A 134,749-nucleotide genomic window follows, 5' to 3' on the forward strand; every position below is an offset into this window, starting at 1 on the left:
TGCTTTTGCAGCGAAAAATATAATACCTATCAAAGTGTCCACATCCTCACAACTTAACAACTTGGAAATAATTTCCTGACCTATTTAAAATCTAAAATGACCTATTTAAAAATCTCCAAAATCTTAATGCGATATTTTGTTTGTTTTCTTCTAAGTATCCCAAAGTGCTTTAGAGGGTTTTAGAAAGTTATTTGTCTGGGCACCTAGGTGGCTCAGTCCATCGAGGGTCTACGCTTTCAGCTCAGGTCATGGTCCCAGGGTCCTGGGATTGAGCCCAGCATTAGGCTCCTTGCTCGGTGGGAAGCCTGCTACTCCCTCACCCTCTGCCTGCCATTCCCCCCTGCTTGTGCTCTCTTCATGTCGAATAAATAATCTTAAAAAAAAAAAAGAAGTTGTCAAAAATCTAGAACTTCTGATTAGCTGCAAGAACAAGTGTTGCTCATCTTCCATAAAATCATTTTTCTCACCAGGGATGAGAAATTTAGAATGCTTTCTCTCTACTTCTTGCTCAGGCCTCACTTCTGGTTGTGCTGAGATAACTTAGTACTTGAGGTTAATGATGTGAGATTCTCCAGTAGTAGGTCTCTCCCACTTGAAGAGTACTTACTTATCACTTAACATCACAAATTTCCAGCCACTCTACCACAGAACACGTCTTTATTTGAAGTTCTTCAAAGTTCTAATGTGCATTTTCTTCAACTGAGGGTACTTGGGAGATACATTCTTTGGATCCTTGCATAGCCTCAAGATAAATGGTCTCACCTGGGAAACAGATTTAGTTGTGGTCATTCTCTAAAGCTTGGCGATTTTTCTTTTTCCTTTATAAATTCCTCTCTTTACCCTGAAATAATCTGAGTATCTCCTCCTGCATGTCTAATAAGCATCTCAATCTCAGCATTCCCCAAACTCCCAATTCCCTCTGCTGCTACCTACCATCCCCCAATCGGACCCTTATCCAATTTCCTCCTAGCACAGTAAGCAGAAATCCCATGCCTCCAGTTATTAGGCAAAAGCCCCAAACCAAAAGACCCGATTGTTGACTCTACTATCACACACCACACCCCATCTATGTACTTTCAAAATATTTCCAGAATCTACTTATCACTCCTCCACCAGTAACCCTGGCCCCACCCCTAGTGATTTCTTACCTCAATGACTGAAGTAGCTCATGACTGGCCTCCCAGCTCCTGCCATTACACCTCAAATAGTCTCTTTTCCAACAGCATTGTGACTCTTGAAACCAGGGTCACAGGAGGTCACTCCTTTGCCCAAAAACTCTCGAACGGCTTCCCATATGTACCAATGAATAAAAGCCAAGGGCTTTACAACAGTCTACAAAGCCCCACATAAAATTTTGTTTCCTGCTGCCACTCTGCACTCACGTCTTACTGTTCTTGCTCCCTCAGCCCTACCAAAGGGGCTTCCTTGCCAGTCTTGGAGTCACAGCTATGATATTACCTTAGGGTTTTTAAACTTCCTGTTCACCCTCTGGAGTACTTTCTCCCCAGGGATTTATGAGGTCGGTTCCCTCATTTCCACTCAAATGTCACCGTAACGGTCTCTGACCACCAATATAAAATAGTGTATCTTGCCTCTACCTTATCCCAACACTGTTAATCACTCTATTTTTTTTTCTATCACTTACTCACATCTGACATATTTATTCATTTTATTGTCTACCTCTTCCTACTCAATGATGGCATGGCTCATGCTTTGTTCACTCTAAATTCCCGTGACTAAGTGCTTATCACTGCCATGAAGTAGACAATAAATATTTGAATAAAATGTCTGCCTAGTGTCTTTTATTTTCCTTGGTTACATGGAACCTATATAGCAAGAACACTTTAAAACCAGTGAAATGTTCCTCTACTATTTACGAATTATTTTCATAAGTCTGCTTCCTTTTTTTCCTTGTGGTTCTTCACTTATTCACATTAAATATCCTAAGCTTTTAAGTTGTTCTCCTTTTTACTACGATCTTCAGGTCTTTGGGTTTTGATTTTCTAGACAGAATTACTACTGCACAAATTCTAGGCCACTAATTTGGTCCTCAAGAGCGGCCATTTGCTGCTTTTACTACATTTTAATGTGTTGGGCTTTTAATTTATAGAAAGCTTACTTCACGCTGTGAAGTTCTTCATCTGCGTTTTCAAAATTAAAGTTGTCAGCCATCTTCACCAGCAGTTCGTTTTCAACACCACTCACTTCTGAATGTTCTCTAATTCTATTTTTTCTTTAGGCTTCTCTGGACTCTTTTCCAACTGTGGGACAGTCTGAATGGCAATAAACCTATGGGCAATACAAGCAAGCCAAATACCTCTGCTTCTGTGTACCGAGGATGTGTTAACCAGCAAGCTGCCAGGACCCATACACACAGGAACTGAGAGCCCACCATGCAGTAGCCTAACGGGTACTCTGAAGCTGGTTTTCCTAGTACCACACATGTGGACTGCACAGTTTTCCTCTAACTCCATGAGTCTCTGAGAGGTGCTCATATTCAAGCCATCCCCCTAGAACCCTGTTTAAGATGAAAGGTGCAACCCAGTTTAAATGTGGGTGGAAGGGGCAAATACAGGGTGGTGACAGGATGAAGACACAAGCTAGAGAGGGAACGGTAATAGGGCAAAACTCCTGACAGTGGAGAGAGATGTAGGAGAACACATATGAAGAGACAAGTCCTTGATGGGTGACAGGACATATAAAAAATTGTAATAGGAGGAAAGATTATTAAATGCATGTTACTGAGATATAGTACTAAGAATTCCATGGCTTGTTTCCTCCATCAAGAATAGTAAGGTCACTTCTGGGTGAAGACAATGAAGTGAGAGCATAGCTCCACCACACTTTAACAACTAACAAATTGGTAGGAGAGAGAAAAAAAGGAAAAACAGAAAACCATCAGCCACCAAAGAAGAAAAGGATACACACCATCTCATGTTGATAAAGAAAAGAAAGAACAGATTCTGGTAAGGTTTAAATTAGGCTCAAAGTAACATCTAACCTACCTCACTGTAAGAAAAGAAAGCTGACAACATTCCAAGAATTCTCATCCAAAATCTAGAACAAAACAAACTTGAGGAAGTAAGAAGATGCCCATAGAAAAGCTAATGAGGGTGCCTGGGTGGCGCAGTTGGTTGGGCAACTGCTTTCGGCTCAGGTCATGTTCCTGGAGTCCTGGGATCGAGTCCCACATCGGGCTCCCTGCTCACTGGGGAGTCTACTTCTCCCTCTGACCTTCTCCCCTCTCATATTCTCTCTCTCACACTCTCTCTCTCAAATAAATAAATCAAATCTTAAAAAAAAAAAGAAAGAAAGAAAGAAAAGCTAATGAAAAACCCTTTCCAACCTCTAATACTTTCAGGTATTCCTTTTTTCCAGCAGCCCGGAGCCACTTTGGGAACCATTCATGGTGTTCTCCCTCAGAAAGGAGATGTATATTCAACTAGGAGTGACCTCAGTTTGGGCACGTTATGAAACCTCAGAACAGAGTGGTGCTCAGGCCTTCCAACAAAGAATTTTATCCACTTCCAATTATCATTGAACTACAGAAGAGACAATACAAGATCTAGCCTGATGTGGCAGCAAAATGGACTCAGAGAAGGTAAAAAGTCTGTCAGGATTTACACTTAGTTCAGTAAAAGCCCTCATAATCTATGCTAATGGAACAAGCACACAATTAAAAAAAAAAAAGTTAGAGGCAATGAAATGATCTATACCTTTAAAAAAATTCTAAAAATATCTAAATGTACATTCACTGATCTCTTGATACAAAGCCAATGATTTTGAGCATGGATGCTTTAAAGCTCATGCTCTTCAGTTACAATGTTCTTGATGCCATTGATCTAAGTCACCAGCCTGTGGCTATCTTCCCTGTCACCCCTATTCTTGTCGTTCTGTTATTTCAACATTCCCATGAGTAACTGTGGTCTCAGATCTCTGACTCCAAAAAGCTCTTCTCCTCAGTCACTTCCAAGGTCTTGACTTTTCCTTATGAATATGGTATCACCTCTGAACTCTTGATCTCATATTCCCACCCTCCTTTCTCTTTCAGACTTACTTTTAGCTTCATTTCACCGAAGTTTTCAGCCCCACTTTCATACACTCCATGACCTCCTTTATATTGTTTATTCCTTGAAGAGCTGAGATTCCATGTTCTGGTACTATAATCATCACTTGTTACTTAACTTCACCTCCCTGGCTTGCTTCTACTTCCATCAAAAGTTGAAAATCTATTTGTTTTTTCTATACCTGCAATCAAGCCACTACATGCTGCTGGAGAAAAATCATACCACAGGTTTGCCTAGCTTCACTTACGTTTATGTCTAAACCCCCCAAAAATACATCACTGCCTAAATCCTACTACAATTTTTCACAATGAGTTAGAGTGCCCATATAATTTCTTCTTTCTCCTCCAATTCCTACATCAACTACCATGAATGCCCCCCAGTTTATTTCATCATCAATAACCCTTAAACTTCCTTTTCTGTACTCAGTGGTGTATTATGAAATAAACACATAAATAAGAATATAATACTTTAAAACTGTCTTACAGTCAAAATGACCATAAACTTTAGTGATGCCCAACTGGGGTAAAATAATTGAATAAGCCACGAGCAAGCTCATTTGATCTTCCCCAACCATTACACACACCAACTTGATAAAATTTCAAACTATTTCATTTTAAAGAAAAACATATTTATATTATTTAATAATTTTAAAAAGAGAAATTGATACCATTACCATATTTACATTTTTAATATGGTAAACTCCATGAATGTAGTTCTTCTGTGAGTGTAAATTACCACATTTTATCACAGTGAATGTTGTATAACCACCCAATGTGTTTCCATTTGGAAATTTTTGGTAAATGAAGTACAGTCCAAAAAAATATTCAAGTGTGATTAATCAAATCTCTAATTTCTTCTTTCTTATACTGATTCCTATTTACATTAGTTATGTAATATAAATCAACATTCTTTGGATGATGAATTATGAACTATAATTCTGGGATAAAATATCTACAAATAATTATGACAGACTCAACACAGGCTTCTCCAGAGCTACTTTTATGTTTTTTTATGGTCACTGAAGAAAATTAAGAGGAAGTCTTCCAAGCTACCATAAATACCTGATCATTACATGATTAAATAAAAATGGGAAGTGTTTTAGAAAATGAGAAAAAAGCTTATTTGGCAATGTGCTGTTATACATATACTAGCACCTGTGAGCCTTAAAAAAAAAAATCCAACAGCATTTACAACTCATGCTATATCTATTTTAGTTATGTGACTGCTCATTTGACTAAGAGCCAATGATCAAATGAATAGAAGAGCAAGATAAAACACATATTAAGTGGGCACTTATGAACTGAATGGAAATTAAGTTTGAATAGGGCCCATTAAACTCTTCATTTAAGAAATTTTGTTGCAAAAGAGTCACACGTTATCACTGGCACAACCAATATGTTGATGCTGTTAATGATCTGATTATATGCAGAGTACAGTTTGTTTTCAAACTATAAAATGTTAAAATCAGAGTACTCAAACTGTAAAAACAATGTAATTTACCAGATACATTCTTAATTCTATTAAAACAATAAAGGACATAGTAAATTGGACCATAAGCAAACCAAGTTCAACAGAGCATGTGGCTTGTTACTTTTAGGAAGAACTATGATTCCCTAACATTATTTAACGCATTAACAGAAAACTATAAATGTACTTAACTCACTAGTTTTCAAAGTGAAAACTCACACTGCATTTATTTTCAAAACAGAGAAATACTACGCCTGAAAAATCTCATAATCCTTTCATGGAAAGACAGTCATCATCCATATCCTACCCCAAAATACAGTTTCTGTGTTCTTGGTTGGATGTGATTTTTTGGTTGGAGGGACAAAAAGCCGAGTAGAACTGGGAGTGGGAACGTCCCCAAGACTGCTGAAGTAAAGTCTTATAAAATGTTTTATTTACAATTAAACTTGAAATTTAAAAATTGACTGAAATGGCATAAGAATGACTAGAACATTTTATCAGGTCACATGGCCCAAGAAACACTGTGCTTGAGAAATAATACAAATTGGTGGCTAAACAATCATTTATAATGCCTACACCATGTAAATGAACTACATTATATATAAACCACTGTAATCAAACTTGGAGGTTAAGTAAATTTTAGTCAACTTAAACTGGATAGAAAGGGAATTCAGTAGCAAACAAAATTCTCAGTACATCATTCACTTAAATGTGACATAGTATCACCCCACTTTTTGAATTTTGGCAATAAAATTTCATTACCTTTACTCATTTAAATGGCATACATTTATAACTCCCAAGATACTCTAATAAACACTACCTAAAATAATACATATAAGCCCAAACAGATCAATGGCCTGAATGTATTATTGCCTATTATGCATTTACTAAATATAATTCTTTATACACCTATTATACATTTTCAACTTTTCCCTAATTATATTTCCAACATATTAATATAGAAACCATGATGGCACCACTAAACAGCCAAATGTGGCAATGGAGAAGCCAGAATATATAGGACATGGCAGTTCAAATTCCTAATCCAATTCTAATTTAAGTCAAATTCAGTCATTTGTCCTTTTATAAAGTTAATTTACTTTGGTTAGGGTAACCAGTTGCATATCAAATCCAAGTGAATAAAAATTCAGTCAAGTAATACTAAGGCTCATGTAATTAAATTTATTTTTCATGTTTTAATTTTGATTAGCTTTTCCAATATTTATAAAAAGCACTGGTCTCAAAAGTTTCATAAACTAATTAGTTCAACAACTAAGACTCAGATAATCATTATCTGACAAAGTGGCACTTTATTTCTGGCCACATATGTATATCGTATCATCATTTCTATTGTTATTATCAATAAAACGGAATTGTAAGAAATATGGCAACTAAATACCCCCTCCCCACACTCCAAAAAAGAATGTATCACTTTAATTTTGTTAGGAGTCACAAAAATTTTTATTTAGGAAAAAATTTCCTTCAATGTTTGATAATGAATTTTATTTAAATGAATAATTTACTTTTACTTTTCTGTGCAGACCAATTAAAAAGTATGCCTCTTTCCTTTCATAAGCAAACTCTAATTCTGCATGGCAGATAAGAAATTAATACTTTACTGTCTTCTACCTTAAAAATTAATTATGAAATTTTCCTCATTATGAACTAGTTATTTCTGTATGGATTGTTGTTATGCTGATATTTTTAAAAAGTTAGTAAAAGATATGGACATATGGGAAACAAATCATAAACTGTAATACTAGTTTATAATGAAATATATTAAACATTGTTTAAATATAAAACAGCAAAATACTCCTATATTAAATAAATAAGACTTGAATTTGTCATGTGGAACTATAGGCCAGTACCCAATAAGGGGGATGGTCTAGTGTAAAGGTTGGTCATCAAAAGAAAAGAAGCAGGAAAGGAAAAAAAAAAGAGAGGAGAGGTGAGGAGGAAACACATTTTAATACTGGTATTGTTTTTAGTAACAAATTAAATCAGTGATTCTCAATCCTTTCTGAACATGAAATTACCTTGAGAACTTCTTGAAAATACTGATGATCAGGTCTCAGCCCAGATTAAATCAGAATCAAGAATCAGGCAATAGTGTATTTAAATAGTCCCCCAAATGATTCTAATGGTTTGTCAGGGTTGAGAGTTACTGACTGAAACCCAGAAGCTTCTTAATGTTATCTGACTCAGAAGAGGATCCTATGAATAAAGAAATGAAATTTTCTTTTACCGGGGGACAAGACCAGGGTGTCTCCAGTTAACAGGAACTTATGGATATGTCAGGTTTACTAATGCATACCTCATTTCCATGAAAATATCTGTGTGTATCTCTTCATTCCCTGTAATTCCATACTTTCAAATTCCAACATCTAGTCAAAGTACTTTTTGTAATAAATCAGTTACACGGAAAAGGTCATTAATTCATGCATATAAATTATTTACTGAATGCCTACTATGTGCAAGGCACAGTTATAGGTGCTGCTGTAGGACTCGAGAATCAGGAGATAATGATTGGCTGAAAATAAATTGTTTTTGGAATTAATGGCTATTAAATCAATTACATGGACCTAAATAAGGGACTGAACTACTGAAAAAAAAAGAAAAAGAAAATAAGCACATACTAAGAGTCTGATTTTAAAATACATAATAGCATAGCATATTTGTACTTTCCCTAATGTTTCTTTATAGTATTTCCAGAAGCCTTTGAATATACATAAGGCAAATTCAAGATAGAAAAATAAACCCTGTTCAAAGTAGATGTTCCCAATTTTAACCACACTCTGTATCAAGTAAGTTTCATATATGACATAAGTATAAATACTAAAAATCTTTATAGAAAGGTAGTTCTTTTCCACTTGTAGTAGTCTTAAGTAATCTTACATTAAAATATCACAGATTCTAGTCCTCGACGATTTCATCATGGAGAAAGTTTATACAATACATAATTTATTTTGAAAACAGTTTATATGCTGAGAAATTCTAAAGTGAACAAATTTGAGTTCTCTTTTGTTTTGAAGAGAGGATGCAAAGAAAGGAAGGAAGGGGGTAGAATCTGTTCAAACCTTATAAATATGCTATAATCTAATAATTTAAAATGCTGACTGCTTTTCTTAAGAACCATTTATTCCACATGAATAAATACTTTTTCTATTTACTATTGGTATGGACTTTGGTGACTACTTTAAAAATAAATAATAAGTGCTTCTCATTTATATGATAGCATTAAATTTCAAAACGAGGCTAGGTAATGTCAGCATAACATAAGAAGGAGCTAAATGTTTACCAAAAATATATATATATATTTTGTCATATATATATATATATACACACACATACACACAACTAAGAGAGATCACTGGGGGGGGGGGGGACTGGAGGAAAAAAATGACACAAGATGAATGATCAGCAAGGATTCTAATGGCAAAAACTCTTTAAGGGAGTAGAGGTTCCCAGTTGATTTTAGGTAATAAACAGTGAAATCAAGACTCAAGGAAAATGCTCATTCATTTGTATCTTGGATGCAATACTCTAAAGTAGAGAAGTAGTAAAATATTTTACTAAGTTAAAATATAGGTTTTATATTTTATACGATATTGAACACACACATAAAAATACCAGTGTTTTTATCTTGTTTCTGTTCAGACAATTAAGCAAATGTGTTCTTTGGTGTCTGGGGGAGTTTATCAATATTTAGGGATAATGGAAGATAAGAACTCCAAGATCAACATGCCTAGAAATAGAAGACTCAAAATCCTATGTCATACATATAAAGTAAGAATCAAAGGTGAACTTATGAGAAAAGATAAGAAGGTTAAAGTTACATTGCAGTAGAACTAATACATTTCCTTCCCCCAAACATACTCTGTCTTCCAAAATAAAAAGTACTATAGCCTATCAGGTTTTAATCTGTGTTTTGAGATTTTTCAAGTGGAAAGATAGCACAGATAGAAATATATCATTCTAAGTTTTAAAATCACCAAAGTCAGTGAGAAGAATGTACATTCATTAAACGTATTCATTTTAAAAGTGAAGAAGTCTTGAAAAGGCTGAACAGTTCAACCAGCTGAAGAATTGTTCTTGATTTTTCATTATTCTTTTTTAAATAAAGAATAAGTATAGGTATAGTATACATACAGTTGACATTCTGATTCATTCAAAATAGTCACATCCCTTTGCTAGTTTTCGAAGTTTCAGAGACTAAAATTTAATACCATTCATAACACAGTATTTTCAGTAAAAGGAATTATAGAGCAATGAAAAATCAGAAGCAAGATGGCCTAGAGAGCCTTATAACCTCTAAATATACACACATTTTATAACCTGTATTTATTTTCTAAAGAAACAAATTTTAAGTAATGCTAATTTAACCAATGGAGAAAAAACTTCTATCAAAATATACAATTTCCATTACAGACTAGAAGGCTAATATTAAAAAAATAGTTGTAAGCCAAAAAGTTTGCTTATATGGATGACAAGCATCATCCCCTTGAAGCATAAAGCATCAAATAAGGTCTTATAAAAAGATCGATCTGTGACCTTCTTCATTCGTAAATTCTTGATAAATTCATAAAGCTTGAGTCTCAGTCTTTAGGTCAAGGTATATCCATGCTTCTTAATCCAGATCTCCAGAAAAAGAGAAACCAAGTAAAATTCAGAATCTCAAGTGGGATTTATGCTTTACCATGTACCTGAAAAATAATATTATAATAGGTTATAATGATTACAAGAATGGTAGAATTTTTAGAATATTACATGTAAAAATAAGTTAACATTTTTTTAAACTTAAAATTCAAAAGTGAACAGGATGTTTTGTTTTCTAAAAAATGGAAACCGGATACTACACTTTGGAAATACAGAATAAGAACTTCTGAAGCCAGAAAAAACATTCTTCTCATTAAATTCTATAATCTCAGAGCTTCTAGCTAGAATAACAAGTATTCCTCTTTAATATATTATCAATTATAATCACTGGGTTACCTCAGTCATCTCTGACTTTGGAAAACCCTTAATATTCGTCAAGAGACTTATACCAAGAAAGAGGAAGATTTTAAAGAGCACCTCAATGAGAATAAATTCAATGGTATTGTGATCATATGCTATTCTTAAATTTTCCGATTGTAAAACTGGTGTTTCTGTAAAAGGGTTTTAAGAATTCTATGTATAATAGTAATTAAAATAAATTCTAAACTGAATTCCTTTCACAAGCTACCCATAACAAATCCAGTCAGTGACCTTTTGATGCAAAACAAAAACAAAAACAAAACTATAGGGATCACTTAATCTAAGCCCCTTGGACAGACAGAAAACAAGGTTCAGAAAGGTCACAGTTCATTAGAGCCAGATCACAAAATCAGAACTAAAATCTAGGTCTTCTGACTCAGAGTCTACTGTTCTTTCTATCCAGGTATATACCCTTTCTCCATCTGTTTCTAAAATCAATATAACAAAGATATTTGTTTATTATCTACTGGAGATCGGCATCAAATCAGACAATGTTCGAAAAGGGGGAATTGAGGGATATGTTCACATACTTTAATGAACTTAAAATCTAACTGAGGAGAAAGGAAAATTACTAAAATAAAGCAGAAGTAAGTGCATTTTAGGATCAGAATTACCTATCCAATGTTTCCCAGAACCGTAAGAAAACTGGTCTATCCAAATGACGTTTGTGATAGCTGAGTTCTAATACTGTTACATCCCATTTCTGAACGTTTGGATCTAGACGAACTTCATCATATTTGAGATGGAAGGCTTTAACTATATGGGGGGAAATAATATTTTTTATTCAAACTGCAATCAAAATTATAAAAATATTTTACAAAAGAATAAAATAGCCCAATACAGACATTAACCAAAAACTAAACAAAACAAAAAACTTAAAAAAAATCAAACTTTCTTCAACCAAATGAAACTACATTATAACCAAAGTGATCTTTGAAATAGATGCTAATAAGCACTGTGACAACCTCAAAAACAGTCAATTCAACAGCTATCTATTGAAGGTTTATACATGCCAGCCACTGGGACTGAAATGAGGAATATGGCAGGATAAAAATGCATATGGTCTGATGAAAGTTAAGAAGCAGCAGCAGCAGCACCTATTCAAATACAGTATGATAAAGGTATAGAATATCACAGAAACATAAAAGAGTACCTTGCCCAGACCATGGAATTCAGAGAAGGCTTACACAGGTAATGATCTCTAATCTAAGATCTATAGGTTGAGTAAGATTAGGCAAACACATAACAAAAGTGACCCAGGTAGCCAAGAACATGCTCACAGAGAAAATGGTTTCAGTTAGGAACTAAAGAAATTTAACGGAACTGCATCATACAAAGTAATGTATGTAAAAGGTAAGACCACAGATTCAGAACAATTTTGGCTATGTAGGTCATATTAAGGGGCATGGACTTTTATCTAAGAGATAGGGAGAATCACTTCCAAGTGTTTAGCAGCAACTACTGATATAATTTAGTAATCTAGAGAAGACATTTGCTCAACTTGGGAGAAGATATAGGTCAGCAGCAACTACTGATATAATTTAGTAATCTAGAGAAGACATTTGCTCAACTTGGGAGAAGATATAGGTCTGGCAAGAAAAAGATTCAAGAAATAATTAAGGAATAAGAACTAATGGAACTTGATAAGAAATGATGAAAAGGGAAAAAGAAAAATTTGGAAAGCCTTGTGAGAACGTTACCTAGAAGTGGATAATTAAAGGATGTAAAGAGTGAGTCTAGCAAAGGCCCGTAAGAGTATTTCAGGCTTACAGAACAGCTGGTAAAGAGATTCTAAAATGAAAGCAAGCTTGGCCTACTCTATAAACAAGTATAACCTCTTTTGCAGGCAATGTCCTATATGTAGAATTTGGCTATGGTTAAAAAATATGAATTTATTCCATATATAATAGTAAGCCACCAGAAAGTTTACAGTTAGAAGATGAAATTATATGGTTTTCATTTTTAATAGTTAATTCTGGGTGTTGGGCAAACAAAAGACTTTAGGTCAAAACCTCCCAAGTAGTGTATATTGCAGAAGGGTTAACAAATGGACCATAAAGTATTACTTTCAATCTTTCTCTCTCCCTGATCATCCAGTTGAATCATCCTGGCTAGGTTAGGTTACTGTGCAATCAGTTTACCAGCAGTGAAGTTTTTGTTTTACACATACACATGTAAGAAGTTTAGCTTTCCTTTCAATTTACCTTTTTTCTAACATGTAAGATATAATTGTTATTATCATCAACATCTAACATTAGAGGTCTCTAAAGATAAAAATGATAGACTTTGTTACAATTTTTTTGATAGCTACTTTATGGATTATTTGTTCCACACTGCTTGTTGGCCTACTAGCTTTCGATGTTAACAATGAATCAAATTCTTTTTTGCTTGTTTAAGATTTTATTTAAAAAAAAAAAAGAAAAAATTTTATTTATTTGACAGAGAGTGAGAGAGCTCACAAGTAGGCATAACGACAGGCAGAGGGAGAAGGAGAAGCAGACTCCCTGCTGAGCAGACAGCTCAATGCAGGGCTTGATCTCAGGACCCTGGAATCATGACCTGAGCTGAAGGCAGATAGATGCTTAACCAACTGAACCACTCAGGTGCCCCCCAAAAATAATTCTTGATGGAAATCCAAGATGAATCATTTGTGCGCACAGAAAGAAACATATAAACATTACTTCTGAATTATTATGCTTTTATATAATTAAAGGTCCCCTCATCAGATACATTATTCATTTTGAATTTAATTCAATGTAATGTAATGTAATGTAATTCAATGTAATGGATTTAAACTGAATCATTAAAAGGGCTATATATTATAGCTTCAGAAAACCCATTTTCAAAATATTTACAAGTATAAAAAATCTTAATTTTAAAAAATTTTAAATTAAATAGTCAACATTTCAATACTTCCTATTTTCCCCACTACATGTTTCACTTTAATTTTCTCAATAGGATATATTTTAAATCATTCCTTCAAAAAATATTCATCTTTCTATCTATTTATTTAGAGATGGGAGGTAGCATGGCAGAAGAAGAGAGAAAATCTCAAGCAGACTCCCAGGTGAGTGAGGAGCCTGAGGCAGGGCTCAATCTCATGACCCTGAGATGAACTGGGCCGAAGTCAAGAGTTAGAAGGTCAACCAACCAAATGAGCCCCTATATCATTCTTTTTTTGAAGATTTTATTTATTTAGCTGAGAGAGAGAATACAAGTGCACAAGCCAGGGAGGAGGCGGAGGGAGGGACAGTATAGACAGACTTCCAGCTTAGGAAGGAGCTCGATGCGGGACTCAGTTCCAGAACTCCAGGAAAATGACCTGAGCCAAAGGCAGACCGTTAACTGACTGAACCACCCAGATGCCCATCATTCTTAAATATATATTAGTTATATTTTTTAAAAAATGATTTATCTGAAGTTCTAAAAGCCTACCATCCCCCACTCCTTAATTTTAATAGATTTAATTTATATAGTATGTATTTTTCCACTAGAATAGACAACTTTTAAAATTTAAGGTGAAACATGAGAGTCCAAAAAGTTCAAATCACAAATGAGAAAGCATAAGGTTTCTCTAATCATACAAGATATTTTATTAGTATGAAGGAATGGTGGCAAGCAAACTTACACTACGACATCACTATAAAACATCTTTCTTATTCAGAGAAAGACTTTTAGTTTTTAATACTCAGCAAAAAATAGAACAAATGAATTTCTTTTATAAGGAGCCAGTCATCTATCTGGTGGCACAATGAATAATAAAGCAAAATGCTTCACACAATTCAGAATTGTTTATTTTTGGCAAACTGCATGAATCTCGTCGACATGATTTTACAGAAACAAGGAAGTAAAAAAAATAGACAATGCTCCTGAATAATATTTAGTAGTACAATGATGGCATGTCAGATAACAGAGGAACAACATAATTATACATTACTTATAGATTACATCAATAGATTACTCATGAAAAAAAAAACTCAATGGATACTAGCATTTTTATACAAATCAATACTTATTATCTTTTCTAAAATTTTGTATTCTATAGTGCAGTGTGAAGAAAACAGAAGTTTTTGTTTTGTTTTGTTTTGTTTTAATCAGGGACCATACAGATGCTCCCAAATACCTTCCGTTTTCCCCCTCGTTATATAGATGTTACTATTTTCTATGTGTGTTATGGGGGAAAGGCTGAAAACCTAGAAAAGGCAGAGTTTTAAAAAGGAGACCAACTAAGAGCTAAGAGACAATATATTCCTAAATTGCTGGCTAAGGTAAGTTACCAAAGAAAACTAATTGAGAAAAAGAAAATCTGGGAATGAGGAAGAGTACAAGACAATTCCTTTGGAACAGGTTGAGTGTGATGTACCAACAGAACCTCACAGAGGAGTTAGCTCATGAATTAGTGAGATAAACAGACCCAGAATATAAGGCTAGAGACTTAACTTAGAATAAGGGGAGGGTTATAAATGGTAATTGAAAGCTATCAGACTTCCTTGAGAGAGTTACCTATAACAAAGGAGAAGAGAAACAAGACATAAATAGGTAGCTGAAAGCCAGAGGACAAATAGCTGGAGAATCTGAGAAAGAGTAACAAATCCCTAGAAAAGAACATTTTAAAAAAGAAGAAATGAGTGAAGAGAATCAAATTCTGATAAGGAGGTCAAAAGTATCTAATATTTGGGTCCCTGGTAAGTTTGGTGAGAATAGTTTAGTAAAGAGCAAGAAAGCCAAACAGCAAACTATGAACTGAATAAAAAATTAGTATAGACAATTCAAAAGTTTCATAAAAGGAAAGAGAGGAGCTAGAGTTGAGGTCACGAGAAAGGGTTTTCAGATGGGAAGTGGCAAGAGTACTTTCATTTTAAATGCTAATACAAAGTATTCATCAAGGAAGGAAGACTGAAAACAAAGAATAATTTATGGAAGAAAATCGTAATTCGTAACTGTATAAAAAAGTCTCATCTAAATTTCATTAAGACTACCAATCTGGACAAAACAATTACAATATCATTACATTCTGAATGAAATTTAGGCAGCATTTACATCTTGAAAACTGTACTTTTTTTTTCTTGTTACAACACTATTCAAAAAGGCAAGCAAGTAGGTAAGATATTCGTGTTCATGGACATTTTACTTTTATTAAAATTCCCATTTTCTCTATCTTTAACTTTCTATTTATCAACACTGTGCGTAATTCAAGTTTCAGGAATAACATAAAAATCTATCACAATATTAGTTATATTAGAATCACTTTCTAAAATGAATTAAAGTAGAAAAGAATAAATGATTAAAACTTCCAAGCTTGGGGAGTTTCCATCTTGGAAGAATGGTGGTAACCACTAAATACGCTTAAGTTGCTTAAAAAAAAAAAAAAAGGCTGGATTTTACAGTAGTACAATCTATATTCATAATAACTGAAATTGTCATTTCTAAGAAACATACTTGTTTTGGGAGAATGCTTTTTAAAAAACAATTTTACTATGGTACTAACTTAACTGGGTACTCAAATTAAATAATAATTGGAATATCTCTACTGTAAAAACCAGATTAAATTAATCTACGTTTAGTGTACCTAACTATACCAATACACCAATAGATAAAAGCCACATGAAACATTCATTTAACAGATAGCTACTGAATGCTTCCCCTGTGCCAGGCACTCTTCTGTGATAACAGTTCAAGGGTAAACAAGGCAGAAAAGGCTCCTCCCACCAAGGAACTTGGCCTTACAGCCAGGGAAGACTTACAATAAAGATATAAATAAGATAATATCAAACAACAGTAAGTACTATCATGAAAACAGAAGAGCTTGAAGAGTAACTGGAAGAAAGTAATGGCTGTTTCCAGGTTGGTCAGAGAAGGATTCTCAGAAGAAAATACTTGAACTTAGACTTGAATGAAAAGAAAAAGTCAAACATGCTACAATCATTCCAGACAATGGAAAAAGCTGGTAAAAGTCATATGGTATTTTAAGTTCTCACTATACATGTTCAGCAAAAGTCAACCCATTTAAAACTGGTCATCAATTTTAATAAAAATGTGTGGATGTGCAAAAATGTTAATGCTTTTTAAGTAACCTAATATAGGGAATGGGAGATAATTCACTTTTAAATATAAGTACACACAAAAATATTAATGTTCAAAAAAGACTTTAAAAATATTTCACTGGTGCTTAAAAATTAGCATATGTTAATGGAATCATTTGATATACACATCATATATGCATAGCCATAGATGGCTTTCTCTTATATAAAAGCAAGACCATTTCTATTTTGGATAAGCAGTAAAAATAAAGAGAATCTTACTTTTAGCAAATATGTCAACTGGTGATCCATCAGGCAAAAGCCATGGCCAACCTTTGAACTGCCATGCAGGACCCTGCACAAAAACTGCTACAACCCGATCCCTATAAATACAAAAGGGGCAGGATTAGAGCTCCAGGGTTGAGACAATACCTCAAACATGAACTCTGATTACTATAAATCCTTAAGGAAAGGATTCAATTACTCATGTGATATAATCTACTGTCAACAAATCTGTGAGGCAAATTAGATAACTCTTTGTTATAATGCCACCATTAGAGCACACTAATGATTGCTACACTACCCATGCATCTGTTTTTGCACCTAAGTCTTTCAAACATAATTACACACACAATCCTTATAAGTAATCTTTTTAACCTTTTGACCTGCTGTTCTACTAGAATAAAGGTCCACTTTTCCTATGCAATGGGAAACAAGAGTTGATATATTAATTGAAAAAGTTGGTTTTAAAAGGAAATCATCTAGGGGCACCTGGGAGGCTCAGTGGGTTAAGCCTCTGCCTTTGGCTCAGGTCATGATCTCAGGGTCCTGGGATCTAGTCCTGAGCTCCCGCTCAGCAGGGAGCTTCCCCTGCTTGTGCTCTTTCCTTCTCTCATTGTCTGTCAAATAAATAAATTGCCCCCCCCCCCAAAAATCATCTAAAATTCAAATACGTTTTAAATACTTTAATTTAAAAACATTATAAATTACAGTAACTCACCAACCATTTTATAAAGCCCCCAAGTCTTTATTTTTGAGTTCTGATTATTTGGAAAGTAATCTTGAGTATAAAAGCCATCAGACTTTAATTTTTCCAATTGTTTACATTTCACTCACCTAAATTCTATTGTCATTTTCTTTTCTTTTTTTTTTAAGTAGGCCTCATGCCCAGTGTGAAGCCCAACACAGTACTTGAACTCACAACTCTGATATCAAGACCTGAGCAGAGATCACGAGACGGAGCCACTCAGGTACCCCTATTAGCATTTTTTTTTTTTAAAGATTTTATTTATTTATTTGACAGACAGAGATCACCAGCAGGCAGAGAGGCAGGCAGAGAGAGAGGAGGAAGCAGGCTCCCCGCCGAGCAGAGAGCCCAAAGCGGGGCTCGATCCCAGGACCCTGGGATCATGACCTGAGCCAAAGGCAGAGGCTTTAACCCACTGAGCCACCCAGGCGCCCCCCTATTAGCATTTTTTAAAGTGACTTATCTTCTCAACCATTCAACTGTTTTCCTAAAAAGAACAAATCCTTCTCTAGGCCCTCATATTTCATTAGCTCAGAAAATATTTATTTAAATTGAAAAATTATATGTATAAAAACCATAGACAGTTTAAGCCTAGAACTAAAGTGAGAGTAAAACTATAATATAAACAATAACAGTTAACATTAATTAAGATGTACTATGAGCATTCACTATGTGCCAGGGCTGTTCTAAGCACCTTCCACAGTACATATGTTAATAACACTGAATCTTCCAAACAATCCACTGAGGTGAGTACTATTATTACCCCCATTTTACAGATGAGGAAATAGAAGTGTATAGACAGTCCATTAGTCAGAAGAGAAATGTAAGGAAGAAGAGGAGTGAGGAGCAAGACGAAATGATTACTCTTGTGCACTGGTTATGCTAGACTGTTCCTGTGTGAGGACTGAGAAATCATGAGAACAGCCAGCTCAGTACCATAACAGAAATAGTTTTAACCTCACAATTCCCTGAAATTGTCTTAGGAATGCCCAGAGGTTAGCAGATGATACTCTGATAACCAGTGCATTAGAAGATAGAACCAACAAAGCATTAAACCAGGGTTATCTTCTATTCAAGTAAAAGACCTATAGCAACAATTCAAGTTACTATGAAAAACCACAGCTTAAAATTCTTAACCTACACAAAATCTCTAAGGCTAACATTAAATCTTAAAAAATGTCCTCCCTGCTTAGGACATAAGGTCCATAGTGCAAAACTATCTTTGGTAATAGAGCACACTATTAAATGGCCTCTTAATTTCATGACATAGCTTGTGCCATATAATAGCTGAAACCCCAAGGCACCTGCCAAACTAAAGGAAATTTGCTGGAGAGACATCACCTAGATCCTACTGGGTTTCACAGGGTTAAGAGGTAAGCAGGATAATAAAAATACTACTCTCAGTGAGTTCTTGAAAAGACAATTATCAGAGAAAGAAAGAAGGTAAGGAAAATATTATTCCTAAGTTATGAAATTAATGATTAGGGACCTAGCTAATATATAAGAGCAATGTTTTGTAGCACGGTGACAGCACCTGTACACACTGTATTTTTTCTGCAAATAACTGCAAACATATAATACAAATGGTGTAACTTTTCTTCTTCCTACAATTTTTAAAGTTGGTATCTGAAATTCTCATCTTACTTCACATAATAAATTTTTTAAAAGATTTTATTTATTTATTTGAGAGAGAGAAAGCATGAAAGGAGAGAAGGTCAGAGGGAGAAGCAGACTCCCCGTGGAGCTGGGAGCCTGATGAGAGACTTGATCCCAGGACTCCAGGATCATGACCTGAGCCAAAGGCAGTTGCTTAACCAACTGAGCCACCCAGGTAGCTAAATTTTTAACATAAATTTTTAAATTTTTAACATATTTATACTCTGAGTGCCCTGACTTCCTAATGTGTGAAGACTAATGAGTACTTTAAAGGTAAGCCAGATAACTCATCAATGCGTTGTATTCTCTATGTCAGAGAGATGTACTCTCAAACTCTGTATTTTTATTCCAGCTTTGATTAATAAAATAATTTAAGATAATTCACATTATCTGAGTTTATAGGCACTCTGTTATAAATAGTTTAATATTCTTTAAAGGACAATTTAACGCAATCAAAGAGCTAAACCAGAGTAATCATGTTATTCTTTTCATTAAATTATTCCCTACAATAAAAGTAACAATTCTTTCATTTATCATTTCTTACCCAAAAGTGTGAATTCTCCAAATCAAAAATCTGAAACTATAGCTCTTGAAACAACATTAGTCTATTCGGAAATTTTGCTCTAAAGACTGACTCAGAAAAAATAAACAGTAAAAAGAATTTTTACTGAATTTTCCAGAAGTTAGTGTGGGCACACGAGTGGTAGGGAAGAAGCAAAGGGACAAGCAAACTCCTCACTGAGTGGGGAGCCTGACAAGGACCCAATCCCAGGACCCTGAGATCATAACCTAAGCCAAAGTCATATGCTTAACCAACTGAGCCACCCAGGACCCCTGAAGTTAGTGTTTCTTATAAGTAAAAAATAAAGTTTAGCTATCCAAATACATTTTTATTTAGGTATTACTAAAATGTGAACATTATTAATGACCAACTTAGACATTAATGCGGTTTTCAGGGATAGTTTCTATTTAGAACTCATGACAAAATTTGGTACTTTTTAATTATACAAAAAAGATTAAGGACTACAATAAAAGTATAAATCATCTTACCAGTCTTGAGGCATAAGTTTAAGGGGCTGGTCTACTACTCTATAAGGAACTGTGACACTAATTGCAGTGCCCCCTGGTTGCATCTGATCTTTTCTTCTCTGTATTAAAGTTTCATTTTCTCGTTGGCAGCCTTGTTTCTTCTTTTCATCTGATGGAACAAATCTTTGAAAAAACAGAGATGAGAAAAGGTCAAATGTTGCAACGTGATGCAAAAAGGAAAATACATTATATTGAAAATTTTAAACGAAACCTTTTTTTTTTTTTTAAATGAACCTGCTCTGCATGTACAGATCACAATGTATGGAGAGTATAATCTTTCCTTTCCATGAGAGTACTCAGCTCACATAGGCCATAAATCGATGTATATGTCTGTATCTGTGTCTCTCACACACAGTCACACACAATTTATATTCATTCATCTAGCACTTAGCATTTTCCAAAGTTACATAAAAGACCATACATACTAACAATTTTTCAAATGCTAGTAGAAAGAAATTTTATTATAAATCAAAACATCACTTGAGGGACGCCTGGGTGGCTCAGCTGGTTAAGTGGCTGCCCTGGGCTCAGGTCATGATCCCAGCGTCCTGGGATCGAGTCCCACATCAGGCTCCTTGCTCAGCAGGGAGCCTGCTTCTCCCTCTGCCTCTGCCTACCACTCTGTCTGCCTGTGCTCGCGCGCGCTTTCTAACAAATAAATAAATAAATAAATAAAATCTTTTAAAAACAAACAAATAAACAAACAAACAAACAAACAAAAAAAACATGACCTGAAATGATGATATGGCCTCTTCACGGATAGGTGACTCAGCCCAAAAGCTTCACAAGACACCCCTTTTCATGGATTATGACTTAGCAAAATTAGAAAAATGTTATCTAATTTCAGGGTTGCTTTGCAAATTTTCAAGGAGGAATTAAATAAGTGTATGCCAATTGTCTTAGTATAAATACTGCTAGTAATTCTGTAAATTACCAACTCTACCATGGAATTCAATTCTCTACGTTATAAACAATAGATATTCTCAAAAATAATTTAGCAATGTGCAGGGCTGTTCCCAGCTCTAGATTGTTGGTGTTCACAAAGCATTTCCAAATGGTCTTCTTTTAAAAACATGCATACTCCAGATACACACTCTATTAGCCTATTTTATTAGCTATGGTCTGGCACTGCCAATTAAATAGGGGCAATGCAATCGTTACATTGAGACTCATTCCCCTTCTAAAGTTTTAGGCAAATAAATGGGGGTGGAGGGGATGCGCAAGCACTTTCACTTGGTAGAGTCCTTTGAAAACTTTCAATATCACATGCTAAATTCATCATTAGTAATACTGCTCTTATACTCATGAAAGTTTTTAATAGATGTGATTGTGATAAATGGAACTTCATTTTTTAAAAACAATTTTATTTATTTATTTCACAAAGAGAGAAAGATCACCAACTAGGCAGAGAGGCAGGCAGAGCGAGAGGAAAAAGCAGGCTCCCTGCTGAGCAGAGAGCCAGATGTGGGCCTCAGTCCCAGGACCCTGAGACCAACCGTGACCTGAGCTGAAGGCAAAGGCTTAACCCACTGAGCCACCCAGGCGCCCTGGAACTTCATTTCTGAGCTGTTTTCATATCCATATCAGAATCTGATAGAAGAGTTAAGATTTGCTTATCACTTAAAAACCTCCTCCAGATAATCATTTTACTCCCTATGGATTTTGGTTATTTATTAATCAAGCCCACTTAGAAAATGCCAAATATAATACTAACACTGAATAATTAAACACTTTAAAATTGACATGCACTGTTGGAAACAGTTTTCATATATAACTACAACAAAAATGTATCAACTTAACAGTAATATATTGCGCTAGTTACACAATATACACAGTTGTACAAAACACACAGTCACTGTCCTCTTGAAGCTTACATTCCAAAACAAAGTGGTCTCACTGCCAAGAGAAAGATGCTTTATCTCATCCTATTTCTAAATGGGATTGAAATGTTTATATTCTTAAATATAATATTGCATCTCACTCTTGCAGCTTTTGAAATTTTAAATGTAAAAATAAAAAACTACTTATGCAAAATTACTTATAATCTTTAATGAATCATAATATACATACAAATGAGTGATCTATAATATCCAAATTTAAAAAGTCTAAAAACATCTAATCAACTTCTAATGCATAAAAAAATGAGTTACATAGCATTTGCATGTTTACATATTTGCTGACAGAAATTTCAACAAAGTTCTGAGTAATTAACATGGTTCTTTAACTATCATCTTACAATTTTTAGATGTTCTAGTATTTTAATTTCTGAATATATCTAGGTCTTTAGAATGGAAACCTACACTGTAGTAAAATGCAGCTGTTTTCCAAAACGTTTTTCAGCCTTGATTTCATGTGGTAACATAAGGAGAGATCTTCTATCCTATTCTCCTAAACTTAGAGTAACAATACAGACTTCCTCAAGCAGATAACAGTCAATCTCATCAGATGGATCCACTTACTTGTGGAACATAAGGAGTAACTGCGGAGGACACTGGCAGATGGAGAGGAAAAGGGAGTTGGGGGAAATCGGAGGGGGAGACAAACCATGAGAGACTGTGGACTCTGAGAAACAAACTGAGGGTTTTGGAGGGGAGGGGAGTAAGGGGGTTAGGTGAGCCTGGTGGTGGGTATTATGGAGGGCACATATTGCATGGAGCACTGGGTGTGGTACATAAACAATGAATGTTGGAACACTGAAAAGAAATAAAATAAAATAAAATAAAATGGAGGAAAAAAACAACCACCACCACCAACCAAACAAAACAACAACCAAAAGCAAAAAAACAAAAACAAAAACAAAAAACAAAAAAACGACCCCCTCCAAAAAACAACCCCAAAAAACAATGTAGACTTCTCTATTCATGGAAGGCACTAGCAAGTGAACTAAACTCAAGCTTTTTTCTTTTTCTTTGTTATTTTTTTAAACTATATTTCACTAGGATCCTGGAGCTAAGAAATAGAGCCCAAATTCTGCTCAAGGGAGGGAATCTAACAGAAGTTTCCTTCTTTTAAAAAGTCAGGACTCTCAGGGATTAAATTTACCATAAAGCTTGAAATAAACCCAGTACCCAATCTTTTTTCTGTACCCCCACCTCTAGCCGTTATCAACATCCTGGCAACTACAAGGAAAATCAAATCTCAGAACTGTAAATTGGCCCTCACCTGAATTTGAGGCAAGAATTAAGCACCCTGACCACAATGATTGATTGAGAAATAAACACATTATCCAAGCCAGGCCAATGAGACTTTAAATCTGAATTTTTGCTAGAGTTATTGGGAAATAGGCACTATCTTTCTACTGTGATCAGTAACCTGGAGTGTTTGATAGTTCTCTTTGACTCTGAAAGGGGAGAATCAGAGAGATGGAGACCAACTCCTGATTGTATCATTTCAACAGTAAATCTAGCTGTGTCAGAGGTCAGGACTGTTCAGTCACATTGAGTCAATAAAGGTTTTTTTTTTTTTGATAAAGCTACTCTGAGTTGGTATTTATCATTTACAACTAAAAATGTTCTAACAAATATAACTGGAATTGTACAATGGATGTGATGGATGAATGTATGTGATTTGGAGAAATATTATTATGTCCATTTACTTATCCAGTATTTGCAATTATTTATTCTTCTCTACATTCCATGAGTAAAGGAGTGTGGGTGATGATGCAACTAAAGTTACTACTATTTAAATAAGTACAGTTCCACTGAAATAATTCTATTAGTACTATCAAAGAATAAAATTCAAATAAATGATATAGCTAAATAAATTACAGACTTTATATTATTTTAAAAACAGCAAATTTAGGAATTATTTCCCAGGTTAAAAATATAGTTTTCCTTTTTCCTAATAAAAGAAGTTGGAATTTGAAAAGTAGAGAAAAGAAAAAGCAACAATGTCTGGATGTTTAAAAACCTCAAACTGAGAATTTAATTTAAAGTGATGTAATACTGGCAATGCTCCCAGGTACTTAGCATACACAAATATAAAATTTTTTCTGGATTACCCCTCCCCCCACCCCTGCCCACCTTCATTTTGGAACTCAAAGAGTTTCCACAGAAAAAATTCTAAGGAAAGTGAACAGTAAATGAAGACAATGAAAAACATTAAATGTACTAAAAAAAACTAAACACACAAGGCAATGAGAGGTATCATGAAAGAAACAACCGTCAAAAGAAAAAGGTAACTAAGGACTTCTAATAATGCCATTATCAAAGATCAAAGCTTATAAAACACAACTGCAGATATGTACAAGAGGGAAAAAAATACTTTTAAAAAGACCAAAGAGGGGCACCTGGGTGGCTCAGTGGGTTAAAGCCTCTGCCTTCGGCTCAGGTCATGATCCCAGAGTCCTGGGATTGAGCCCTGCATTAGGCTCTCTGCTCAGTGGGGAGTCTGCCTCCTTCTCTCTCTCTCTCTCTCTCTCTGTCTCTCTGCCTCTCTGCCTACTTGTGATCTCTGTCAAATAAATAAATAAAATCTTAAAAAATAAACAAATAAATAAAAAGACCAAAGATTTGAAAAAGTACTAAACAGAACCACTAAAATTTAAAGTCCCCTAAAGAGAAGAGAAGGGGGATGGGAGTAGGTGTGAATGTAAAGGGCCAGGACTTAGAACTGACCTCCCCCCCACCACAAATCCATATACCTTTAAAAAAAAAAAAAAAAGATTTTTTTTTTTAAATTTATTTATTTAGACAGAGAGAGAGAGAGAGCACAAGAAGAGTGGTAGACAGAGGAAGAAACAGGCTCTCCGCTGAGCAGGGAACCCAATGCAAGGCTCAATCCCAGGACCCTGGGATCATGACCTAACCTGACTTGAAGGCAGACATTTAACCGACTGAGCCACCCAAGTGCCCCACCCAAGTGCCCCACGAATCCATACACTTAATTATAATGAATCCTCAAGGCGGGTATACAAGAGATCTACATCTAGATGTACAAATTTAGATGAACAAATTCAGATGAACAAATTTAAAATGGTCCTTAAAATAACCAGGTAATGCAGATAGATTTCCTCATAGGATTGGTTATCACACTAGTAGGTGACTTATGGAACCAACACAGGAAGCTAGAATGTAGCCCAACAGTATACTCAATGTAATGGGGGGGGGGGGGGGATTCCTTTATTTGTTTTCCAAAGTGGTTGAATCGTTTTGCATTACCTGTGGCTGTTGGGAACATAAATTGCTCATGGTCCTGAGTAAACTCCAGTAATTGTTCTGCCTGCTTCTTCCCAAAGCCTCAAGTAGTTTTCTCATATGAATGTGCTCAACAGTATCTGACTAATGTGAGGGGAACCCTCTAGATATTTTTGAAGCACTCTCTATGTGTAATCTCTCTTCTTTGGACCTCTGTCCTGGGATGCTATCATCATGGCTAGAATCATGTCATCCAATCACTTTATTTAAATAAACTTACAGTCCTACTAAACTCCTCTCAAGATGACATTTATAATTTTATGTAAAATGTACTTTTTAATACTTTCATAATATAACCTTAACTTTGTTACTTAGGGATGTTTAAAGTTAAGGTGGGTTGTGTAAAAAATTGAAAAATCCTTAATTTTAAATGAAACCAAATAAAATCTATGCCAAAATGAGCTATGGGGTACAGCCAGTACTATAATTGTGTGGAGGAGGTTTCAATTATGCATTAATTACATAGCAAAGCCTCCAGCTGACTCAAACTGTAGGGGAGATGTCAGTTGCAATGAGGTGTTAAACAATGAAGGGAGTGTTTTATACTTAGAAGAAAAATTAGGCTCAGTCTATCCTAAGAATGTAGTCTATTTAATTGTTTGGTTTTTCTGTTGTGAGTCTAAGGAGAAAACCACTAAAATTTTCTTTGTGATTTCTTTGCACTGTTTACTATCTTCCATTATAAACAATACTTAAGATTTAAATTTGTAATACCCTCAGATGAGCACCGTAAGTTTCTGAAGAATGAAAAACTAAAGGCAAAATTTGCTGTTTAATATTCCAAAAACTTACTGTGAATTTTCTATAACCATTAAGGTATATTTATAAAAAATATATATAAATAGCTGTCAATTACTAAAAATTGTAAGAGTTGGAAATACTGAATTTACAAATCATAAAAATCAAAGAATTACAAAGGGCTTTAAAAATTACCTGATCCAAATATAATTAAGTGCAAAAAATACAATGCCAAGGATAATGACACTTCATAGGAACTAAAATCAAATCCCAGATACAGATAAACTATCAAAGAAGGAATTTGAAATTAGACATACACTAAATGAAATGCACAAACACACACAAAACCTGAATTTCAAGTACGTAAATCTGCCATTTTCCAAATTACCAATGTGTTTCTCCCTCCTTTTCTGTTTCTTAGACATTTATTTAATATCCACCATTGGACAAACACTGTTTTCAAAGATGGAGGTCCAAATAACAACAAAGTAACAAGCCCTTTTCTCTAATGAGTCACAAGTATTAGTTGGAACTGTGAATTCCAAATGGGTGCCAGATTGCCAGACTGTAAAACACACAAAGCATCACAAAACAAAAACAAAAATATAGATGCATATCATACTTCACAGAATATAAACAATGAAAAAACTGCACTTGTATATTCATTAGAAGGTGGAAAGAAGACACAAGAATGCTAAAAAAAAAAAACACCAAAAAAACCTTTTTAAAGCAGTTAATGAAATCCATTTTTGTGTGGGTCTGACACAGTTTCAGCTACATTATCAAATTTCAAGGAGGGCCAAAATGATTGTATTTCTTATTCACCCAATTGTAGGTGACTTGAGGAAGTAATTCATGTAATTCATAACACTGTAAGAACACTAAATGAAAAAAGTCTAAAGTATAAAACAGAAATCCTTCTTTCCCTACTGTTAATGGAAAAAAAAGTTCAGCAAAAATTTCATTCAAATACTAAAGAAAAAATACTGTATAGATATATTTGTGCCTCATTACCTATATTTTTTTATAAAGCTATTTAATTCATAAGGTACTTAAATTCAATTCTGCATTTGTTAAAACCTGAAATCAAGTTTTGTTACTTATTTTGTATCTCATTTTTAATTAGTCATAAGTTATTGTAGAAGCAGTTATGATTTTCTTTTTGGAGGTCAGGTTGCTTTTGTTTTCTTCAAGAATTGTCATTGTTATTTTACTGAGAAAGAAGGCAGAGCATTCACATTCTTTTCCTGGATACTAATTATGTTATTGACTGAAAATATTTTCCTAGTTACCACCAAAAATATTTAACAAGAATTTTCAATGTTAGATCAAACTACAAAATATTGTTATTGTACTTAACAGTGAATATAAGGCCCTGAATATTGCAGAAGAGTATTCTGTTCCAGAATAAAACCCAATTTCTTTTTCTAAAATTTATTTATTTTAGAGAAAGAGAGTGCAAGCACGCATGTAGAGGAGGGTGGTCCTCAAATGGACTCCCACAGAGCACAGAGCCCGATGCTCGGCTCCACCTCCCTCATCTCACAACCTGAGTGGAAATCAACAGTCAGGTGCTTAGGGCGCCTGAGTGACTCAGTTGGTTTAAGCATCTGTCTTGGCTCAGGTCATGATCCCAGAGTCCCGGGATGAAGCCCCACGTCAGGATTCCTCCTCTTGCGGGAGCCTGCTTCTCCCTGCCACTCTCCCTGCTTGTAGTCTCTCTCTCTCTGAGTCAAATGAATACATAAAATCTTAAAAAAACAAAAACACTTGCAAAGAAAAAAAGAGATGTTTAACTGAATGAGCCACCCAGGTGCCCCTAAAACCCGATTACTTAATCTGAATGTTTGTTAAGAACCTCCATTATCAAAGGTTAAAATAACTAAACTGGTCCTTGGGAAACCTGGTTGTATTTCCTGCTCTGCAAACAACAACCAGAGTAGTCTTTACGCTTATCTCTCAGCATTTTCATTTAAGGTAAGACTGTATTCTGACGATCCTTTTTGGGTCTCAAAATCTAGAAAATAGTAAATGTCAAGTATTTCCTTAGATTATTAAAAAAAATCACTATGGTTACGTACGATCTCACTAACACCACATTATTTGTGAGAGGAGCTAGATGAAGTTTTTAATGGGTGGTATATTATTGCTGAGTCTCATTTGATTCTGAACTTTTCTTCAAGATGTGATTTGTTTATAAGTTAATGTCAAAGAAAATTATACTTTTCACTGTACTCTCAATAATAAGGCATTAAAATTGGGTTTTATACTAACTGCTGGAACATATTTTATTTCTCATCAGTTACAACAAATGATTCCTAACACAATCATGTGAGCTCCAAGAAGGCTGAGCTTGCAGTGTATTTACCTACATAACACTTTGATTTTTAGTTATTGCTCTGTAGTGTTGAATGAACTAAGTACAGACAGATTAAATACACCTTATAAAATTCCAGTTCCAATCATTATAAAAACCCTTCCAAGAAATGTCAGATAAAATATAACAAATACCTGAAATGTATATCTGAGCTGGAAAGAAAATAGTCATGGGCCAGAAATGGTGCTGCAGTGGATGAAAACGGAAGACAGGAACACTTTCTTGAGACTTGGTTTTTACCACCCACACAAAGGATGGACACAAAGAACTAGAAATGGAACCTTACAAGAGGTAAACAATCAACAAAAGGATAAACTAGGGGAAAAAAATTCCAAGTAAGTTTTAAGGACGTGTATCCATCGTGATCTGGCTATAGTGTAGGGGAGGAAAATGGAGTCCTCAATAATTTGTCAGCCAAGAGCCTACCCCAATGTCACTCTGGTCTACTATGCATTTGAATTTATGCTATGCTGGTGGACTAGAAATCCTCGAATTGAGAATTTAACAAAAATCAACTTTAAGGGGTGCTTGGCAGTTCAGTAGGTTAAGAGTCTGCCTTCAATTCAGGTCATGATCCTGGGGTCCTGGGATCCAGCCCCACTTTGGGATCCCTGCTTTTGCCCTCTCCCCCCAACCCCTGCTCATGCTCTCTCTCTCAAGTAGATAAAATTGTCAAAAAAATTAATAAAAAATAAAAAAAAAACAAATAAAAATCAACTTTAGACTTGTCATATTCCCTGTGGCACCCAACAAAAGCAAATATATAAAAATCATTCTGTAAGTAAGGGATGTCTTCAATCCAGAATTTCTTCAAATAATTAAAACTTAGTGAGCAAAACTCAACAAATGCCAAGACTTAATCACTAATTACATAAGGTAATTGGACAATCTGACGATTCCTATTTAAGAAGCACCATTAGAGAGTACCAAATACTAGGAAAAGGTTGTAACAGAATACCTTTAAGCCCTTTCTCTCCCACTAATGACCATAACACACACCACTCTTATCCTCTAAAACATTTTATGTAGAATATAGAGTGTTGGGCTTTCCTTTTTCTTTCACCTACCTGATGAAAAGCAGAATGAACAATCTTAAAATGCTAAATATCCAGCAGTGTTTAAGTGAGTCTGTAAACAATTTACCCATTTTAATAATCAGCATGACTGACAAAAATCGAAACAACACTACAGGATAGGGTGACCGCTTTTTCTTCAAATACATTTTACTATATTTGAACTATATGAATTCCGCAATAAATGTTTAGAAATTATTCTCTTGTATTAACTCATGGGTCTGTATGTGGGAAGAGGGAAAACAAATTTTCCCCTTGAAAGTATTTTATTAAAATGACTGTATTTTGGGATGCCTGGGTGGCTCAGCCAGTTAAACATCTGCCTTTGGTTTGGGTCATGATCTAAGGGTCCTGGGATCAAGACCCATACTGGGCTCCTTGCTCAGTGGGACACCTGGCTTCTCCCTCTGCCTGCTGCTTCCACTGCTTGTGTTGTTCTCTCACTCACTCTCTCGGACAAAAAAAATCGCTAAAAAAATAATAATAAAATGATTGTATTTAATTTATTAAGTCTAGTATCACACAGGCAAAGAGAAAATGAACTTGTTAAAAAGGAGACAAGCATAGCTTAGCTGAACAAGGCGGCTGAAACACCTGTGCCGCCGCCACCCCACCATGCAGACATACATGACACAGTGCCTTGCCCACACACATTTTTCAGTATTAAATGAAAGACTGTTAATTCAAGATAATGTATACTATATTAAATTGTAATAACTTAGAACAAGGTCCACCCACAATTCACAGATGCAAACAAAAAAACAACACCAACAGCATAAATAATCATCATGAGAATCTAGCATATGACATTTACAATGAGAAGCAAGCAAGGTGGATATCCTTGTGATGAGCAAAAGCGTACATCCAGAAATTACTAGCGAAACCACGGATTATCTGCCATGCTAGTAATAATGCTCAAAAACTTGACAGCATTCTGAAAATCACTTAACCATGGCTCATTTTGAGCCTTGCAAATGTACATATAATTGAAAGTTATTTAAAACAATTTTAACCCTGCCATTTTTCCTCTGTAAATGACAGCCAATACAAGAAGTATAAAGATTTTTAAAAACTCATCATGATCTCTGAAAGTGGCACACCTATTCATACTAACTAAAAAATAAATACTTCTAGAAAATACTTAAAGTCTGAAGCTGGTTGGGTAGGGGAGAGATTATGTACACACCATGATGTGTGTTTATTAGAGCAGTTTGAGTGTAACTGTGATTATATTCATTTTAAACAGGAAATGAGGAAGGAAGAGAAAGACTAAAAATTTCAGGTACAAAATTCCAGTTACAAATGAAAATGGTACACATTTCTAGTTACCAAATAAATACATCCTAGGGATGTAAAGTACAACACATTGATTACAGTTAATAATACTGCACTGCATATTTGAAAGTAGTCAGGAGAATGGAATTTTAAAGTTGTCATCACAAGAAAAACATTTTGCAACTATGTATGGTGATGGATGTTAACTGGACTTCTGTGGTGATCACTCTGCGATATATACAAATATTAAATTCTTACACTGTATACCCAGAATTAATAATGTCAAATAAACTATATCTCAATAAAAAAAATTTCTGGAAGCTAAGTATCTAAGAATTTTAACATAGGATATAGGTTTCATTTTAACTTCAATTAAATTTTACTAATTTCTAGGGTAAAAAAACTATATTCCCAACCTCCACCATCCCCTACACCCAGGGTAAACAATATATACGGAAGTTTTTATCACTTTTCCCCCTCTTTTTTGTTTTTTAAAGATTTTACTTATTTGACAGAGACACAGCAAGAAAGGAAATAGAAGCAGCAGCAGTGGGTGAGGGAGAAGCAGGCTTCCCTCTCAGCAGGGAGCCAGATGCGGGGCTCAATCCCAGGACCCTGGGATCATGACCTGAACCTAGGGCACCTGCTTAACGACTGAGCCATCTAGGTGCCCCACTTTTCCCATTCTTTACTACTACTTGGAGAAGGGGAGAGGGAGAGAACTGGAATTTGTTTTAGAACTTCCTCAAGCTCTTCAGAAAAAAGTCAAAACAATTCATATTAAAAATTAACTTAATAGTATCCTTTTCATTAGAACTTGTGCCAAAACTTTCCCTATTTTCCCTAAAGGATCCAGAGAGAAAAGACTATACAGTGGACCCCTAAACAACACTGGTTTAAAGTGCATGGGTCCACTTATACACAGGATTTCAGTTACCGCCCCCTCCGCCTGCCACATAAATGCAACTCAGGCGCCTGGTGGCTCAGCTCATTAGCATCTGCCTTAAGCTCAGGTCATGGTCGCAGGGTCCTAGGACTGAGCCCCACATCGGGTGCCCTCATCAAAGTCTGCTTCTCCCTCCCTCTCTGCCCTCCATCCCACATGGCTCATGCTTGCTCTCTCTCAAATAAATAAGCCAAATCTCTTAAAAAAATACAATAATCTATTTTCTCTTCCTTGTGATTTTTTAACATTTCTTTCTAGCTTACTATTGTACAAAACATTATATAATACATATAACATACAAAATATGTGTTAATAGACTGTTATGTTACATATTACTTATGTTATCATTAAGGCATCCATCAACAATAGGCTATTACGAGTTAAGTTTCTGCAGGAGTCAAAAGCTCGATGTAAATTTTTGATTGTGTGGGGGATCGGTACCACAAACCCCTGCACTGTTCAAGTACTCTGTACTCTGCTCTGAAAATTATACTTCAGACTATCTATAAAGCCTATAGCACAGAAGCTGAAATTGTTTTCTCCAAATAAGGAATACCAGATTCTTAACTACTAATTCTCAAAGACATCTCCATATCCAATGAAAACGACACTTTAATAAATTACTTACTTCAGGTCTTGTAGAAGGTCCTTTGCATTAAGCATGGTTATTAAAGAGGTGGTAGCTGCAGGAATTATGATAATGGGTGTTCGAGATCCTATAAAGACAAAATTATAAAGGTAGCAAATATGTTATTATTAAAAGAAATATAGTTACTTTTGTAATTAATAAATTTATAATCTTAACTCCTTTGAGCTAAAGAAATATTTAAGTCAACAATAATATTCAAAATATTTAGTAATCAGTATGACCTGAGTACAGACTAATCAGAATGGATACCGTGTACAAACATCTGATATAACTGCACAAGCATAATATCAGCCTTCGTTTTGTAATCTGGCTTACTCACTTTTACTTTCTATTTTAAAAATTTTTAAGTTTTATCTTTATTTTAGTAATCTCTGTATCCAACATGGGGCTCAAATTCATGATGATCAAGAGTCAAATGCTGGGGCGCCTGGGTGGCTCAGAGGGTTAAGCCTCTGCCTTCGGCTCAGGTCATGGTCTCAGGGTCCTGGGATCGAGCCCCTCACTGGGCTCTCTGCTCAGAGGGGAGCCTGCTTCCCCCTCTCTCTCTGCCTGCTTATGATCTCTCTGTCAAATAAATAAATAAAATCTTAAAAATAAAATAATTTTAAAATCAGGCACACCTGGGTGGCTCAGTATGTTAAGGGTCTGCCTTCAGCTTAGGTCATGATCCCAGGGTCCTGCGATTGAGCCCTGCATTGGGTTCCCTGCTCAGCAGGGAGTCTGCTTCTCCCTTTCCCACTGCCCCAGCTTGTATTCCCTCTCTTGCTCTCTCTCTCTCTGTGTCAAATAAATAAATAAAATCTTTAAAAAGAAAAAAATAAAAAATAAAATAAGTTTAAACTTATATGCATAATCTCACCTTTCTTCTGATTTGGGGGAGGTCTTGCTTGAGAAACTGTTAAGAGAGGGGAAAAAAATGAGTGTTACAAAATAACATTCTTATTTTCAAAGTTACAAAGCAACTAAGGCCTAAAAATTTAAATTACATATGACTAGTTATAAAGTTTTAAAACATATTGCAATCTTTCCAAATAATACCAATCTTCTCAATTTCTGTTTCACAAAAACATTAAAATGCCTTACCATTATATAACAATATATTGTAACAAAGTGGATATACTACGCTGCTAAACTCTTGAGTATCTACATTAACAGATATTATAGTCTAGCAAAAGCAGTAAATAGTTTCTTAATTAAATGATAGCCAATGCAGTAAATGCAAAAACATGTAACACTGGGTGATAGGCTGGAAGGAGGAAATGTGTTTAACTATCTGGGAGGGAAAAGAAAGGCATTATTGGGAACTAAGACCTAAAATACTTCTTACCATTTCTCTCTCTTTTCATATTTGTTTTTTCATTAGAAGATTATAGGCAATGAGTCATGGGCAGGTCTATATTATCTTAAATTGCCCTTTTTTTTTTTTTAAGATTTTATTTATTTATTTGGGGGGAGGAGAAATCGAGCGAGAGCAGGAGGCAGAGGGAGAGAGAAACTGAAGCAGAGTCAGTGCTGAGCATAGAGCCTAATGTGGGGCTCAACCTCATGACCACAAGATCATGACCTGAGCTAAAACCAGGAGTCGAGCACTCAACTGACTAAGCCACCCAGGTGCCTCCAGTTGCCCATATTATTAATAATTGTGAATGTGGGAGATGTGGGTGGGGAGATGGGAGTAACTGGGTGATGGGCATTGAAGGCACATGATGTGGTGAGTGCTGGGTGTAACATGCAAATGATGAATTATTGAACTCTACATCTGAAACTAATGATGTACTTACTATATGCTAGCTAACTGAATTCAAATTAAAAATTGTGAATGTTATGTTAAAAAATACAAATATCCTTTTTTTTATTATTTGTCTATATAATAGACTTTATAATGGAAATAGGTGTTGGCATAATAACAGCAACATCAGCCTGGTTCAAGACTAATATGTTTTAGAATCTAAAAGTGCTGTACATTCAATTTTCAGAATTTACACATACAAAAAAATTTACTGACGGCTTTCTGTCATGTACTATATTAAAATTTCCACTTCCTTAAATCACGAAAATAAAAATTTAGGAGATTTAAAATTCTCACTCAACATCAGTTGTTAAAAACAGATTACCATTTTTAAAGGGGATACACTCATTTTTGGAATATGTTCTTTTTTAAGGCAGTAAAATGCTACATTTTAACTTAATACTTTGTAATCCTTTCTACAGCTATTTACTGTGATAAAATTTTATGGAGTCCAGTAGTAAGATTTTTCCAGTCCCATAAAGGAGAGAAATATATATTAAATACAAGTTCATGCATATACATATTTATTAGTGTTCTCTTTCTTTCTACTTGCTAAGAAAAAAATACTAAAGCTTTTTCAAACATTTTTAAAAATAGGACTCAAGGAAAACACCTGATTAGCTGATTAGCTAGATAGCATCATTTGGAATATAATATATTCTCAGTAAATATTTGGTATTTGTTGGAGGGATAAAGTAATGACAGGATGGCTAGATACATGGATAAACAGGAGACAGGACTTGCTTAAAAAAAAAAAAAATGAGTAAGGGAAACAACAAAAAAGAACTCTTTGCTTGAAATACCACTGGTTTGGTTAAAGAAGCCCACAATGGACTGAGGAATTTAGGAAAAGATTCACTAAATTCAAGGGTGAGAAGACCCCATGTAAGAAAAAGATAAAATATGAAAGCACACATATTAAAATTTAGAAACATAGCAAAAAAAATAATTACATAAGAATATAAATAAGTTCCCTAGTTAAATCAGGACCAAGGTCCAGACACAATGACAAACACACTATATTAAGCTTGATTTAAAGTGGGAGAAAGGGGAAAAAAGGGCAGAATAACACAGTTCATAAGGCACAGTGATGAAGAGGAAAAATCTGTACTCAGATTATCTCAATTCCTATCTACATTTTGCCACTTCCTGGGCAAATTATCGTTGTAAGCTGAATTGATAGACCATTCATTCAGTCTCAGTTGTCCTCAACTATAAATCAGTAATAATAGTTTCTACATCTTGAAACTGCTGTAAGAATCTTAAAAACAACAATGCTGGTTAAGTCCTTAATCAGATCTTGGCTCATATTTAATATTTAGCAAACCCTGTAGCTATAGCAGCTCATCCTAAATGCTACTGCTCCTAGTACCACTAATACTACCACTACCTTCAGCAAATTCCATGACTGAAAATTTACAAGCTGAGAATAAGTAATTATTATTGATTGCTATGTATGATTTCTAATGTAATTAGTCTTCACTTAAATATTCAGAGCCTTATGCACAAGGCCCTCTTATTATTGTAAATAAAACAGAAATAGTCACTACCCTCAAAAACCCTTCAGTAAAGTAGGGGAGTCAGACCATAAATAAGTAAGCATACAAACATATTTAAACAAGTTTGAACATTCAATTATTAAGAAACAAAAAGCACGTAAAACTGACAGAAAAGTGTCCTTTGGAAAGAACGCGTAGAGAAAGCCTCTCAAAGAAGTGGCATTTAAGCTCAGATTTCAAGGATGAAAAGGAGCCAATGTGCAAGGAATAAGTGAAGAACAGCCCGCTGAGGGGTAGAAACGTGAGCAAATGCCAAAGACAGGAAGAAACTGCTGTGCTTAAGGAACTGCAAATGTATAGACTACAGGGACAAAAGAAAGAATGGCAGGAAATGAGGTTAAAAATATATGCTTTCAAATGGAAAAATATACACATACACACACACACACATATTACACACATACACATTTTCCAGGCAACATTAGGTTTGTATGTAAATGCCACTGGAAAACCCTGTAATTTTTAAGCCACAAAGCGACATAATTTGATTTTCATTTCACATCTTCTGGAAAAGAAAAACAAAAGATTGAGATAAAGGATCAAAAGGGGACAAGCATGAAAGCAGAAAGCTCAAGATTATTAAAAACAGTCCACACAGTAGTGCTACTCAAATTAAGTGTAAAGATAAGAGGTGGTTTTTTTTTTTATATTTGAAATTTCCAAGGTCAAGTGAATAAAATGCAGTAACAATGAATTACTAGAAAATGATCATGGACTTGGATGTTGTGATAGTACTGTACTCTCAATTTCTATATGCATCTTGTTGGAAGCCAGAAATACGTCATGGACTAACACTTCAAGAAGGACTGGTCTAGAGAAATGATAATGGTTTAGACTTAAATTCTTGTAGTAGAGATAAAGAGACAAATCTGAAACACAGAAAAGGTAAATTTGACAGAAGTTATTGACCTATTAGAGAGAGCAATAAGCAAATGTGGAAAGTGAATAATGAAGAGTAACGCCTGAATTTTTTTGCTCAAGAAACAGAGTTTATAGTGGTGCCGTTTATTCATGAAGAAGACACTTGGGGGAAAAGTTCAGGCAACAGAGGTTTTACATCAGTTTTAAGAAGCCTATGGTATATCCAAATATTAGACAATTTATACGAGATACCAGAAATAAGAAGAGATGTCTGATTTGGAGATACAAATTTGAAAATCATCAGCATAGACGTAATACTATGGAATGAGATACCAGAACCAGCACAATATTTTTAAAATATACAAGGGGTGGGGCACCTGGGTGGCTCAGTCAGTTAAGCCTCTGCCTTCAACTCAGGTCATGATCCCAGGATCCTGGGATCGAGCCCTGCATCAGGCTCCCTGCTCAGCAGGGAGTTGCTTCTCCCCCTACCCTTCCACCTGCTAGTGATCTCTCTTTCACACTCCCTCTCTCTCAAGTAAATATTTTAAAAATTAAATAAGTAATAGATAAATAAATAAAATATACAAATGGCTAATTCTCTCTATCAATCTTATACGTAAAGCAGACAAACGAGTTACAGTTCACCTACCCATTTCAGGCAATCTATGAAATAAAAGTAAAAAATTAAAGCTGGAGAAATGAAATATGCACTGTACATGCATAAGAAAGAGGCAGGAAGCAAGGATATGGGTAAGAGATTTAACCTAGAAAGAAAATGACAGTAAGGTACAGGACTATGGCTTATCAAAGGCTTATCCTTCCTAATCCACTGAAAAACATGTGCTTTTTGTTAGTTACATTCTCCAAATAAATATTTAGAAGTTGAGAATAATTGTAGATACTTTCAAGTATCAAATTTACCCAGGGACTTGCCTGGCACAATTAGTGCTAGATAAACATGTGGTGAAAGAATAATAAAAAGGAGGGCGCCTGGGTGGCTCAGTGGGTTAAGCCTCTGCCTTCAGCTCAGGTCATGATCTCAGGGTCCTGGGATCGAGCCCCGCACCGGGCTCCCTGCTCAGCGGGGAGCCTGCTTTCCCCTCTCTCTCTCTGCCTGACTCTCTGCCCACTTGTGATCTCTCTGTCAAATAAATAAATAAAATATTTAAATAATAATAATAATAATAAAAAGGAAAAAAGTAATCAATAATGGCACTCAGTATTTGAGTTGCCCCACTGAAGAGGTAAACAAAACGGTGGTTCAGTCCTCCATTTTCGAATGATTCGAACTCTACCTACAAATAAAAGTTATGAATGGCTAATTTCTCATCTATAACATATTATACTGCCAAATAGGTTTTGAGCATTCATATATTTTTTAATTTTGAAAAGACAGCATAAGTGAACATGTCATATATTACATAGTTATCTCTTCAAAACTGGGCAGCATCCCATAGGCAAAGACAAAAAACATTTCTACAGCAAAAGAAAAATTCACTAATCAAGACAAAGGTGACAAACTGCTGAACATCCACTAAAATGAGTTTTTATTCATAGATGAGTGCTAAAAACTTGTGGAAAAGGAAGAGGAGATCTCACATGGATGGGCATCAGAATATTTGTTCTGAGATATTAATTCACATTAATTTCAATCAGTTTAATCACCAGGGTACCTTGATAGAACAGTTGAAAAAGAATGATAAAATATTAAGAGTTGAAAAAGACTCAGAACTCCATAGTTTACATATGATCTTCCCCAAGGTCACAAAACTGACTGATAGAATCCAGCTCCCTTAACTTCATTTTATCACATGGTACATTTGAACAACCTGATTTATTTAGATATCAGTGCCTCCCCTACCCCTTTCCTTGTCTACCAAATGATTTTGAGAAAACGTGAAATGACAATTTTACATTATACAACACAAAAGTGCATTAGAAAACTCCAGGGGTGATTTCTCCCCTCTTACACCAATTCTGCATTTCTCCTGTGACCTTCTGGAGACTGACCAACTACAGCCTCCCATCCCACCGCCCCAAAGAAGCACAGTCCTGTATCAGTCATCTGCCTCTACAATACCCCTCTACTGCACAGTTTGTATTGTTCAGGCCCAACTGAGTACAGCAATTCCTATTGCCTTCACTTTTTCTTCCTTCCTGAAAAGAACTCCTTTTTAGCTTTTTCTAGTTTCTGGCCCTGAGTACATACATGGAAGGCATTCAACTAACATTTATTGAATTTAATTGCTCTTCCTTATACTCTTAATATGGCTTTTGATTAAGGTCCTCGGTACTTAATAAACAGTGCCACAGTCCTGTTATCTGAAATAAATTTATCCAGTGTGCTCCAAAGTTAACAAATGGCTAATGAAGTCCTTCTCTTCTCCACTCGTCCGCAAAAACAGGAATGATAAAGTTTCCAAACAAATCCACTGTCATAAAAAAAAAGAAAGAAAGAAAGAAAGGAAGGAAGGAAGGAAGAATGAAAGAAAAAGAAGAAGTAAATACTACTCATGCCAAAATCCAGATATATGGATCCAGGACACATTCTGATATAAAAATAATCCCACTATAAGCCACATATATTCATAATACTGTACTTCTAAAGTGCTTCCAGAAGTATTTAGTATGTATAATTTACATAATTTTAGAGTTAGCTTGTAAACATACTATGAATAAAAAGACAACCAATTCTGCACTATTGATACTGCCAAATTTAAGAGGAAGAGCACCCAATTAAATTCTGGCCTGTGCATTTCCAATCCTATTCATTTTCTTCATAGCCATTTTCAAAACCACTGATGAGGTAAAAGAAGAAAAGGTACAGCCTAATACTTTAAGTACACTAAATGTAAAAACACCAAAATCAAACCCAAAACACCTAAAATGAATATATTGTTGGTCTCTACATGCATTTATAAAGATCAACCTTTTTAGAAACTAGGAACAGAGAAGAAAAATATTTCCAAAATAGCTTCAGTAATGCCTATGCTTACCACACATTTTACAGAACTGATTACAAAATCTTGTATGTTCAAGAACATAGACATCTGAAATTCTAAGCATCAAAGCTGCTGAACAGTCTATTAAAATTATAATGCTGTGCTTCCGACAGAGGAGGAAAAATCACATCCATATGTACCTCGAACAAGAAACTGGTGAGGGGATGTGTACATATACATAGTTTTTTAAAACATTTTTCTAAGATCTTACAAACATTTTCTTAAAAAAATTTAACTCTTCAACTCTATTTGTTCAAGTAAATGTTCCTATATTACTTTATATTAAAGTAAAATTTCAATTCCTTCAAAGCACTATAGTATCAAAAAAAATTGTGACAATTAAAAAACAAACAAACAAAAAAATTCTGAAGTTTTGTATTTCACCTGGTCTTGGTACTGGCTGTGCTGCAGGAGTCTGAGTCTTACGGGCTGATGCACCTTCCTTTAAAAGAATAAAAATTGACAAATAATATTAGAATTCCTTTACATAATAAATACTTCCATTTAATTACTGCAAAGAAATTTTGTATCTCCTTGTTTCTCATTCAATCAATCCCTCCACTAAACATGTTATGATACTAAGCATTAAAACAAAAAGCAAAACAAAACAAAAAACCCCCGCAGAAAACAAAAACACCTCCCTTATCTTTTATGCTACTGGCCATGAGGTAATAAAAGGATTCTTTAGTAGAAAATAAATTTAAACTATTATCATATAGTTTATTCTAAGACTATAACATTTTCCAAATATTTGATATGCTTAATTGTTGACAATTTTAATATTTGCATAAATGTTATTACCCATTTTAAAATCAAGTCAATCTTTTTTCCATCAAATAGTTTCAAAATGAATAAATGATATATAATCTCACATTAGAAAGATGTAAATGATGTTACTTTACAGTGCATTAAAAAATCCCACAAACATTTCAAATTAAATGCCTTTAAAATATTCAGGGAAATAATCAAATTTATAAAGACAAGATTTGTTACATTTAAGAGTGGTTGAAAATTTTAACTAAATAACAATCTCAACTAATTACTAAGCATGTAATATATAGAAGAAAATATGCTAAGTACTGAAATATATCAATTACATATTCAGGAGTAGATGCTTCTGAAATGCTTAAGATACTCAAAAAGCTGTCTTTAACAGTTTTAATCATATTCACACTTAATAGAAAACGATGAACAAAAAAAAGCTACAAATGTAAATTTCAAAACAACTGGTACCATGACTCTAGTCGTACTCAACTGAATGAAATTTGGTGACTATCAGGGAACCTACATAAATCCATAATAATAAAAATCGGTATTAGAATCACAGAAACATTTCTAAAGAAATACTGCTAAATAATGTTAATTTTAACCATATTACATTGTCTTCAAAACTTGAGACTCTTCATAGTAAAATAATTTGGAATGGTAGGCTATACCACAGTTGTTTTTTAAATAAATAACTAAACCAAAGACATTTTAGCTTTCCATCTCATGTTAGTCCAGAAAGAGAATCAACTAGGTATTATACAATAAACATGAAAATAAAATAAATGTTACCCATATTACTTAAGAAATCCTTATATGTAAATACTGAGTCATGGAATGTGACTTAAGTACACACTGAAACAGAAAAAAATTTAAAAAATGAGAGAGAAGAACAATGAGCACACACACATGCAGATATCTTCCTGTCTACATTTTGACTGTAAGGTTGGCTGGATCCAAATCAAAGCCCCTTCTTTTCAAAAGAGTAGATGAAGTTCAAAATCACAAGAACAAAACAGCACCACGTGCATATGGAGAACTATCAGAACCAAAACTGATTCATGTGACTACTAAAATATACCTATACCATATGAAGAGATTATGGCTCTTATAACACGGGTCAGCAAAAGGTATAAGCACACAGAAGTAATATGTAAAAAAAATCTTTTCCATTACAAATTCTAACCCTTAAGTGTTTTTCTATACTTCTGAGTAAACTCAAAACTGGGTATTTTCTGTTTACAAAGTAAGCTATCATTGCTTGATGACCTTCTCCTACTCCAAATTATCCCTTTTGGGGAATAAGCCTTAGCCCTCGGTCACTGGAAGAGGCATATGTCTTAGGTTAGGTCAATCAAGAGTTCTCCCCTGTATGTTTTATAAATTGGAACTAGCATGTTACACGGCGGCAAGGTGGTAAACCAAAAATTACAGATGACCATGTATCTCTTGACTCCTGGGGAAAGCCCATCTGGAGGAGGACAGAATGACACTAATATGCACAAAATAAAGAGGCAGAATACAGCATCCTTTATAACACCTATCTAGTTATAATAGCCTGCAAGGCCTCTTCTCCCCTACCTCTTCTTGATTATATGAGCCTTTAAAATCCCTCACCTCACTACTATGCACTCCCACACACATTTTTATCTAATTACTTGAGCAGAGTTACTGTTGGTTGCAACTGGAAGAGTTCTAACTTTGTCTCCTCAGATATACTGAAAATCTGAGTCAATACAGTATAACTTTAATTTTGGAGTTAGTAAACAAACACAAATAAGTGTTAAGCACAAGCACGCATTCACACACTCTCACACACACACAAAGCTATACAGCTATTAAAGTGGAGGCTGTGGACTCCTTGGAAAAAAAAAACTGGGGAGATCGTTGCTGATCATGTCAGTGAATAGCCCGTTCAGGACTCCCTAGCCAATACTAAGGGCTGAAAGTTCATTCCACTCCAATCTGTACTATTTTGAAATAAAATTATAGAAGTCCTTGCATAAAGAACCTCAGAAACCATATAATCAACCCCACATGAAGAAACAAAGGTGAAGTTTTTCAAAGGCTACAAAATGGTGTATCTGGCATACGTTAAGAAAAAGGAACAATAATTTGGCAGTAATATGGGGAAGAGACTGACAGTTCTATATTTTTAGAGATATTTGGATTGGGAGAAGAAAAATAATACCCATCTGGGAAAATAAAGTATCAGCAAAGAAACAAAACAAAACAAACAAACAAAAAAACCCAACAACTGAAAGAGCTGACAAGCTGTGCTAACTGAAGAGGAAAACTTGCTTTCTCTTGAAAAGTCAGAACAATTACAATTTCCACCGAGACTTGAGGCATTCTGGAAAAGAAATAACTGATAAGAATGGCAGAAGTGATAGAATCGTTTTTGTAAAACATAACAAGGCAACACAAACTATGCTGCTTATAATCCTTACTTGCCTTATTTCAGCAAATGAGAAAATCTAAAAATCTTCTGGTACTGGGAGAGATAATATTGGTTATTTGCTGCTTTAAACAAGCAGGAATTAATACCATGATGTGTAATATCATAAGAAAAAAATATTTGTAACAAGTGTCAGTATGAAAAAGAATACATTATATTTACTTAATTTGGAAAAATGCTGCTTGTATGTAACTTCATAAAATACGGAAAATTCTAAATGAAGAAAACACACAATACATATGCAGTTAATAATCTATCATTTTGACTACTGTACTTAATGACAGCAAAAAAACATGTTTTAAAAATGAAATACTAAGTGTACCCTTATATGCTTTTGTCTTTCTATAGTAACATACTCCCATGAAATGTGGATTTGATATTTAGAATCCCCAACTACCAGGATGCTTTTTTAAAAAGCATCTGAATTTTAAGTACATTGGGTCTTTTTAAAAATAAAAAAATTTTTGAAAAACTATGTAGAAAAAGAAAACTGCGGGGCGCCTGGGTGGCTCAGTGGGTTAAAGCCTCTGCCTTTGGCTCAGGTCATGATCTCAAGGTCCTGAGATAAAGCCCTGCATCTGGCTCTCTGCTCAATGGGGGGCCTGTTTCCCCCTCTCTCTCTGCCTCCCTCTCTGCCTACTTATGATCTCTGTCTGTCAAATAAATAAATAAAATATTAAAAAAAAAAAAACGAAAGAAAGAAAAAGAAAATTGCAACTCTGTAGACAAATGACAATGAAGCTGAAAACATAGAAGATTTTAAGAGCAAAACACAAATTATAAGCACAACTTATTTTTTTACATTTGCCATAACCCAGGGGCATATGCATACAATGTCAGCCAACAAAGGAAATAGTTAACACATTCCTAAAATATACTGTATTTATAAAATATATAGATTTGATACCTCTATCAAATCCCTCATTTGCTACAGAATTCTCTATGTATTTGTCTGCTTCTCTCAACCAGACTGTAAGCTAACTTAGGTCAGGGACTGTCCACTATGTCTCTATGCCTGTTACATGGTGCCTAATGTAATGCAGATCCTTAAAAAATATACATTAACTAATTAAAACAAGGACATTTCCCTTAGTATTACTGATTCACTATTGTTAAACTGTTTCAATCTGCTAAATAAAGATGGTAAAAATATCATAAAGAATTATTGAGAGACTTAAACATTAATTTATTCATTCTATACATATTCATCAAAGCACGAAGTATAAAAAAACTGGGAAAGCATCAGTATAAACAAGAGCAAAGGGATCCCTGCCTTAATCAAGTTGTGTAATTTAATGGAGGATAAGTAAATGAAAGTTTAAGAATTATAAAGAATTACATACGTATTTAGTTATTTATTATTGTGCACATAAGTACTTTCTGTAAGTATGCGTATGTTCAACTTAGTGTCCAAAATAAAGAGGAACTAGTATTTATTAAACTAACTTCTTTCCATAAGAAAACAGTCTCTGACAAACCAAGTTCATAGAATACACCATGACCAAGTGTCATTTATTCCTGGAATGCAAGGATGTTTCAATATAGGAAAATCAATAGATGAAATATACCACATTAACAGAATGAAGGGCAAATAGATGATAATTTCAACCGACACATAAAAAGGATCTGACAATTTAACATCCTTTCATGAATAAAAACAACATCAAACACACCTTAACAAACCAGGAATGAAAGGAAACTTCTTTAACATAATTAAAACTAAATATAAAAACATTCACAACAGCTAACATGCACAATGGGAAAGACTGAAACCTTTCCCCTTAAGATCAGGAACAGTATGTCCACTTTCACCACTTTGATTCAACATAGCATCTGAAATTCTAGCCAGGGAAATTAGGAGGGGGGAAAAAAGGGTACCTCGGTGGTTAAGTGTCCAACTCTTGGTTTCAGCTCAGGTCATGATCTCCTGCTCGTGATACTGAGCCCCACAGTGGACTCTACACTTAGCACTGAGTCTGATGGTCCCTCCCTCTATCCCTCCCCCTGCTCTCGCAAGTGAACCTTCTCTCACTCTCTCTCAAATAATCTCAGGGAAGAAAAAAAACCCCAACAAAACACCTCCTTCAACTCAAAACCGAAAAAGAAACATCTCAATTCAAAAATGGGCTAAAAACTTGAAAAGACATTTCTCCTGAGAAATTGACCATTCTCCAGCTGGTCCACAAGCACATGAAAATATGCTCAAACATCACTACAAACCACAGTGAGATAACACTTCATACCTATTAGGACAGCTATTATCAAATACACACACAAAAAAACAGAAATTAACAAGTAGTGACAAGGATGTGGAGATGTTAGAATCTTCGTGCACGGCTGGTGGGAATGTAAGATTTGTAAGTACTTGAAAAACAGTATGGTTGTACCTCAAAAAACTAACCACAGAATTACATATGATCTAGCAATTCCAACTTTTGGTATATAACCGAAGAACTGAAAGCAGGGACTTGACCAGGTATTTGCATGCTGATGTGCATAACATTATTCGCAATAGCCAAAAGGTAAAAACAACCCAATGTCCACTGACAAATGAATGGATACACAAATTACAGTTTATACATACAATGGAATATCATTCAGTCTTTAAAAAGAAGAATGAAATTCTGATATATATATATATATATATGTATCTCCACAACATGGATGAACCTTGAAAACATTATGCTAAATGAAGTAGGATAGACACAAAAAGACCCATATTGCATGACTGTACTTCTATGAAGTACCTGGAAGAGTCAAGTTCATAAAAACAGAAAGCAGTGTAGTTGTTACCAGGGGCTGGAGAGAGGGCAACAGGGAACTGTTTAATGTGTACGGAGTTTCAGTTTGGAATGATGAGAAAGTTCTGGAGATACAGAGTGGTGATGGCTGCACAACATTATGGATATACTTAATGCCACTGAATTATACCCTTAAAATAATTCATATATATAAATAATAAAAAATCTTTTCTAAAAAACACAAAATATGCATAAAAGAATAAACACAGTCTAATTACAAATGATGGCAGACTTTTCAAAGGATGTCTACTCAGAGAACATCCTATTTCCCCTTTTTAGAGCTGGACTATACCCACAAAGGATAAACTTGTGAACAAGCTGACCCAATCATATCTTCTCTCCTTTGGATTTCAAAATCCATACTAAGAGATATGCCCAGCAATGGGAGCTATAGTTATCTGTAGCAGGCTGGCTTTAAGGAGGACTAACAAAGGACCAGGAAGCTGGTGTACAGATACAGAAAAAGTTTCAAGTAATCATATGGCATCAGACAGAAACAGAAAAGCTTCCTTGATTCCTGACAGTTTTCCAATGTCTCACTGTGTTCTTTTAAGACCAATTTATATTTCTCAGTCCTGGATTCTGCAGAATATTCCTATACCATTATAATGTATTTCCTTTTGTTCCTTATGCTGACTTGAGCAAGTTTCTGCTACTTGAAACCAAAGAAGCAGAGACTAAAGTAATATTTTAATCTCAGAGAAGATAAAACAAAAATCTATTCCTACCCAAATCCACTAACAGAATTAAAACTTTACAGTCACAGACAAAACTGGAATACAAGTGCTTGTGAATAACATCAGAAGATACTCACTGATTAAAAAACTAAATACCAGTTTTCCATTCATCATTCTCTAAGATGTTTTCAGAATGTAACTCTAAGGGTTAATTTTATGTGTTAACTGGGCAATGGAGCACCCAGATAGTTTTATTAAAACATCATTCTGGATGTGTCCCTGAGAATGTTTCTGGGTAAGATTAACATTTGAATCAACAGACTGAGTAAAGCAGATTGCTCTCCCCATTGTGGGTGGGCCTCATTGAATCCACTGAAGAAATGAGCAGAACAAAAAGGCAGAGTGAGAAAGATTTCACTCTGCCTAGCTGCTGTCAAGTTGGGACATCCCTATTCTCTTGCCTTTGGACCCCACCTTAGACTTGAGCTATACCATCAACTCTCCTGGGTCTCCAGCTTGTTGACTGAAAATCCTGGACTTTTCCTTTTCCATAATCACATCTGCCAATTCCTCCCCATCCATCCATCCATCCATCCATCCACCCATTGGGTTTTTTTCTCTGGAGAATCCAGACTAATATTAGTACAGCAAGTGAAATTTGGATCAAAAGAGAGGAAAAGAGAGTGAGACAGAATACGAAAATCTTTAACAGGGTATTCTTGCATAATGGGAAAATATTAAAAAAATTTTCGTTTATTTATCTACAGATTTAAAAATTATATCCACATAAATGTAGATGAAATGTTTAATTATAAAACTACATTAGACACAAACCAAAGCCTAGAAATTGATCTCCTTTAATACCAAAGTCTATAATGGCCACATAAGTTTCTGGCACAAATGAGCAATTCTTTTATATGTGTCACTGAGGTTTAATAAAAGCACAATCTTTCTTATTTAAAACTGGCAGGTTTTTTTATAGTGGCAGAAGGCGAGGGTTAAGTGATCATTTGTGTACCTTATGGGTCCATGGACTAAAAACAAATATACTGATGTAACCAGAGGCAGTGTAAATCAGTGCAAAAAACTTCACTTAAAAGTCTTGAACCCCCGGTTCTAGCTTTGACTCTCACATATTAAAGAGAGGAGCTCTGAAAAAAATCACAACCTCTCAGGGTCTTGATTATCTTGCCACCAAAATGAGACAACTAGATTTTTAGATGATTAGAAAGGTCTAATTCTCCCCCAGAAAGTCCATTACTTAAATGTAAGTAATAACTTGCCATTAAGAACAATGCCACTGCAGTACGACCTCAAATGTCCAATTAACTGAGTTTAAAGACATAATTCAATATAGGTTTCTTCAAAGATGGTATGGCCATATAAATTTGTTCTTCTTCTGTTTCACTGAATAAAAACATAATATTCTTCTGCCCATCTCCCTCTATCAAAGGGTATATGTTTGGAATTAGATAAATTTGACTGTTTAGAGAATCACACAATTACAGGTACTGACAACAAAGGTAGAAAGGAAAATAACAAATTGTAAGCTTTAAAAGAAAACATTCAATGTTTTACCATTTAATATAACTCAATAAATGGAATGAGGAAGCTAAAATAAACACAGACCTGTATATATTTAACTATTTGACTCCCTGGCCCCCAACAAACACAGAGTCAAATGAAATATTCTGGATTATAAATGCCAGAGATATTAATAAGTATAACATCTGTGAAAAGTTACAGAGGAAGTACAGAAAAAATTCAAAGTCAACTATGAGGATACAGAAAAGAAACAGACTCAATATGTTAGTAAGTAATCAGGGAGATGATAAAAGAAAATGGAGAGTATAATAAAAATATAAACATTTTGATTTTTAAAATTTTGGTTCACTAAAACTCAGCAATTGTATTATCCTTGAGACACTGTGTTATTTAAAGGGAATAAAAATATTCAAAAAGCATGAAAAATTAAGATGATAAAAATGTAATGCAAACCAACTGCAATTAGGAAGATCAAAAGTATCAAAAAAGTGAAACTGAGTGACACAATAATGAATTATAGAAAACATTTTGAAACTGAAGGGAAAAAACTTAAATAAATAGAAAAAAATTAAATTTTCTTCAAGTTACTTTGCTACCTATAGAATGATCTATATATCCTGTCTATCAATTTCTTGAATAAAAGGAACCTAATGATAAAGCTCATACCCCTCTGCAGTTTGCATGTAAAAAATGTTCAATGTATTTGTTGAATATAAGTGAATCCCTTAGGTATCCTCTAAGGAGTTGGGGAAAGGGAAGAAAACCAAACCCTGAAGTCAAATATTACCCATTCCTAATCCTATAACCTTTGCGTGCCTCTTTCTTGCTTTGCAAAGTTTCTTTATACTTAAGTTCCTATTTCCAATCAGATCATAAATAATCATTCTGAAGAGAATTCCTTGAATTTAGAATCAAGCATATTTATGCTTCCAGCTCTTCTCAAAAAAGCCCTTTGGGGAAAACATTCTATTTCCTTCTGACTTTTTCCTTTCTTTCCTTATCTACTAAAGCTATTAAATAAAAAGCATTTTCTAATACTTATAAATTCTATGGGAATTTATATTCACTTTTGTGAAGTTTTAGCAGAGTTTTAAGTTTCAACACATGACATCTACCTGAATCTACAAATTGTATTGATACACTTTGTAATAAATTAACAGTGTTTACACTTTTAAATATTATCAGTGTGTTGAGGAGTAGGGAGTAAGGTGCCTGAGAACTTAAAGATACTGACTTAGTGGGCTTCACACCCTTATCAAACTCAGTATGTCTCCCGCGTGTAGGAAATATTTTACACTGACTCCTTTTAACAATCTAAAATGAAATGCACAGGTAATATAAACAACCTATGTATGTAATTGTTTTTAAAGGAAATCAATATCCTAACATATACAAAAATGAAATTTTAAAAGAAGTTTATGATAAACACAAGTATTTCAGTATTACTCTCAGAAACAATTACACCAGAAGACATACTGAAGTAATCCGATGCTAGTACCTATTCATAAAATCACAGTGAATGTAACGATTACAGATGTCCACAGACTGGTGTACTCTACTGATAAGTCATCTACTACAAACATGACTGCCACAGGCAATAGGATTTTTTAAAATGGTGAACTACTTGCCAAGTTAAGAACAAAGTTGGGTACAACCCTCTTTATTGGACACTATGACTATATACCTAGAAAAATTCAGTATATGTTAAAATTTCACAAAATACACTTTGTATTCTAATTAAATTTTAGGTTCATTTAAAATTGTCCCACCCACTATAGACCTCCTTCCCTGTTCACTCACTAAATGCCCTTCAATTATTCTGTCAACTAAAAATACCCTCATAAACTTCTACAACACCTCCGAGAAAATAGCATTTCTCCCACTGAGAACCAAAGCTCTTCAGAAGAATATTCCCTGTGTGCCAAAAAACAAATGAAAGAGTATAGGTGATTTATGCTACACTGAAGCAGCTACAATACTAAGAAACTGAAGAACATACAAGCATAATAAAAACTACTGCTGATCTTAATGCTTATATTTTCCCTTAGGATCATTAATAGTTTGTATAAATTAAAACTGATGAGGGTGTTGAAAATTAGTTCTGAAAGAGACACTTAAATTTAGCTCTGCTTTCAAGTCAAAAGAAACTCTTATATAGTATGAGTGTCTGCTGTACAAGTTGGTGAAAACTGAAGAAGAAAAATAAGGCAGGCGAACACTGACACTTGTGGTCATTCTGAGATTGCTAATTTGAAATCAAGCTAATTCCTGGTTTGTAGTAAGTTCAGGGAAAAGTAAAACTGGTTCATAAATCATCTACTGACTTCAAAGAAAAACTGTAAACTTTAATGAACACAGTCATTTTCTTTAAAAAGAGAAAACTTACTAACATTAAATAGCCAAAAATGTGCTATTTGTCCACATATTTGTAATATGAAAAAGATTTCATGATTTTAAGTCAAAAGATACAAACTCTAAGCAAACATTACTCTACGCTAAATTGTTAACTGATCTCAATTAAAACTAAAGCTGGTCTTTAAATAACTATATCAAATGGCATTTTTCAGAGTATTATGGTAGAAATGACATGTGACCCAAAACATTAAGATTTTTCTCCAGCACTGAAAAAATGGCTTGCATTTAGAGGCCAATTATTCATAATAAAGCACCAACAGGAATGAAGACCAATGTAGGAAAAACCAGATTCATGTCTCCCCTTCTCAAATTATTCAAGGATATTTGCTCATTCTCAGTAAATCGCCTGCCATGGTTGAAGCGTTATCCCCCACACCCTTTTCTCCCTTATTCTTTTTACCAAGGGCATTTAGTTGAATTTATATAGGTAGTAAATTCCCAGAAATGATTTATCTTTATTATTAGTGAGAAAATCTATATCTGATTCATCATGTTATAGTGACTCAGAAACTACTAGCCAAATGAATAAAGTAATAATTACTTCTGTACTAAATAGAAACTAAGAGTTATGTGGCTATGCAAATCCTGTCTTTAAATTCTGCCCAGGAAAATCCCAAAACCAACCTGGACAGTTCTGGCCAAAATATAGAGTTAATAGCTTATTTTTCCCATCAGATATGTTTTATATAAGGTTAAAAAGTAGACCTCTGCAAGTAAAAATTACAAGACATTTATAACTATAAAACTTAACAAAATAGCTGCCAGTTTCCTGAGTCTGACAAAGAAATCTGTCACATTTACTGAGAAAATTTAACCATAGAATTCAGATGTTATAAGAAACTAGACTAAAGGAAGAACTTCTACAAGCTTGCCTGTCATAAGATTTTTACAGTTTCTCTTGGCTGGAAACATGCTGATTGTTAGAAAAAGTCACTAACGTAACTTTTATCTGGTGTCTGCTCTGTTTTTCTGTACTTCATGTAAAGTTCTGAGGCAACTTAATTTAAATTTAAGAAACTGATGGCAAGTGTATCTAAAAGTTTAAAGTGAATTCTGATTAAGTAGACAGGCACCTTTTTATTAGTTTCTAGGAGTATCTTTTGCTGTATTAACCCTTGCTCCATAGCAAGCACAGTTGAAACAACAGTCCACTGGGAATTCAGGGGCTCAAACCAATACTGGGGGAACCATTAACCAGGTTATGTGATGGAGTTCTCTTAATAATCAAGATCTATAATAAATCCAGTGGGACTCCAAAAGAGTCAAATCAAAGGACTAGCAAAAATTATAGTTTTATCCTTCCTAGAGAAAGGGAAGGGAAGGTATCTAAACCATTTCTATCTCCCTAACATTCAATAAATTGTGCCTACCTATAAATACTGGCACACAGTAAATGATCAATATGTATTTGTTTGACAAGTTAATTAAGGTGAAAATATAAACATCCATTTGTAATTGAATGATTTCTGGGTATGCTGTGCCAGTCCTACAAAAGAATTCCCACAATTTCCCCAGCAGTGTTACCTAGTAAAATGGTTAAGAACTGAGCATAAAGACTTAGATAATCTTGCTTTAATTCCCAACTGGCTTCTCTTGCCACCAGTTAGCTGATATCTGGGATAATTATTTACAACTCTATGCACTGGTTCCCTATCTTTAAAATGGGAAGTATAATAAACTATCATTATGAGGGAAAAGAGTCATTTAACTAACAACTTAGTAAGATTAGCATCCAGTCTGATTTTGGGTACATAATAGTCACTGCTGCTAGCTGTATAGTCAAATCCTACGTAAGGAATTACTGATAAATACTGATTTATGTATATTTATTTATTTATAAATACAGATTTATTTATAGTATAAATACTGATAAATACTGATTTATCCTAAAATCCACCTCTACTTTTGTAAAATACATTATTTTTAGTAGGCACTTCAGCATTACTCTGCTACCTACATGTAATATTAAAAAAAGTAATGAGCATGAAGTATGAGAAGACATAGGGACTAAATAAAAACTGACTTTCAATTTTCTCTTCACACTTAACCAGGAAAAGCCAAAGCTCTAGACCTTGGGTTTCCCAATTACAAAACTCTTAATATTCCTTCTAACATTCCTTGGAAAGTTGCATACACTCCTTAAAAAAAAGAAAAGAAAAGAAAAGATCATAGGATTCCTCCAACTACAGACAAATTTTATTAGCTACACTAAAAAACATGACGGCAAAAAATTTTAAAGTATTAGAGAAAGTATAAATCTGTATTTGAACTAACAGATTTAACTGGGAAAGACAGGTGGGATAAAGTGTACACATCACTACAAATACATAGCTTAAGTTATAAAACCATAAATTTTTAGGAGTTAAAGTCCCTGAAGTCTCACAGGAAAAACTGATAATTCAGGCTATTAAGGCAGGGGGCGTGGGGGGAGACAATGCCCCGGTATTCTGCAGAAAAAAAAAAGGTGCCCAGGAGACTAACCATACAAAGAAATATTTCAGTGTATCTAGTGCTTACTGAAAAAATGTGCTTAGAGGCAACTTAATAAACAATCCTGAAATATTAGGAGAAGCACATATACTTAATAAAACCTTATTTTTCACCAAGAAGATCCTGTACAAGTGTGTTATATCCACTATATCATTTTGTTGAATTCTATCATACATATTAATTTTAAAGAAAAGGAAAAATAGAAAATAAATGCTGACATTAAAAGGTGATGAAGAATAAAAAGTTCTGCTGCTTTCAAGAACACTAGAAAGCAACATTAAGTGCAAAAAAGAAGTGAGCTATATCCCATCATGTGCCATTAAGTGACCCACTCCAGCTGATTTATAAACTCTAGAAAATTGGGTGTGGGAGTATTTAAGTTATAAATAAAAAAAGATGATCGGAGTCTTATCTAGAGACTAGTAAAACTGGAGCAATTTGAGAAAATAAACTTCAAAGGAAGGGATTGCACTGAAGGGGTTAAATTGCACCAAGTTATATATAAAAGCTTATATTGCTTAGGTCCTATAAAATCATGTAAGAAACATGAAAACCAACATCTAACACTAAAACATTTAGAAAGCCTGTGCTTAAGCATTAAAAAAAAAAAAGGAAAAAATAAAATTATAACCATTTAATAATCATCCCATTTTCATATGAGGCACTCATCACTACACTTAACACAGAATATATATAATTTATCAGACAGAAGCAAAATCTCTAAGCTTCTCCCTACCTTAGGTTTTTAGTCAAAATGAATGCAAACAATCACGTGGGATTCAGCCAAGCAGTGACGTTAAATTCTGCTCTGTCAGAGAGAGCATCTGTCAAGCCCACATTTAAACTGCTGCCTGCCTGTGCAGCAGCTGAGGAACCGTGGATTTCATATTACAGACTAAAACCTCAGAACTGCTCAAAATCCTTCCTGCAGCTGCCAGGCAACAGCGAAAGAGAGTTAAATCCTATTCTATTCCAATACAATCGAAGCACTACATTCTAGCTCTGGCTGCTTTACATTGCAGCTCAGTGTTATTACTAGAAATATGGATACTGAGAAGAGAATACAGCACTGCATTGTCCGGCCAGGAAAACAGCAGATGTAAAAAGCTTCAATGCATCAACTGTCGGCAAGAGTCAACAGTGCTCCGAATACAGCAGACAACTAGAGCTCTTTTGTTTAAAGAACGAGAAAGAAAATGAAAGAAAGGAAAAATCTCAGATGATTAGGACCCATATGAACAAGGAGGGTAACTCGAAGACAAGCAGACAGATGGACACTTTGGATACTGTGAAAAGCAATCGCAGGAGGCAGACTATTGGGGGATGTGCGCATGTTCGATAGCATCTTTTTTGCTGAAGTGATGGCGTGCCAAAAGTATTTTCAGTGGGCATAATCCTCTCCACATAAATGGCCTGACCAAGGAAGGTATGTCGATATCTTGTGTGTAATATTCATTTAAATGTATGTTACCTTTTCATAGCTGGGGAGGCACTAATATCTGATAAACAAGTTCCTCCAGTTCACCGTCCTTGAAACTATGAAAGGGTTTCTAGATATATGATTTTAAAATCTGTCATTGTGAAAGCTGTCATTGCTTTACTCAAGTAAATATGTAGTTTGAACTAATTTTGGATTACGAATGTACAAAAGAGAGAAAAGGATAAGAATGTATAAAAGAGAGAAAAGGCAAATAGTAGTAACAAGACGTTAAAGGATTCTCGGAGAAATTAAACTTAAAAAGAAAAAAAACTTAAAAAGAAAAAAAACTGTAGCCCTCTAAAGAAAACACAGCAAGCCTCTATCAAATTAGGTCAAAATGAATTCTTATCTAGTAAATTAAAGTGATCTCTTAAAAGCAGCTATCAAAAGAGACAATGCAGTGAAATTATATTAAAGAGTATCAAAGATGGTCTTAATATTAAGAGCTTTTTTCAAAGTCCTTTTAAAAACACGTTATTAATATATAACAGCTTTTACTAACAAAAATCTTCCCTCCCAGATTCATCTCCCCAAATAAAGATAACAAACAATCTAAGAGAGTATCAACAAATACTATTATAGAGCTATAAGAATACTAAAAGAAAAGCATTTGCATAGGATCACATAAGGCAGTGTGAGTTTTATGCACAGCACACCACCACAGTAGATTTGCATGTTATTACAGTGTCCATGAATGCAACTTTAAACAAAGAAATATCAATAGTTGGTAAAAATTCCACTTGAAAAAGTGACCTTTCATTTTAAGCAACTGACAGATTCTAAATAATCAAATGTAAGATTATTCTTGATAATTTTTAAAGTGAAATTCAAAAGAGAATATGAAAATAATGATATAAAAATATTCATGAACAGCAATAAAAGGACAAAAATTAAATCTAAACGTACCTACTGTGCTTCAAGGCTATATTAACATGTACTAACGAACTACCATCAATGGTATGTGTGTGCTGGGCAGAAATAAATTGAATAAACTAAACAACAATCACAGAATAGCAACTCATGGCTCAGGAACTCAAATTCAAAAATTTTGTACAGCTCTATCACAGATCCTGATATTGTTCAACCTCACAACACAACTCAATAAGCTATTAAATAATAATCACAAAAGGCAAACATTGTAAAAGACATATAAGCATTACATTCTAAAATTAAAATTATACAAGTTTATCAGGCCCTATTACTATCACATCTCACTGCCATACCATGAATTTTTATTCCACTATAGAATGAAATCAGATGGTATTAAGTAAAAAAAATATAGTTCTGAAAAATCTCAAGTCTCTTTTAGAGCCTTTTCTCTCAATGTTAACAACACCAATTAAACATTTTTATAAGCTAGATATCTCAAAAGCACAGAATTATTTTTTTATTCAAGCACGAATAAAATCTAGGACTGTGCCAACACAAAATAACAACACTTTTAAAAACCAAATGATAAAAAACTGTGTGTGTGTGAGAGAGAGAGAGAGAGAAACAGAGAGACAGAGAGAAAATGAGTATGTGAGAAGTAACTGAACATTTCAGTTAACAATCTCTCCACGAACTTCAATTCATAAGATGTAAATACACATTAATAACTTGAAAAAAATCATCAAAAAAACCCTAAGCTAAATCAAACATAATTCTATGCTGAAAATGCAGAAGTGCAAATTATTTAGACTCCTACAATATTTTAACTTTTCTTTCATGTTCCCACTTTTTAAGAATTAAAACACAACAGGCAGTAACTGGATAATAATTTTAACTCTTAATAAGAGGAAGAACAGTTACTTTAATTTTACTTTCTTTTTAACAGAAAAATTATGAATACCTGAGAAACTTTTAATAAAGAAATGTTTAAAGCTAGACACATGCACTTCATTTATCAATGGGAGATTACCAACTGAGTAAATATGAATTTAAAGCGTGGTGAGCTTAATATTTACAAACATACAAATATAATGAATTTAAATTAAGATGCATCTCCATCACCTATTGCTACAAAATCATATAGGACCATAAACTATATATTTATGCTAGATCACAATATATAATAATATACTGTTTTCTATAACATAGAAATACTAGAGATATCATTTCAGGTATACTTCTTTCAAAAAATATTAAAATTTATTATGATGATATTTGCCTTCATTCATTTCTTCAGTCATTTATTCAGAAGTCTGACCTTATATTTACTGCTTCTTAAACCATCGAATTTACACTTTTAAAAGACATAAATAATGGGACTTCAACCAGATACCAAGCATACAGCAACAAAAAAGGTGACACATTAACTTAGTTTGGGAATATTTGAAATAGATTACCAAATAAATTTTAAAAAACTTTTCCTTTAAATTTATATACATAACCCTTATATCTAGTGGCTTCTTTATGGAGTAGAAGAAGAATCATTACTACTTATCAAATATTTCATGTGAAAATAAAAGCTTAGAAAGAGTTTTCTGCACTAAATAGAATGGCCAACTATTTGAAAATACTGGAAGGAAAAAAAAAACTGAAGGTCTAAATCAGAACACTCACTTATTTTCAGGTTAGTTCACAGCAGAACTATGTTTGGCTGGTACAGTAAATATCCTTGGTCTTTATTATAGTAATGTGAAATTAAAATTCATGTAAATTAACACTAATAAATAGCAAACTAGGTTCTATGTTTTTAAAACACCAAACTTTAAAAAAAAGAGTTTATATCATAGACAATGACTGAACAATATTTTACATTTGAGAACCATAACTTCTAAAAGTACTACATAATTTCAGATACTAGAAATTATCAAAAGCTGGCGCCCTTTACTATTATACTTTGGAAATTTGCTCCAATTTGCTCCAATTCCCACCTACTTGCTCCTCCTAGTGGCTGCTGCTAGAATAGTACTTTCATTCATACATGTCTAACCCTTTCAATCAGTATTTTTCAAATACTTCATACTATACACGTGAATTTTCCTGTAATCATTCAGTTATATGAGGACTTCCATGTAAATGCCATTTCCCCAAGATAATTAAGCTTCATGTCAAGGTTAAGCAAATTTGGCATTAAGCTTGAATCTCTTTAATAACCATAGGCCACACAAACAGATATATAGGCACAGAATTTTAAATAAACGTTACTACATTAAATTTAACTGACTAGTTTTCTTTTGTGTAAGAAATAATTTTCATCAAAAACATTGAAAAAATTAAAATTAGTTATCAGCCCCCTTCTCAACAAGTTTTTTTCCTCTTTAAACAGAAATCAAGCTACAGCTCCTTTTACCCACCTCTACCCTCGTATCTTGATCCAGAAAAACTAAAAGCCAAAAAACACGAACAAATTTGTGCTATGTACTGAAAAATCTTGTTCAAAGATAACACCACCAGTTTTTAATAGGTAGCATCATGAACCTCCTATACTGACATCTCAGAATCTTTTTTAAAATCTAGGGTTTTAAGTATCATGCTACCAGAAGTCCTAAAAATGTACAAATTCTCTGCACACAAATGTAGAACACAGCAAAATTCAAGAATCTTCTAAAATGCACTTTGTAAAATTTCAGATTTTAAACTGCTGGCTATGATAGTACCTAGTGCCTATATTTTGTAAGAAATCTGAAAGGACTGTTCAAAGTAGTTCTTTGTTTAATTCTAACATGAAGACTCAACTGAGATATGTGATAGTGTTCTGCCAAGGCCAAAGATAATTAAAGGATAATTGCTATATTTTAAAAATTAATCTTAAGTCTAAGAAAGGACAATGATCTGAATACCTCATCTTTGAAGTGGAAGGTTAAAATCAGAAAGAGTATTTGAAAATGTTCATCATTTATTACTGTCTTAAAATCCTCTACTGAAGTTACTGGACCCTGAAAATTAATTTTGACAGGTGCATCTTCTCATTGACTTTCTCAACACAGTAGGGGCCAGTGGAAACATGCCAAGCAGTGTACTGTGACTAACGGAACTCTGCCATAATCAACCTTGCACCGTCTGTCCCACAACTGATACATGACCATTTTACAAAAAAGGCCACTGACTGTGCACCATACCACCAATGGTATGTCAAATCAATTTTAATTAATGCCAATAAATTTTCCATCTGCTCTCAGGCCTTCTTACATGGCCTCTCTCAGGAATCTAGTAACATCCTTCTCTTCTACTGGCATACAACTTTATTTTATTTTTTTTCCGACATACAATTTTTAAATCTTTAACTCAGGTCAAAAGTACAAATGACAGAGTTACTCAGACAATGAAATAACTGAAGAAAATTAATCCATCACTTCTCTCTTTGAAGTGCTTATCCTGTCCTCAGTGATGTTACCAAGGATAAGCAAATTATACACTTCATTCCTGGGTTATCGTATTTTCACAACTTACAAAATTCCTATTTGCCCTAATACTATTAACATCTGAAGTCTCTTTTCAGGCAGGTCTGTAAATATTTAGCATTTTGTAAATTTTTATGTTTCATCTTTACAGAATGACTACATGGGAGACAACGTGGCTGAATTTAAAAATGATTACCAAAGAATAGTACTGATTCAGGAGAAGGAAACATTTTCTGCCACCAGTAGTATCTCATATCCCATTACTGGATATTTGCAACATGCTTCAGTGGAGGAGAAGACACTGCTGCTTTGCAAAGATGAGCTGGAATGCCAAGAGGTCTCTGTTCCGTACCCATCTTATTGGTGTACTTTCTCTAGTGTTCCTTTTCGCTGTGTTTTTATTTTTCAATCATCATGACTGGCTGCCAGGCAGAGCTGGATTTAAAGAAAACCCTGTGACATATACTTTCCGAGGATTTCGTTCTACAAAAAGTGAGACAAACCACAGCTCTCTCCGGAACATTTGGAAAGAAACAGTCCCTCACACTCTGAGGCCTCAAACAGCAACTAACTCCAATAACACAGACCTGTCACCACAAGGAGTTACAGGGCTGGAGAATACACTTAGTGCCAATGGAAGTATTTACAATGAAAAAGGTATTGGACATCCAAATTCTTACCATTTCAAATATATTATTAATGAACCTGAAAAATGCCAGGAGAAAAGCCCTTTTTTAATACTGCTAATAGCTGCAGAACCTGGACAAATAGAAGCTAGAAGAGCTATTCGGCAAACGTGGGGCAATGAAAGTCTAGCACCTGGTATCCAAATCACACGAATTTTTTTGTTGGGCGTAAGTATTAAGTTAAATGGCTACCTTCAACGTGCACTACTGGAAGAAAGCAGACAATATCATGATATAATTCAACAGGAATATTTAGATACATACTACAATTTGACAATTAAAACACTTATGGGCATGAATTGGGTTGCAACCTACTGTCCACATATTCCATACGTTATGAAAACTGACAGTGACATGTTTGTCAACACTGAATATTTAATACACAAGTTATTGAAGCCAGACCTGCCTCCCAGACATAACTATTTTACTGGTTACCTAATGAGAGGATATGCACCCAATCGGAACAAAGATAGCAAGTGGTACATGCCACCAGACCTCTACCCAAGTGAACGCTACCCTGTCTTTTGTTCTGGGACTGGTTATGTTTTTTCTGGAGATCTGGCAGAGAAGATATTTAAAGTTTCTTTAAGTATCCGTCGTTTGCACTTAGAAGATGTTTATGTAGGGATCTGTCTTGCCAAGTTGAGAATTGATCCTGTGCCCCCTCCCAATGAGTTTGTGTTCAATCACTGGCGAGTTTCTTATTCAAGCTGTAAATACAGCCACCTAATTACCTCTCATCAGTTCCAGCCTAGTGAACTGATAAAATACTGGAACCACTTACAACAAAATAAGCACAACGCTTGTGCCAACGCAGCAAAAGAAAAGGCAGGCAGGTATCGCCACCGTAAATTACACTAGAGAAGACAATTTTTTTTTTTCAAATGTGCAATCTGTAAAATATTGCTAAAAGCATGTATAGTTAAAACTGATTACATCCATAGGACAAGTTTTAGTTAAAACTCATCACATAAAGGAATTCAAAAATTATTTTTTTAATTTCTGAAGGTAATTCTTAAAAATACAACATTATATAACAGAAAGGTATCCCAAAAGAATCTATTAAAAAAAACTGTATAAAGGGATTCTGTGTATTAACATGCAATAACAAGCATGCATACATCAATGGTTTGAGGCTTATGTTAAGGGCCAGTAAGATGTATTTGCATATATTTTTCACACAAATTTTAATTTAAGAAATGGAGATAGTCAAAAGACCCTTCATTTTAGAATTAGTTTTTCATTTTAACGTATAATTAAATGTAAATAAAACATTACTGTCGATCTTAAGGAAACTTCGTAATTGTGCAAAGGACAAATTTTCTGACCTGACTATTCTAGGGTTCTAAAACTATATTCTACGCAATAAGATTTAGTTGCATTAGTCCATAAAACACATTTATGAAATTCAGATGTTTCGTCAATGCAATTCTCATCTAAGTATTTACCTTTTTAAAACAACTGACACATTCATTTTCTTTTATTAGTACATATATCGGGGGAAATTATTTTGACATGATGTGATAAAATGTGAAAAATCAATGTGTCTCAGGCTCAAGTTTTTATAAGAAAAAAAAAAAAGGTAAATGTTTCAAAATAGTTTGTTTCCTGGTTGGTGTTAAGGGCCAAGCTAGCACTTCAATGAGTTGTTGTATTAGATCAGTTACTGCACTCTTAAGGAGTACTACCACTTAACTTCAAGGATATCTGTAAAAATATATCATGTTCCTCTAACGGAAGTAAAAGTAATTACAGGCAAAAAGAGAATGTTGAAAACAGATACAGGTAGAGTGCAGCAGCAGTTTCATTCGATACATTTTTAAGATGCATGTCTGCCAAACTGCAACATATGGGAAGTTTATTTCCTGACAGCAGGTGTACACATGCCAATACTTAATCATTTTATGGCACCTACTTCTTTCTCAGAGTGCCAAGTTTACAAACCTGCAGTTTTTAATTTGGTAGATGACAATGATTCTGCGTCACCAATTTCAAACCTTTTTTTGGAGGGATGGGGGGAAACTACAAATGTTTAATGAACACTTGATGCTAGGATGACAATGTATACAATGCACTTTTCCCAAGTTTTTAATAAAAAAAAAAAAGGTAAACGAAGAAATCTTTACTGAGTGTTACAGTACAAATAATTTTGTTTGGCTCCATTACAAATTTTAAAACGAAGAAATAGTAACCTACTAAGTTTAAAAGTGTTTTTATTTCATAAAAGTACATAAAACTTAATCTCAATCTAATGAAGATATTACTCATCCTAATTCCAATGACAACCATTTTTATCCTTGATTCTATTTTAAAGCGATATTGTACCTAAACAGAATTTTTATAATTGTTAAAGTTCGGACCCACATAAACTAAGTACTTACCATTTAATATGTTAAATTCTATTTATACTGAATTTATCTCCCATTTTCAATTTAGTAATCTAAGTATTCTATTCTGCATAGAATAATTTTGAAAGCTAAGCTATATAATACCCCCAGCTCTTGTTTAAGTTCATTTTTCACTTAATTTATAAGTGAATCTATAAGATTATAAAAAGACTAAAATTTCTAAATGCCAAAGTTACTAAATAAAAGTCACACATAAGAGGGTAGTTCCAAATCAAATAAGTAAATCTGATGAGAGACAAAAATAACTCTTCCTTCAATGTAGAGTAATTCATTTCTATTTCAGAAGTTAGAAAAAGGGGGGGAAGTATATGTGTATGCATGTATGCGTACATGCGTACGCACCCAGAAACAGAACCCAAGCACTTCTTGCCTAAATTATGATTACAGACTAGGATCTTTAAAAGACAGCATATTCCTTCTGGAAAAATTCAAGTTTAAAAAGATGACTTATGAAAAACAGAATTCTTAACAAATAACTAAATTTCTCCCAACTCAGATATGTTTCAAATCATTTTAATATCCCCGAGAATATGATCTTAAGAACTGACAGTAAGCTAGTAACACTCTGTTCTCAAAGAACACTGGATCAAAAAATATAGTTTCCTGATACTGCTGAAAATCTTTATTTTAAAATAAATATTCTATAATTTATTTTTGTCCCTCCACTCTCAATATGCAAGATTAATTCTTCAGAAAATATGAATTTTTACATTATAATATCAACATCTCACGAAGTATTAACTGTGTGTTATTCATGCCCAGTACTATATGATTTTTTTATTATCTATGAAATTATAATTTAAAATTATATTTGCATTGCATTTGGTCAAAGAAAAAACTCAGAAACAACTATGTAATCTTTATGAACAAAGTGATAAAAATACCAAAACTTTCAATAGTTATACTAGTTTGTTTTGATCAAGATTATAGGTGATGAAATTCTAATTTAAGCAAATAATTTAAATTTCTCACCTCTTAGTATGCAGCAGAATCATATAATCTCAACTGGAATCTTACTGACATCTATTAACCAAAAACCCCTATAAAAATAATAACAACAATGGCAGCAGGAAACTATTTACTGATAAATTTTATGCCTGGTTCTGTGTTAAACCACTTTACATACGTGATCTTATAAAATCCTTACAAATAACACTAAGAGATGGGAAAGGAAGACTCATTCAAGAAGTTAAATAGCTAAGATCACACAGCTAGTAAAAAGGAGCAGAGTTCCACCTTTAAGACCATGTTCTCAACCACTATGTTATTCTGCTGTATATTGCACATATGACACCTGTTATAAAGTCTAAAGACCTAAGCAAAAACAGCCTGTCCTCTATTCTACTATTCTCTGATTAATCTTCATCTTTTGTCAAGGAACTTCATAACCATTTTCTTACACTGGAGGAGCACCTGATGTTAGGTGCAAATAAAGTGAAGGGTAAAGAGAGGAAATCTGTTCCCTTTGTTATTTTCTTTTCCATTTCAATTATCTGTATCTGTTGGGCAAAACCTTAGAAAACTCTAAACATTACAGTTTATCTCTTGCTTCTTCGGACACTGAGATCATTCTATTCACATCTGTAAACAACAGGCAATGTTGCAGTTAGAAATTATAAAAAGATGGCTATCTGCAGCACAACTGGATCACTTCTAACAAACAAAAGTGACACTGTATTTACTCACTCTACTGGTTAGTTCCCCACTGTTTGGGGATGAGGTGGTAAAAACCTTTTACCTAGCTGATTTTAAGTTTTGGGTTTGTTTGTCTTTCCATTTTCTACTGCTCAACTACAAAATTTAACTATTAAATTAGCATATGTTTAAAAAGATAAAAAGAATATTGCTACTTAGCATACATTTTTAATATACCTCAAAAAAATCAATTTATCACTTAAACCTTATTCTCAGAAGATAGGTAATGCACACAAATACTAAAGCAAAGTGACATTTTGAGTTTTAGGAAGAAACCTGTCCTGCAATTCATCAATACACAAAAACACACCCTCCTCTAAGCATGACATGACTATAAATCTTCCTACTTTTAAGATACAATATATCAGAAGAAGGAAAAAAAAACAAATACAAAAACAAAACAGTTCTGTACCTATAGGAATTGTTTTCTCACTTTACCAGAGCAAATGTCTGAGCTAAAGAACAACTGGAGCTAAAGCAATTGCCTCAGTCTGTTTATTAATGTAATTATTTCAAATTCCAGCTGAATTCTAAGATCTAAATGTGAATATCTCACTTTCATCCTGAAAAAACAGGATAAGAGCATTACAAAAAAATACTAAACAACAGAAAACTAATGTTATATGCAAAATCTTGAATTCATGCTTTTGAGTTTTAAAAAAAAAATACGAATTTATACAAAAGAATAAAACTAATTAAAGGTATCTGTCATAACTAAAATGCTACTAAAAACATATTAGAATGTAGATAACAGAATTAACATGAGATTCTGATGAATCAAGACAGTGTGTGTTTTCTAACACACTCAAGGTTTAAAACAAGTTAATGAAAACACACTATAAACATAGTTAAGTTTATTTAAAGGAATTTAATAAAACTGTTTCCACTTATGAGTTAAAAAATAAATACTACCAAGAAAATTAAAACTAGAAGAAATTACTGTAAGCCATAGCCAAAATCTACTTATTTTCAGGCAAAATTAAGAACAGAAATAAAAATGTTCAATGAATCCATGACTAGACATTGTTTTATGGTTCAATAATAGTCCTCAGGTGTCTCAGTAATAATTAGTAAAACCAGGAAAACAGTGTTCTAGAGTCTTGCCTCACTTTAATAAACTGCACTTTCATGTTTTATATGAAAAGATTCCAAGACAAAGTTCATCTAAAAAGAGGGCCAATGTTTTTGTTGTTTTCATTGAGAATTCACCTCAGTGATTCTTAAACTGAACTATAACTACAGAAAATAGAAAAATACATATATCTGCTCAATAGATCAACTCAAAGAATAAAAGGAATGTAGATAATCAGTCAAAAGCAAGATTAAAACAGTAATCCGAGAGTTTTACACATAATACATATATAATATATACATAATACAATACAAATGGTAAAAAATTAACTCACAAAGGCAACAATTAAAAAATAAAGAATGATCACAAGTAATGAATTTTATGAAAAATATCAGACTTTTACCAAGAGGTATAAAAATTCTGACAATTTAAGAACAGACCATTTTCTTTTTACTTTTAATAAAAATGGCTATTCTTCCCCAATTAACAGTTTTCTTCAGCTACATTTTCTCAATATTCTAGGAGGAAAACTGTTGTAATATAAAGGGTCAGTATAAGCCCAATCAAATCTTAATGAATATTTTTTGAAGTTTTTAGTGTGTGGATGGAAATCATGATATGAACATAAAGTTAATATGGAAAAAAGGTATCAGTAGCTAAATTCAAAATAATCATTAAGAATTTACTATAAAGCAATAATGATTTTGGTTTACACTAACATAATAATTAGGTAGTTAAATAAGAAAAAATAATGAGGGGCGCCTGGGTTGCTCAGTGGGTTAAGCCTCTGCCTTCGGCTCAGGTCATGATCTCAGGGATCTGGAATTGAGCCCCAAATGGGGTTCTCTGCTTGGCGGGGAGCCTGCTTCCCCCTCTCCCTCTTCCTGCCTCTCTGCCTACTTATGATCTCTCTGTCAAGTAAATAAATAAAATCTTTTTTTAAAAAAAGGAAGAAAAGAAAAAAATAATGAGACCTGAAAGAGAGTCTAACATTTAGTAACTTGACATGATGAGCATGTTAGAATTTATTATTCCCCTACTGTTAAATAGAAACTGGTTGATGTCAGGACTTAATGCTTAAGATTCAGGTCAAGTCCTATACTATTACAAAAACAAATTTCAGGTGCAGCAAAGTACTATATATACTCTACTAATACTTATCAAACTTACCACATGCCAGATATTGTTAAGCATTTTAATGAGGGATTATGGGGACAATTTTATTGATCAAAGACTAAAAAAGAAATCAAACACAGAGAAAGAAATCAAGGCAGAAAAAGATAAATAATACTAACCTCTACATAAAATTAGCTTTTGCCATAAACAAAATTAAAAGACAAAGGCAATCTATAAATTGAGGAAATATTTACAATAACTGATGGTAGGACATGTGTCCTAATATAAAAAGAACTCTTACAAGTAAGAAAATAGTTTTGATATACAAAGAACTCTTACAAGTAAGAAAATATCAATATTCCAAAATATTTCAGACCATAAACCATAAATAAATCACAAACAACAAACAACAAAGAAATCATCCATTAAGTAAAACACATTCGGACTCATCAGTAGTCATATAAACACACTTAGAAACTAGGTCCCATCTTTATTAAACTGGAAGATATTTTTTAAAATAATAGTTTATGCAGGTAGTGAAAATGAGAAAGTGCCCCACAGAGGCAGTATAAATTAGTACAGACTTTCTGAAAAGCAACTTAAAAATTTTTAACCAGGGGTGCCTGGGTGGATCAGCAGGTTAAGTGTCTGCTTTTGGCTCTGGTCATAATCCCAGCGTCCTGGGATCGAGCCCCTACATCAGGGTGGGAGTGGGGGGTGGGGGTTCATGCTCAACAGGGAGTCGGCTTCTCCCACTGCTCCTACCCCCGTCCATGCTCTCTATCAAATAACTAAATAAAATCATAAAAAAAAAAAATTTTAACCCCCCCAAAACAAACAAACAAACAAAACTCAGACCTTTTGAGCCATTAGTCCAAATCTATTATAAGGCTAAACTGATCATGGAAAAAAACTTTAAATTTTCAAAATAGATGTTAAACGAACTGTGCTAGTTATATAATGGAATATTATAGTCATTCAAAACCTGAATTCAGAGACTAATAACAGAAAAACAATCACATGCTTTATGAAGCAAAACCAAAACAGAACAATATATATGGTTCATATTCCACAACAATACACCTTTTCCCCCAGCCAAAAGAAAACCCCAGAAAATGTTAAAAAATAAATGTCATTTCTGGAAAACGGAAAAATGGGTATTTTCTTCTTCTATATTTCTGTATTTTTTAATCTTTCCAGGTTTAAAATGAATGAAAAAGTCATTAAGAAGCTAATGAGCATAGTATCAAAGTTTGTACTTTATCTTGCATTATTAGCACATTTTCACTGAAGTTAACTCTAATAAATTTTAAACATTTTTAAAGAACTTTTTAGAAGTAGAGATGACAATCAAAATTTTAATAAAATGACCAGACTAGAAGATCTCTGAGATACTTTTTTCAATTATTCAAACATTTTTTGAGAGTTTACAATCTGAGACACTATGACAATAACCTGTAAGATATGGTCTAACTTTAATAAATGATGTTTGGTTACTTAACCAGTTATAATAAAAAAGAATCACATCTGTTCTTCAATCATATATTAGAACAATTTCCAACCGGATCAAAGATCTAAATATCAATAAAGACACCAGTTCTATGGGGGGCAACTGAATACCTTTGTAATTTGGGAGAAGACTTAACTTCCCTAAATATGACAAAACCCAGAAGCAATAAGAGATTTATGAATACGATTACAAAAGATTCTGAAAGAAACTCTTGCATGGCAATAAAAACATCAGCAAAATGGGAAGACAATTGACAAGCTGAGTAAAGATAGTTGCAACCTATAAAAACTTATTACCCTCAATATACTGAAAAGATAAAGAGATCGAAAAGAAGGTGGCAAAGACCAACATTCTGATAGAAAAATGGGGGAAAATATTAGTTAACAGAGAAAGAAATGATATGCCCCTTAATCACCCTTAATCGTCACCATATTATTGGGAATGCATACAAAAACCACTTACGAGGAATGCACACAAAAACCGCTAAGAAATCATTACTCACCTATCAAATTAACAAGTTAAGCCTGACATTATATTCTGTTGATAGACCTGTAGGGCAACAGACCCATTCATACATACCAGTGGAAACATAAATGGTACAACTTCTAATGGTGGGGGATTGAGAGTAGAATTTGATTAACATCCTGCAAAAGTACAGAACCATTTACCCCTTACTTACTGATTCTATACATCTAGGAATTTCTTCCCAAAACACAGTGATAAGAATATGAGATAAAGGAAGCATGAAACTAATTACTGAGGCATGATTTGTAATAGCAGAGGACAGGAAAACAACCTAAATGTCCATCCATATGGACCTGGTTAAATAAACCAAGGTACACTACAACATATTGGGACTATGTATCTCTAGTGGACTAGAGTCTATTAAGGAAAAAAAATTGCATCCAAATACTTTATAGTAAACAGTAAGATTAGTATTGTTACTCTGAAAGTTTTACTGAAATACCAGATAGAGCAAACAAACTATGCTAAAGTGTTTAGGAAATGCTATAAACTGAACTATTTAAGAAAATTTCTTCTTTCTACTGATTATCCAGATATATCCATGTTTATGCACATCTCCACTAGAACAGGTGTGAAAAAGCAAGTTTATTAAAAAAGAATAAAGGTTATTTATTCTCAAGGATATCACCATAAGAAGGATAAAAGTAAATAATGAATACAGGTTGGATTTACACACAGACACACACACACAAACATACATTTGGTAGGTAGAGAAAGGGAAAAAGCATGAGTGAGAGAATCATGGGGAACTCTGAGCATTAGAAAAGAAAAAAACATCAGACTCAGATCTGGATAGCCATTAAGCCTCAAGAAGGGGAAAACAGAGAACCATCATTAGAAGTACCAAATTTACAAAAGCTCTGGTTTAAGATGTATGTAAAAGCACAGAGTATAGACTGAAGAGGAGCTGCTTTTTTAAGCATTAAAAAGAAAAAGATTATAACTGAGAGTATCAGATTTGAGTTACTACTGTGTATAGTTATTCTTAAACTCTACTCCTACAGAAAACTCAAGTTCCATCCATTGAAAATGCTATACTCCTAAAAAAGAATCATGATTTTTTAAAAATTCCAGAAAATTCCCAGGAGTGAAAGACTTCCTGTGGAAATCTTCCACCCCCAAATTAGAAAGTTCTAGAAGACTTTCAGTCAAGGTAGCCTGCCTTGCACTGGTCAAGCTAAGATATCAAAGACCCTCTCTTCTAGTAATTTGAATCTGAGAGAAAATAACATACACCCACATACAGAGAAAATGTAGCTTACTCACTTAAACTTCAGTACCGTGAAGAAATTCTCCATTAATTCTTATTATCCAGATCCCTAAAGCTGCTATGGTTCCTATTTCTTCTACCAACTGGCTCTCTGATTTTATGAGCTTGCCCATAATTTCCAATACTTTTTTTCTTTGCTATAGTTAAGACTCCACTTTTGCTTGTAACCAAAGAATTGTAACTGAGAGAAACGCTACCACCAGCAAATTTTGAAGTAATAAAATAGCTCCTGTGATGATTCCATAATGCTCCATAAGACCATGTCCTCTATGTATTCTGCCATCTGAACAAATCAGGAATGCAAAGGTGTACAAGAACAACTTCTCTGTTAAAACAAGCTGAGGAGCACGTGGGGAGCTCGGTCAGTTAACAGTTAAGTGTCCGACCCCTGGTTTCAGCTCAGGTCATGATCTCAGGGTCCTGGGACTGAGCCCCATATAGGGCTCTGCTCTCAGTGGTGAATCTGCTTGAGAATTCTCAACACCTCTACCTCTGCCCATCCTCCCCTCTCTAAAAAATCCAACTGAGACTATATTGCTATAAATACCTTATTACTGAGGAGAGGTCAGGGAAACAGGGTTTGGTACTTGGTTTCCTAAAGTCATACCACCATGAAGGAGAGCCAACACTTCTGGAAAGTAACCACAAAAACTGAATGCCTGAGCCTGATAAACTGTAAAACGTTGTCTGACCTTAGAAACTAATGAACAGGGAGGACAGGCCTACACCGTTTCACATTTGCTATTTAAAGTTGTTATTTCTTAAAAAAATCTGTCTCCTGACAAGGTAAAAAGCAAACAAAAGCAAAAAACAAACTAAAAACAGCTACAACCTTCTTCCTGGTAGGTTTATTCAGGAGAAGAGAATAAATGACTCCTCTACTCTGAAGAGAGAAAACTAATAGCTGAGAAAAATTAAGATAATTTTTACAAAAATAAAATGAATCTTTAAATCAAACTTCATAAGCATTAACCCCAAATTTAAACTATTTATATGGTCTGAGTGTCTATAGGTACACCTACTGTTAATTTACAGTATGTTTAAATTGAAGTTATCTTCTCTCATCTTTAAATTTAATACCTTTTTCATCATTTCATGTTCCGGTTAGTGGCCCTCCCCAGTCAGTGGCCACATGAGAATACCAAGAGTCACCGATGCCTTCTCTTGTTATCACCATACCAATCTATCCCTAAAACCTGGATTCCTAATGGACCCCACCCCTTTTCATCTTACTCCTCTAGTACTTCAAATGAGTAGCTCTCACTTGACCCTGCAATACCTTCACAACTGGGTTTCCTCATATTCATGCAATATTTCCCATTCTACAGCCAGAATATTACTTTAAAAACAAAAAGCTATTCACATCATTCCAGTGCTTCAAAGGCTTCCCAATGTTCTTAGGAAAAAGACCAAAATCCCTGAAATCCTTGGCCAGCCACAAGATCCATAAATGGGTCTCCTCCTTGCTAATAATCTCTATGACCAATCGTTTGGTCCAATTTGTGCATTCTATTTTATTCTATAAATTATCTCCTTCTTCCTCAAGATTAATTTTAAGGCAATAAACAACAACAGCATCAAATTCTAGACTAGAAACACTAAACTGAAGTCTGACTCAATGAAACAACCTCACCTTTTTGGCTTATAGCATTTTTAAAAATTATTTTTATTTACATATATTATTTGCCCCAGGGGTACATGTAAGTGAATCATCAGGCTTACATATTTCACTGCACTTACCACAGCCCATACCCTCCCCAATGTCCATAACCCAACCACCCTATCAGCTTATAGAATTTTTATTTTATTAGAAAGGAAAACTTTTTAAGGTATCAGATCAATTTTTCTCTATAGTGGTAAGATTCATTCACTGATTTCAATACAAACTGATACAAAAAGAAAGTATGAGTATCCTAGAAATAACAACTGTGGTCAGTTATACAAACTTTAAATCCCTCGCAATCATCTTAGATTATACAGAATGGATTTACAAACTGCCTATCAAAACTTAATCATAAACAGCGATGCCATGGTGAAAGTGCTGATGATCAAGCTTATCAAAAGCCACATGTTTTAAAGGACTTCATATCACTGCATTTCTAACCAGGGATTATGATGCCTAAGAAGATCAAAAATGAGGTTTAACTTTTCTCAATAATAAATTCAAAACAAATGAAACTGCTGGGCATTATTTCCCAAACAGACCAGTCTAACCATGTTATATTCTAGAATTCCAACATTAGGCTAAAAAAATTCTCAAGTCCAGTCCTCTTTAGGGTTGAAAAAACATCTGTAGGGCGCCTGGGTGGCTCAGTGGGTTAAGCCGCTGCCTTCGGCTCAGGTCATGATCTCAGGGTCCTGGGATCAAGTCCCGCATCGGGCTCTCTGCTCAGCAGGGAGCCTGCTTCCTCCTCTCTCTCTCTCTCTGCCTGCCTCTCTGCCTACTTGTGATCTCTCTCTGTCAAATAAATAAATAAAATCTTTAAAAAAAAAAAAAAAAGAAAAAACATCTGTAAGTCTGTTTAATTTATTTGATAGCCTAGGCATTGACTCATAAGCTATAGATACAACAATGGACAAAAATAATCATTAAGTTGTTGAGGTAACACTCCTTTGACAGAAAAATATCCATTTAACAAATCTTCATAAAAATGAAAGGACAGGGCACCCGAGTGGCTCAGTTGGTTAAGCAACTGCCTTGGCCTCAGGTCACGATCCCGGAGAACCAGGATTGCGTCCCGCATCGGGCTCCCAGCTCCATGAGGAATCTGCTTCTCCCTCTGACCTTCTCGTCTCTCATGCTCTCTCTCACTGTCTCTCTCTCAAATAAATAAATATAATCTTAAAAGAAAAAAAAAGGAAGGACAACTGTGTACCTGTCATTCAGGAAAAATGCACAATGCTTCACAAGTATATAACAGGGGATCTGACTTACTATGTGTTATGCAGGGTCAGAGAGCCTTCTGTGAGGAAATGTTAAAGCTAATGTCTAAGAAATATTAGATGTTAATCAGGCAAAGAGGGAACAATTCACAGAAGAAGGAACAACAGGAACAACGGCCCTAAGGACCGAAAAAACAAAGACAAAAATAAAGAGAAAGATTAAGAACTGATGCTAGAAAGGTTAAAAAAGGAGGAGTAGGGGTTGGGGGTGGAGGAAACAGGTAAAACCACATTAAGACACAGCACAGGGCGCCTGGGTGGCTCAGTGGGTTAAGCCGCTGCCTTCGGCTCAGGTCATGATCTCAGGGTCCTGGGATCGAGTCCCGCATCGGGTTCTCTGCTCCGCGGGGAGCCTTCTTCCTCCTCTCTCTCTCTCTGCCTGCCTCTCTGCCTACTTGTGATCTCTCTGTGTCAAATGAATAAATAAAATCTTTAAAAAAAAAAAAAGACACAGCACATATTAAGAAGTAAGGTTTTTAACAAGATGGGATCAGGAGGGAGACAAACCGTAAGAGACTCTTAATCTCACAAAACAAACCAAGGGTTGCTGAGGGAAGGGGGTTTGAGAGAGGGTGGTTGGGTTATGGACATTGGGGAGGGTATGTGCTATGATGAGAGCTGTGAAGTGTGTAAACCTGGCGAGTCACAGACCTGTACCCCCGGGGCTAATAATACATTATATGTCAATTAAGAAAAAAAAGAATAATTACGGTTTTTTCATCCTAAGAGTAAAAAAAACATCCATAGAAAATACAGCAACATTTAGAAAAAAGAAAAAAAAAAGTTGAGGCTACTTCATGTCTAATGGCCTCTTTTTTTTTTTTTTTAAGATTTTACTTATTTAATTTGACAGACAGAGATCACAAGTAGGTAGAGAGGCAGGCACAGAGAGAGAGAGAGAGAGAGAGAGAGAGGAGGAAGCAGGCTCCCTGCTGAGCAGAGAGCCTGATGCGGGTCTCGATCCCAGGACCCTGAGATCATGACCTGAGCCGAAGGCAGAGGCTTTAACCCACTGAGCCACCAGTGGGTGCTCCTAATGGCCTCTATCTTAACCGTTTCTGAAGCACTCTGGCTACGATGTGAAGAAAATACTGAAGAGACATATATGTGACAGCAGAACAACTGTGAGACTACTGCACAATCCTAGGAAGATATAAAAATAATTTGGAGCACAGCACGGCAATGATAAGGAGAAAAAGAATTCCAGAGATGTTAGGAAGTAAGTCAACAGGCCTGCACGATGTCTAGATATTGGGGGGGAACAGGTGGCAAGGATGATGCCTAAAATTCTCACCCGGGCACAGAGGAGATAATGATGCCATGTTTACAGAGAGAAAAAAAACACTGTATGAGATCCTGACTGACCAAGGAAGACACAGTGAAGGGCCGTCAAGAAATATATAAAAGGACTGTGAAGTGGAAGTGAGGGCCAACATATTACAAAATCATTAATGACAATAATGAATTTTAAGTACTACTCTGTACACATATGAAAGAATGGAAAGTTAACTAAAAATACAATGTATAATATGAGCTTAGGAAACATTCATTAGTTTAACAAATACTTTTCAAGCAACAACTCTGCCAGATACTCTGATCTCAGAACTACACTAGACAGCAAGAAAGATGTGGTTCCTACCTTTAAATCCTCGTATACAAAGAAAATTGTCGAGATAAACAAAACAGGATTACCAGAAAAAACCTGGAAGTCTTCCTGAGAAAGTGACCTTTGCACTAAGATCTGAATTATGAGGATCCAGTCTTATAAAGAGAAGAGGAAGAATGATTGAGAAAAACAGAACTGCAAAGACAAAGGCCAGGAGTTTTGAAAAAGTTGACAATTTTGCAGAAAAACAGAAAATAAACAATAAAACAATTGCAGCCAGGACCTTTCTTAAAATTTTTACTGTAGGGCAGGGGGTTGTGGGTCCTTAATCTGGAAGGGGCAAAAATAAAATTACAATTTTATTTTCACCAACCTCTAACAGAAATTAACATACCCTTAAACCTCAGTCCTATTAACACTGGCATGACTCTGTCACCAAAAGAAATCAGGTGATTTGATATCACATTACAACTGTTACAGACATCTTGAAATATTGTGTACACTCCTCATACTTCAAAATTCTGGCATTTATTAGATTTGTCACTAGATCTTTTTATATAATGCATTAGTAGAGAAGCCCAAATTACCATGCCATAAATTTGTATTTTTAAAGTCTCTTGATAATTTTCTTTCAATACAATTGGACATTTTTATTTTATGTATTTTATTTTATGCATTAAAATATTATTCAGGGGCACCTGAATGGCTCAGTTGGTTAAGCTTCCAACTCGTGATTTCAGCTCAGGTCATGATTTCAAAGTGGTGAGCTCAAACCCCACATAGGGCCCTGTGCTCAGTGTGAAGTCTACTTATCCCTCTCCCTCTGCTCCTCCCCCTACTAGTGTTTCACTATGTCTCAAATAAATAAATAAAATCTTAAAAAATATCTGTTACTCAGAGAAAAGACTCATACAGGCTCCCAGGATTCACCAGTCCAACAAATGGTTCCATGCACCAAAAAAAAGACTATTACCTCTAATGTACAGGAAAACAAAAACACCTACTATTCCTTACAACCAAATGCAACTTTTGGTACTTGTTTGGGCCCTATTTCCAATGAATCATCTACCAAAAAAATTTTTTCAAAGAAAATGGAAAATGAAATGGGTGAAAGAGGATAAGTTTTTTTCTTTGGTAATGTACAATAATGTCTCTGTGTCTAAGTAAAAAGAATTTAGTATTTTTTTATGAGACTGACGCGCTACCCACTGCGCTAAGAGGGCCACTGAATTTAGTATTTTTTTTAGAAGTACAAAGTATGCAGGAACAGTGTCTGGGTTTTGCCTTATACTACTTCAGGAAAAAGGAGATGTGGAACATATGAAGAGTGGTTTAAAAATAATTACAGAAATCTGTGTGATGGGCAGATAGAAAAAAACATATTCTATTTTCTCTAATTATATTTATGTTTATAATTTTTTACAATTGGGCGGGGGGATTCACTGATTGCTTTGCAAAAAAGAAGTCCCCAGAGTGAAAAAAAAATTTACAAAGAAGCACTGTTATCTGAAGAATAAATAAAGAAAGATGCCCTTTTCTTCAGTCTATCAGACTAATATCCCAGACTACCTAGGTCATCTGACTTGAGGGTGCGAGCTAACTAGGATTTTCCCCCACAATGTTCAGGCAAGACAGCAGCATTATTAACAACAGCTTTGGCACCATTCGTATCTTATGAGTATGCACTCCTTTGTCTAACAGTGCTCAATTCAAAGAAAAAAACAAACTTGCCATTATTATCAGCTGCCTGGTCCTAGAAAATTAGTCTCCGATCAAACCAGCACATCTTAGCATTGGAATTAGTGCTGGTTTAAAAAAAAAATAGTAAGTTACAGTCTTAAGTTAAAAAGTCCTAATGACATTTAGGCTTCACACTTAGGAGAACCTGACATTTGAAAGAACAGGGTAGGAGAAGAATGAGGGTAGCTAGGTAATTTGTGCTTCTTTACTAACTACCAATGCAGTGCCAGATCACTGGAATCTTCATGACTGCTAGAAAGCAAAAAATCTGGAAGGGGGTAGGGGAATGCTGTAGTTAGGCACCTGGACTATACAAAATGGTTCCCAGGATGCCAAATAATGACTAATTGAAAAGGAACCCTTTCCGTTTTTGTAACTGGAATAGGCTATACACAGCTCTTCAGCTTAGCATATTTAACGTAGGAACACTAAGGGCGCTCTGCAGTCTGCAGGAAGGTGAGCTTGCTAATCCTCTCTTCTTATCCATGCCATTTACTCTGTTCTGCTCTCCTCACTCAACAGACTCATCAACTGCTCTTCTGTTTCTGCAGAAGTGTTTTCTCAGTCTGGCTGTCAGATCAAAAAAGATTATCTTTGTTCCCCAAATATCACATTCTCACACACCAGGAGAATGTGTTAACAAAATTCGATACATTCTTTTATTATGAGTTTTCTTAAAAAACAAACAAACAAACCAAAAATCCATTTTATTTGGCTTTAAGCAATAAAAAATTCCTTATAAAAGACTGATAAAATTTTAATTTCTTTAGTAGGAAATTTATAATTTTCTCATTGCTCTTAGTCTAAAACCCAAGTCCAACAATTTTCATTTAATATTCTTTCATATCCTAAGACAAAAAGAAATAATAGTTTTAACTACACTATACAAGCAATAGCCAGTATGCAAAACAAATGCCTCCTCTCTTACACATTTAACGTTAAAAGTTAGTGTTCTTACTTAATGACTATACTAGTTATGTGTGTGTTTAAAACAGCATACTTCCTAAAATTCATTTAAATACCAATTACTCAACCCATAAAATTCAACTCAAGTATTGACTGCTGGATTCAGTATAAAATTCATTTCTACCTTCTACATCAGTTCATAAAAATTTAACTTCAGGCAAGGATGGATTCCCTTCAAGGGTTCTGAGGGAGCATGGCCCTGCTGACACCTTGATTTCAGATTTCTGGCCTCCAGAACTGGGACAATAAATTACAAGCAAAAGAAAAAAAAAAAATTAAGCCTAAAGTTAACAATCTATAGCCTAGTGGATCAAATCCAGACCCTTCTTTATTTTTGTATGTCCCATGGGCCATAACTGGTTTTTACATTTTTTTAAGATGGAGAAAAAAAAAATCAAAATAATATATTTTTTTTTTCTTTAAGATTTTGCTTATTTATTTGACAGACAGAGATCACAAGCAGGCAGAGAGGCAGGCAGAGAGGGTGGGGGGAAGCAGGCTCGCTGCTGAGCAGAGAACCCTATGCAGGGCTCAATCCTAGCACCCTGAGATCATGACCTGAGCCGAAAGCAGAGGCTTATTAACCCACTAAGCCACCCAGGCGCCCCAATAATACTATTTCTTGACACGTAAAAATCACAAAATTCAAATTTCAGTATCCATAAAGGAAGTTTTACAGTTATTGGAATGTAATCATATTCACTCATATACTGTAACTTTGCCTCCGCACCATTGCAGTTACATACTTGAGACGAAGACCTCTCATAATTTAGCACCGGTGAGTGGCACACAGCAAGAATGCAGTTTTATCATTTCATCCTATTTTAATTTTCTAAAAAGCATGTATCACTGCTCTTTTATTTGTTCGTTCCTCCTCCATTTATCACTGCACTGCATCCCCATAACCTATACTACTCCCCAGCATATGGCAGGCACACAGTAAATACTGATGGCACGAATGCAAAAGACAGAAGTTTGTGTCCCATATTTGTCCATACAGCAACATTAAAATTTTAACTACAAGTTTGGAACTTCCACCTACCCTTCAATTGATAACAATAAATCCAAAATGAGATGATAAAAAGGCAAATATAAAGAAAATAATCTAACAAAATTCCAGAAACACATTCCAAGTGACAGATATGCTCAGTTAGTATCACATGCTCATGTGCTGATATAAGCACTTGCCAGTCTCTATCTGTATGAAAACACAGTTTTTCAGAGACGAAATACATATCAGAGACAAAATACATGAAATTTCATTAGACCAGGCTTACAGATTTACAGAACATTTACAATCAATTTTGGTGATACAGAACACCAACTTTGAACCACAAAATGTTATCCTGTCACCAAAATAAATTCCATCCCTCTCATCAGATCAGTATTACACAAAATTTTACTCATTTATTATTATTATATTTGTCACTGAAAATTTGTGAAGATTGTATTTATCTCCTGTTATGTAAGCACCTACCTATAATCTCTGATTTTGCTTATCACCCTTAAGTTTGAAATATATACTATCTGGCCCTTTGCAGAAAATGTCTGCCAACCCTTGATTTTAATCATTACATTTAAGCCTTTTAAATCATTACAAACTAGAAAATGTAAGACAATAATGAAAACACTCTTAAACCATACAAATTCCTTTACATTAATTACTTTTGTTCATATCTAACTCTACATTTCTCTACACTCATTAAAACCAATTTCACAATAGTTTCTAAGAATTCAGCTCAGATAACAAACAGAGTGGTTTTCGAAATTAGCTTTCGCTACAGACTTGATAATTGTTCAATGAATTTAACCTAAAATTACAAAGCAAAACAGAGCTCATATGAGAAACTTCTATTGCAGGGTAAAAGATGACTTGCTTACTTTTTTATAGGTAAGCACCAAAAATCAATACAGAATTAAAAAATAATAATAATAATAGCCTAAATAAAAATAGCAGTTTTTCACTGTAGACCAAACACAAATGTTAGCATACTTAGTTTAAGCGTACCAACAAAGACCTCAAGCACATTTTTATCATAATTATTTATGCATTTATGAGGGGGCAGATTATATGGGGGGATAGTCATTTATGTGTGTAAGAGAAAACTATTTTCACTCTCCTGTTACTGAAAATAGTTCTGGGGCACCTGGGTGGCTCAGGGAGTTAAAGCCTCTGCCTGTGGCTCAGGTCATGATCCCAGGGTCCTGAGATCGAGTCCCATATGGGGCTCTCTGCTCAGCAGGGAGCCTGCTTTCCCCCCCACCACGGCCTGCCTCTCTGCCTGCTTGTGATCTCTGTCAAGTAAATAAATAAAATTAAAAAAAAAAAAGAAAGAAAAAGAATAGTTCTGTAATTTATCTAACTGAATTGTAGATAAGAAGTATAACTAAATAAATCATGAACTAAAATAAGGAAAATTTTCTATAGGACCAGTTATCCTTATTAAAAAAATTCTTAGTACTTAGTATTACCTGATGTATATATGTACATCTTTCAAATAAATATGCCAAAGAAGCATTAAGATGGGTAAAAGATTCATCCCAAGACAACACGATTACGTATCTACTTACAGTCTTCTACAATGGTACTCATATTAATACTTCCCCATTTGAACTTTATATTTGTTTTTGTACTCATTCTGACTGCGTTCTAAATCTTAAATACTTAAACAGAATGCAAGAAACACTTAAATTGTAATATCTTTGTAGCACTAAAATTATTGATTAATTAGTAGAGTGGGATTTAAGTAAACTCATTAACTTATCACTCTAAGAATAAGTGGAAGACAGAAATAGGTGATTTTCCAGAATCCTGTAGGGAAGTTTTGCTCCTTGTGTCCCCTTCCAAATCAACAAAACTAAACAGGACTAATTCAAGATCTACAGCTCAGACTTCTAGCCAGGTCATCTATGATTGTCTACTCTCTTGTGACAAATAAGAACCTTTGGATATCAACATCATGAATCTTAAATTCAAAAGACCTAGTCCCAAATCAACATTTTTTAATAAATCAAATACAAGAGAATGAGATATTATCCTAAATCTGAATCGGTAATCTATACATCTAAAGAGATAACATCATATGCACTTGAAATTAGTCAGACACACCAGTAAGAACAGAAGTCACAATGGCGAACTATGACAAAGCCCCTCTAAGCAGTGATCAAGGAGAAAGGTTCCCTGGCCTTGCAAATAGGTCTTTATGGAAGAGATGCAAATATCAAGCAGTCTTACTTTAATACCATTAAACGTTTGAAGGATATAATTTAATGTCACTGTGCAAACTTACCATTATACCATGATCTCCCATGAGCTTCTTTACACAGAGAACGCTTATGTGCTAGAAACTACCCAGCATTCTTGGCAATTACATTTCTCAGTGTAAATAAATAAATCAGCATTTAGCATTTCAAAAGCTACTCTCATAAGCTTGAGTAACAAATCTCTCATGGTATTATTACCCAGTTTTTCAGCCTTTCTCTAGGCCACAGTATATTAATAAGGAAATGCCACCCTATTACACAACCTGGGATCCACACAACTCATCTTCCCCTTCTGTTTCGCTGTTCATCAGCAGCATTTATTTATGCTTTAATCTGTTACATAATAAAATTGATGGTGAAAATTCTGAATGCAATTAGAACCAGATTATATGACCATGGATTGGATTCAGTAATCCACAGGAGGGTTCCAATATAAAATATAAATGTAATCTGACCAGTATTCCATAATGATGCATGCTGCATCAGCATGCTAATGTTTATAAAGCTTTAAAAAGTATATTATACGAACTTCAAAAAAACTAATGATGACTCTGAATGTTTAGAAATCAAATGTGTACTATGGGTCTCCCCTAATTTGGTATTTACCAATTTATTGGAAGATATTAGATCAATTATATCTATTACATTTAGTCAAGATAAAGAAAAAAATGTTACCAATATAAATTTAAATAATTAAGCTTTTAATGTTTATTTTTCCTGTTTAACTTTTATAGGGGGAAAAATGTGATAATATATACCCAAGTTCTTGATGAATTACAATGTACCCACAAATTTACTATCAGAATGGCTGGTTATTAAGATGTAGTTCTAGGGGTGCCTGGGTGGCTCAGTCCATTAGGCATCTGCCTTCAGCTCAGGGCATGAACTCAGGGTCGTGGGATCAAGCCCCACATCCGGTTCCCTGTTGAGCAGGGGGCCTACTTCTCCCTCTCTCCCTCTGCCTGCTGCTCCCTCTACTTGTGCTCTCTCTCTGTCAAGTTAAAACTCAATTCCTAAGGACACTTAAATATTTTGTATAACGTTTTAAGATAAAATTATATTTTAATCATATCAGAAGCTGAATTTTTTTTTTTTTAATAAAGAAAACTAAAAGCCTTCTATAGGGGCACCTAGATGGCTCAGCTGGTTAAGTGTTTGTCTTCAGCTAGGGTCACTATCCCAGAGTCCAGGGATCAAGCACATCGGGCTCCCTGCTTCTCCCTATTCCTCTGCCTCTCCCCCCACTCATGCACATGTGCATAAAAAAATCTTTAATAAAAAATATTTAAAAAAACAAAAGCCTTCTATATAACAGAGTTCAAATTCTTCTGAAAGGTCAAAGAATTGCTTAATTTTAGTTCTCAAATTTGATATATTAAAATATATGAGGAATTCAATTCCAGAATGTTTACAGCAACACATGTATAAGACAAAAAGACACTGAAAGACTGAAGCATCTATTGAATTTAGGATGGTAAATCATTAGATGGATAGTGTCCAGAATTCACTGTTTGTAGATAATACTAAATCAGTTATTTCTGACTTAAAATTTGTAAAATATTAAATTGACTTGATTTCAAAATAACTATTAAATCTAAATACAAAGAGCAAATTTTTTTTAATGACAACATAAAATATGACAGCTTCAATAGTGAAATAGTTACCTGAGTTCTATGGTATGCCTTTTATCTCCAATGAAGTCAAAAATAAAAATCTTAAAAAAAAAACTTTACTTCCTTAGCATTTCAAATGAATGTCTTCAACTTATTCACAGCAAAGCACCATTCTGAAATTTCAAATAAGAACTTAGTTTCTAAATACTAAGATCTGTCCAGACCAGAAGTAAGTAAGAGTTTAAAAAACAGATACTTAAAATGAATGTGGGAACAGTCACTCACAGAGGAACATGAGAAGCAGGAAAGACAAGAAGAACAACACTAAAAGAAACATCCACCAAGAAAAAGACCTGGAAAAGAAACCAAAACTCAGAATTAAAGATCAAATGAGGTTTGGCAGGGTTGGGGAGAGGGAAGGGAAGGGGATGAACTAACTAGAAATGCAATGAATATTAAGACAAATATAATTAAGACAACAAAGAAAATAAAGACTGAATGTAAGGTTTATACAACAGATTGAAATTCACTGAACATTTAAATCAAATTATAAAGACCTAGAAACTGATACAGCAGTCTAAAACTCAGTCAACAACCACCAATAGAAAAGTACCTATCAAGGAATTACCTAAACATCTAATTACAGAATGTTATTAAATATACTAGGTTTTTTCATATGAACAAACTGATTTAAATCATGTCATGAAATAAAGGAAATATTAAATACTGGCACTTTTCCCTCAAAATAATGAAGAGAAATACATAATATATAAAATACAGCCATGCCTATATTAAACAATGGTAGTCTAAAAATATACTTGAGAGGAGTTATAATTTGCAAGTGATAAAGTATGTTCAAGATATTGAAGTTGTACTGATGAAGGTAAAGAGAAACTGGAATAAAATGCTGTACTATAGTAGGTTCAAGAGAGATTTTTTTTAAAAAGAAGTTTGTTGTTGTGCACATCTGGATCATGAATAACTACAGCATTACACATGGAATTACAACGGAAAGATTTTATATGATCAAAATGAAATCTTATAGTATAAATGTTTATCATGCTGTTAGCAAACATTATTATATTTCCAAACTGGTTTCTATTTTCCCCAGTTCTTACATTGATCAATATTCAGACACTGGAAAAAAGGTGACATTAACATTGTTATTAAAAATTACACAAGAGTTTCTAGACTACTTCTGACATATGTGCCAACATAAACTTTGTTTCTTTCAAAAATAAGTCTCAGAAGTTCTGCGACTATGATATTAACTACATGGTCGTGAGTAGATTAATTTTAAAGAAATCTCATAGATACTATTAAAATCTCTAAGACATTTTGGATAAGCCAATAATCACTCTAAAGAAATGCAAAGCTAAATTAATAGAGTTTAACTGTATAGGCTTACAACAAAAGTAACATCCACTGTGCAAAAGATTTTCAATAAAGCTCAATAAAATACATAAACTAAAAGAAACAAAAAAGTAGTATTATAAATATGTACTTCATATGCATTAAAATTTCCTGACACCTATTGATTTTTTATAATTCATTTTTCTTGAATTAGATTAGAATCATATATTGGTTATGTTGACAAAATAATAAGGAAAAATTAGATTTTAATATCTCTCACCACAAGGAGTATCACTGCAAGAAGCCTGATATACACCCATCTAAATAAGTGTTCCGTCTAAATACTACCTACCTTTATAAAGAAGAGGAGGGTATTTTCTGTATTATTCAGTATGAAAAGTTCACAAAATATTACCTATGTTTAATATAAAAATATTCCTCAATAACTCAATGCTACAGGCGAACAGCACTGTAAAGAACAATTTAAACAAGGTATGCCTAGACACATGTAAACCTCAAAACAAACAGCCAGAGAAGTTATTGTAATACCATTTTTCAGATGAACAAAACTGATGTCTAATTTGTTGCAAGGAACAGCTCAAAAAAACCATAACAAAAAGCTCACTCTTGGGCGCCTGGGTGGCTCAGTGGTTTAAGCCTCTGTCTTCAGCTCAGGTCATGATTTCAGAGTCCCAGGATCGAGTCCCACATCGGGCTCTCTGCTTGGCAGGGAGCCTGCTTCCTCCTCTCTCTCTCTGTGCCTGCCTCTCTGCCTACTTGTGATCTCTCTCTGCCAAATAAACAAAATCTTTAAAAAGAAAAAAAAAATTTAAAAAAAGCTCACTCTTGTACTTCATCTTCCCTGTAAATAGACAGAGTCCAAATCTATAAAGAACACATTAAAAAAAAAAAAAGGAAAGGAAAGAAAAAAGCAAAAAAGCTGGAAAAATCACTAGGACAAAACTACTATAAAAAGAGTATGAGAGGTATTTTGAGTACCGAGAAAAAATATTGTCTAATTAAGTGATGAACTCTTAGAAAAGTCTATAAAAATGCAAATATTAGGAATAAACTGTAAAAAATATTAATATGTTAATACTTAAGTATTACATCATGCAACAGGCAATAAACATAAAATTAACTTTCAAAAACTAAAGACACAGAACAAGTAACTGACAGAACCAAATAATATTTCGTTTTGTTTAGGGGATGCACCTTTATACTGCTCAGGCTGACACAGGACAGAACCACCCTGTTCCCTGAAATACCAAGATAGCCAGCAAGTTTTGAAAATTATTTCAAGGGCAATATAATATTTAAGCAGAATAATATACCAATATAAATACGGAATGCAGACAATTATGAATTATAAAAGTAATATTCTTATTTACAATTATTACCTCATACTAATGTCCCAATACTTATTATGCTTTGATTTTTTTAAAAATTTTATTGGAAGTACAGCTCATATACTCTCAATATAAAAAATAGTGGTTTGATAATTATATATACAATGAAATACTTCACCATGATATATGTATTACAATACTGAATGTATTCCTATGCTATGGCTTTCATCCCATGTGGCTTATTTTATAACTGAGTTTGTACCTCTTAACCCCCTTTACCAATTTCACCCATCCTCCCCATATACTTTTATGATAAAATTAAATAACTTAAATCTAAATAAATGTCATTAAAAAAATTTTTTTAAGTAAAATCTATGCCAGAGATGTGGAGCTCGAACTCACGACCCTGCGATCAAGAGTCACATGCTCCACCAACTGAGCAGCCAGGCATCCCTCATTTCCTTTTATATATGGGTCTCCACAAGTAGACAGAAAAGCCTAACCTAGCTAAGTTCTTACCCACCATGTAACTTCTTTGCAGCAATTTTCTCTCACAGGATAAAGAACACTAAGATAAACATACACAGCCACAGTAAAAATATTCCCATTACTATAGAAGAAAAGAGTTTTTGTTTTTTGTTTTTTGATAGAGATCACAAGTAGGCAGAGAGAGGAAGGGAAGCAGGCTCCGTGCTGAGTAGAGAGCCCGATGTGGAGCTCGATCCCAGGACCCTGGGATCATGACCTGAGCCGAAGCGAAGGCAGAAGCTTTAACCCACTGAGCCACCCAGGTGCCCCAAGTTTTCATAATATTTAAATAAACTCTTCATAACTTTGAATGAACAAGGCATCGTTAAACATGTAATATTAAATACACCTGTGACGCTAAAGCTGCCTACAATTAAGGTGTAAAATCATAAATTCATTAATAAAAACCATAAATTCATTAATAAAAGTAAATAAAAATCATAAATTCATTAATAAAAGTAACCATTATTTATTTGATATGTTTCCTGTGCTAATAAGCATTTTACATAGTGTCTTTCAGTCCTCAATAAGACTATGATGTGATTTCAGTCCTCAATAAGACTATGATGTGAGTTCTTTATTACAAAATAAAAACAAAATCCATCACTGAAAGGTTAAATAATCTCACCTTCATTAAGTGGCATGGAAGAGTTGGGATTCAAAGCCAGAACTGACTTTGAACCCTTAAATACATACTGCTTTCAACTGATTACCTTCTCTTTAATAAGATAACACTGCCTTTATTCAGATCAGGGATTTCAAACTAAAAGGCCAGTAGGGTCTAAGAAGATAGTACCATTGACCCTTGAACAACATGGGTTTGAGCTGCACAAATGCACTCATATGTGGATTTTTTAGTAGTACAGTATCATAAATGTATTCCTCTTATTTCTAAATGTTTTCTTTTCCCTAGTTTACTCTATTGTAAGATACAGTATATAATATATATAACATACAAAATATGTGTTAATAGGCTGTATGTTACCTATAAGGCTTCCATTCACCAACAGGCTATTAGTAGTTAAGTTTAGGCAAGTCGAAAGTTATATGCAGAATCTCAACTGCCTGCAGGGGGTAGGGGGTGTCAGTATCCCTAACCTCAGTGTTGTTTAAGGGTCAACTGTATAAGTAAAGACTATCAAAGGCAACAGGGCAGTGAGGTCTATGGACTACCTAAAGAAAACATCCCATCTAAAGGCAGTCATTGGATCTGTGTGACTCTTACTATACTAGACTACCCAGGACTTAACTATGCTACCAAAAGCCAGATAGCTTTTCAAAAGAAGGTGAAAATCCAGACTCTTTTTGTGACATATTTTTATTTTTAAATCTTACTGCGTAAAATAAAATTTTAAATGATAGCAGACGCCTAATAAAACATATGTGGGACCACATTTAGATCAGCACAATGAATAATCCCAGAAGTATGCTAAGAGAGGCATATGATGTCAGTGCACTAGCATTTATAAACAGACATGCTGCATCTAACTCTGAGAAGGAATTTTCCCACTGGCACCCTTAAAATCTACACAACTATTATAATAAACACTCAAAAAATATTTGCTAAAGGAAAAGAAGGGAAGGAAAGAAGAGTGTTTAGTAATAAAGTCTTAATCAACCATCTCCATCTCCTGCTAGCCTGGACTCTTAGACACAACTCTAGAGCATTACTACTACTAGAGCACTCCACGCAAAGATGAACAAATTAATCAAAAACCAAATGAGAATGAAGGAAACTTTATAAAATGGGAACTGGAAGGTTACTAATAAATGCACTCCTGATTAAGAATATAACTTTATACTGAGAGATTGAGATTCTGGATATTATTTAACAGTGAAAGTTGATGATGATTACACCTCTACTATAAATACTGAATATCTACCCAACTGTACTTACTATTGGGAAAATGGTTCCCAAGAAAAGGCTTATTATAAAAACTACAATTCTACTGGAGTCAAATCAAAGAACAATCTTAAAGGAAAGCTTCTGATCTGCACAATTTCGGAGTGTAAAATATTCCTCAAAAATGAAGACAGCAAGGTAACTGAGAGTCAGTGATATTCAGTAAGAACTAAGAAAAGAATAGATGGGGGCTAGAGTATATAACCTTCTTACCTGAACATTAATAAGCTAGATTAGGAGGTTAAAATGAAGTAGTCCTCAATTCAATTATCAAAACCTTACAAATAACAAGAGTGCACTGTGACTCTATCTTTTTACTCCTACTCTAGTGGAACAACAGATAAGTTGTCTGCCAACACAGAAAAGTCTTCATCACCTCCTCTTCTTTTCTATACAATGAAAAGTACTGTCAAGTGGCACTTTCTTAGTCTAAAGATGGCTCCTTTCACAAAAAGAATCTTCGCAAATACATTCTGGTATTCCCTATACTAAATGGTTTCTGGTCCCAACCCATAATGACTAAGATAGTTCACTACACAATTCTAGTTCTTTCCAGTGTTCTCAAAAGGAGAAAGAAAAGGGACAAACAATCCTGGGAAAGAGCGCATACTCTTGTTTTTCAATTTAGATATACATATATTAGAAATGACGAAATTCCTGTACCATAAAAATCCATTTAATCTATTATTTCTTAAACATTATATAACTCAACTAACACATTTTGGGGAAAGTCTACCAACTTCGCCAAGCCCTTTAGCAACTCCAACATCCATGCCTTGTGTTACTATATTTCTTGGCCTATGTCAAAAGCTAACCAGATTCAACTATATAAACTTGTAACTTTAAAAATACCTGGGCTTCTATTCATATATTGAACTTCTATAAATTATTGCCTTCATAAACATAAATTTCAATAACATGACTCTTAAGAAATACTGTCAAATCACATACTCCTTTTCTCTATAACAAATGAAGACAAAAAATCAATTACATAAAAATTTTCCAGACATCTGCACAACCTGATTAACTTAATCTTATATCTAACAGGACTCTGGTATCTTGAACTTAAAAGATATACAGACCAATCCTAATATAGACTGGTACAATTTTAGTAACTATGCAGATCACCTACACATGTCAAAACCCTGAAAAGCAGTGGTACCTAAAAGGAGCTCATATGTAAACTAGAAAGGAAGTCACATCAGTGCAACAAAGCCTTTAACATACATTTAACAGCTTTTGTGTGTCTGGGTGGATATCACAAGAGAAATCCTCCTTCGAGAATAAGACAAAGTTGGTGAAACTAGTAATTTCAAAAGAAAAAAGACAAGGAAAAAACATTACATTGGAAGCTTAAGCTTGAGATTCAAATAAAAAGAAATAATTATCAGAACAACTTCAAAGCTTTCAAGGTCAACCTCTGCATGCATTCTCCAACAACAAACAGTACAGAGATTCAAACGGGGTATTAAAATATGGGAAGTACCAACAATTTGACCATTTTTAGTCTTTCTGTTGCATTCCCACACAATGTCTATATGTGATTATTGCTGTAAAAACAAATGCCATAAATTTGCTTAAACTCACCTCTATTTTAAGTATATTTAGAAGCAAAGTCTAATGAGGAAGCAGAGCTGTATCACTCTGTTTAATTAAGAAGCTGTCCTTGGATTCTAGAAAAACTGTTCTGTAAAAAGCATCACTATGAAAACTATCACTGGTCTTACTATTTGCACAGAAGTTCAGTAATGAAACCAGTTTCATGGCATTTCAGATGAGACAAAAGTTAAAACAATGACCACAACCACAAAAAAGTCCCCCTGATGGTTACCGAAGGATAACAAATGCAGTTCCATGATAATTCACTTAGGGAATGGCCAGTAGGTAAGTTATATTCCCAAGAAAATGTCAATAAATGAATCTTCCAAAAATTTAATCTTACACCCATGAGCTACATTTTGAAGTCAGAAGAACTAGGCAGATCTCATAAGATGAGTCTGTCTAATCTTTTACCACCTTCCCCTCATTCACTACACACTGGAGATACTGGCCTTCATTTATGCTCTACTGGGCCTCAATCATGACCAATCTTTCACCGAATGCGGTTCTGCAAGGTCTGCTGTGCTCAAGTGTCACCTACTCAAAGAGGCCTCTCTGACTACTCTCTCTACAGAACCCTTGTCTGTCTTATTTACAGCTATAATCCCAGCAATTAGAAGAGTCTGACACAAGTGCTCAGTAAGTACTTGTTAAATGAATTAATGAGCTCACATACAATTTCAGTCACACAGAAACAAATCTGACGACAACTTAAAAAACAAGTATATTAGCAAAATATCTAATATTCAATTCCAATTTGAAGTCCAGGAGAAAAAAAAAAAGGTCAACTTTTAATATCAGATCCTTCACGTTTATTTGCTATCTGCTCTGGAAGGCATCACAAGATATATCTTAATTCTGAGAAATCACATCAAATATATGAAGATTCCATGTCATACTGAGTCCTCAAAGATCTGATGATTAGTAAACAAAGACAAAGTAAGTCTGGTATTAGCTTTAAAATTTAGTGGTACTCTAATACATATACACAGTATTTTCAAGTATAATAATAATCTGTAATATAAATAATCAAAATAAGGTTAATAGAATTCCTGTTCTACATTACCAAGTCCTATCTATCACTGACTAAATAAAAATTGTGTTAAACACAGCCTAAAGAGAACATCCGGAAATAATCATTTTCATTGTGTTAAAAATATATATATAAAAGAAAGTCTGCCAAAAGTGAGCCAAAGGCTTTTAAGTGCAGTCCTCTAAGTACCTGGTTCTGGTTAAGTACGCACTTTGTAAATATTACATCAACCATTACAATCTGTTTTCTTAAAGAGCACAAGGCATTACATTTTAAAAAACGTAAGAGACTATGGAAAATAAGTCCAAACCGGACCTTGCAACTACTCCCTCGCATTAAATACTCTAACCAGGGAGCACCCACCCTACTTGCAAGTTAACCAAAACAGCTTTTATTTAAACACACTCAACTCAGTTAAACCAAAAGAAGGATATCCACAAATCAACCAACCAACCTACAGATTATCAGCACAATTATTCATTAAAGATAAACGTCTGAAACAGAAAATAATGGAGAACAAAGACTTTCTTCAACATCTGCTACTCACATAAAATGCCCGGAACAAAAGAACCTCTGCAGTTAAAGTGACTTACCGTTACAGATTTCAGTGTCATTCCATGATAGGTGCCCATAGTGTCGATTTTGAAGCCTTCCGTTTCTACAAAGAAAGGGGACTTGCTATTAGATTTTATGCATTCTGTGATCAATAACAAAACTAAAGTAATAATCTGTGTTATAATCTGACAGTTTAATAATGTAACAAAGCATCAAATGTACTATTCATAGAAAATTAAATTACATGCCTATGAAGATAAAAACCTTAAAAGCAATACTAGTCCCAAAAATATATTCAATACATGCCAGTGAGGCCTTTTGTAGAAGTTGGTTAAGACTATTTCTACAATTGTGTTCTAAAGTTTTGTTATTTTGGGAATATCAAAAATTAGACTGAATAAAGTACTTTATAACCTTAAATTATTTACTTCTAATACTCGTTCACAGTAGCACTAAAAGCTTCTAGTATCATAAGAAGGTCTTAAATTATGAAAAGTTCTGTTTTAAAATTACAATCATAAGTATATGATATATAATTTGTATAAAAGCAATGCTGCAAATAATGATAAAGGTTCCAGGACAGAGTCTAAAAATGCCTTTCTGTAAAGGCATATTATATCTGTACAAATATATTAAGTATTTTACACATTGCAAGCTGTATGTCTCTATCACAACGGCTGATTTTACACATCAGTGGAAAAGCAAGATGAACAAAATATGTAAATAAATGGGCATGGCCTGATTTGACCCACAGAGGATCGTAATTTGCCAAACCCTACTTTACATAATTCATTCCACAAGAAAAACTACAGTGAATAGAAGAATGAACCACTGTATTTCTACAGCATGTCTTCACAGGACATGCCTTTAACCAGTAAATGAAGTCAGCACACAAAGTACAGAAGCAATATGAAATTTTAATGAAATTTAAATGGAGAAGTTAAACTTCCAGTTGCTTCTACCTCATTTTTTCCCACAAATCAAAGTAAATGAAGATCCCAAGAGAAATTACAATGACATTAGTACCACTTCACTAACCACCACAATAACATGGAAATGGTTCACCACTGCATTAGCCAGTATACCATGTAGGCTACCCCAAAATAAGCCCTCACATAGTTACTAAAATCAATACTTCCCAATTTCTTAATGTATACATGTGCAACTTCAGAAACATGATTTGATATATAGAATCTCCAGTCTGAACTTCTGAGAAGCAGAATACTAAATAACGGGAAATATTTATAGATAGCTTATTATGTACCAGTCACTATTCTAGACACATTAACTAGTCTAATCCCCACAATGAAACTAAAAGATAGATACTACCACTACTATTGTATTGCAATGAAACAACGAAGAAATTAAAACAGAATGCAGTTAATTTATTGAAATTCACGCAAAAAGTAACTGTGATACAGGCAATCTGGATCCAGAATCCATGAAGTTAAAAACCAGGGGTTGGCTTTTTTTTTTTTGAGAGAGAGAGAGAGAGAAAGAGCACTATCAAGCATGGGTGGGGGTGGGGGGAGATGAGGGAGGGAAAGAAGAATACCAAGCAGGCTTCACACCCATTGTGGAGCCCAACATGGGGCTCAATCTCAGAACCCTGAGATCATGCCCTGAGACGAAATCAAGAGTCAGACACTTAACTAACTGAGCCACCCAGGCACCCCAAGGGTTGGCAAATTTATTCTGTAAAAGACCAGATAGTATTTGATGGCTCTGCAGGCCACGCAATCTCTGTCACAACTCAACACTGCTGTCACAGCACCAAGGAACCACAGATAATACATAAATGAATACCACTGTATTCTAGCAAAAGTTTATTTATAATATGTGGTGGGCCAGACTTGGCCTGCAGAAGTTTGCCAACACCTGCCCATAGTAAACATCAAGCTATACCACCTCTCACATTCATCACCACCACAGTAAGGGGAATATAAAATTAAGTAACTTGCCTTCTTTTCCTTTGAATCTTTCCTGGTCATATCTGTTGTAGGCAGCTGGGATAGGCTGTTTGGTACGCAATGTGGGATCCTACAGAAAAATTAATTATGAGTTACATGTTAATATTTTAAATTGTTACTTAAAACTCAGAAGAAGAACCACAGTAAGTGTATTATTTTCTAGGCTTTTTCCTTACACTAGGCAGTAAGAGAAAAGTGGAGAATCATTTGATATTTATTTTCAAGGTATTATTTACTGGTAGAAAATTATTGCATAAGGGAAAAGAGCAAAGGACTCCAAATAAACTTGTATCATGGCAAAACACAAAACTGCAAAAATAAAATAGGTGTGCTTAATAATTTCATTCTTATTACCTAAACTTCTTCATGAAATAATAAATCCCCAATTATGAATTATTTTTAACAATAAAAAACTTAATTCAAAGCTTACTGAACTGATATTTTAGAGTGTTTTAACAAAATTACTCTCCAAACTGGTAATACTTAAATAAATATGACAACTATGACAATAAAACCACTATAAATGCACAAGATAAGACTGAAGCTAATAAAGATGTTACTTGTTAAAATACTTAGAATAAGTTGTCAACCTAATGATGTCAACTTAATTCACAAATACTTTACCTAAATTCAGCCTGGGGTGCCCAGGTGGCTCAGTCAGTTAAGCATCTACCTTATGCTCAGATCAAGATCACAGGGTCCTGGGACTGAGCTCCACAGGGAAGCAGGCTGCCTGCTGAGCAGAGAGCCCGATGCAATCCTTGATCCCAGGACCCTAAGATCATGACCCGAGCCGCACACAAGAGGCTTAACCCACTGAGCCACACAGGCACCCAAAATTTTTATGTATCTTGATGATTACAGAAATACAGAAAAAATTCAATCACAAGGATAACGGTTTAACTGTTTTAAGATCCGATATAAGTTTCCTACCAATGCTATTCAAATCAACCAATTCATAATCATAAGCACCCTATGTTTCACCATCACAGTATATGTTTCGCTACTTTTTTTTTTTTTTTACTCATCTCTATGTCCTACTAGACTTTAAGCTCAAAGAGGACAGGTATCTCTTGTATTTGTGTCAGCACACTGACTGACAATAGTAGTTACTTAAGTCCTTGCTGGGAAGTCAACTCAAAGTATTAACCTAAATACCAATAAAAGTCCCCTACCTCTTAATTAAATACCAATGATTTTATGAACAAGCAAAACTACTAGATCTTGCAAAGAGTGTATTAGCACTCTTCCAAATTTTAATATACTTTAAAAAGAACACTATATAACATAAAAACAATTTTATTTATATTTATTACCTTTGTTGGATCCTATGAAACTAGCTGGAAGGATTTTCAACAAAACTGGAGGACACGTTTGAGTTTAAATATAGGCTATATGTCATACATGAAATTTACTCTGGAGGGGTCCTAAGTGGCACCTCAAATGAGTGAGGCAGTCAACTCTCCAAATGGCTGAAACTAAAGTACCATGAAAGAACCAATGATCTATGAGATGAGGAGAAACACATTTACCAGGAAGTCACAGATACCAATGATTTCAGAAAAAGCTCCAAAATGGACTGTAACATTCATATCTCTAACAATGGTAATGATTCTCCTAAGCAACAATGAGTAACAGGTCTGTTACTTACTTTACACAACTTCTCAGAGGGCTTTTCCTAACTTACCTCTTTCAGATTCTAATTCAAGTACATCTCTAAGAACTATTGCTTAAGTAACTTTTTTTTTTCCTGTTTTGGTGGCTTGGTTTTTTTTTCCTTTTTTTTTTTTAATTGTTACTGTTGTTGTTGGTTTATCTTCTGACTCCCTTTACCTACTTCTCATATTTCTCACCCACCCCCACCTCTAGTAACCACCAATCTGTACTCTGTATCTGTAAGTTTGCTTTGCTTTTAGGTTCCACATATAAAGGAGATAGCAAGGTAATTTGTCTTTTTCTAACTCTCACTTAGCATAATGCCCTCAAGGTCCATCCACGTTGTCACAAAAGTCAAAATTAGGGGTGCCTGAGTGGCTCAGTCAGTTAACCGGCTGCCCTGGGCTCATGTCATAATTCCAGGGTCCTGGGATTGACCCTGCATCAGGTTCCCTGCTCAATAAAGAGCCTGTTTCTCCTTCTCCCTCTACCTGCCACTCTGCCTAGTTGTGCTCTCTCTCTGTCAAATAGATAAATAAAATCTTAAAAAAAAAAAAAAAGGTCAAAATTACATTATATTTTATGGCTGACTAATATTCTATTGTATGTATATATCACAATTTCTTTATCCATGTATCCATCAATGGACACTTGTTTCCATATCTTAACTACTGTAAATAATGCTGCAGTGAACATTAAGATGTTCAAGTTCGTTTTCAAGTTAGTGTTTTCATTTTCTTCAAATAAATACCCAGAAGGATAACTGCTGGTTCATACAGCAGTTCTTTCTTTAATTTTCTGAGCAACCTCCATGCTGCTTTTCCTAGTGGCTACGCCAATTAACATTCCCACCACAAGTACACAAGGGTTCCTTTTGCTCCATATATTTGCGAACACTTACTTCCTGTCTTTTTGATAATATCCAATCTAACTTCTGTGAGGAGAGATCTCACTGTGTAAGCTTTAATGGCAGGAAAAATTTTCACATATTTCAAGAATACTGAAGCAAGAAAAGGTTTAGAAGTACTGATTTAAGAACTTTAAGATGAGATGTTTTCAAAATTACAATACTGAAAAACAAGAGTCATTTTAATTAAAAATAATATATAAGCAGTAAAACATACCACAGGTGCTGCATTTGGGGCCGGTCGCTGCTCAGGCGCACGCCCTTCTTCTCTAGCTTTCACAGACTGAAGAATTGCAAAAATATTCTTGGAAAAATTCTAAAATATAAATGGATCTTAATCAGTCCACTTAAAATTAAGTATTCAAGGCAGTAAGTTTATTTAATAAATAATTTCAGACTTTTCTTCCTTTAGTTCTTCTCTACTACATCACTGAGGTGTAGTAGTAACCACTAAAAATTGATTCCCCAAACCAAATATGATAAACACACTGTTACCCATTTATTTTTATTTTACTTAAACTGTTTAATTGGCTATAAATGTATTCATATTCTGCATCTATTCAAATATGCAGCTAGGAAACAAGCTATTGAAGTAAAAATGAGATTTGCTGTCACAAGAGGCTTCTTAATTTTTAAAGAAATCAATTCTATCTTCTTCTAGGTATAATAAACTCTAGTGTTAATCTCAGATTGCTACAATTTATATGAGATGTGGAAGGTTTTAAAATACTCTTTGTTAGGAGTTATTGTATGCTTTTAAAAGATTTTCAAATTGGGAAGTATTTTTAAAAACTTGATTCATGGCAAAATACCAGGAGTTAACCAACCACTGCTTTTGCACCAGCAGGACAGAAGTCAACACAGTGAAATGCAAACAAAGTCTTAATCCTACTATGAAGATCACTAAAAATGTATGAAAATCAAATCCCAAACTTTAAAAATAATAAAGTATTGTGTAAGAGACACTAACTCTAGAAGAATCCATGTTATCAGCTATTTTTATGTCCTAGAATTACAGGTGATTATAATCTTCCTTTTAATGATCTCTTTTAAATCAACTTTTCAATAAGGAACATTACCTTATTTAAGTTTATAAGTATATTCTTAATGACTTTATAAAACTGGGTTGCTTACAATAATAATATAATTATAAAGGAACATACTTATTTTTCTCATCAACTTTTTATTCCAGAAATTTAGAAGGTGAGAAGGCCCTAATCCCCAGTAATAATGAAGATCTATCTAAACTCATAGGGTCTATTAGGACTGAGTACCTAAAAGAATTTTTAGTGTTCAGGAGATGAAAGCCATATACAGAAAGACTATCAGTCAAAACAGTTGTTTCTGGTTTTTAAAAATGTTAATGCTCACAGAAGTAAACCAAACAGCTACCAAACAGTTCTTAAACTATAATTTATTTCTTAAATTATACTGTGATAGCAACAACACTAACTTAAATTAGAGCACCAAGTTTTAAAATGATGGTAAAACCCTGCCACCTAGAGCTCAAAGAAAATTGTTCATCTCAGATTTTTAAAATTTAATGTTTGGTCTAAAAGTAAGATGGAGCAAAGAAGGTATGTTTTATTCCTTTACTGTAAGATTCAAATTTGGGGGCTATTACAATGAACACTGGTAGAACATTAGCAGGTTGTAATATTCAACTATTAGCCATATTATGCAGTGAAAATGAGTATCAACAGATCACTTTACTGTAAATACAAAAACTGAAGTTTATATCCTCAGATTTCTCTAGTTCTTAGCTCTGAGGAATAATTCCTAAACTTAACCTCAAGTACTTTGTAAAATAGGACAAAGTACAAAAGAAAGAAAGTTATTTCCCTCATATTACTCTTTTCAAGTAACCTGAATCCTACTAACATGGCATAGTAAATTTAAGACCAGAATCCAGATCTACAAATAAAACCAGTCTGTCTTGACCAAAGTTTAAGTTCACTTTCATTGGTAACCTCACATACTTCAACACTCTTTCAGAGAAAATTGCGAGGTGAGGGAAAGACAGATGAATATGTGCCAGTGAAAGAGAATCTAAGCAATCTTCTGGAGACGCATTAGGATACCAAATATCCAGAATCTTCCAAATTTTTAGTCTTTCAAAATTTAAAGTGTACATCTTTAACCCGAAATTTGCTTTTAGGAATTAATCCTTTGGTTGTATGCACATAAATGCACAAAGGTACATGTATAAGGATTTTTTTAATGCATTACTTGTAATTGTGAATAGAGAGGGAAGGAGTCAGAGAGGAAGGAAAGGAGGAAAAGGGAGAGGAAAAAAATTCCACAATCTTGTAACTATAAAAACAAATAAACCACCCAATGCCATTAATAAAGAATAAATAAATATTGCTACATCCACACAACAGAATATAATGTATAAAATACATAAATAAATGCTGATTTTCATAAGCTCCTACTTTGTGGGGAAAAAAATGAATAACAATATTAATAACCACATAGCTGGCCATCAACATTCCCTCCTCATTAGGTTGAAGCAAAAATCTCATCAACAAGAAAACTGGGCTATTCACTGGATTTACAAATGAGGTGCAAATCAAGAGGTTTGCACTGTGATTCAGACATTTTCATCAGTTTCTTTGGTGACCAACAACCACTAAATGGTAAATACAGCCACTTAGAAATCTACATTATTACTGATCTTCTGGAGATAAAACTTGAAAATTGCTAGTAATAGCAAACTTCAGCCAATTCTATAACCACTCACAGACAAGTTATACATACTCTAATGAAGGAGTGAAAAACTTTAATTACCTTTCCTGTGCTCTGTAAGATAGTTGTTCGTGTCCTCCATACTCTCTCTCTGCTGACAATGTCTCGTGTCACATCTACCTCAGCATCCACGAAACTTCTCTGTTTAAGGGCAGTTATGTCATCATCTAAGTCAGTCTTGATAGTAGATCTTTTCTTAGCCATAATTTTGGCTTTGATTGCAGCAATTTTTTCCACTGACATAGCTTCAGACAAAGACCTGAAAGCAATTTCCTTTTTTAAAATTTTTATAGCAAAGATCTCAAGCACATTATAAACGTATTTTGTTACACTTGTAAGTTCTTGGTAAAAATAACCTTAAGTGGCAATAATTAAGATTTTCTTATCTAAAACTTAAATAACTTGATATTTAATAATCATGTAAGATCAAGAGTCCAGGTAGAAATATTACTCTATAAGCAAATCAGTAACTTCTTAGCAGGATCAATGCAACAAAAATCCCTGCACTTGTGTTTATCTGCCCCCTTCCCCAAAGGCAGAATCCATTAATACAGCTGCTTTCCTTAACGTTTTCTCAGACTTTTATTTACCAATGCCTCTCTATCCACACAAACTGTACATACAAACACACAAAAACACACCCCACCTAGGGGGGTTGCGTGTGGAAAAACTCATTCTGTAAAGAATTCAAAGCTTAGCTTTTCCTTGAAATTTTATTTCAAGGTGTCACACCTTCATAATGCATGTAACATACCCATTTTATACGTGAAGGAGGCTTTTATATGCCATATCAACATATATTCCTTTTACTATCTGTAAGATAAAACCATATTTTGCAGTTTTCTTTTTCTTTTCTTTACCTGATTTTCAAATAACAGGCAAAATAGCAAACATGGAGTATACTTTGAGAACTATAAAAAAAAGACTTAACACATAATATAAACTTCATTAAGGTAAGTTTAGTGTTGTTTTTCACAAAATGTGAAAAGAGTTAAAAAGGGTTTGGGAAGGGGCACCCAGGTGGCTCAGTCAGTTAAGCATCTGCCTTCAGCTCAGGTCATGATCCTAGGGTCCTTCAGTTGAGCCCCATGTTGGGCTCCCTGCTCAGCAGGGAGTCTGCTTTTCCCTCTCCCTCTACCTCTCTCTCTGACCATTCTTCTCAAATAAATAAAATATTTTAAAAATAAAAATAAAAAGGGTTTGGGTACCTTAAGAGTTGACAAAATTATTACTTTAATCACAAGGTGACAATCTTGAAATATGTTTAAACAACATCTGGAAAAAGGACAGGAAATCCCTGCAGGTTTAAATATGGTAATATTATATAGTATACTAGTTTATTTATATAAGGTATGAAGGAACTTTATAGCAGTGCTCAATATACATCTAGTATTTGACTCATTTTTATATAATGCTATGCCATTTCTCCTTAAACTCTAAAGCAAACAGGCATAACTTAAATTGAACTAAAATACTTCTCTAAATCATAGTCAAATGTGAACTGGACCTTCAAATCATTGGGAGTTTTACTTCCAGCTAAAAAATGAAGTAGCAAGGATTGGATTAACCTCTCCTGCTTCCAAAGAGCCAGCCAAAATACATAAAAGAGTAGCTTACGAAATACCTGGTATCAAGCTATGAACGACTATGATCTCTGACAAACAGAAACAAGATGAAGTGAGCCCTATAAATGCTGCAGTTTGCCGCCTTTTAAGTTTTCAAAATGGCAAAGGGAGGAGAATCGAGGCAAAACTGAGTAGATTACCTGATTTGAGAAATGGTGCTGAGAGTCCAGCAAAACCAAGGTGGCTGGAATTCATAGGCCTAAGTACCTGAGAAGAAAGAGCTGCAATGAAGATGCCCATCAAGTATTCTGGGAGAATACTGATTAGCACAGGACTATGAGAAAACAAAAGTTGGGTATAGAAACCATCCAACAGGATTAGAGGGGAACAATGTCCAGAGCTCACAGTGGGCAAGGAAAAGTTCTCGTTCCTACTAGCCAAACTGAAAACCTCACATCGACTGGGCATGAGGTAGAGTACTCAGAATGGTTTTCTGTAAGCAATGGTGGGGAATAATTACCCTAACCTAACTGAACCCAGCTCAAATAACAAATCTTAAATCAAGACATAAAAGGAACAAACTGTTTCCAAGTGATTTAACTATATCCCAAAACAGTTTTGTAAAATACAAAAATACCTAGCACTCAATATGGTAAAATGCAAAATGTCTATTATCCAAAGATCACAAAGCATGTAAAGAAGCAGAAAAAGATAAGCTGGAATGAGGAAAAATCAAAATCAAAATCAATTATAAATTGACACAGATACAAGATTAGCAAACAAAGACATTAAAATAATTATTGTAACTCTATTCCATATACTCAACAAATTAAATGAGATATGGACTATGTATTTAACGAACCTGCAGAGATAAAAAAAGTATCATGATGGAGACTATAAATACATCACAGATATAATTAAAGAAAAAAATATTAGTGAATGACACAACTACAGAAACTATCCTGTGAATAGAAAAAAAAGAACCCAAATATTTTAAGAAACAAGGCCAAAAACTTTCTGAATTCAATACAAATTATGAATACAAAAATTCCCTCCAAAAGCTCAATGGACTTCAAACATAAGAACCATGAAGAAAAGGCCAAGTTATGTGATAAACAGCTCAAAACCTGTAATAGAGAAAACTTTTAAAGTACCCAGAGAGAAAAAAAGGATACATTCCATAAAAAAATTTAAAAACTTAAGAAAATGATGACAGCAGACTTCCCAGCAACAATGCAATTGAGAAATTAAGAAAGTATAACATTTAATAAGTACAGATGGTCCTGACTTACAATGGTTTGATTTATAATTTTTCAACTTTATAATGGTATGAAAGTGATATGCACTCCAAAGAAACCATACCTGAAATTGTGATCTTTTCTAAGGCTAGTGGTATGTAGTACAATGCTCTCTCATTATGCCTGGCAGTGACAGCAAGCTACAGCCCTCAGTGAGTCACGCAATCACCAGAATAAATAATTAATACACTTAAAATAATTCTGTACCCATACAACCATTCTGTGTTACATTTTTGATATGACAGTCAATATATTACATGAGATATTCAATACTTTATTACAAAAGAGGCTTTGTGTTAGATAACTTTGCCCAACTATAGGCTAATGAAAACATTCTAAGCATATTTAAAGTAGCCTAGGCTAAGTTATGATGTTTAGAAGGTTAGGTATATTAAGTGCATTTTTGGTTTACAATATATTCAATTTAGGATGGGTTTATCAGGATGTAACTCATCTTAAGTCAAAGAAGACCTGTACTTGGGATGCCTGGGCAGCTCAGCAGGTTAAATGTCTGCCTTCGGCTCAGGTCATGATCTCAGGGTCCTAGGATCAAGTCCCACATCAGGCTTCTTGTTCAGCAGGAGCCTGCTTCTTCCTCTGCCTGCTCTGCCTGCCGATGCCCCTGTGCTTATGCTCTCTCTCTGACAAAAAAATAAAATCTTTAAAAATTAAAAAAAATTTTAAAAAGGAAGACCTGTACTTAAAAAGATGTAACTTAAGAGGCACCTAGGTGGCTTAGCTGGTTAAGCATCTGCCTTTAGGAAAGAACATGAATCCAGGGTCCTGGGATTGGGGCCCAGGTTGGGCTCCTTGCTCAGCAGTGAGCATGCTTCTCTTGCTCTCTCTCCCCTCCCCCCAATCATGCTCACTTTCTCTCTATTTCTCTCAAATAAATAAAATCTTTAAAAAAAAAAAAAAAAGGAACTTAAAATTTAATATCTAGTAAAAATTCCTTTTTAAAAAAAGGCAAAATAAAGGCCACAAAAGTTCAAAGAATTAATCACCAGCAGGTTTGCACAAAAAGAAATGTTAAAAGAAATCCTTCAGGAGGGACGCCTGGGTGGCTCAGTTGGTTGAGTGGCTGCCTTCGGCTCGGGTCATGATCCCAGCATACTGTGATCAAGTCCCACATCGGGCTCCTTGCTCGGCGGGGAGCCTGCTTCTCCCTCTGCCTCTGCCTTCCACTCTGTCTGCCTGTGCGTGCTCTCTTTCTCTCTAACAAATAAAATCTTAAAAAAAAAAAAAAAAGAAAAAAGAAATCCTTCAGGAACAGGGAAAAAATTAGGTAAATAGATCTGAACAAAGAAATGAACAATGGAAATGGTATCTGAATACATAAGATTTTTTCTTGGGGTGCCTGGGTGGCTCAGTAGGTTAAGCCTCTGCCTTGGCCCAGGTCGTGGTCTCAGGGTCCTGGGATTGAGCCCCGCATAGGGCTCTCTGCTCAGCAGGGGGGCCTGCTCCCTACCCCCCCCACCCCCGCCGTCCCGCCTGCCTCTCTGCCTACTACTTGTGATCTCTCTCTCAAATAAATAAATAAAATTAAAAAAAAAAAAAAAAGATTTTTTTCTTATTTAAAGCTCTTTAAAGGATAACACTTTATTTTTTTTTTAAGATTTTTTATTATTTTATTTTTGACAGACAGAGATCACAAGTAGGCAGAGAGGCAGGCAGAGACAAAGGAGAAAGGAGGCTCCCCAAGGAGCGGAGAGCCCAATGTAGGCCTCGATCCCAGGATCCTGGGATCATGACCTGAGCCGAAGGCAGAGGCTTTAACCCACTGAGCCACCCAGGCGCCCTAAAGGATAACACTTTAAAGAACAATGCATATTGGTGCTTACAACACAGTATAAGTATACCATTTTAAGGTTCCCATACTATACATGAAGTAGTGAGTATAACACTTCTGGATAGACTGTGATGCTACAAACCATGCATACTAAAAGCACTAAAGCCTTAATAACAAGACAGTTATAACCAATAAGCCAATAAGAAAAAACAGAATTCTAACTAATATTTGCTTATTCCAAATACAAAGCCCAAAAACAGGACAAAGAAAAGACAAATAAAAAACAATAAGCAAGGAGTGCCTGGGTGGCTCAATCGTTAAGTGTCTGCCAGGATCCTGGGATCCAGCCCTGCATCGGGCTCCCCGCTCAGCGGGAAGCCTGTTCCCTGCTTCTCCTTCTCCCGCTCCCCCGCTTGTATCCCCTGTCTCGCTGTCTCTGTGAAATAAATAAATAAAATCTAAAAAAAAAAAAAGCAAAATGGACTAAAACTAACCATATCAATAATCACATTAAGTATAAAAGATCCACACATACAATTAAAGGACTTAAACTATAAAGACCACATAGATTAAAAGTAAAAGGATTCCCGTTTTCAGTTACACCATATGAAAGAGCTTAGGGCTATGAACCACACATTTAAAATACTACAATGATAAATGTTATCTGTGTTTTTTACCGTATTTTGTTTTTTAAAGTAAAAGGATAAAAACATATACTATGGTAACATAAGCCAAAAGAAAGCTAGAGGAGTGTCTAGGTCAATACAAGAAAAAGTAGATTTTTTTTTAACAAAGAATACTGCCAGAGGTAAAGATCATTCCATAATGATAATAAGATCCACTCATCATGACAACATAACCTTAAACATTTACACCTAATAACAGAGATTCAAAGTAAGAGAACAAAATCTGATAGAAATGCAAAGAAAAATAGACAAATCCAGAGCCAGAGATTTCAGTAATTCCATCCCAATAATCAATAAGACAAGACAAAAAACAAGTAAGGATATAGAAGACTCTACTGACACTATCAACCATGTTGACTATACTAAGACAATCCAAAGTAACAGCAGAATACACATTCAAGTGCCTACAGAACAGACCTTATTTGGGGCCAAAAACCAAGTTTCAATACTTATCAAAGGATTCAAAGTCATATAATACACAACCATACTTTGGAACACACTGGCAATCAGTAACAAAAATCTCTAGAAAATCCTAAATGCCTGGACATTAAATAACTCAACTGAACATAATCCATGAGTAAAAGAAGAGATCAAAAGGAAAATTAGACAGTAATTTTGAACTGAATGAAAATGAAAACACAACATAGCAATATGAGATGTCATTAAGTAGTTCTTAGAATGAAAGCTGAGATCTTTAATTTCCCTCTAAGAAACCATAAAAAAAGACAGCATATTAATCCAGATTAAGTAGAAGAAGTTATCATCAGAGCAGAAATTGAAGCGTCAAAAAGAAAAAGGAAAAAACAAAACAAAAACAAAAACAAAAACTGAAGAGAAAACCCCAATCTGGTTCTTTGAGAAAATCAATAAAACTGGTCAATTTTGGCCAGGCAATAAGGAAATTAACAGAAAACATCAACTGCTAACTAATATCAAAGAATGAAAAAGGGGTCATTGCTACAGATTATAGACATCTTAAAAGGACATGAACAACATTATGCAAATAAATTTGACAATGTAGATGAAATGGGCAACTTCCTTCAAAGAACCATTCAAAGAGAGAGAACCAGAATAGACCTATTACTATTAAACAAGTTGAATATGCAGTTAAAAACTTTACCTGAAATACATGAAAATAAGTAAAACTATAGTTTTATAGCTTCATCAAATTTTCCCAAATGCAGGAGGAAATACCAATTCCAAACAAACTTCTCCAGAAAATGAAGAAAAGGAAGTATTTTCCAACTTATTCTGAGACCAGAATTATCTTGATAGGAAACAACACAAAGACATTATAAAGAAACGACAGACCTCAATAACATGGGTACAAAATTCTGTATAAATTTTAAAAACTCTAATTCAACAATACAGTATGATTGTGGTAGGCAGCCACTGAAATAATTAACAATATCCACCTCTTGGCATTCACGCCCATGTATAATCCAGTTCCTGTGGGAGTGGGGAGGCTAAATCTTGCTTGTAACTTGCTTCTAACAAATAGAATGATGTACAAATGATAGGGTGTCGCTCTGAAGATTTGGCTATAAGAAAATAATTTCGGGCGCCTGGGTGGCTCAGCCGTTAAGCATCTCCCTTCGGCTCAGGTCATGATCCGAGGGTCCTGAGATCAAATCCCACATCAAGCTCCCTGCTTGGTGGGAAGCCTGCTCCTCCCTCTCCCACTCCCCCTTTGTGTTCCCTCTCTCCCTCTCTCTCTCTATGTCAAATAAATACATAAAATATTTTTTTAAAAAAGAAAGAAATCTCTATCTTGCTTCACAGCTCTCTTGGCACTCTTGCTTGCTCACTTTGATGAGATTATTTCAAGATTATTTCTGTGAAATAATCCATGGAGAGACCAAATGTGGCAGCAAAGGACCAAGAGAGTCCTCTAGATAACACCTGAGGAACTATTGTATTAGTCTAACAAGCTGTCAAGAACTAAATTCTACCAACAACCACATGGGTGAGCTTATAAGCAGATCCTTCTCCCACCAAGCCTACAACTGAACTGCAACACTGTGAGAGGTCCTAAAGCAAAGAAGATACGCAAATCATCCCAAGACTCCTGACCCACAGAAACCGTGAGATAATAAATATGTGTATTTTAAGCGAGTATGTTTCAGGTTAATTTGCTATGTGGCAACTTCAACAGATGAATGGATAAGGAAGATGTGGTCCAAATACACTACGGAGTATTATGCCTCCATCAGAAAGGATGAATACCCAACTTTTGTATCAACATGGACGGGACTGGAAGAGATTATGCTCAGTGAAATAAGTCAAGCAGAGAGAGTCAATTATCATATGGTTTCACTTATTTGTGGAGCATAATAAGTAATATGGAGGACACAGGGAGATGGAGAGGAGAAGGGAGTTGAGGGAAATTGGAAAGGGAGATGAACCATGAGAGACTATGGACTCTGAAAAACAATTTGAGGGTTTTGAAGGGGCGGGGGATGGGAAGTTGGGGGAGCCAGGTGGTGGGTATTATGGAGGGCACGTATTGCATGGAGCACTGGGTGTGGTGCATAAACAATGAATTCTGTTATGCTGAAAAGAAATAAATTTTTAAAAAATTTGTTATGAGGCAAGATAACTAATAAAATAATGAAGTAGTGTTTATCCATGAAATGCAATCAAAAAATTAATTTAATTCATCATTATCAACAAGAAAACTATACCATTATCTCAGTAGAATCAGAAAAAAAGTGACAAGAGCAACATTCCTTTCTGATAAACTCTCAGCAAACAAGGAAAAAGATATTTCCTCAACCTACTGAAGGGTATCTAACAAAAAAAAACCCTAAGCTGACATGCTTAATGGTGAAAGAATGCTTTCCCCTAAAATGAGGAACAAAACAAGAATGTCTGATCTCACTGCTTCTTCAACATTGGATTAGTGGGGATTCAGCAAGTCTAGCCAGTGCAGTAAGGAAAGAAATAAAAAGAATCCAGTTTAGAAAGAAAAAAAGAGGGAAAAAAGAGAAAAAATTTATTTTATGTGTACACAACATAATTATCTATGTAGAAAAGATAAAGACAGCTACAAAAAAAAATTACAAGAACTAATCAATGAATTTAACATGATTGCAGGATATAAATCTATTGTACCTCCATACTAGCAATAAATCAAGAATTGGAATATTTTTTTAAACTATCACTTATAATAGTATCAAAAAGTATGAAATACAACAAATACAACAAAAAGATATATAAGGCCTACACACTGAAAACTATGAAATGTTAAATTACAGAAGATCTAAATATCTTTCCATTAATAGACAGGGAAATAAATACATCTTATTCATAGTCAGAAGACATAATATTTTTAAGATGTCAATTCTCCCCAAACCGGTCTACTGATTCAATTTAACCCCAGTCAAAATCCCAGTGAGCTTTTTTATAGGAAATGACATGTTAATTCCAAAACTCATGTGAAAATGTAAAGAACCTAAAACAGAGAAAAACATCCTTGAAACAGAAGTACAAAGTTGGAAAGCTAACACCATCTGATTTCAAAACTTAAATTAAAATGGTTTGGGATAGACAAAAAGACTACTAGATCAACAGCCCAGAATGGGTCCAGAAACAGACCTACACATTAACAACTGATTTTTTATGAAAGTGCAAAGACAACTCAACGGAAACCAATAGTGCTGAAATAAGTGGGTTATCCACATACCCTAAACTGATCTAGATCATAAAAAATAAAGATTTTGATCCATGCTGTATAACCCAAACAAAATATTAACATAGATTCCAGACTTATACATAAAACCTAGAACTAAAAAACTTTCTACAAAGGAATAGGAGACAATCTTTGTTGGCTTTGTTCAGGCAAAGATAACTTAGATATAACACCAAACGCAATTCAAAAAAGAACATGTTGATAAATGAGATGTTATAAAAATTAAAACAAAACAAGCTCCTTTTCAAAAGGGAGCTAGGAGAATGTAAAGACAAGTCACAGACTGGGAGAAATACCTGCAAAGCCCATGTCTGAAAAAGGATTTTTAACCAAAACATACAACAAATTTTCAAAACTCAGTAATAAGAAAATAATCCAGTAAGAAAAAATGGACAAAATGTGAACACACTTCACCAAACATGATGTAAGACAGCAAAAAGCACACAAGATACTCACAGTATCATGAGGTAAGTGCAAGAAATCATGAGGTAAGTGCAAGATAGAATCACAATGAGATACCATCCTATACCTATAAGCACAGCTAAAATTAAAAAGCCTGACCACCCCAAGTGTTTGCAAGGCTGTGAAGAAACTAGAACTCTTATGTAGGAATGGTAGAAAAGTGAAATGGTACAATCACTCTGAAAAGTTTGATAATTTCTTTAAAAGGCAGATCTAGAACAGTACACAATTCAATCACTCCTCTCCTAGGTATTTACTCAGTGGAAATGAATACATATGTCCATAAAACACTTGTACAAAATGAACATAGCTTGAGCTGCAACTGCCAAAAAACAGCAACAAGCTAAATATCTATAAACAGGTACCTAGGAAAACAAACTGTTTTACGTCCATACAATGGAACAGAATGAACTACCCAGCAATAATAAAGAACAAACTACTGATACATCCGATAATATGGATGTATGTCAAAATGATTATGCTAAGTAAGGGGGCCAGACCCCCCCAAAAAGTACATATTATGTAATTCCATTTATACTTAACTCTAGAAGAAACTAATTTATGTTAACAGCAGATCAATGGTTACGTAGAAAGGTTAGGATATGGGGATAGGTAGAAGTGTGGAATCATAAAGTACATAAGAAATTTATAGGGGTGATGCTATATTCATTATCTTGATTACGATGATGGTTTCACAGATGTATACATACGTGAAAGCTTTCAACTTATATTAAATATGTGCAGCTTATTGTTATGTCAGTCACCTTGAATAAAGCTTTTAAAAATAGGCACTGAATTTTTAAGTTTGGATAGAACTCCAAAGCATTATATTGTGCCAAGAAAAAATCATAAAGTGATTCTAATTACAGTAAAAATCAGGGATCACCAAATAATACCACGGGCCAAATCCAGCCATGCCAATTCACTTATGAATGAACCAATCACAGACTGTTTTCCTTACCACAAGCATTAATAAGTTACCAAACAACATAAGAAAACAAAACAAAAAAACTTTCAATCTCCTCTACCCTAAAACATGCCCACACATCTTCTGAACTTAGGTCACAGTAGCATATAATGAATGCAAGAGGTGAAGTAAATGTAGATAATGTATTAACATCTCCTTTTCCATATACACTTAACACTTTCTACTACAGAAAATCTTACCTAATCTGTTCAGTCTGTACAATCCCTTCTTTGTGACCCTCCAAACGAGCAGCCAATCTCTCTTTATCAAGGCGCACACACTCTTCATCCTGAAAATAATCACTGGTTAGTGACTATTTTACATTTTTACCTAACTTGTAGAGCAACAACAAAAACATGTAACTTTTCCTTACATAAATTCCTGTCTATAACATTCCAAGCATTGCTGGCCTTAAGTCAGCTCGACTGAAAGATTACTTCTAGTTACAGAAAGACAATAATAAATACATGTTGGATCACATAAGAGTAGAACTGATTAAAAACTTACCAAAGAACTTCAGCAACTTTTTTCCAAGATTAAACGTTCTTCCCATAATGTATCATATCTACTTTTATTCATAAGGTATTATACCACAAATAAATTCCTTCTCTTCAGGAAAATTTATCACTAAATTTTATGAAACGCCTTCACCATAGTCAAAAATTTCATTTTGGAGATAGGGTTTTGCACCTGTTGCCCCAGGTCCTGATCCATCAGGATTTGAGGATCAGAAGTAAAACCTGAGTGCTTTCAAAGCATGTTCCTTAGAACATTAAGCATAACCTACAAAGTGCCCCATGGTCATTTCTCTGAGTTCAACCTTTGGTAGCTCAGCTTTTCTCTAACCTGCATGTCAGAATTTCAGATAAAATTTAGTCTGGAAAGTGGTCGGTTAAAAGCAAAACTTGAGGGGCACCTGGGTGGCTCAGTCTTTAAGCGTCTGCCTTCGGCTCAGGTCATGATCCCAGGGTCCTGAGATGAAGCCCCGCATCAAGCTCCCTGCTTGGTGGAAAGCCTGCTTCCCCAACTCCCCCTGCTTGTATTCCCTCTCTCGCTATGTCTCTCTCTATCAAATAAACAAAATCTTTAAAAACAAACAAAACAAAACTTGATCTAGTTCAATGTCCACATTCAACAAATGAGAAAACTAAGGATCACAGTCAGTGTCTGTGGCTAACAAAATATGGTACTGTATAAAAAGCATCTGTATATTCGATGTTGTGCTCCATCCAATCCATGCTCTAATACTAACATCATTTAAAACACTATGCTGACATGAATGCAAAGATGGTATTTTAGCAAGCTGCATTAAATTTTAGCCATTTGTAATGAAAGTAATAATACAAATTACTCAAGTTCCTTAGGAAACTACTGATTTTAAAGACAACTGCAGCCTAGAAATTAATCAGATTAGATCAGAATCTCTGCTCTCAAGGTTTCTCTCCTAGCCCAGTGCCTTGCAGTTTCCCAGCGTATATGCACTAAACTGAAAACTGTTTATGTAACTCATTGTAACTTTATAAATACTCTGGAAAGAATTATATTATGCTATTTCTTGCTGATGTTCCAAGTTAATGGTAGCCTAGCAAATTAGTACTTTCAACATGTTCTATTTATTTAAAATAATTTAACTGTAAATTCAGGTTTTTCCAAATAAATAGTGTTTCTAAATTCACTCACTGTTCACAGTGGGTCATAACCTTCTTTCATACAGAGAGAGCTGGAGAAAACTTCTGTATTACTGCTGCCAAATCTGTAGTCAGTATATATAGAATGGCTAGAAGCCAGATACTCTGGGCTCTAATTCTGGTTCTGTGAACCTCAGCAAGTAACTTACTCTCTCTGAGGGGTTTGTTTGCTCATTGATGACATGCATAGTACTGCCAACTTCAGGAGGCTGTGGCTGAGGATTACATGAGTTGATATACATAAAGTATACAAAAGTCACCAAGAACAGAGGAAAAACAATGAGCTAATTATCACTATGAGTAACTAAGAAATAACAAGTCCATGTCTCAGAGTATGCTTAATTAAAATTGTCTTAAAATTAATTAGAACAAAATTGTACTGTTTTAGCATCAAATTCTGTCACTGATTACATAGAACATACTTACCAATAACCCTGTCCCTTTAAAAGTTACCATTTTATCCTTAACTATGGATGCTTTGTGTTTATGTAGCAGGCAAAAGGTACAACTATTTGATTTTTATACAAGTGTGAAAGGAAAAGATTATGGTTTCTAGTAATGTTAACATTAGTGATGACTACTATTTCTATATTATTAATTGATATATTGACCAGTTCAGTCATTTCTCAGATTTTTATTTTTTTTTAAGATTTTATTTATTTATTTGACAGAGATCACAAGTAGGCAGAGAGGCAGGCAGAGAGAGAGAGAGGAGGAAGCAGGCTCCCTGCAGAGCAGAGAGCCCGATGGGGGGCTCGATCCCAGGACCCTGGGATCATGACCTGAGCCGAAGGCAGAGGCATTAACCCACTGAGCCACGCAGGCGCACCCATTTCTCAGATTTTAAGGCTACTTCTAGTACATAATCTTCCATGGTCAGGGAGTTTTATATGTAACTGATCTGGGATTTGTTAAAAAATATAAATAAATAACCTCATAATCATAAAATCAGAATTTCTAAGGCTTAACTTTCTTACGCAGCACCCTAGCTGTTCAATGACTTTTCTATTTAAAGGTAACTGTATTTCTTATACAGCTTCTATTTCATGTGACCTATCCTTATTTACCAATATTAGTATTCCACTTGCTGGCTATAAAACACCACAAAAAAAATATGTAACCTAATACACCAGTATTTTTTTTTTTTATATTTATTTTAGAGAGAAGGGGGTGCATGCAAAGAGGAGGAGGGCAGAGGAGCAGAGGGAGAAAATCTCAAGCAGACACCAGCTGAGTACGAGACCCTGAGATCATGACCTGAGCTGAAACCAGGAGCAGGATGCTCAAATGACTGAGCCACTCAGGTGGCTATATTAATACGCACCAGTATTTTAAGAAATAACTGCAATAAGCACTTCATGTTCACAGTTCTTAAGAGTGAAGCAAATTCTCAGACCATCTTATTCCAGGGGTAGGCAAACTACAACCCAAAAGTAGGCTCACCATCCAGTTTATAAAATTTTATTGGAATACGGCCTTGCCAATTCATGTAAGTACTGCGTCTTCTTGCTTTTGCACTATAATTGCAGGGTGGAGTAGTTGAACAGACACTAAATGACCCAAAAAGCCCAAAATACTTACTAAAATGATTCCTAACAGAAGTAGTTTTCCAACTCCTGACCTAGCCCAATACTTTCATAAGGATATAAAAGAAAAGTGATCTGTCCAACATATAACTTCTATGTAAAAGATCTTAAACTACAGCTCAAACTACTATTAATCAAACATTCATTATACTACAACAATTTTTCCAGAAAAAAAGCTCGTGGGGCTACTATGAAAAAGAATTCTTATTCATATACAAACCCAATGTAGTAATACTACGATTCACATTTAAAATAAAGTCCCATTACCTCAATGCGTGGTTTCTTTGCTTCTGCTAAAACCTCATCTGCAGCTCGTTTTACTTTAAGAAAAAAAAAGTAAGTAAGTACATAGTTCTGAAATAAGTTTTTCAAAGTTCAATATAAATATGTGACAAAACATACCTTGGGTAGATCTCTGAAGACCTATTTCTAGAGGGGCACTTCTGTCTATGCTTGCGGATGTTGCTAGAGATTTAAAAGAATTATGTAAGAAAATCAGTATTTGAACACATATACTTGACATTATTACAAGAAATGCCCAATATTTGTTATTTCTTACTGCAGATAATAATTCTTACAATAATAATTCTTACTGTATATAATACAGTGATTTCCCTAAGAAAAAAAATAAGTTTTAAAGCAGTTTTCTAAAAAATTAGAAAAGATTAATCTGTATTTAGAAGTCTGTAAAAGAACAAAATATTTTTAATAATTTAGTTCACAAATTATTGTAATAATCTGACTGAAAAATCAACTGGTCACTTCATAGAATATATACTCTAATGTTAATTACCACACATACACACAAAATGTTATCTAAAATAAATAGATAAACATATACGTATAAAGAAAAACTCTTTAAACTAGCATTTGCCTTAAAAATGCAATTTTTAGTTACTCACAATTGGTAAAAAAATAATAATAATAATTACTTTTTAAATTAAATCATTTAATTTTTGAATAGTTCAAAATAATGAAACTAACAGAAGAATGTACCAGTCCCTATCCATCTAGTTCTCACCACACTCCATTACTGTCAGTCTCTTGTGGATCTTTCTAGTCTCTCTCTGTAGTTACAAGAAATACAAAGATACACTTTTATTCTTCTCCTCTTTTAACATATAAAACAGCACACTATACACACTGTCATGAACCTTTTTTTTTTAACCTAATAACAGAGCTTTAACATATCAGTATGTGCAGCATTCTTTAACTTTCTTTTTAAATCTACATAGTATTTCTTGTATGGATTAATTATAATTTATTTAACTAGTACCCTATCTATCCACAGGCAGTTCAGTTCTAACCAGTTTTTGTCACTACAAACAATGACACATTGTTCATGCATTTTCAATCATACCTCTAGGATAAAGTCTCAGATGTAGTGTTTTCAGTGGGAATTTCATCAAGTGACACTACAACTAAAATTACATTAGGATATCTGTTTCCTCAGGGACTCCTAAGTGTATTATTAAACTGAAAAATTGTTATCAATGAGGTTAAAAAAAATACTATATATACTTTAAATTTATAATTATGAGTGAAATAAACATTTTTCAGATGATTTCATCACTTTTTCTTTGAATTTTGTGACTATAATCTATTGGGTTTTTGGTCATTTATGCATGTATTTATAGAACCACTTCATATTATCAGTAAGACCGGTCAATTCACTGTGATAGGAGTTGAAATATTTTTTTCCAACTTGTCAGGTCTTTAATAATACAGAACTTTCGAATTTTTACCAACCTATTACTTGAATAATCCTATCTTTCCCCCACGGATTTGACCTCCTTCTTTAATTGTGTCAAATTCACATAATTTAACATTTAAAATATAAAAAAACGTTCTATCAGTTTATTCACATAAATTACTAGGGCTCTATAATTAGTTCTACACTCCAAAACAGTATTTTCTCATTGCTCTTCTCCAAACTTTAATGATAGTTACTTTTACCAAATGGATTTTAACATCATCACGTCTAGTTCCACCCCTCCCCTCATGAAAAACTAAAGATTTTTATTGGGATCATGTTAAATATGTAATCTATATTATGAACTGATTTCCTTAAGCTGTTCTGTCTCCTTGTCTAAGATCATGGAATGTCTTTAGGATTTCCTCAACTTGCTCATTAAACCATTAATTCAACAATTTGTTTTAAAAATACCAAAGGAATATACTTGATGACTAAATGTATTTGTCCTATAGAAACTACAGGAAATGACATGGATGATTAAAGGGTAACTTTTTTCTGGACTCTGAAAAGAAAAACCATTTACTTCCCCTAAAGTACTCTCCCCCACTAACCAGTCTATTTATCAAGCTCACCTGAGATACTTAAAAATAGAGAATCCTAAAATCTATACCAGATCTTCCAAAGCAAAAAAGAAAAAAGTACATTTTCTAACAAGTGCACCATATAGTTTAAAAAAGAAAAAAGAAAAAAAAAAGTCTTTGCCTATCCTCAACTCGCAGCAGGATTAGAAGCCCTCCTCAATCCTCTCCCAAGATTTTAACCCTTATTTAATCTTTCACAATGGTAAACATGTCCAGGACAGGAATTTTGCATTTTGTATATAGCACCAAGTACAACGCCTTTAAGAATAACCATTCAAGGAGCACCTGGGTGGCTCAATCAGTTGAGCATCCAACTCTTAATCTCAGCTCAGATCACGACTGCAGGGAGGCTGCTTGAGATTCTCTCCCTTTCCCTCTGCCCCTCCCTATAGCTCATGCCCACTCGCACGCTGCCTCCCTCCATCCACCTCTAATAAATAAATCTAAAAAAAAGTAAATGAATAACCACTCACTAAGTGCTTACTGAATATTCAGTGAGGACAATACAAAAAGATAACACTACAGATGATGGTCTTTCCATTAGGCAAGAGACTGTGCAAATCAATCTTACTGTTAAAGCCGTGGAGCACAATATGTGATAAGATAGCTATTAATGACTTAAAGATAGTAAATTCCACCCCAAGAAAGGTTAGGGCCAAACAGAACTATATTGACTTATTCATACTATTATAAGATTATATAAATTTATTCATACCCATCAATTTATATTACGTAACAATTTATTATACCTATTTATTCATGTTTTTTAAGACAGCAAATTAATAACTCATTTATACAAGTAAGCACCCACTATTTACCACTGCTCTAAATGCTGGGTATTTAACAAGTGTTTGCCCTCTTAGAGTTTACCCTTTAGTGGGGGAGACAATATATAAATAAAAAAATATGTAATTTCAAATCAATGTAAGGAATTTGATGAATAAATCAGGAAGATACTATACATAGATGCACACATGTGGCAAAACACTATTTTATATTTTAGAATGGTTAAGCCCTTATTTTTCTAAAGATTTTATTTACTTATTTGACAGAAAGAGAGCACAAATAAGCAGAGCAGCAGACAGAGAGAGAGAGAGAAGCAGGCTCTCTGCTGAGCAGGGAGCCCAATGCAGGGCTCAATCCCAGAACCCTGGAATCATGACCTGAGCTGAAGGCAGCCACTTAACCAACTGAGCCACCCAGGCGCCCCTGGTAAGTCCTGACAGAAGACTTAATAAGCACAGATGTGAATGAGATAGTAAGAAGTAAGACATATGACAATGTAGAGAAACAAGAACTAACACAGAGAAAACAGCAAGTACAAAGACTTGAAAAGTTAGGATAGTTAAAAGAATCAATAAGACAGGACTGCCGCAAGGAGAGGAGGGTTGGAAGATGAGGCCACAGAGATTTAGGCAGAAGCAAGATCACATACGTCAGAAAAGAACAAGAAGTGTAAGCTTTATTCTAAGTATGACGGGAAGCCACAAGATGGGCTTGACCAAGTAAGTGACACAATTAACTTTATATGCATTTTCACAAACAGGTCACTCTAATGGGTAGGCCAAAGACTAGACCAGAAAATACGGAGTGGGGGCCTGTAAGAGGGCTATGCAAGTCTAAAGGGGGAGAATGGAACAGGAGAGGATAGAATGTTTTAAAAAGTGTCTTACTTTTAAAGTTAAAAAATAATGATTTTGCTCATGAAATTGATCAGAGTATCAAAGATTCTTCTAGGGTTTTTCCTTAACAACTACATGAATAAAAAAGAATTTATTGAGATGGAAACACTGGGAGACCAGACCTGCTATTTTAGTTTTGTTTGAGGGGAGAAAGGAAGGAGGAAATCAGCATTCTATTTCAGATATGTTGAATTTCACATACCTACTAAATATCCAAGGAAAGATGTGAACAGTGGATTTATAACTTGAGCTTAGGAATAGATCAGTGCTGAAGATTGGTAAGCAAAATAAAATGAGAGATGGACAATGAATAGAAAGAAAATCAAAGGAGTCTGGTGCCCCAAATGCCAAGTGAAGAAAGGCTTTCCAAAAAAGAGTAATCAACAGGGGCGCCTGGGTGGCTCAGTGGGTTAAAGCCGCTGCCTTCGGCTCAGGTCATGATCCCAGGGTCCTGGGATCGAGCCCCACATCGGGCTCTCTGCTCAGCAGGGAGCCTGCTTCTTCCTCTATCTCTGCCTGCCTCTCTGCCTACTTGTGATCTCTGCCTGTCAAATAAATAAATAAAATCTTTAAAAAAAAAAAAAAAGTAATCAACAGTGTCAAATGCTGTTGAGAGGCCAAGATATTGGATATGAGATTAAAGGAACTGATAACCCCTAAATCAGTGCTGACTTTTAACATTGATTTTAGAGATGTTGAGTAGGAAACTCAGACTGAAGTGGAGTCAGGAGGGAAGCAGTGAGATCACACAATTGTTAACAAAGAATTCAAGACAAATTCAACAGATACTAGGAATGTGGGGTCAAAAAACTGTTCAATGAGAGATCTTACAGTAAAGGGAATGATGCAGAGAAAACTAGAAAGCTGATGATGCGAGAGAAGTAACAATTCTTAAAGGCAAAGTCTTTCAGAGTATGAAAGGAAATGGAGTCTATAGACAGAGAAGTGTGACTGGCCTTAGAAGCAAAACCAGTGCATTCCCCATATAAGAAAAGAATGGAGAGCATATGCAAACATATGCTGCTGAAAGTTAATTTTTTAGTGGAAATACAAATTCTCATCCCATTGCTTTTTTATTTCACAGGGGAAGGAAACAAACAATGGCTATTTAAAAGTGAGAGCAAGGGGCGCCTGGATGGCTCAGTGGGTTAAAGACTCTACCTTCGGCTCAGGTCGTGATCCCGGGGTCCTGGGATCGAGCCCCACATGGGGCTCTCTGCTCTGTGGGGAGCCTGCTTCCTCCTCTCTCTCTGCCTACTTGTGATCTCTGTCTGTCAAGTAAATAAATAAAATCTTTAAAAATAAATAAATAAATAAAAATGAGAGAAAGTTAAAAATTACTCACATGCTTCACCATTGAGATATCCAAGCAGATCTTTTCGGTCAGGTCTTCTAACCACAGGTATATTTTCAGTCTGAAGTGAAAATTTTAAATTAGTTATCAAAACAACACAATTATAAGGAACAATAAAGACAAACATTGTGTAATGTATGAATTTCATTCCAACATATCTTGATAGTATTTATTTACGATTTTATCTTTTTTTTTTTTTTTAATTTATTTATTTGAGAGAGAGACAGTGAGAAAGAGCATGAGTGAGGAGAAAGTCAGAGGGAGAAGCAGACTCCCCATGGAGCTGGGCGCCTGATGCGGGACTCGATCCTAGGATTCCGGGATCATGACCTGAGCCGAAGGCAGTCGTCCAACCAACTGAGCCACCCAGGCGTCCCTACGATTTTATGTTTAGGGAGTTAGGCTAAAAGAGCCAATAAAAGTCTTGAAAATTTTTATGAATATTAACTTTAAATAACTTCATTCTTGAAATTCAAGTAAGATATATAAAAAATAATCAGTAAAAATAAAACAATGACCCCTCCTTCTTCAAAATATCAATTGCGATCTTTTTTGTTCCCTTGGCTTACCTTAAGTATTTTTTTATTTTATTCATGATACTCTGCATGCTTTAGGCAATTATCTTTTTAGTCCTACTGCCTGCTCACTTTACAAATTTCCAAGTGCCTTCTTGCTTCAAACACAAAACAGACTTCTTCAAAACATTCTACTTGAACTCCAAAATACACTATCTTAGCCATTAACCTAAGTTTTCATAATAACAATAGGTATGTGCTATTTAAGCATGGAGAAAAAAACTTGAGGAAATTATACAAGAAAACATTAATGGCAGTTGTTTACTTTCCATATCACACATTGCTTTTTTATCCTCGAGTGTATACAAAATTCTGTAAGAAAGGGGAAAAGATTAAAAAAATTAAACCTGGAAAATGTATCTATTTTGGTAAAATGGATAATTTCCCTTTAAGCTTCTGTATTAGCAGTTTGTAAAGAGGTATGCAAAACAAATAAAACTGCATACTTTAATCACCAAGTCATCTTGGGGCCATGAATTCAATAAATCCTGTAATTACCACAATTTTCCGTATCATTTTTATAATATCAACAACGGAGTACAGGAATGACAGGTGGTTGCAAGATTTTAAGTTAAAATCACTTTGTCACTTTATATAAGCAAAAATGAAGTAACAAGAATCCTTTGGCTAATTATCTTATACTAACTACTGCACCATTCTGCACATACTCCTTGATGACAGAAATAAACTATACTGAATCACTTAAAATTAACTTTTTTTTTTAAGAGCAGGCTAAATTTTAATTTCTGCTGTGAGTATAAATATTTAAGAGCCTACAGATTTTTGTGTGCTTATTTTTAAAAACCAGCCTACATGGGATATATCATAAATAGTTGAAAGACTTAATTTTCTTTAAATTACTGTTTCTAAGTCTGATAACAAACTTCATCATTTGGTTACTAACAAATTATGGACATAATACAACAAATTGAGAAAGATACAAGTCTAAACACATTAAAAAAGTAGCCATGGCTTAGGAAAAGTTATTTCAGAAATGGTCTGCTCACAAGAAAGAGCAAACAAAAAAGAGGAAAGAATAAAATTTGCAGAACCCTAAAATTATAGAAGTATTTTACTTCTGTGAAGTATTTAAGAAAAACACATGGGAAGAAAGGTAACAATTACAGCTACAACCATTTTTCAATAATATAATTTCTAAATCTAAAGCAAGTACCTGGATCATCTTTATTACCACAAAATGAATGGACACAGTCAACAAAATATCCTAGTTACTGCCTAATTCAGTTTTTAAAGATTTAAGATGAGTAATGTAAGTTTATAGAAACACTGTTATTTTTATCCCACTATTTCCCACCCCTCAAGTAGTTTTACCATATGTATCACTCCTTCAATATGTAGTAGATTGTGAATATTTATATCCTAGTCAGAAACAAGGTGTTCAAATACTGAGATGCTGAAGGCAGGCAAAACTGAAAATAAATGAGTTTGTCAATGAATTATTAAAAAGGTTTATTAAATTGATTAAAAATTTAATTTTAAAGTTGTCTGTTAATCTTGGTTCTTTCTGATGCTTCCAAAAAAGTTTTCTCGAGATTAAACTAAAGTTCTGCATATCGGAGTCCTTCCATAGGCTTATGAATTTAAAACATTCCTATAAATGCCTTCAAAACTTCTGTTCTTGTAAACAGTACCCACGTTTTACATGAAAGTCACAGATTTAAAAATCCGCATAAATCACAGTGATCTAATTTTGACCCTCGAGTAGACTCTCATACAAACAAACCTTTTATTCTTTTGATCTGAAACCCATGAGGGAAGTGATTCATGCCAAATGATGTCGTCCCACACTGCTTACAAGGACTCTATGGAGTCCTGAAGAGGTCCCTGTTTGGGCGCCAAATGTTGTTGCACACTGAAATAAAGTTCTTAGACACCAATCTTAGTGCACAATGACATAACAATTCCTCCATCAAAAAAGGAAAAAAAAAGAAATAAAAAAAAAGTTTTAAAATGAATTTTACTTACGGCTGCCCGTCGGACATAAACAGGATGAGAAAGGTGCACATTATTAAGTAGAAACAAGATAGAATCCAATGTGTAGTACTCTCTGGGTTGGCCTTCTTTTCCAGTCCTGAAATAATTAAAACAAGATTTATACTCAATTTTAATTCAACTCCTTGAACTTAATTATATGTTTGAATTTATCTATACTTACTTTGCTACCCAACAATGAATTTAACATGACTAACAAAAATATCCATAAAGTATGAAATTTAATAAGTGGAACTGTCATTTAAGCAAAAGAACACAAAGGTAGGTAATGACAAAAAGCAAGAAGGAAAGCACACCCTATTCATACTCTAAAGTACTATATACACTTTTTAGAACTAGCCCAAATTTGGTTCTGGTCTTCGTCAATAGTGAGAGGAATCTAATCAGTTAAAGAGGATCCACAAGAGAAAACAAACCAATTAGGAGAAATACAACTACTGCCAGGGCTCAACTTAGAAGAAATTTATCCTATGTCTCCTAAAGTGAGATACTGCTAAATAGCACCCTTAACGACATTCTTAAGAGTAAACACAACACTGAATTTCAGAGGTATAATTCTTACAACATCCTTCAAATTAAACTAATGATGTAAAACATAATGAATTCTAGGTGTGATAAAGCAATGCAGTTTAGAGGTGTAGGCTCTTTAATGAAAGCACATAATACTATTTGCTCAACAATATTAGTGTTCAATCTCACCCTTCCTACTACATACTCCTCACCTGAAAATGTCAATGTATTATTTAAATTCATCTGAATACAGCCCAAAGTAATCAGCCCCAACCTACACCTCTCTAGCCTGCATTTCCACTTTTCCTCTAAACTGGTATATTTCAGATCACACATCATTACCAAATATTGTACTACAAAATGTAATATATAGGTAACTTTTTTTGATGATGATATAGAAAAGCAAAGTAACATAATGTATAGCATGTAATAAGGATAGCTATTGTTTACAGTTATGGATGTATGTACACATGCATACAGAGATGAATAAATGAACTAAAAATGTATTTATTGGTGTGATTCACTGTTGTTACAGTTTGAAATCTATTCTAAGCAGTCCTTTTTCCACTACCAGCTTCAATGAACTATCAAAACATTTCCCTTCCAGTTCTCATGCCATTAAGCATGTCCTTTAAAACCTAACCCATCATGTCACCCTGAAGTTCTTTACCCATTCTTTAAAGCTTACTCATTTGTTCATTCATTTGTTCAAGAAAAATTTGTAGCACATCTACATCCCAAACACACTTCTGTGAAACCTATTCTAATACCCCCACCTAGAAGTGATCACTCTCTTAAAGGCCAGAATGCAATTCTTACCAAATAATCTGTTTTATTTGATCTACTCTGATGAAGTTCACCTCCTTTGAGTCAGGAACCATGGTGTTACGAAATTTTTCTATTCTTCAGATTGAACCACCCTACATCGTGACTATTCCTCAACCATGTTTTAAAGAAAAAAAATAAATCAGTTAAAATTCCCATCAATGTAACTATCTGTGCAAATTCTTCTGTAAGGACAAAACGCAGGAAACCCAATGATATCACTGCATCAACATTTCATAAAGCTCATCGAATCATAAGCCCTCAAGGCCAAAAAACTAGAAACCAACAAACTAAATTTCCCCTAGCTTTTCATCAACTCTTCATAAAAGCCCTGCGCTCCCATTCAATCAAGCGAGATGAGTATGGAAGTTCTTGGCCCAAGCTTCCCATCACCCAAATGAAAGACCAATGACAGAAACATCACGACGAAGGCCCCACACGATGATCAGACCTAGTTCTAGAGATTTTCCTTAATGACTTCAATTCAGAAAACCCCGCGTGGACCAACGTTCCAAGACAGTTCTCTCTAAAACACATTTCCTAGAAACCACACACCACCACCCGTACCTTTCCTAGCTCGGTAACGCGCACCCCCATTTCACCGTAACTCCTGGCTCCAGGAGGAAACTCCTGCCTTCGCCCCTCACTCACACGGGGGTGGGAGGGCTCTTCCAAAGTGACCCAATCGTTCTAACTTCACGGAGCTGGGTCGCCTTCTCTCTCCTTGAGGGAATTTTACGAAAGAAAAAGAAACCAGACCAGGAGCTGCAAGGGGCAGGAGGGATAGTGAAACACATGGCAGCCTGGTAGAGAAAGGAAAAAAAACAAAAACAAAAAACAAACAGACAAACAAAAAAACTAAAGAACACAGAAAGACGTCTCCAGGACCGGACGGTGTGCCCTTTTCTGCAGCCTCACACACAGCTAACACTCGACACGCACCCGCAGCGATGAACTAGAGAAGTCAGAAACTCCCTTGGTCCCTTTCCCTTCGGCGTCCCAAAGACTTTAAAGAAAATGGACTACTCAAGACGCACCTCCTCCGATCCCCTCCTCACCTGAAAGTGTAACTTCTTCTCTAGAGGGAAAACTTTTACCCAGGGACCCGTTTTTTTTTTTTTTCTCCATCCCCATAGGGAATCGGGGGGAGGGGTTAGGAAAGAGGTCGCCTGGGGGCGCCCAACTCTGCCCGGCCATCCCCAGGCCACAGCCACGCCGGACTTACCCCCAAACTACATAGTTGGTTTTCACATTCTTGGGCCAGGAGAACTCGCCGAAGATCACTTCGTCTCCCTTCACCACAATCTCCTTCTTCTGGATGTTGTACTGTCGCAGGACGCTGAGCACGTCCGCCATCTTCCCCCCCCCTCGCCGCCGCCGCCGCCGCCGCCGGCCCCGGGCGAAGCCGCCGCCGCCGCGCCTGCCTCCTTCTTCCCCTGTTGCCTCGCCCTCTTCCTCCTCCTCCTCCGCCGCCGCCGCCGCCGCCGCGAACCAACAGCAGCCTCACTAGCAGCCGTCCTCGCCTACGACAGCAGCTGGGGCAGTAGACACCCAGGCTGCCGAGGACCCCGCGCTATGAGGCAAGGCCCCGCCGCCGGCTGCCCGTGGAGAACGCCTGACTGCGCGCCTCCAGCGCTCCGCGGCCGCCACCAGGGGGAGCCGCGACCGCCCAGGAACACGCCCCTCCCAGACTTCCACTCGGCACGGGACCGAATCGCGGCCCGAAACTCCGAGCGCAGGGATACGGCGCTCACGTACGGCGCGTGTACGGGGAATATTGCCGGGCGCACGCGCACGGACACGTACCTCGTCCCTCGCAGCGCGCACGCGGCTAGCGACAGGTGCGCGCGCACCTGCGAGGAAGCGGCGTCTTTGCGTCCCTCGAGCATGCACTGCGTGATTGCCGACCCTCTTTGCGGCCGGAGGCTTGTGGCACGTTCCCTTGAAGGGAATGGAGCTTGGCAGAAGAGCTGGGAATGCTGGGGTTACCGTACCGACTAAATGGGACCCACTAAGTGGCCTCTAAGTCTTAGTGATCTAATGAAGCCCCTTTAGAAGGGTGAGGTTTGGTGGGGGGTAGTTTGGGGTGTTTTGTTTTGTTTTGTTTTTAGTATATTCGCATAGTGTTTCAGACCTAGTCTGGAAAAGATCAGTGTCGGGCACCTACATTTATTACCTGTTGTTTGACCTTGCCTAAGACACTTACCTTCTCACAGCATTCATTGGTTACTGGAGAAAAGGAGTTAGGATGAGAATATCTAGCATCTATCTAGCAAATCATCAAAGTACCGTTAATGTTGGATCTTGCACTTCAGTTCTTTAGGTGATGACTTTTTCCAACCTGGTCCCTTCTCCTTGCCAGCCCCAAAGAGGTGTGTTTAAATGGCTCTGTTCAAAGATGCTAATGAAAATGTTAGAAAAATGGGGCGCCTGGGTGGCTCAGTGGCTTAAGCCTCTGCCTCTGGTTCATGATATCGGGGTTCTAGGATTGAGCCCCATATGGGGCTCTCCCCTCACCGGGGAGCCTGCTTCCCCCTCTCTCTCTGCCTCTCTCTCTGCTTACAGGTGATCTCTCTCTCTCTGTCAAATAAATAAATAAAATCTTAAAAAAGAAAAGAAAAAAGTTAGAAAACACAAACTCCAAACTGTCAAAATTAGAACACTTTGATTACTTTTTTTTTTTTTTTTAATTGGCACCAGAAGTCTAAAGGCTGTCCTTGCTGGAAACAATGAAATAAATTCAATATACTGTGGCCTGTATACCTTAAACCAAATATCTGGTGAGGCCCATAATTTTTTTTATTCCTTGTACTATAGCAGGAAGGAGGGGGTGGGGAGGCATCTTCTTTACTGACATAACCAAATACCTTGACCTGTTTTGAAAGGGATCCATTTTTATTATGTGCACTACAGAGGGATATTAGTGTGTAGTTCGGGTCCTATACTATCTATAGCCATTTTGCAAATGAATTTGAGAAATTTTGTCTATTTTGTCTATTGAGAAAATACCCTGTAGTATTTTCCTGGACCTCACTGCAAAAACAGATAGTATAAAGAACTTAACTGCTCCCTAATCTCCCGCACTGTCTAATCATGCTTGTATCAGAGCACCAAGTATTACTTGACAGTCCTTATTTGCTTGCAGGCCTCTTCCTGCAAAACCGAAGGGCAATAGACCTGTGTCATCATATCCTAGTGTCTAGCACATTATTTGGCACATTATTGGCTCCTGGAAAATGTTAAATTAATAAATAGATAGATGAGTTCAACAAACTCAAGATTTGATGGGTAGGAGAGTTAGCCATAGTTCCTTTAAATGATACTTAATTTTATTTCCTACACAAACAATGACTGTCTTAGTCCATTCAGACTGCTTTAAGAGAATACCATAGACTGGCGGGGGGTGGGGGGCGCTTATAAATAACATAAATTTCTTTCTCATAGTTCTAGAGGTGAGGAAATCCAAGATCAGGTTCCCAGCAAATTCATTGTCTTTTAAGAAGCTGCTTTCTGGTTCATAGACCTCAGTCTTCATATTGCATGCTCACATGGTGGGAGAAAAAGGGAGTGACCACAAACAGTCTGTCTATCGCAATGACCAGTTAGTCTCTTTTAGGATAAATTGTGGGTTTGAGGGGAGTGATTCGTAAACTCAACATAAGGAGTTACGACATTCGTAATTTGTTGCTTGTTAACAGTTAAAGAAATATGTAGATCATTTTGTTTTTATTTAAATCCCATGCAGTCACCCTACTAGTATTAGTTCAGTGATGTTCTTTCCGAAATACAATAAAAGGCAAGATTAGTACTAGAGCTAAATGTAGGAAATTAACTAGAAAACAATTGGAAGATTTAGTCTTGTTTCTTTGTCTTGGGTGAAAGCTGTCCACTTCTTCAGTCATCAGTTTCCAAAGAGTTCCTAGCCATTCTCAGTTTGAATTATCCTGATAGGATAAATGTCTAGCAACCAGGAGAAAGTGGTACGTACATCTTTTTATTCTTTTTTAAGATTTTATTTATTTATTTGAGAGAGAGAGAGACTAAGTGGGGAGGAGGGGCAAAGGGAGATGGAGAAGCAGGCTCCCTCCTGGGCAGGGAACCCAGTGCAGGGCCCCACCCCAGGATCCAGGGATCATGACCTGAGCTGAAAGTAGAGGCTTGACAGACTGAGCCACTCAGGTACCCCAGTGGTACATCTTTTTAGTTGAAAACCATGGATGAAAGATCATTACCTTAGAATATTGCCACTATGTCCATTGTTAACAATAACTGCCTGATTAGATCCTTTCCATCAATTCCGAGGATAGTTATACTCTGATAACTTTGGCAGGTGACTTAATATCCAGGTTTTAAATTAAGAAGGGTATGTTTGAATAGGTTTTTGGAAATGCACATTGAACTTTCTAATGATCATTTTGGAGGCACCATAAATCAGTAATAGTATTTATTCATGTTAGTCTGTAATGGATAGAATCTAGGATTAGAAGTAAATGTTTCAAGTGCAAGGGATGGGGGTTAATTGTTAACTCATGAGGAGATAATCTGTAGGTTTCAGTGAGAGTAAATCTTATTGCCACCAAGGCCAATGTCAAAATTAAGGCCAAGAAAGTTCAAAATTTTCTGAGAGCTTTGTTAATTTTAAATTTAAGATTCCATTAATTCTGTTTCATTTTCCTAAAGTGTGTGGAAGATAAGGATGTGGAGCCATGGCTTCCCAACAAGGACAAACCTCTGCCCAATCCTGAGAATAAACGAACAGCCTGAACATGTTCGTAGCTCATTACTAGAGGAATTTGTGTAAAATCCATTTGGCAGTGTTCAAAGGGTCATCAAGCCTTTGGCTTCTGTCCATTTCCTACATTTACTGCTTGTTAGATTAGGTCTTAGGCTGATAAGATGCACATTGAAAACATGCTCAGTAAGATCTCTACAATTACCTCCACTAATGTTAGTTCCACATCATTGTCAGTTTATCCAAGCTATATTGTTTAATCATGAGGCATTATGATAATCCACTTTTAAAATCATCTTTTCCTTAGATAATAGCAAAGCATCCAAACGGTTGTAATTTTTTCATTTTGAGAGGCTACTGTAGAGGTTAAGGATTCTGTTTTCAAAGCATTCCAAGGTCATGGGATTATATATGTATTATCACACACACATACACACACCACACATATAAACACATATATATACATTCATGTTTGAAGAACTATGTGTAAATGTATACACAATTATATATATAATATATATACATATATGTGTATATATATGTATATACCTTTCATGCTTGAAGATTAGGATTTTATGATGATGAAGGGCACATAGTATTTAAGCTTATCATTTTTGAAATATATAAAACTCTATATATACATATGTTTACTTATGTGTGTGTGTGTGTGTATACTCTTACCTTTTGTCAGCTGGTAGATTTAGGTAAGAGAAATTAGGTATCTGAAGTAATTTAATTCTGGGAGAGCCTGATATTTTAAGGGTAAATTTGGGTATTTGATAGCATAACCTTATTGGAAGTTTTTAATCATTCTTTGTATTCAGGAAACATCGGTAAACAAAATTAAATCAGGCACATCCAAGAGAGTTTAAGGGGTTGTATTATGGATAGTTTCCTAACAGACATAAGCAATGATTAGATTCTCCTTCTTTTGATAAAGGAAAGAGGGTAACTGGATTTAGTGTTGTAGTCCTGGATAGTGTGGTATGAGGGAAATGAGTATTTTATAGGAGGGTAGGCAACTACCTGAGAAGTGCTGAGTGATTTTTGTCAATGAGAGAGTCTTGAGTAGCTTAGGGAACAATTCGGTTTAGTGGAAACCCTAGAGCAATTAACTGACGCTTTCCTGTGTTTTACTACTGTTTTGTTATAGCTCTCCGCCAAGACAGGTTAACTTTGCCTACTGAATATAATGAAAGACTGAAATAAGTAATAAATTTCCAGAGCCAGTGATCTAGTGCTTATTCAGACTTCTCATGAACAAAAAGATAAAAGGGACTTTTGATCTAGGGTCCTGGAAGCAAAATCTTTTGATAATCTTCTTTTAACTTGAAAAGTATACAGTCATAGAAAAGTACTTCTTTTTCTTTAAGGATTTGTTTTGGTTTTTTTGTTTGTTTGTTTGTTTGTTTGTTTGTTTTGTTTTTTATGGAGAGCGAGCAAGTACAACCAGGGGAGCACCAGGCAGAGGGAGTGGCAGGATCCCCGCTGAGGAAGGAACCCAATGTAGGACTCAATCCCAGGACCCTAGGATCATTACCAGAGCCAAAGGCAGACACTTAATGACTCAGCCACACAGGCATCCCCCAAAATATTTTTATTAATACATTCTGTTTATGTATAATTAGCTTAAGAAGATGAACCTTGTTTTGTATTATCAGCCTTTCCCTAACTTTTACAAAGAACAATTTCTCATAATAATTTTTTAAAACTTGAAGAATTCTGGAAAAACCTAATCATATTTATTGTCCTTTCATGTGTAGGGTAAAGTAGTAATTCTTTCTGTTTCCTAATGGCCATTTTGGGAGACCTGATGAGAGATGAGGTATTATTCTGAATCTGGGGACTAAATTGAGAAAAATAAAAATTAAGAATAGTTATTAGAGCAAACAAGAATTTTCTCAGTATCTAAATACAAGGAATATTTATAGGCAACATTGTAAAAACATACCAATAGACAGCAATGGTATTAGGAGCTGAATTTTTTCAAAAGTAAAGAGGAGTTTCTTCTAAATGGTTTAAGAACGTGATAAAGCACTAAGAATTAACAAATGTTTTGGTGACAAAAAGGAACATCTACTAATTTGGGCACAGAAGAACTGAATCTTCTTACAGAAAAAAACACCCATATTCTAATATTACTTTTTTTGTACATTATTTGCATGACTATTGTCAATGTAAAATGTATAAGTATGCTTTTATATATGTGTGTATTTAGGCACAAATGCACATATAAATATACAAATAATTAACATAGTTCAAGTTTTTTTTAAAAGATTTTATTAATTTCAGAGAGAGAGAAAGAGAGCCAGTGGAAGGAGGAGCAGAGGAGAAGGGACAGAGCCTGATGGGGGACTTGATCCCATGACCCAGAGATCATGACCTGAGCTGAAATCAAGAGTTGGACGCTTAACCGACTGAGCCACCCAGGTGCCTTAATATTTGAAGTTTTTTTTTTTTTTTAAGATTTTATTTATTTATTTGACACAGAGAGAGAGAGATCACAAGTAGGCAGAGAGGCAGGCAGAGAGAGAGGAGAAAGCAGGCTCCCCGCCGAACAGAGAGCCCGATGTGGGGCTCTATCCCAGGACCCTGAGATCCCGACCCAAGCCTAAGACAGAGGCTTAACCCACTGAGCCACCCAGGCACCCCAATATTTGAAGTTGTTAACAATAGCCTTAAAATATGTATATTATTATTTATAGTATGTATGTATATATATCATACATATATGCATACATATATATAATATATACATATATATGCATACGTACATATATATAATATATACATCTATATACATATATATTTCCCTCAAATAAAAATTGAAATGAAAAGTTTCAAAAAACAGAGTATGTTTCCCTGTTAAGAATGTCTAATACTCATTTGATGTATTGGAAAGTAGGCATTTATACCAAAGGACAATGTCACCAGGACATATGGATTGTAATTATAAAACAAAGTTTGGAAACATAGAGGGGCTGGTGGAAGCCAGTGGAGAGAGAAATGACCCTGGCCCCAGTTCTCGGGTGGATGTCTGGCCAATTATCTGGGCTCCAAGGGGGAAGCACACACCTGGCAGGGTTCAAGAAAAGGGCCTTGAGAAGTTTCAAAACACATCTCTAGCTTGCATTTCCAGTGGATATGCTTTTTGACTCCACACAGTCTCAGGAGGATTTGCGCTCTGATGTGTAGAAACAATACAGGAAAACTAAGACACTAGCACCTATGGTGGGCAAAATCCAGTGACCAGCAACATCTGCGTGTGGCCTCTTTGGAAGGATCCCTGCTACGACTTTGAGGTTTAAGGTCATTCAGATGCTTCAGCTTGTTCCGGCAGAACCTCTTCTCTCCCAAACGGTCTGACCAGCAGATTGTGGCTGAAGTAGTGCTGTGCAGGTTATGAAGTTCAGACCTCAAGAGGCCTTGAAGTTTCCATCTTCACCATGTAAGTACACTACCCTGACTGAGAACAAGATATATACATCATATTAAATTTAACATCTTGATAAGCAGCAATACCTCTCTTTTTTAAAGATTTATTTAATTTATTAGAGAGAGTGTGTGTGTTTGTGTGTGTGTATGTGAGCAAATGGGGAGGGACAGAGGGAGAGAGTATCTTGAAGTAGACTCCCCGCTGAGTAGGGACCCCAATGTGATGTGGGGCTCCATCCCAGGAGCCTGAGATCATGACCTGAGCCAAAATCAAGATTGGCAGCTTAACTGACTGAGCCACCCAGACATTAAAAGATTAGTTAGTTAACTATTCATTTAAAGTCTTAAAATTAGTTAAGGATCTGGAATTTACAGTTTTAACTAACACATTAAATCATTATTTATAGTATTATAAAAATTTCATAAAATTTCACTTAATTATATACATTATATAGATTTATATTTTCATGTATTTTATGTATTTACATATATGTATAGCACATACATATATGTAATTTTACTCATGTTATAGAAAAATGATAAATTACTTAACTTATAAAACCAACATAGGAAATTTAGAAAGTTTAAATCATAAAAAATGTAACCTTAGTCCTGTACAAGCAAAATACTGTATTGAAATAATTTTTATATAGGAAATTAAAATATAAAAACTGAATCATATCAAAAGCTCTTCCTTTATTTTGGAACTAACTAAAGCTTTGTCATTTTTGTCTTGTAACTATGTAACAAAGGCTATTCAGTAAATATGCTTTTCAGGGTTCACAAAATAAGCAGTAAGAATTTTTTTTTTTTTTTAAAGATTTTATTTATTTATTTGACAGAGAGAGATCACAAGTAGGCAGAGAGGCAGGCAGAGAGAGAGAGAGGGAAGCAGGCTCTCTGCTGAGCAGGGAGCCCGATGCGGGACTCGATCCCAGGACCCTGAGATCATGACCTGAGCCGAAGGCAGCGGCTTAACCCACTGAGCCACCCAGGCGCCCAAGCAGTAAGAATTTGACAACTGTTTTTTCTTTTAGATTTTTTACTTAATCTGGGCTAGATATTTCTAGAATGAGCACATTATAACTAAATGTTTTTGTTTGATCCATCACTTAATCTTTATGTTTGCCGAGAGAGAGAAAAACAGAACAAAATGTTAAGCAGCCAGCTTCAGACAAATCTTGAATTACTACTGTAAAATGCTAATTTATATTTTCCGTGCAAAGAAAGAAGAAGAATTTGATATAGAAATAACATTTTAACACATACACACATACACACAAGTTCTATTATAGTTAATTTATTTTTTTAAAGATTTTATTTATTTATTTGACAGATCACAAGTAAGCAGAGAGGCAGGCAGAGAGAGAGGAGGAAGCAGGCTCCCTACTGAGCAGAGAGCCCGCTGCGGGGCTCGATCCCAGGACCCTGAGACCATGACCTGAGCTGAAGACAGAGGCTTTAACCCACTGAGCCACCCAGGCGCCCCTATTATAGTTAATTTAAAGGATAATTTGGCTTCTTGACAATTATATTTAGCCATACAATTTTAAAAACCAGTCTTTATTAATCTTCAAAGTATGCATATGAAGGAGGGGGTGTTTCCTACCTGAAATAAAGAAGTTCTTTTTTTTATATACACGAGACAATTTCCTCATCAAGGTTTCTTCCTTTTTCTGTTCCAAAGCACCTCCTAAATGAACAATCTTGTTGTCAAAAGTAGCTAAAGTGGCTAGTATAATTCCAAATGTTTCTGGTACAATTATGCCAATTAGAGAGAAAAGCATATGAGTTAATGTGACAGTGTGAATGCATTAAGGAAGCAGTGTTTTGGCATGGAAGCAGCAATTTTCAATTAAGAAGACCCTATGAGAACTGCAGTGTTCTCTAAAGATGGTGTTCAAGTTGGACAAAGGCTAAATGTCACCAAGCACAGGCTGGGCAAACCTTCTGCTTCCAAGCAGATGACATTAAAACAGGGCACAAAGACAAGACTAAGGAAGAAGTGTTTATATAATTTTAAAAATGGAGACTCAAAGTAAAGTTGATTGAAAGACCTGAATTTCTGTGCCCCTGGGGCCAGCTCAAGGATAGTCAGATCTTTGCCTGTCCTCTTCCTATAGACTTGTCCTCTAATAAACAACTAGACAAGCAGACGGACCACAGGAGAAAATGTTAAAAGGCTAGGGAGAACAGTTTCACTAAGGAACAATAGCAATCTGTCAGTTAACAGAAAGATCCCAGGAGACTTTTTTCCTAAGGAAAGAAACAAAATGAAACAAAAACAAAAGAAAACCCAATGTGAAGGACTTCAATAAAATGTCAGAGCTCAATTAAACATAAATTTACCCACCCAATCAAGGCATGAGGACCTTCACCAGAGGGAGACACGAGAGATTTCAGATGTCCACACTAGAGAGGCAAGGGTGCCAGTCTGTGGCAGTGAGGGTCTCAGCTGAATCTTGGTAGAAACATCACTTCCATCTTGACCTTCAAACAGAGTCCTCTGGAGCCCAGTGCGGGGAAGCAGCAGTCCATATGGGTCCTGAGCATCCCTGAGTGTTTTTTACTAAGGATGTCAGACTATAAGTTTTACCTGCCCATCTCCTGATCCTGAACAGTTGCTGTAGAAAGTCCTATAGGCAACTAACTATGTCAAGGTAACTGCAACATGACCACTGCTCAGTCCCCAGGTGAGGGGTGCTGGTGTAATTGCATCATCCTATAATGTTTGCTGCTTGCTCAAAAAGTGCTGGTCCCTCAGCCCTGGGTTCTTCTCTTGTAAAGACACTCATTGAAGATGCTGGTATCATCTGGCCCTCCACATCTCCCTTTGGGCACTGAGGCTCAGAAAACCAGAGCAAATACGCTGATGCTCTGGCTACTGCTTCCAGTAATAAAGCCCTTCATCTCTGATCCAGAAATGTATAAGTTTGTCATCATCCACGAAACTGTCCCAAATTAACTCGTCAGTTTGCCAGTACAGTAGAATATGACTCTTCACAGTTCTTGACCAAGACTGGGCAAATTCTTCTGTAAAGAACTGTAAGAGCAAGTACATTAAGGTCTGTGGGCCACACGTGGTCTCTGTCACATGTTTTTCTTCATTTGTTTGTTTTGAAACAACCCTTTAATTTATAAAAACCATTCTTACTGTCCTACAAAACCAGGTGATATATGGGATTTGGCTGACTCTGGGTTTGCTGACTATTGTTCTTGATATATTTATTAGTCAAACAAAGTTGGACTTATTGACCGTTTGCTATAAGAAAGACCATACCTAAAGCGTGCCTGGGTGGCTCAGTGGATTAAGCCTCTGCCTTCGGCTTGGGTACTGATAGGGTCCTGGGATTGAGCTCCAAGTTGGGCTTTCTGCTCGGTGGGGAGCCTGCTTCCTCCACCTCTCTCTGCCTACTTGTGATCTCTCTCTCTCTCTGTCAGATAAATTAAAAAAAATCTCTTAAAAATTAAAAAAAAAAAAAACATACCTTATTTGTATCTGGAAGTATCTCTGTCTGTCACAGCGTACTAAATAGGACTTAGTGTAGGATTTTGGGTTCATGTTAGGTAATTTGGGGGAGCATTCAAGGATGTGGATCTTTGCTTTCTATTGGACCCTATCAGAAAGCAAAGGTAATTTTATCATTGGGTATCCCAATTTTCTTTAGAATAAAGGTTGACAAACGTTTTCTGTAAATGACCAGATGGAAAATATTTTAGGCGTTGCGGGCTACATCTGGTCTCTCTCACATATTCTTTTTCGTTTTCCTTAAAAAAAAAAAAATTTTTTTTTTAATGTTAAAGCCATTCTTAGCTGAAAATCTGTACAAGAACAGCCAAGGCCCAGTTTGGCCAGAAGTCTATAGTTTGTCTTATCTAGTAGGTGGGAAAACAAAGTGACGTTAAAGCTACAATTGGCAAAGGAGCAGCAGTCACTCGTAGTGGTCATTTGGCGTATGTGTTCAACATGATGACTGAGTGGTCTTGTTTTGTCTTAACTCATCAGTCAGATGCATTTGATGTTGATGTTTTGTCAAACTATTTATATTTGATAGAACATATAAGCCCAACTGTTGGTGCCAATCCAGATCTTGGATATCAAGGACAGTTTTTCTCGAGGCAACTGGGGCTCTCAGTCGGTTAAGTGTCTGCCTTTGGCTCAGGTCATGAACTCAGGGTCCTGGGATCAAGGCCCACATTGGGCTCCCAGCTCAGCACGAAGTCTACTCCCCTCTCCTTCTGTTCCTCCCCCTGCTCATGTACCCTTTCCCAAATAAATAAATAATCTTAAAAAAAAAAAAAGAGAGAGAGAGCTTTTTTCTTTGTAAATAGGTAGAAGGCCTTACTGACTTCTCTCACCACTATTGTCCTGATTGCCTCTCTCAAATGCCCTACTAGATATGTACTTTACAGGGTGCCTGGGTTGCTTGGTCAGTTGAACATCTGCCTTTGGCTTGGGTCATGATCCTGGCATCATGGGATCTAGCGTGGAGTCGGGCTTTCTGCTTGGTGGAGAGTCTGCTTCTTCCTTTCCCCATCCCCCCACTCGTGTTTGCTCTCTCCCCCCCTCTCTGAAATAAATAAATGAAATCTTTAAAAAAAAAAAAAAAAAGGATAGAGCAAAGAGTGAAACAGGTCTTTGTTCTGTGTTTAACCCTCATAGCACAATGAAAAGTTGGTGACATTGGAATTTGACCATAAGTCTAAGTCCAGTGTCACCAACTAATAAGTGTAGCCTTGTTTGTGTCATTTGCTCTTTATTATTTTTAATTTTTTTTTTTTTGCCTTTCCATTTTGTCACTAATTAGAGACAGAAATATTTTGTGGCAAAGGCAATATATTGAGAACCTGGGCTCTGGAATCAGACTTCCTTGGATTAAAAGCCCCATCTATTAACCGTATAACTTTAGGCAAGCTACTTAATCTTTTGGTTCTCTAGATTCTTTATATGTAAAATGGAGATAAGAACATACCTGCTTCGTATGGATGCTAAGGAAGTTCAATAAAAAAAATATCTAGAGTATTCCCAAGAAAGCTGTTGTTTGCTAAATGAGTTTTTATATGTGAATCATTCAAATGCAGTATCTGACAAGTCAATAAATATGAGTTCTTTCCTCCTCTTCCGAAGCGCTTTTTGATAATCTCCTTGGGACCTGGCAGAGTGTTAGGCCTATTGATCTCATTGTTCTTTAATGGAGAGAAAGGAAGAAAAGGATGTCTTTTTTAGGCTCCAGTTGCCTTCATCCTAAGTCAGACAGACAGCGCTGTGAAATTCTTAGTGATCTTGGAACTTTCTCCTTTACCTTTTTTCATTTTTCTTTTCTTTCTCCTCAGTTAGTTGGGCCTGCTACACCCACACCTTCACAATCAATCCCTTTGTCAGGCTCTTCTGATCTGAATTCTACTACTTCCATGACCATTCATGAGAATTTGATTCCTTGAAAGTTAACAGTATCCTTCTTGTGAATCTAAGAATCTGTATGAGTTCCTATTCGCTCACATATGTCCTCTCTTGATACTGACTTTACCCTTTTTTGTTTGTTTTAAAGATACTGTTTAGTCATTTGAGAGAGAGAATGGAGCGGGGTGGGGCAGAGGGGAAGGGAGAGGGAGAGAGAATCTTTTTTTTTTTTTTAAGACTTTTATTTATTTATTTGACAGACAGAGATCACAAGTAGGCAGAGAGGCAGAGAGAGAGAGAGGAAGGGAAGCAGGCTCCCTGCTGAGCAGAGAGCCTGATGCGGAACTCGATCCCAGGACCCCAGGAGAGAGAATCTGAAGCAGACTCCCCACTGAGCTCGGAGCTCAAGGGCCTTATCCCGCAATCAGGTAGATCAGCCAGAGCCAAAACCAATCAGAAGCTCAACCAACAGACAAGCAGGCGTTCCGACGCTGCCCTTTTTTTAGAAAATCTTTTCCTTCCATAAATCTACCTGTATTTTCTTGTGAGGATTCCCAGAAACGAAAAACGATATATTTCAAAGGAAAACAAAGGAGTTTCAAGAATACTGTTGAAACATTGGCTCTTGAAATTAGAACATGGATGTTTTAGTGTGCTCGCTGCCTCCACGTAGTGTGTGATCATTAGTAGGTCAGACAACTTCTCTAAGCCACACTGTTCTTATCTTTTAAAATGAAAGGACTAGGTGCCTGGGTGGTACAGTTAGTTAGTTAAGCCTCTGACTCTTTGGTTTTGGCTCAGGTCAAGATCTCAAGATCATGGGATTGACCCCTGCATTGGGCTCTGTGCTCCGTGTGGTGTCTGCTTCAGATTCTCTCTTCCTCTCTTTCTGTCCCTCCCGTTCATGCTCCCTCTCTCTTTAAATACATAAATCTTTAAAAATATTTAAAATGAGGGGCTCCTGGGTGGCTCAGTGGGTTAAAGCCTCTGCCTTCAGCTCAGCTCCTGATCCCAGGGTCCTGGGATAAAGCCCCGCATCTGGCTCTCTGCTCTGCAGGGAGCCTGCTTCCTCCTCTCTCTCTCTGCCTGCCTCTCTGCCTACTTGTGATCTCTATCTGTCAAGTAAATAAATAAAATCTTTAAAATAAAATAAAATTTTAAATGAAATGACTGAGTGCTGTAAAAATTCCCTGCAGAACGGATTCTAATATGATTCATTGATTTGTATAGTTAGTGACTGGCAAGGTTCAGGAATTTTATAGAGAAAAGGAATATGAGGCTCATTGAATTTAAACTTTTGGTTTGGGGGAACCATAAAGACATAAGTAATTCTGAACAAACAACTAATAAAGAGTTGAACTGTTGGGTCC

General features: G+C 35.1%; 2 protein-coding genes across 5 annotated transcripts; one reads left to right on the forward strand and one right to left on the reverse strand.

The window, feature by feature from the left end:
- Nucleotides 1-4,243: 4,243 nt before the first annotated feature.
- Nucleotides 4,244-121,366, reverse strand: CDC73 (cell division cycle 73). 3 transcript variants are annotated; one of them, XM_032317354.1, is made up of 17 exons: nt 121,037-121,366; nt 118,450-118,555; nt 115,880-115,949; nt 110,918-110,980; nt 110,783-110,835; nt 107,442-107,530; nt 96,826-97,042; nt 94,253-94,351; nt 91,464-91,542; nt 89,541-89,605; nt 40,194-40,251; nt 33,455-33,490; nt 32,575-32,662; nt 20,304-20,465; nt 16,853-16,953; nt 11,165-11,306; nt 4,244-10,237 (listed from the first exon to the last, which is right to left on the reverse strand). In XM_032317354.1, the coding sequence occupies exons 1-17, from the start codon at nt 121,165-121,167 to the stop codon at nt 10,201-10,203; spliced, it is 1,596 nt and encodes a 531-aa protein (XP_032173245.1). In that variant the 5' UTR covers nt 121,168-121,366; the 3' UTR covers nt 4,244-10,200. The 3 variants fall into 3 exon arrangements, with proteins under 3 accessions (XP_032173245.1, XP_032173247.1, XP_032173246.1); XM_032317356.1 differs by lacking the exons at nt 4,244-10,237; nt 11,165-11,306; nt 16,853-16,953; nt 20,304-20,465 and adding an exon at nt 28,805-28,838; XM_032317355.1 differs by lacking the exons at nt 4,244-10,237; nt 11,165-11,306; nt 16,853-16,953; nt 20,304-20,465 and adding an exon at nt 31,147-31,228.
- B3GALT2 (beta-1,3-galactosyltransferase 2) lies at nt 53,777-61,560 on the forward strand. 2 transcript variants are annotated; one of them, XM_032317358.1, is made up of 3 exons: nt 53,777-54,386; nt 58,355-58,494; nt 58,920-61,560. In XM_032317358.1, the coding sequence occupies exon 3, from the start codon at nt 59,047-59,049 to the stop codon at nt 60,313-60,315; it is 1,269 nt and encodes a 422-aa protein (XP_032173249.1). In that variant the 5' UTR covers nt 53,777-54,386; nt 58,355-58,494; nt 58,920-59,046; the 3' UTR covers nt 60,316-61,560. The 2 variants fall into 2 exon arrangements, with proteins under 2 accessions (XP_032173249.1, XP_032173248.1); XM_032317357.1 differs by lacking the exon at nt 58,355-58,494.
- Nucleotides 121,367-134,749: the final 13,383 nt, after the last annotated feature.

This window comes from Mustela erminea, chromosome 17 (assembly GCF_009829155.1).
Source record: "Mustela erminea isolate mMusErm1 chromosome 17, mMusErm1.Pri, whole genome shotgun sequence".
NCBI lineage: Eukaryota > Metazoa > Chordata > Mammalia > Carnivora > Mustelidae > Mustela > Mustela erminea.

Bases quoted from the DNA above. Each gene is read 5' to 3' on its own strand.
- CDC73 (XM_032317354.1), bottom strand. From the start codon at position 121,167: ATGGCGGACGTGCTCAGCGTCCTGCGACAGTACAACATCCAGAAGAAG. The intron at 33,491-40,193 runs GTGAAATACAAA...CTCTCTTAACAG, and splicing joins ACAGCCAGTACCAAGACCAG to TTTCTCAAGCAAGACCTCCC. The intron at 20,466-32,574 runs GTAAGTAATTTA...GTTTTTTCAAAG, and splicing joins GACCTTCTACAAGACCTGAA to ATTTGTTCCATCAGATGAAA.
- B3GALT2 (XM_032317358.1), top strand. From the start codon at position 59,047: ATGCTTCAGTGGAGGAGAAGACACTGCTGCTTTGCAAAGATGAGCTGG.